This window comes from Salvelinus fontinalis, chromosome 2 (assembly GCF_029448725.1).
Source record: "Salvelinus fontinalis isolate EN_2023a chromosome 2, ASM2944872v1, whole genome shotgun sequence".
NCBI lineage: Eukaryota > Metazoa > Chordata > Actinopteri > Salmoniformes > Salmonidae > Salvelinus > Salvelinus fontinalis.
The window spans coordinates 65051499-65171232 of NC_074666.1; the positions used below are offsets into that span (position 1 = coordinate 65051499).

The window sequence follows — 119734 nt, forward strand, 5'->3', positions numbered from 1 at the left end:
GAGATGTTGGTTAGAGCTGCCTTGTTCTATAAAAAACACAAATTTGAGTTTGCTATTCACAAGAAGCATTGCCTGATGTGAACCATGCCTCGAACAAAAGGGATCTCAGGAGACCCAAGATTAGGAATAGTTGACTTGCATAAAGCTGGAAAGGGTTACAAAAGTATATCTAAAAGCCTTGATGTTCATCAGTCCACAGGAAGACTAATAGTCTATAAATGAAGAAAGTTCAGCACTGTTGCTACTCTCCCTAGGAGTGGCCATCCTGCAAAGATGACTCCAAGAGCACAGCGCAGAATGCTCAATAAGGTTAAGAAGAAGAATCGTAGAGTTTCAGCTAAAGACTTACAGATCTCTGGAAGATGCTAACATCTCTGTGACGAGTCTACAATACGTAAAACAAGAATGGTGTTCATGGGAGGACACCACGGAAGAAGCCACTGCTGTCCAAAACACACATTGCTGCACGTCTGAAATTCGCAAAAGAGCATCTGGATGTTCCACAGCGCTCTTGGCAAAACATTCTATGGACAGATGAAATTACAGTTGAGTTGTTTGGAAGGAACACACAACACTATGTGTGGAGAAAAAATGCATAGCACACCAACATCAAAACCTCATCCTAACTGTAAAGTATGGTGGAGGGAGCATCATGGTTTGGAGCTGCTTTGCTGCCTCAGGGCCTGGACAGCTTGCTGTCATCGACAGAGAAATGAATTCCCAAGTTTATCAAGACATTTTATAGGAGAATGTAAGGCTATCTGTCCGCCAATTGAAGCTCAACGATGCAACAGGACAACGACCCAAAACACAGAAGTAAATCAACAACAGAATGGCTTCAACTGAAGAAAATACGCCTTCTCAGAGTCCTGACCTCAACCCGATTTGAGATGCTGTTGCATGACCTCGAGAGCGGTTCACACCAGACATCCCAAGAATATTGCTGAACTGAAACAGCGGAAAGCGGAATGGTCCGAAATTCCTCCTGACCGTTGTGCAGGTCTGATCCGCAACTACAGAAAATGTTTGGTTGAGGTTATTGCTGCCAAAGGAGGGTCAACCAGTTATTAAATCCAAGGGTTCACATACTTTTCCCACCCTGCACTGTGAATGTTTACACGGTGTGTTCAATAAAGACATGAAAACGTGTTATTAGTTTAAACAGACTGTCTTTGTGTCTTGTTGTGACTTAGATGAAGATCAGATCAAATTTTATGACAAATTTAGTCCAGGTAATTCCATGGTGTTCATATACTTTTTCTTGCCACTGTATATGATGTGATAGAAATGCAATGGGGATGACAGCATGACTGACAACCCATTCTAAACATTAGTCAGCACTGAGTGAAATGTTTGATAATACCATTCAAGTAAAGGTCTCACTTTGAATTGTTCTTTCTCTCTCTCTGCCTGTAGGTGTGTCTGAGTATCTGGGTACTGAGATCTGCACGTCCAGGCAAAAGCGTTTCAGCCTGGTGACGTTTGTGGACTCTCCTGGCCTGGTGGACGGGGACATGAAGTACCCCTTCGATGTGGACCAGGCCATCATGTGGCTGGGTAGGTCACCACAATATGGTGCTGTGTGTGTGTGGTGTAGAGTGTGTGATTCTGTGAATGTACTGTTTTCTTATTCATCTCGGTGTTTCATCATGACACACACACACACCATCTGCGTGTAAAGACGGCTACAGTATTTCATGTTTCTGCATTTGTTTATTTATCTGGCTAATTGAACAGAACATAACAGGCTCGTCTCTGTCCCCTCCCAGGCGAGCTGTGTGACCTCATCCTGGTGTTCTTTGACCCCATGGGCCAGGCGCTGTGCAAACGCACCCTCAACATCGTGGAGAAGCTCAACGAGAAGCACGGTGACCGTCTGCGCTTCTACCTCAGCAAGGCCGACGAGGCCGGGGGAGAGTCGGACAGACAGGTACACACACACACTCTCTAGTGGGAAAATTTAAGATTAATAAAATTCATGTTCAGTTTAGTGCTTAACGCAATGCATTGTGCTTTTCCTTTTCTGTAATGCACATGATTCTGTTCGTGCAAGGTTTTTTTGGTCACTAGACTTGGAGGCCAGACGTGAAGGATAACTGTCCATAACCTATCTGCTGATAGTATTGGCGCCAGTCTAATGGTGCTTGTTCAAAGGACACACTGGTTTTCTGTGCTGGAGGTTTCTCTCTTGCAAATTGTACTAAACCAGAGATTTTTTTTAAACTTTATCAACGACCGCTTTTGTGTCTATTACACCTGGAAATTCCCTATTACACACACTTTTTACATATCTACAATATGAACAAGGTTGACAGTTGGCTGGGACGAAGTTAGCCAGTTTTAGTTTTCTAATCAAATCAATCAAGTAAATGTCAGTTGGCTTTTCATAGCTGATCATTCAGAGTATCTCTACCGCTCCTGTTGTCTCTAGAGAGTTGAAAACAGCAGGTCTGGGACGGGTAGCACGTCCGGTGAGCAGGTCAGGGTTCCATAGTCGCAGGCAGAACAGTTGAAACTGGAGCAGCAGCACGGCCAGGTGGACTGGGGACAGTAAGGAGTCATCAGGCCAGGTAGTCCTGAGGCATGGTCCTAGGGCTCAGGTCCTCCTCCGAGAGAGAGAATTAGAGAGCGCGTACTTAAATTCACACAGGACACCGGATAAGACAGGGGAAGTACTCCAGATATAACAGACTGACCCTAGCCCCCCGACACACAAACTACTGCAGCATAAATACTGGAGGCTGAGACATTAGGGGTCAGGAGACACTGTGGTCCCGTCTGACAATACCCCCGGACAGGGCCGGACAGGGCCAAACAGGCAGGATATAACCCCAACCACTTTGCCAAAGCACAGCCCCCACACCACCAGAGGGATATCTTCAACCACCAACTTACCATCCTGAGACAAGGCCGAGTATAGCCCACAAAGATCTCCGCCACAGCACAACCCAAGGGGGGGCGCCAACCCGGACAGGAAGATCACGTCAGTGACTCAACCCACTCAAGTGACGCACCCCTCCTAGGGACGGCATGGAAGAGCACTAGTAAGCCAGTGACTCAACGCCTGTAATAGGGTTAAAGGCAGAGAATCCCAGTGGAGAGAGGGGAACCGGCCAAGCAGAGACGGCAAGCAGAGACTACATTCAATCATAGGACCTACTGAAGAGATGAGTCTTCAATAAAGGCTTAAAGGTCGAGACCGAGTCTGCGTCTCTCACATGGATAGGCAGACCATTCCATAAAAATGGAGCGAATAGGAGAAAGCCCTGCCTCCAGCTGTTTGCTTAGAAATTCTAGGGACAGTAAGGAGGTCTGCGTCTTGTGACCGTAGCGTACGTGTAGGTATGTACGGTAGGACCAAATCGGAAAGGTAGGTAGGAGCAAGCCCATGTAATGCTTTGTAGGTTAGCAGTAAAACCTTGATCAGCCCTTGCCTTAACAGGAAGCCACTGTAGAGAGACTAGCACTGGAGTAATATGATCAAATTTTGAGGTTCTAGTCAAAACTCTAGCAGCCGTGTTTAGCACCAACTGAAGTGTATTTAGTGCTTTATCCGGGTAGCCAGAAAGTAGAGCATTGCAGTAGACGTGACAAAAGCATGGATACATTTTTCTGCGTCATTTTTGGACAAAGTTTCAGATTTTTGCAATGTCACGTAGTTGGAAAAAAGCTGTCCTTGAAACGAATCAAATCAAATTCATTTATATAGCCCTTCTTACATCAGCTGATATCTCAAAGTGCTGTACAGAAACCCAGCCTAAAACCCCAAACAGCAAGCAATAGTGTAGAAGCACGGTTGCTAGGAAAAACTCCCTAGAAAGGCCAGAACCTAGGAAGAAACCTAGAGAGGAACAAAGCTATGAGGGGTGGCCAATCCTCTTCTGGCTGTGCCGGGTGGAGATTATAACAGAACATGGCCAAGATGTTCATATGTTCATAGATGACCAGTATGGTCAAATAATAATAATCACAGTGGTTGTCGAGGGTGAAACAGTCTTGATATGTTCGTCAAAAGATAGATAGGGTCCAGAGTAACGCTGAGGTCCTTCAGTTTTATTTGAGACGACTGTACAACCATCAAGATTAATTGTCAGATTCAACAGAAGATCTCTTTGTTTCTTGGGACCTAGAACAAGCATCTGTTTTGTACGAGTTTAAAAGTAGAACATTTCGCCTCCCGGGTGGCGCGCCACCAGAGACTCTGGGTTCGCGCTCTGTCGCAGCCGGCCGCGACCGGGAGGTCCGTGGGGCGACGCACAATTGGCCTAGCGTCGTCCGGGTTAGGGAGGGTTTGGCCGGTAGGGATATCCTTGTCTCAGGAGTCGCTGGTGCGCGATGTGGCTGGCCGGGCGCAGTGCGCGCTAACCAGGGGAGCCGGGTGCACGGTGTTTCCTCCGACACATTGGTGCGGCTGGCTTCCGGGTTGGAGGTGCGCTGTGTTAAGAAGCAGTGCGGCTTGGTTGGGTTGTGTTTCGGAGGACGCATGGCTTTCGACCTTCGCCTCTCCCGAGCCCGTACGGGAGTTGTAGCGATGAGACAAGATAGTAATTACTAGCAATTGGATACCACAAAAATTGGGAGAAAAGGGGATCAAATTTGAAAAAATAAAATAAAAAAAGTTGAACATTTGCCGCCATCCACTTCATTATGTCTGAAACACAGGCTTCCAGGGAGGCTAATATTGGGGCTTCACCATGTTTCATCGAAATGTACAGCTGTGTGTCATCCGCATAGCAATGAAAGTAAACATTATGTTCCAGAATGACATCACCAAGAGGTAAAATGTATAGTGAAAACAATAGTGGTCCTAAAACAGAGCCTTGAGGAACACTGACATTTACAGTTGATTTGTCAAAGGACAAACCATCCACAGAGACAAACTGATATCTTTCCGACAGATAAGATCTAAACCAGGCCAGAACATGTCTGTGTAGACCAATTTGGGTTTCCAATCTCTCCAAAAGAATGTGGTGATCGACGGTATCAAAAGCAGCACTAAGGTCTAGGAGTATGGGGACAGATGCAGAGCCTCGGTCTGACGCCATTTACCAACTTCAAGTGCAGTCTCAGTGCTATGATGGGGTCTAAAACCAGACTGAATCATTTCGTATACATTGTTTGTCTTCAGGAAGGCAGTGAGTTGCTGTGCAACAGCTTTTTCAATTTTGTTTGAGAGGAATGGGAGATTCGATATAGGCCAAAAAATATATATATATATTTTCTGGGTCAAGGTTTGACTTTTTTAAGAGAGGCTTTATTACTGCCACTTTTAGTGAGTTTGGTACACATCCGGTGGATAGAGAGCCGTTTATTATGTTCAACATAGGAGGGCCAAGCACAGGAAGCAGCTCTTTCAGTAGTTTAGTTGGAATAGAGTCCAGTATGCAACTTGAATGTTTAGAGGCCATGATTTTCATCAATGTGTCAAGAGATATAGTACTTAAAAACTTGTCTCCCTTGAGCCTAGGTCCTGGCAGAGTTGTGCAATCAAATGTTATTAGTTACATGTACCTTACAGTGAAATGCTTACTTACGAGCCCCTAACCAACAATGCAGTTAAAAAAAATACGGATAGGAAATAAAAGTAACAAGTAGTGCAAGTGCAGCAGTAAAATAACAATAGCGAGACTATATACAGGGGGGTAATGGTACAGAGCCAATGTGCGGGGGCACCGGTTAGTTGAGGTAATATGTACATGTAGGTAGAGTTATTAAAGTGACAATGCATAGATAACAACATAGTAGCAGTGGTGTATAAGAGGGGGGGGGGGGGTTGCTGCTTGAATTTTCTGATTAGTTTATGACATCAACTAATCTCCCTGTCATGTGAATGGCTGTTTCAGAGGGTGATGATGCAGATAGTCCAGGAGCTGTGCAAGCGGCCGGGACTCAACAAGTGTGGCTTTGACATGCCTACCATCTATGTCCCCAACCCCAACAAGGTAGCTACCACACCCACCTTTTTGTACACTGCACCTGAAAGTCACTGGGCAATCTTGGACTATCCTAGCTAAATAAATCAAATGTATGTATTCTATGTACGTATGTTTTGAATTTCACTTCCACCTGCTTGTCTCCACCCCAGCCCAGTCGCTGTGTGAACCAGATTGAGGAAGCGTGTCGCACCATCGAGAAGACCATCAACCAGACGGTCCAGAACACACTCAACTCCCTAGAGAAGGACTGTGAGCTCATCACTAAGGCCATTGCAGATACACTCAGCCACGACAGGTAGCACACGCCTGCATACTTTGTGTGTTCTACACTCATTCTCAACGTGCCGAAAAAACAGCTTGACTGAGGATATTGTAGATGACACGAGCACACATCACTGATCTTCTCTCCTTTCCAACACAACAATAACCCCCCCCCCCCCCTCTCTCTCTCTCTGTCCCTCAGGCAGACCAGTGTAGATAACCGGCGGGCGCGCTGTAAGGGCTGTGTGTTGGCTCTACTGGGCTTCAGTGTGCCCTTCATGCTGATGGCAGCCCTGGTGCTGGGCAGCCTCTCCAAAGAGCTGCTAGAGATGTCCCTGGGGCATGACGGCATCGAGGCCCTCTCTCTATACCTGGTTAGTGTATTTGTAAGAGAGAGAGAGTGAAGGGGTGGGTGTTAATCTGACCATGGTTGTGTGTGTGAGACAGAGTGGGGGGAGTTTTTGTGTTTGTGACTCTTTGCCCTTTGTCCCCAACAGGCTCCTGTAGTGAGAGCGTTTGACTCCATGTCTGTGGAGTACCAGCTGTACAGTTGTGGCGGACTCATCTTCCTCGCCTTCATACTCCTCATTCTTGCTCGCTTCTCCTTCAGGTAGGAGCTGAGCACACTCTCAAACTGCGGGATCTTGTTCAACTTCAAGTGCCACCAGTTATCAATGAATTATGCCTAAAGCGTCTCTCTCTCTCTCTCTCTCTCTGCAGAACTCGGCCCACTCTCTCTGGCCGACAGAAGAGGCAGCTACAGGAAAAGCTGGATTATGTGCAAGAGGTGGTGAAGACCAAGAAGGTAGTGTGTGTGTGTGTGTGTGAGCGTGCAGTGGTGTGTGTGTGCGCTTGTCCACTAACAGCGTATCTCTCCCTTCCTGTAGAAGAAGCTCTATGAGGAATACCTTCGCCAGAGTGTGGGTGATCAAGATATGGACTGATAGAAAAAGCAAGGTATGGATCGATGGAAGGAAAGAATGGAGGAAACCACTGAAGTACCACTTAACATCTCCACTGTAGAGGACCAAATGTAATGTAGTGTTTAAACTGTTCATGCTTTACCTTCCTGGCCATGCCTTTATGGTGCACTTATGACAAGTCGGAAACTCAGATTTTAAAATGAACATACATTATTTGCGTAGAGCAGGGCTGTTCAATGTTAGCCATCGAAGGCCAAAACACTTCTGGTGTTAATCCTGTCCTTCTAATCAGGGACTGATTCAGACCTGGGACATCAGGTGAGTGAAATTAACTACCAGGTCGAAAACTGGAGAACTTGGGCCTCCTCTTTCTACGACGAATTTCCAAGTCGAAAATGTCGGAGTTTCCGAGTTGTCTTGAGCGCATCATTTACGTGTCACTCGGGCGCACGCAGGGTGACATGGGAAATGTATCCTTGTCCAAGTGTTGTCAGTCTAATGTCTGTTCATTCATGTTATTGTAAACCATAGATCACCTTTAATGTCTGATACAGTAAGCTCTTAGAAACCAACTCCTAACTCTGGTACTCATTAATTTACCGGTGTTTCACTGCCATGTTACCTGATTGTTGTTTTTCCAATCCTCATGCAAACTGGCATCATGGGACCTGTATTTTTGTATGAGAGAATTCTGTGCACTAACTACATAATGAATTGAACAAAGCATTTATATATATTTGTTTCAGTGTTTTTGGTAGCCACAGCTGTGCCTGTTTGCTCAGACAAACACCTATGATGCAATATAAACCAATAACATTACATGGGACCTGTAGTTTTGTACGAGGTGAACTCCGCAATCAATGTCTCTGTAAGCAAATCGGCATCAAATGACTTTTGCACCACTGTTTACTTGCTGTTCCTTTTGTTCACATGCAACTGTTCAAAGCTGCAATTGTGCACTTCCACACATTTTCTGACCTTGATTATGTCAATTGTTACTAACTGTGAGACTATGTAATGGGAGACTCATGAATAAGCAGTGTGTGACCAAGCAGTTAACAACCATGATGTGACACCGAGAGCCTTTTTTTATTTTATATATAATTTCTTTTCCTACACTGTTACTGTTTCATTCAAAATTATATAATTAAAACGCACAGTTTGTACACTGTTTTCTGTTCAGCAGGTGTCATGAATTTTTTGAATATCGACCCCATGTTTGGCATCAGCCATGCAAACCTCTAATTCCATATGGGCAGTGAGAAAATTGATGTCACATTTGTTAACCTATTGTGTGGCGTGTATTTGGGGACACTACACGCCACACAATAGGTTAACTAAAATAATGTTTCAATCTTACCTTTTCAAAAGAGTTGCAGCTTCCTTGATGCTCTGTGGAACTTCCTGAGTAATCGATCATTCCACTCTCCGCTAAATCTTCTTGTAAGATCCCCCTCAAATGCCATTTGAGTTAGTTTAGCTTTCCTCAGTAGCATGCTTCTTCTGTGCTGACTGAACGCGTTTGTCAAAGTGGAAAATGAGTTTTTGCATGTAGCTGTGGACACCTAAAAGTCAATCCATGTTTCAATGCGGTAAGCGTGACCGACATAGCGGAGAGAGGCCCAGAGAATCGTTGCAGGATATCAAGTGGGGTCCATTTTTCCTGATTGGAGCCAGAGCGGGTGATTTCAGTCTGCAAAAACTGGCGAACAACACTAAGCTCAGCTTTGACCAAATCAGTTTTTATTAGCTCCAACAGTGGTTTACATTTTTCACATCTAGAAAGTAATGGCTCCCTGTGTCAAGGGCACACAGGGCCTCCACCAATTGGCTGTTCCGGTCGCTAAATCTTCTGGACATTTCATGACAGCATCCAACGTGCTGAAGAACAGTCTTTTACACTGTGAGAGAATTATTACGTATTACCTGATTTTATTTAATATTCATGGTTAACAATTCATATTTAACTAATAGTAAGACATTTCTGTCCTGCTAATGCTGTGTTTTTATGGTCTCCACTCTCGTTCCATGCAGCTAATCTGGGCGTATGGTCGCTAGAGATGGCTTGAGCTGACAAATGAGTTAGACTGCATTACATAGACAAGAATGTGTTTTACTAGAGATCGCTTAGGAGTAGAACAATCCCTCATTGTCTCTAAATCATCCTGGCATCTAGGAAACTAAGCTAGCGTGGGGTTAAGACAACAACCCCGTGCAGATAACGACCGGATGAACCCAGAGTGCATTATGATGCCCCTTGGTCTGCATGGGAGGGCTGGAACAGCCATGACTGAGCATTGCTACTGTCAGCTTTATAAAGAACTCTGCATTTCGGTAAAGGTTAGACTCTCGGCACAACACTCAAGGGTGTTGGTTTGACCAGCCTCATTATTGCAATAATTAATCGATATTGAATAAAGATGATTGTTTGAAGAAATGACAAAGTCTCTCACTTGATTAGAAGATTCCACGACAACACTCAATAGCATTCCTCGAGCTAGAATACCCAGCTTGGGTGAAGGCCTTGTCTGCGTTAGCATTGGACCCAACACAGAACTTTCGATATAGGAAACAAAATGCAGCATCTGCAGTAACCGAGTATTCCAGACACTCTTTTTCTACGAACCAGTTGCTATTAAATGAATGTTTTTGGACCTAAAACCTGCAGCTAGGGTAGGATTCTAGGCTAACTTGGGCTGGCTCCTCTGTTCCAAGATAATCAGGAACAGTCAGAGGTGGAGGTGCTTGTGGAAGGGTGGATAGCCTCTGCACACAGAGCTAGCTGGAGCTCGGCAGCATCATCGCTGTTTTGATTGGCGGTGGCCTTGGTGGTTTGATGCTGCTGCTCATCGCTCTCCTCCTTTGTTTGGATACTTTGGCGAAGCCAACTTCTGATATCCATCGTGACAGATTACATTTACATTTAAGTCATTAAGTCATTACATTTAAGATTAGCTGGTTCGAGCTAGCTAAATAGGCTAAGGCTAATAACACTAACACTAGCTAAGAGTGACGCAGCTTCAACAGTATACTTGACCCTAAAAATCAAATATTACAGTCGGGGGTCATATCACGTTATTCAACGTGAGTCAAACCTAACCGCCCAGTGGCTTTCCATTGCCACCCTACACACACCGCAGCGCACCCTGTGCATTGTGCTGACACGACGCAGCCGAGATACAGATTTTTTTTTGCGCCAACCTGTTATTCATTCATTTTTATATAGGGACATAAAACTGAGGGTTTGAACTGAGGGGGCTAATCTCCCTTTAGCCCATTTGTCGAGCCGTGCCCGGTTATTTATGGTTGACATTCAGATGCAGCTTGGACGTTTCACCTGTAAAACGAGAATAATTATCATTCACGATTGACAGTGATGATGGCCTATTTTGAAATTAGGTAGGCCTAATTTTGTGTTTGAGGGGTATTAAAAATACAAACATTTATTCAAATCCATGCGTGTAGGCATAGGTACACGTTGAATTTCTGAGGCTATGGTTGATTTAAGTGATAATGCCCGAGAAGTAGGTGTTTGGAGGATATATTTGCACGGGTGTTGTTAACCGTGCCAATATATGCTCCAAACACCGGCTTCGAGGGCATTATCACTTTTAAAGAACGAGTTACCAACATATTCAAACAATGATTGGCATATTTTCATATAAAATGTTATTTTGATGAATTTGCCATACTGGCTGAACGTTGCCAGCCAGTATGGCAATGGAACATTTCGAACGAACGACCAGCTGGATTGGTTAGCAACCGTAGAGTTCTGTCGGGACTATATCATGTGGAAGGATGAAATAGTATGAATAAATTCATCAAAATAACATTTTATATGAAAATATACCAATCATTGTTTGAATATGTTGGTAACCCGTTCTTTAAAAGTGATAATGCCCTTGCTAGCTAGTTAGCCAACTACGGCTAACTTACAGTCACGTCAAACAGTACTGCATTTTCATTTGTTTATGCTGTTTTCTAGTGATATTTATTTGGATGCATCCATAACAATGAGCTAATGAGGTGCGATTTCGCCTGGCAATTAAGCAATAAGGCCCGAGGAGGTGTGGTATATGGCCATTACACCACAGCTAAGGGCTGTCCTTATCGCACGAGGCAACACGGAGTGCCTGCATACAGCCCTTAGCCACGGTATACTGGCATATACTGTACCACAAACCCCAAAGGTGCCTTATTGCTATTATAAACTGGTTACCATCATAATTAGAGCAGTAAAACAAATGTTTTTGACATACCCGTGGTATATGGTCTGATATACCACGGCTGTCAGCCAATCAGCATTCAGGGCTCGAACCACCCAGTTTATAATGAGAATTACACAATGGCTGGGTGTAACGCTCGTCGAAATGATCGGACCAAGGTGCAGCGTGATAAGTGTTCATGATCTTTAATATTCAGAACACCAAACAAAAACAACAAAAGGAATAACGAACGTCACGTTCTGCAGGCTTCACAGAGCTAACAAAAGCAACATCCCACAAAATTAAGGTGGCAAAACAGGCTGCCTAAGTATGATTCCCAATCAGAGACAACGATAGACAGCTGTCCCTGATTGAGAACCATACCCGGCCAAAACATAGAAATAAAGAACATAGAGTTTCCCATCCGAGTCACACCCTGACCAACCAAACATAGAGAATAAAAGATGACAGTACCCCCCCCAAAGGTGCGGACTCCGGCCGCAAACCTGACACTATAGGGGAGGGTCTGGGTGGGCATTTATCCTGGTGGCGGCTCCGGTGCGGGACGCAGACCCCGCTCCACCTCTGGCTCCCCCCACTTTGGTGGCGCCTCTGGTGCGGGGACCCTCGCTGCAGTCCCCGGACTGGGGCCCCTCGCTGCTGGCCCCGGACTGGGGTCCGTCGCTGCGGGCTCCGGACTGGAGACCGTCGCTGCGGGCTCCGGACTGAAGACCGTCGCTGCGGGCTCCGGACTGAAGACCGTCGCTGCGGGCTCCGGACTGGGGACCGTCGTTGGAGGCTCCGGACTGGGGACCGCCGCTGCAGGCTCCGGACTGAACCGTGGAGCAGGCTGAATGCCCACTTTAGCACGGCACCTCCAGAGCGCAGGCACAGGTCGAACCGGGCTATGGGGGAGCACTGGAGATCTGGTGCTTAGAACTTGCACCGCTCCTCGTGGCTGAATGCCCACTTTAGCCCGGCACGTGCAGAGCGCAGGCACAGGACACACTGGACTGTCACAGCGCACCGGAGACACAGTGCGCAGAGCCGGCGCAGGATACCCTGGGCCGAAACGGCGCAACGGAGACCAAGAGCGCCGAGCTGGTACAATCTGCCCTGGCTGGATGCCCACTCTAGCGTGGCACTTGCAGAGAGCTGGCTCCGAGCGCACCGGGCTGTGCCCACACACTGGAGACACCGTGCGCTTTACCGCATAACACGGTGCCTGCCCGGTCACTCGCTCCCCGCGGTAAGCACGGGGAGTTGGCTCAAGTCTATCTCCTGACTCCGCCAATCTCCCCGTGTGACCCCCCCCCCCAAAAAATTGGGGGGCTGCCTCTCGTGCATACTTCGTTGTGCCAACTCCTCGTATCTTCGCCGTTCCGCCTTTGCTGCTTCTAGCTCCTTAGGACGGCGATATTCACCAGCCTGTGCCCAGCGTCCCTTGCCTTCCAGTATCTCCTCCCATGTCCATTCCTCCAGAAAACGCTGCTTGGTCATTTTGTGGTGGGATGTTCTGTAACGCTCATCGAAATGATCGGACCAAGGTGCAGCGTGGTAAGTGTTCATGATCTTTAATACTCAGAACACCAAACAAAAACAACAAAAGGAATAACAAATAACAAAAAACACCATCCCACAAAACAGGCTGCCTAAGTATGAATCCCAATCAGAGACAACGATAGACAGCTGTCCCCGATTGAGAACCATACCTGGCCAAAACATAGAAATAAAGAACATAGAGTTTCCCACCCGAGTCACACCCTGACCAGCCAAACATAGAGAATAAAAAGATCTCTACGGTCAGGGCGTGACACTGGGTCAAATCCTGAATGTTGATTGGTTAAAAACTCATTCCAGCCGGTGCCTATTCCACAAGTTACCACATGCTAAATCTATGATATTAAAATGCCTATTTACTCTGTTCCATCTGACATTTTTTATAGTGTTCACATGTAAATTATTGGAACTAGCCATGAAAACATTTACCAAAAAACAAATTTGATATGCGTTTTCACCACTTTTCTACTAAAGGCTTAAAGGATACGTATATGTTTAATTTTTTTACCATTTTATTGTGTTTTCCAGACCCCTTCAAACATTGTAAGCCGTCATTGAGCTGTATGTACCAATTATTTAGGGAGAAAAGGCCATGTGAATCATATGGCCCCATCCTGTTTCAGCATGACAATGCCCCCGTCACAAAGCGAGATCGGTGTGGATGAACTTGACAGGCCTGCATAGAGCCCTGACCTCAACCCCAACGAACACATTTGGGATGAATTGGAATCCCGACTGCGAGCCAGGCCTAATCGCCCAACATCAGTGCCCGACCTCACTAATGCTCTTGTGGCTGAATGGAAGCAAGTCCCCGCAGCAATGTTCCAAGATCTAGTGGCAAGCCTAATGCCCATGACTTTGGAATGAAATGTTCGACAAGCAGATGTCCACATACTTTTGGTAATGTAGGCTACTTACCAGTTTACCTCCAATCTTTAAAATGTTCCTTTATATCATAAAGTGAAACGATCTTGGGTATATTTGGTTCTTATCCACTGGACCATGTCGGTTACATGTGATTAAACAAGGACGTGGTGCTAAAGAACATATCGATATCCACAGGACTTTTCATTCAATGTCAAAAAAAAAAAAAACATATTTCCACACTAAAACAAGGTAATTGGACTGTCATCTAAAATTGTCTACTCAATTTGCTGCATGCTACCTGGGCTGTTTGAAAGATGATGGAAACTTTTTTGACCCAATGTCGACTAATTCTGCACTGCAGTGAATTGTGGCAGTTATATTCTCGATTCTCTGTGAAGAGACATGCATTGCTTAAAATTCCATGCCCAAGCATACAATTATGTCGGTGTGTAGGCATAAGAACTTTTCAAAGTTTACCAAAACAAACATTTAGCCACAAGGGGGTGGCCAAACTCTATTGTTTTTACCTACTCAATCCTCTTAGATCTCCTGCTAGTGTTGGTTCAATTTGGAATTAGTTGATTTGGGATAACAACAAATATGAATTTCCATATTCTGCACAGGGCACAGTTTTGCCCCAGGACAGGTGCGTACCTATCTCTCTCTCTGCTCCCCCCCCCCCCCCCGCACCTCCCTCCCGTCGCAGCAATTAAACGACAGGCCACACTTCAAACATATAAAAACACGTGGCACGATTATAAATAGTCCCTTATGCAAAGTGTTGGAAACAAATCTCTTTATATACCCCCACAAAAGAGATTGGCCCAAGGCTGTGTCGGGTTTCACATATCAAATTGTTTGTTAACCTAAATCGGTCTCTTAATAGGGAGTGTTAAAAGAGCGGCTGAAGCAGGGGTATCACCAGCCGAGCATCCAATGTCAGATTATAACGAGAGGGGAAGTCATTATATGGCATTATCACTTGGTTCGTTTGTTTGACTTTGAGAAAAACACCTATCAGAGCCTCTTTGAGCAGCATATTTGTTTTGACTTTGACTGACCGTTGAAGATATATACAGTATTACGCCAATATGTAGGCTACATTTGGAGTGCTTAGAATACCTCTTTCTGTGTGCTTTGTTGTGAGGCATTCTGTTAACATTTAGGGTTGTCATTTTCCTTTTGTGTGTGGTGTGTTTGTATTTCTAGATGTTTTTATTATAGTACACTACATGACCAAAGGTATGTGGACACCCGCTCGTCACAACACCTCATTCCAAAATCATGGGCATTAATATGGAGTTGGTCCCACCTTTGCTGCTATGACAGCCTCCACTCTTCTGGGAAGGATTTCCACTAATGTGAACAGTGCTGCAGGGACTTGCTTCCATTCAGCCACAAGAGCATTCGTGAGGTCGGGCACTGATGGTGGGCAATTAGGTCTGGCTCGAAATCAGTTTTCCAATTCATCCCAAAGGTGTTTGATGGGGTTGAGGTCAGGGCTCTGTGCAGGCCCGTCAAGTTCTTCCACACTGATCTCGAAAGACCATTTATTTATGGACCTCGCTTTGTGCACGGGGGCATTGTCATGCTGAAACAGGAAAGGGCTTTCCACAAACTGTTGTTACAAGGTTGGAATCACAGAATCGTCTAGAAGGTCATTGTATGCTGTAGCGGTAAGATTTCCCTTCACTAGAATTAAGGGGCCTAGCCCGAACCATGAAAAATAGTCTCAGACCATTATTCCTCATTTAGCAAACTTTACAGTTGGAACTATGCATTGGGGTAGGTAGCGTTCTCCTGGCATCCGTCAAACCCAGATTCGTCCGTTGGACTGCCAGATGGTGAAGTGTGATTCATAATTTCAGAGAACGAGTTTCCACTGCTCCAGAGTCCAATGGCGGCGAGCTTTACACCATTCCAGCCGACGCTTGGCATTGTGCATGGGGATCTTCGGCTTGTGTGCGGCTGCTCGGCCATGGAAACCCATTTTACGAAGCTCCCGACAAACAGTTCTTGTGCTGACGTTGCTTCCACAGGCAGTTTGGAACTCAGTAGTGAGTGTTGCAACTGAGGACAGATGATTTTTATATGCTATGCGCTTCAGCATTCAGCAGTCTTGTTCTGTGAGCTTGTGTGGCCTACCACTTCGCGGCTGAGCCGTTGTTGCTCCTAGACGTTTCAACTTCACAATAATAGCACTTACCGGGACAGCTCCAGTAGGGCAGAAATTTTACGAACTAACTTGTTGGAAAGGTGTCCTCCTATGACAGGATTTCGTTGAAAGTCACTGAGCTCTTCAGTAAGGACATTCTACTGACAATGTTTGTCTATGGAGATTGCATGGCGGTGTGCTTGATTTGATACACCTTTCAGCAATGGGTGTGGCTGAAATAGCCAAATCCACTAATTTAAATTGGTGTCCACATACTTTTGTATTTGCAGTGTAAGGTAAGTAGATTCTTGTAATCTTCCCCATCTCCCTCCTCCTCTGTCAGTCTGTTTCAGGTGTTTCAGCACCACTACTCCCTCGTTCTCTCTCTATCATTCTTTATTTCTTTATAGTCATCTTCTTTACACATCTCTCTTTGTTTCTCTCTCTCTCATTTACTCTAGGCCATTGTACCTCTCTGTCTCTATCCCTCCCGCCCTCTCTCTTGCTCTACCCCCCTCCCTCTCCTTACATCTCTGACTAGGGTGGTGTGGTGGGGAGAGGTGCGTGTCGGTTCCAGAGACATTAAACCAGGCATGTGCGCGCAATGTAAATGTAACCTCAGGGATGGAAACACAATAAAATAAGATCCACCCAGCCTCAGGTTTCAAAATGGACGCTAACAAATCGCTCACACAGACAGGTTAGCTTAGACTTAGACAGTGAATATATTTAATTCCCCTTCAGTCTACGGCCTGCAGAGGGCAGTCTGCTAGAGAGGTTGTGTAAGGGCATGCGCATGCCTGGTTTAACCAGAGCCGTATGGCCCTGTCACAAGTTAAATAGGGAATAGGGTGCCATTTGGGTACAGCCCAGCATACATACATCAGAGTTTATAGTTATCACGAGCAATTAGGAATAGTGTACAGTAATTGAATTGGGACTGGCAAACTGTAGTGCACCTAAACAGAGTCTGCGCATATCCGAAGTGCACTTATAAGGAGTGGACTGTCATTGGCCATCAGTCTTGCTTTCTCCTTGTCAGTCGACAACAATCTGCCTTTATCTGTGTCCTCTGTCTATGGCTTGGACTGACTGCCCCAACTATCTCTCTCTCTCTTTCTGTCTCTCTTTCTGTCTCTCTCTCTCTGTCTCACTCCCCTTCTCTCTCACAGACACCTGTTACAACACCCTCAGCTTGTGTTCCTGTTATAAATGTAATAGAACACTATGTCTTTCTTCTCCTCTCTCCCCGTCCCCTCTTCCTCTCTCTCTCTCTGGCTTTTCTGTCACTCTCTCTCTCTCTCTCCCTATTTTCTCTAGTTATGTCATCTGAACCTGCCTGCCACAACAACAATCTGGCTTTGCACTTTTTGTACATAAATCATGATTGGGGTCAATTCCATAAAAATGTCAGTCTGCCCTGGGAGTTGGATTGTACTCTGTTGAAGAAACTCCTCATCCAATTTACTTCTGATGAAATCATACAGACTGTGTCCCAAATGGCACCTAATTCAAATAAAAAAATGTATTCGTCACATGCTTACTAGCGGGCCCTTCCCAATAATGCAGAGAGAAAGAAAATAGAGAAATAATAGAAAAGTAAAATAGGTCATTATAAAGCAATAATAGATACACAATGAGCGATGATAGCTTGACTATATACAAGGGTACCAGTACCGAGTCGATGTGCAGGGGTACGAGGTAGATATGTGCATATGTGCATATAACTAGGAATAAAAGTGACAGATAGTAAACAGTAGTCCAGGTAGCTATTTGATGAACTATTTAACTAACTATTTAGCGGTCTTGTGGCTGTTCAGGGTCCTGTTGGTTCCAGACTCGGTACCGCTTGCCGTGTGGTAAAAGAGAGAATAGACTATGACGTGGCTGGAGTCTTGACAGTATTTAGGGCTTTCCTCTGACACGCCTGGTATAGAGGTCCTGGATGGCAGGGAGCTTGGCCCCAGTGACATAGTAGGCCGTACGTACTACCCTCTGTAGCGCCTTGCAGTCGGATGCCAAGCAGTTGCCATACCAAGCGGTGATGTAGCCAGTCAAGATGCTCTTATTGGTGCAGCTGTCGTACTTTTTGAGGAGCTGAGGCTCCATGCCAAATCTTTTCAGTCTCCTGAGGGGCAAGAGGTGTTGTCGTGCCCTCTTCACGATGGTGTTGTTGTGTTTGGACCGTGATAGATCCTTAGTGATGTGGACACTGAGGAACTTCATTACAGCCCTGTCGATGTGAATGGGGGGGGGGGGGGGGGGTCGTACAAGCGGTTCTGGGGAGGGGGCAGGGGGGGCCAGTGCCCCTGTGACAACAATTTTGGACCCCCTTGTGGCCCCCCTAAATGTGGAGTATGAAATCATTTTTTACATAACCAATTTTTGCTATCGTTCTTTTTTTACATCCGTTATTAGACAGTGGCAACGATGATGATTATGAACATGTTTTTTTGCCTGCAATGCGGTGAAGAAAACGATATGACAACAATAACGTCTAATGTAACTGGCCCCTCTAACTACAACTGGCCCCAGCTTGGCCCCCCCAGTTGAAATGGTCTAGAACCGTGCTCGGCCCTCCATTTCCTGTAGTCCACGATCAGCTCCTTTGTTTTGCTGACGTTCAGGGAGAGGTTATTCCCTATATAGTGCATTACTTTTGGCCAGAGTCCTATGGGGAATAAGGTGCCATTTGGGACTCAGGCCATATAGTAGGAGACCGGTATGTTGTAATCTCTTCCCCTGCCTTACTTTCTCCTCCTATGACCTCAGTCTCTCCAGCAGCTGCCGATAATGCCTCTGTCCTTCCTTCTCCTTGTGGCCTCTGTCCTTCCCTCCTTTTTGCTCTCGCACGCCTCTCGCTCTCATTCTCTCTCTGTCTTCCTCTTCTCTCTGTGACTCCTTTTCTCTCCTCTCACTCCTTATGTCTTTGTAATGGAGGTGTGTGATGGTGACACGTGTTGCACTGCAAAACAGTTCAAATGTTTTGAAGGAGACTTCTTTTCTTCTTCTTCTGTTTCAGGCAACACTGAAGCACGTTGGTTTTATTAATAAAGAAGCACGTTTGAAAGCTACTTCTGTTGTCCTCCGAGAGAAGCAGAATATTTTCCTCTCTTTTGTTGTTTCACTGTCGACAATGTATATTTTAAAAAAGGAGGTGAAGGAAGAGGAGGAGGTGGAGTGTAAAGGTAATGCTGCCGGTGGCGGTGATGAAGGTGAAGGAGGAGAAATCAACAGTGAGTATAATAAATAAACTCATACTTTCACCTTTAAAAAAAGGTTTTGCAAGATTATTAGAAAGAGATAATAAGTAAGGAGAAGTGTGTTCTAATCCATGCCAACATCGGCATTCCAGTAATCTGTAGGCTACAGCGGCTTCAGTAACTGCTAGGTTAGTCCACCCCAGGCCACCATACTTTCAGACGACAGTCTTCAAGCACCTTTTCCCCAATTGTTTGAGCACATACCATTCTCCTCTCTAAAACTCAATGAAGCCCCGTAGAGGAGCGAGCGGACAGACCGTCGTTCCACTGGACATCTGTTTATCAAGCGGCCGTATTAACACCGTGAAGGATGACGAGGAGGATGAGGATGATGGTGGTGGTAGTGATGGTGATAATTAGTGCGGCGAAGGCCAGGTGGGGGTCGAGCGCTGGACCTTCACAGCTTAGGTGAAAACACGGGCGGTTACCAGGCAACCGTGTCCCTGCCTAGGCCTTGTAAGGCTCGGAGTGGCAGTGAGGCTGAGGGGTTGACGGCTCTACCACCGAACCCCCTGCAGCTAAATATAACTCAGAGGAGAGAGGGGAAAAGAGAGGAAGAGAGAGGGGAAGATTGAGATTGAGAGAAAGCCAAAGGACAGAGAAAATAAGTGAGTAATAGGGGAAGAGAGTATTGAGGAGTGACAGTTGAGAAAGCAAGTGAGAGAAAAAGTAAAGAAGAAAGAAGATAGAAATAGGAGAGAGAGAGAGATAGGGAGAATAAATGCAGTGTTAAAGGGGGCGGAAGGGTACAGTAACACTTGCTTATCCCCTCTGTCTTCTCTGGGAAATCCTCAACTGCAACCCCCACCTGTCTCCTTTCACCTAAAATACACAAGGATAACCCTACCTATTAATAGCAAGTGTAGTCAACTGTCACCGGAGAAATGGGACCTTCTGTACAGTTAACTATTTTCCCCTCTGTTCTCTTCGTAGCCAAGCGACCTCTCCCATCGTGAATTATCCCCAGTCAACATCAGATATTCCCAATTGTTATCAATCCATTCATAGCCAAAACATTCCCGTTTTCTACCGTCTGTCACTAGTCACTCACTCTCCACCCAGCATGTTCTTCTCTATCACTTTTGGCCAGGGACACCTGGGGATGTTCTGAAACAGAATTTATTTATGTGTTTTTTTGTAGTATTTAGTTTGAACCGAATCTTCAAGATGTATTTTGATTTATTCATGGGGTTTTGATTCATGGTGTCTCCTCACTGTTCCATCAAGGCAAACATCTATCAAATCATCGCCATTTTGCATAGCTATTTGCCCTCTTGCATTGTTTGGGTTATTTATTTAACCTTTACTCTGACAGGGAGTCGTCCTGAGACCAAGGTCTCTTTTGCGGATGAGCCCTGTAATTACAAACCTCCATTTGGCAAATCTGACCATAACTCTATAGTCGTGATTCCTGCTTACAAGCAAAAACTAAAACAGGAAGTACCAGTGACATATCCAATACAGAAGTGTTCCGATGAACGGATGCTAAAATACAGGACTTTTTTTGCTAGCACAGACTGGAATATGTACCAGAATTTATCCCATGGCATTGAGGATAGTATCACATCAGTCACCGGCTTCATTAATAAGTGCATCGACAACGTCATCCCCACAGTGACCTTACGTATCAATATCAGAAGCAATGGATTACGGGCAACATCCGCATTGAGCTAAAGGCTAGAGCTGCCACTTTCAAGGAGCGGGACACATCTGGACACTTATAATAAATCCCGCTATGCCCTCCTACGAACCATCAAACAGGCAAAGCATCAATACAGGACTAAGATCAAATCCTACTACACCGGCTCTGACGCTCGTCCAATGTGGCAGGGCTTATAAACTCTCACATATTACAAAGGGAAACCTAGCAACGAGTTGCCCAGAGCCTAACAGATGAGCCAAATGCACTCTATGCTTGTTTCAAGGCAAGCAACACTGAGCCATGTATGAGAGCACCGGCAGTTCCGGACAACTGTGTGATCACGTTTTCCGTAGCCGATGTGAGTAAGACCTTTAAACAGGTTAACATTCACAAAGCCGCGGGACCAGACTGATTACCAGGACCCTGGCCTAGTCTGTAATACCTACATGTTTCAAGAAAACCTACATGTTTATCCCAGTAGCCATGAAATGCTTTGAAAGGCTGGTCATGTCTCACATCAACACCATCATCCCAGACACCTTGGACCCACTCCAACTCGCAAACCGCTCCAACAGATCCACAGACGACGCAAACTCTATTGCACTCCACATTGCCCTTTCCCACCTGGACAAAATAAACACCTATGTGAGAAAGCTCATTACTAAGCTAAAGACCCTGGGACTGAACTCCTCCCTCTGCAGCTGGATCCTGGACTTTCTGACGGGCCGCCCCCAGGTGTTGAGGGTAGGCAACAACACATTGGCTATGCTGAACCTCAACACGGGGGCCCCTCAGGGATGCATGCTTAGTCCACTCATGTCCTCCCTGTTCACCCACAACTGTGTGGCCGTGCACAACTCCAACACCATCATTAAGTTTGCAGACGACCACAACAGCACTGTTGGCACAAAGGCACTGTTGGCAGTAGGTGCAATTGATTCAGCAGTCCTAACACAGGGAAGGCAAAGTGTTCCCATTTTGAACCATTTCATGTGTCTGAAGGTAGAACTCTGCCTACCCGGCAGGCCTAGAGAGCAAATCAAGTGCACCTACGGGCCTACCGCAGGCCAATCAGATAGCTCACTGTCTGCACAGTTTCCTCGAGCTATAGACCGTAAAAGGACGCCTCGAACGCACAGCAAAGTTGATACTGTGAGATTTTAAAAGATTTCAAAAGTTAAGTTTAAGTTGTTATTTAGCACTGTCAACACTTTGTTCGAACACTTTTATAAGCCATAAAATGTGTGTTCTCCCTACTTCCACTCACGTTACAACCAGTACTGCAGACACAATGAAAGACTATAGCAACGTGTTCCGATAAGCTTGCGTTGTTATTATTAGCGGCTTGTGCCTTTTTTAATATCGAGGAATATTTCACTTCTTTGGTCATAGGAGTAACAACATGAATTGGTGCATGAGGCAGAAATAATGGGGTGCGACTTGAGTTTCGCAATCAACTGGAAGACTGTGTCCTCATTTCTCAACGGAGGAAGGGAGAGCAGAGGGACGTCTAACAAATTAACTTAATATCCTGAATACAAAGCGTTATGTTTTGGGCAAGTCCAACACAATACACCACTGAGTACCACTCTTCATATTTTCAAGCATGGTGGTGGCTGCATCATGTTATGGGTATGCATGTCATTGGCAAGGACTAGGATGTTTTTTAGGATAAAAAGAAACGGAATAGAGCTAAGCACAGGCAAAATCCTAGAGTAAAACCTGCTTTAGTCTGCTTTCCACCAGACACTGGGAGACAAATTCACCTTTCAGCAGGACAATAACCTAAAACACAAGGCCAAATCTACACTGGAGCTGCTTACCTGAGTGGCCTAGTTACAGTTTTTTGACTTAAATTGGCTTGAAACTATGGCAAGACTTAAAAATGTCTGTCTAGCAATGATCAACCACCAACATGACAGAGCTTGAATTTTTTTTTTAAATACATAAAGACTCACAGCTGTAATCTCTGCCAAAGGTGATTCTAACATGGATTGACTCAGGGGTGTGAATACTTATGTAAATGAGATGTTTCTGTATTTCATTTTCAATAGATTTACAAACATTTCGAAAAACATGTTTTCACTTTGTCATTATGGGGTATTGTGTAGAGATGGGTGAGAAAATTCAGGCTGTAACACAACAAAATGTGGACTAGGTCAAGGGGTATGTATACTTTCTGAAGGCACGGTATGTTATCATTCACTGGTGTCCTGTTTCAGTGGCTGCTTATTTTGGCTTTAGCCACAGAGCTAAAGGTGATTTATAGGCCTGGGGGCACGATAAGGCAGTCCTCTCCTCTCCATCACCTCCTATGACAACACAATTTCATTACTCATCTGCATACACACAGCCTGTAGTATCCCTCCACACGCACTAATACCACTGCTTTGGTTTAAAAGAGATGTATGTGGGTGTGTGTGTGTGAGAGAGAGATTGTGATTGTACGTCTGTGTGTGCAAAGAGTTAGGTGTCTGATCATATGCGTGTGCAGAGTGTAAAATGATCTGTGCTTGTGTTAATACAGGGTGGGTGTGAATTTGTTTCAAGGGGGGTATTCTGTCATGTGGTGTGTGTATGGATGCAGTGTATGTGTGTGTGTGTGTGTGTGCAGTGAAGCAGTGTGAGTGTAAGGCACAGAGTGTGTCTTGGCTCTTTAAGAGTAGATCAGTTGTCTGAGTTGTGGGACCACCAGCTCAAAGCCCCAGGAATAAGGATAGGAACAGCGTTTGGAGCTTAGCACCATTCCACCCCAACACCTGTCACACACACACACCTAACTAGCACATACTGTACACACAGAGACATATTAACTTACCCCGGGATAGCCAGACATGTTGATACTTATGTCTGCAAGGCCATCATATATATGTTCAGTCACTTTTCACACACACACCTATGTTTCTACAGCTTCCATGTTGTTCTCTACTTGTGGGTAGGTCTGTTCATGCGTTGGCATATCTCTGCATCCCCATGTCTCAGTGAGAGTATCACTGTCTTCCTATCTGCAATTGTCTGTGTGTTTCCATGTTTTGTGTATTTATGTTTTTTTTTTATGGAGGCTTCAAGTTTCCTTCGCATAACACAATGGCCTTATATCCAATGTACCATTGACTATTTTGTTACCAGCAGACTCAATTCAAGTGATTCCTAAAGCACTCTTTCTCTCTTTGCTCCCTCCTCTCTAAATGTAACCTCTCTCTCTCTCTTTCTCTCTCTCTCCATATTGGTGTCCCACTCCCTCCATCTGTTTTTTCATTCATCTGTCATTCTGTCATCAACATGGTGTGCGACCCAGCTTGCACCAGCCTTATATGGCAGAGGCAGTCGGAGAGAGAGACAGGGGGTTAAAAGGCACAAATGTAATTTTCTTAAATCTTTCAGCGCTAACCTGTCAATGAGAGATGCACCCTGGGTCAACAGTGAGTGGCACCCCATGCTAGCTGTCACATGCGGAGAAACCTTTCTTCCTGCTACAGCATTCAGTGTTAGTACCAGATAGTTAGCATAGCTTAGCATGTGAAGTCTAGCTATTTATGGTAGCATGTTAGGTTTAGCTAGTTTGCATAGTATATCATGAGAAGTCTAGCTAGTTAGCATAGCATGTTAGGTCTAGTTAGTTAGCATGACATAATATAGCATGTTACTGTAACCTTGGTTTAAGAGCTAGCCAGCTAGCATGACATGTTGCTAATGCAAAGCCAGTTAGCATGGATCATTACTAGCTAAATAGCTTTTGAATTACATTTGGTTGTCATTTAGATTGCTGGTTATGTACCAGCTAATGTGAGATATAGAGCTGCTGGTCAATAGGGCCTATCTATGTATTGTAATGAAACAGCAGGGAGCAGGTCTCGAACCCTCGACCTCCTATCCCGAGGTCCGGCGTGCTATCGACTGTGCCGCAAAAGCATGCTCAAGAGGCAGAGTCGATTTCCGCGCTTATAAACCCAGGGTCGTTACACTACTCCCTCCTTTCAAAGAGCGCGTCCTCGCGCTAGCTTGCGACTTTACGTCTTACAGGAACGCGCTCACCGGCCAAGCACACGCACTGTCGTGGATGCGAGGTCCGATCACTTCTGACACCAATGTAATGAAACAGCAGGGAGCAGGTCTCGAACCCTCGACCTCCTATCCCGAGGTCCGGCGTGCTATCGACTGTGCCGCAAAAGCATGCTCAAGAGGCAGAGTCGATTTCCGCGCTTATAAACCCAGGGTCGTTACAGTATCTTATCTCAATGTATCTTAGACATAGACGTAATGGTTGTTTATAAGTGAGTGATCGCTTGTTTACAGTCTCTTGGAGGTGTACTTTGGATGTAGACTTTAGACTGAGGTGAAGATGAGATGGTTGTTAATGGGGGTTAGGAGGTGTTGAAGGGTGGCTCCAATTGCTTCTCTAAGTAAACAGTCTTGCAAGATGAGACGGGTCGTCCGTCTCCAAGAAAAACTGTCACTCTCTGGATATGAGAGTAAACCTGAAACCCTCAATGGCCAACAAGTCCTCCTGATTTATACGCATGTCACACACAGCAATGAGAGTAGATATGCAGACTGAAGGTGCTACCATAGGTACTGACTCCTCCACGGAGAAATTGAGACGTGGTTCTGTTACGGCTATACTATGCGTAGGTCATTTGCACAGTCACAATGAGTCTGTAGGGGCCAGCTAAGGGTAAGGGTAAGGGCTGTAAAGGGAGTGACAAGGCAGTGTTAAGGGTGTCGAGGACTGAGGCGGTTATAGAGTACCAGGTCAAGAGTCAAAAGTCATTGCTGGTAAAATTAAGAGGAATGACAAGGGGGTCCTGATGAGGGTGGTGGATGCAGGCGGTGATGAGCAGGGGTTGAGTAGGGGGTCGAAAGAAGATTGATACCCACCATCTCAGATTGTTCTGAAATAGTTTCTATAGTTACTAACAGATACAATTAGCATTCCTGAAACATTATTTTGTTTAAATATAATTTGATCTCTGAGGAATTAAGCTAATTGATTTCACCCAAATTGGACATTTTAATTAATAGGATTCAGATAATATTCCATAAATATAGTACCCGACATCCGATTGAACCAAACTTTTTCCTACCAATGAGTAAGACATGAGGAATAATTTTTTTTCAAAAGCCACACACAGACTCCCCACACCCCATGCCAATCCCACCCCAATGGCCAGTATACAGTATCAGATCTCTATTTTTGGCAATAAGTATGAAGCTGTGGCTTGGAGTATTGCTTCTCCATACTATGTCATGTGAATCTGGTGATGTTTTTTTGTTCTCCTGTTCAGAAAGTTTTGTCATTTAAATTGCTTGCATTATTTACCATAAAAAAGTAGTGTGAAAGTAGATAGATTTGTCTCATTATGAAAATAAATTGTGTGGTCATCCTCACAATTCAAGCCAGTCCTCCATGAAAACAATTCAGTTTTTTCCTAATAGCAAACTAATGCTTCAACCCAACTCTGCTTGAATAGACCAACAGGTGGCTGCTCTCTGAGAGGGCTATCCCTATGAAATTTTCATATGAAGACTTTTTCTACAAGCCCAAAACTTTGATGGAGAAATGGGCTAGGGACTAAAATGTTGTGACAGCCCTAATACAATAACAAATTGCATGGCGAACATGTTTTTCAATGGAATGATCAGGAAACGGGTCTATATGTATTGTGATTAATGACATGTACCATTAAACCCAACACAACCCTATAACATTACAATTGCGAAACGCTATACAGTGTGTTTTTGGGACTTTTACCATTGAATACTATCAGAAACAATAACATTGAAACCATTAAAACTGCTGTAGCCTAATGGTTTGCTTGTTCACCAGGAATGATCTAACAGTAACTAATCCAGACCTTTTTTGAAGGGAATAAACCACACACAAACGGCCCACTTGAATTGCGGATGATTCATTTTCATCATGAGCCAAATCTATTGGTTTTCTACCCAAAGTTGCAAAGAAAATGTTGTGAGCTATTTAATAAACACGAGACCAGCAAAACTGATAAAAGAGTGTGGCAGTATAGCAGGAACAGTGGCATCTAGTGGTCAAAACCTGGTACTTTCACACAACTTTATGGTAAATAATGCAAGTGGCTTAAATTACTAATTTCTCTGAACAGGAGAGGGGGAGCGTCACCAGATTCACATGGAATACATGACATAGTATGAAGCTTCACAATACCTGTCAAACATAGAGAACTGATACTGTATACTGGTTGTTGGGGTGTTTCTACCTGTTTCTAACTACATTAACAATTTCAGAACAATCTGAGATGGTGGGTGTCATGGCTTGCTGAAATGACATGGAACGACTTGTAGGGCAAGTCCCACAACCGTAACACGGGACAGAAGATTATGTGACAATTCCGTTGTTCTTTTTTAGAATTAATATCAAACTAGTCCGTTTTAAGCGGAGTTCCAACCCCTACGGCCCTGGCTGGATAAAACTGTAACAAAGGTAATATCACAATGAGAGGAGGTTGGGAATGAGGTAGGCTAAGAGAGGAGGATATACATTAGAATAGTGTCAGCCACAGAGCATATAAGCATGTAGCATGTAAGTCTGTCAAAATGACAAGATGTCAGGTCAGCCTGCTTAAAGGAACTGTCTGTTCACTTCACTCTACCCCTTCCTCCCACCACAACTACAAACAAGAACAACCTTAACCTAACCTTCAACGCTCAACCCCTGCACATGTTGCGTTAACGGGTTAACACATTCCCCCACCACACCGAAATAACACAGAAATTTGTGAATCGCGCCGTACCGCTGTCTGACTGCATCACCGAAGGGTTATTTATACTGAGGCAGCACAACTGCTACTGTAGCTACGGTTACCTCAAACGTTGCACTCTCCTAATAATACAACACACTATTTTAATGTTTTCAAATACTTGAAGCATTTGCTTTAGCTTGCCTGGAGTGCCAGATGGGTGGGGTTTGCAGTTTTGCGACTTTCTATTGCAGGGATCATCAACTAGATTCAGCCACGGGACAATTTTTTCTTAAGCGGATGGTCGAGGTGTCGGAACATAATAATTTGTAGACTACAAATTGACCGCAAGACGCCCAAACAGATATAATAATAATTTCAAACGTTGCTTATATTTGTAAACAATCACGTGTCTATTTTGCATAGGATAATCACTTGGAACTGATTTCCTGGTGTTTTTACAGTCTGTTATGTCCACCAAAAGTAAAAACAAAAAATAATAATACAAAAAATTGCTCAGAAAACTTGGGGGGGGGGGGGCAAATAAAACCACCTGCTGGCCAAATTTGGCCCGCGGACCACCAGTTGGGGAACCCTGTTCTATTGATTTTATTGCATTGGGTCAGGCAAGCTCAATCAAGCCCAGATAAAGTATGTGAATTTATTTCAAATGGTATTTGAACCCAGGTCACACATATGGTACTTCTTCTATAACAACTACTAGCCTCGCTCATTGTCATTCCTCAAAGTACTGCCCCTACATCCTGCACATTTTATCAATTCCCATAGCCATAGCCCTCTAGCGTTTCACAGCTGCTCAGTAGATATATGGTTCTGAGAAAGCCACTGATGAAGTGATTCACCCTGAGGATGAAGGCTGTTTCAACATTGGTCAAATAGTGTGTGACTTTCTTTTTAATTTGGTCTGAGAACCACTACATTGCAATAACTATGAACTAAAGATTGATTCAGCAGACACTCAAGTCCAAATAGATGGAGCATCCAAACAATAAGGAGATCTGAAGTGAATAGCCACATTCATATATTAATTGCTAATACATGCTCATCATATTCCTTGTCATTGTTTTATTTCTATCTCTTATTTAAATTCTTGTTTTCAATGTATTTTATTTTCTAATATTTTGTTGTTGTGTTTGACTGTCAAGCAGTGATAATTTTGGCACTCTTATTTAGATTTCATTCAGTCAGTCATTTTGACAAAAATATCATTAAGTTGTATATTTGTCATTTGAATAATGATTTAGTCTAGTTGTTGTCAAAATGATGAAAACAGTTGACAATTTTAGTCAACTAAATTACCTTTCATTTTAGTCACATTTTAATCACATCATGTTTGTATTGCCTCATTAACCTACAGTATAAGAATTATCTGGCCATGTAATTCAGCCAAATTCCTTATTCAGCCTACATTAAGAGAGAGAGGGGGATGTAGATGTAGAGAGAGAGAGATGTATATGTAGAGAGAGAGAGATGTAGATGTAGAGAGAGAGAGAGAGAGAAGTAGAGACAGAGAAATGTAGAGCGAGAGAGAGATGTAGAGCGAGAGAGTGATGAAGAGACAAAGAGATGTAGAGAGAGAGATGTAGAGAGAGAGAGAGATGTAGAGTGAGAGAGAGATGTAGAGATTATATATATATAGAGAGAGAGAGATGAGAGATGGAGAGAGGGAGAGAGAGATGGAGAGAGAGAGATGGAGATGGAGATGTAGAGAGAGATGGAGATGTAGAGAGAGATGTAGATGTAGAGAGAGAGAGATGTAGAGAGAGAGAGATGTAGATGTAGAGAGAGATGTAGAGAGAGAGAGATGTAGATGTAGAGAGAGATGTAGAGAGAGAGAGAGATGTAGAGAGAGGTAGAGAGAGAGATGGGGAGAGAGAGAGATGTAGAGAGAGAGAAAAACAAATTATAATAGCACAATCCCCAGATGGTGCCACGAAGAATTTGCAAAGTAATATGGGTTTCACCTCCGTCACTCGGTCACATCATTGCCATTGTTATCAATGTCCACAGACGCCGCAGCCACATTGATGTCCAAAAGAAGAACAGTGTCTAATGACTTTTAAGGGAGCTAATGACTGTTTCGCCCAATGATGTAGTCGAGTCACTAAACCTTGAGTCCGAATCAAGTCCCAAGTCCCCTGTGCTCGAGTTTTAGTCCAAGTCCCAGGGCTAAGTTCAGTTGCAAATTGTTCCGGAACGTTGCAGATAGAAATTCCATGAATAGAGTCAATGTTATTCCTTATTCAACATGTCCTGTGGCGACCCATCATTCAGGGCATAGCCCCACCTGTTTTGAACCCCACATTTTTAGCAACAAATAATTTATCAGGTTGTCACATATCAGTTGGCAAACAATGTAAAAAAAAATATAGAATTGAGTTAATTAAGTCGCATACAAACATGTTCTGTTTTCTTGAGAAAGGCAGCTCCAAAATGCAGGTGTTTCAGCCTAGCTCAGTGCTTTCTGTGGTGGTGGGGCAAGCCAGCAGAAAATATGGAGCATTGCGCCGTGATTGGCTCAGTGTTCTGTCACTCATGGGGACACTACGTCACCGCCAAGTCTAAGGGTAGAGCTCGATAATTCTAGCCCCTTGGGTGCTGGCAAATCCTTTTTAATCCTTGTCATATGAAGCGAAATAATGAAGAGAAATTATAGATAAAACGTATCGATGCTCATCGGCCATTGGACATAAACATTACACAACAAGTTGGAAATTGCAAATTCAACAATGAGTGGTTTGGAAGGAATCAGTGGCGAACTGTGAGTTCAAGACAACTGGGAACTCAGGAAAAACGAACTACGACTGGGAAAATACGTTCTGAACTTTCATCCAACTCGGAATTGTGAATCGGGAACTCGGGCCTCTTTCTAGAGCTATGACCTGAAGATCACTGACGTCATCATGATTCAACCTTTTTTGTTGTTGTTCCCAGTTGTCTTGAAAGCACCATACATCCAGAGAATGCCAGACTTTGATGACGAAGTTTGATGACAAAACAAGGTGAGTCCAAAAATGTATTGTATGCTGCTGCATAAATGATGTAATAAGCCAGGGAGGTATGCTGTAGCTAAGAAAGTAATACTAAGTGTATGTTGTGTAGTAAGCTGTTAGTAGCCCATGTGCCCCACCCTAATAATTGGGTCTAGTTTCACCTCTTAATTTTGCCTACTGTTCTAACTTGGTGCTGCACATGTAGCCCATAGCCTGTTTTTGAGAAATGTAATCATCGAATATTGTAAGAGCTTTCATTGTCTGCTTATATGCCCCCTTTATTTATCCTACGGTTTTGACTTGGTGTACAGGGAGAACACCGTAAGAACGGCCCATGTTCTGAATTCTGTCGCTGTACATTTCAAAAGTGCGGAACAAATAGTTATATTGACTACGTTCGTCCTAGTTCGCTCTTTAATGTCGTAATCGAAAGTACGGATGGCCTCTTATCCGCCCGTCATCCCTTTATGCCATAGTTTTTATATTTCAACTGTCAGTAGAAACCACATTTGTTTAAGCAAGTCAGCCATATTAGCTATGTTTTTTTTAAGTCAGTAAATGAGGCTGAATGAACTGTTTCACTGCCAGACAAGGCTCCGCTGATAGCCAGGTGTAGCAGTGGTAAAGTGTTGGAACTGCTGTTGGGACTCTGCTGTTGGGACAGCTTTATGTAGGCTCTAACAGTTTGTGGGCACCGTTTGTCACCGTTATACTGCAATGAATGTACTGTGTTGTGTTGTGTAGTGTAGTGACTTTGCTGGCATGCATCCCACATATTTTTGTTTGTTTGTTGCCCCACCAAGATTAACATGCTAAAATCGCCACTGAACATGTCAGAGGCATGTTCGTTCTAAATAGCATATTTCTATCTGAACGTTCCAAAACATTGCATCCTGCTCAACACACCCCAGGTTGTTAGATATTGCTACAGTAGCTAATGAGATAACATGACTGAACAAGGTGTAGCCTAAACAAATGGTAACCGTCCGGTCCGCAAGTAGCCTAGTTTTAGAACAGCCTGCGATATGCTTTATGATTGTAAAATGCAGCCCGCCAACGCGCGATAGAAAGACAAAAAACATAGCAGTAGTATTATGGGTCATATCTTTTCAACAGAAAGGGCTAGAATCAAGACGTTTTCTCTGCAGAAAAGAGGAAAACTTGGCTACAGAGCCTGGCTATGAAGTGCAGTGGTGAAAGTGGAAGGGTTGAGCAAGACTACAAATTCGAAGACAGCTACTACTTTTATTTTTTCTATACTCAAGGGAGAGAAAAACATAGGTAGACTGATGTTTTACTATTAAACTCAATGCTGCTATTGTTTTTGATTTCGTAAAGGAGCTTGTGTTTCTTAACCAGGCAAAGGGCAGCTAACTAGAAGGCTGGTGGTGACTGGTTAGCTCCGGGGAAGCAAGAGTCACCTGCAAAATGTGTATAATCGGAGAGGAGCCCGTCTGCCTGTCACACTCATTGCTTGCTCCTCCGCAGCTCACCAGTTGATGTAGGCTGTGTGTGCCGCAGCTCACCAGCTGATGTAGGCTGTGTGTGCCGGGTCCTTCCCACTGCTGAACAGAACTGCAGTAGTTATATTGTGCTGCTAATATTAATTGTGCTTTTCACAAAAAGCTCTCAATCTCTCCAGAAACTCTTGTCCAGTCCACCTAGTAATACGATTTTAGTCACAAAGATACAGTAAATTAATCTCGTCTCGTTTTAGTCAACTGAAATGAAAAAAAAAAACATTTTTGTTTAATTATAGTTTTTTCTGGGTCTATTTAGTCAGTTATAGTGTTGTCAACTGCCCCTGAAAAATAAGTGTTTGATGAATATTTTTTTTTTTAATGGAATTAACAAATGAACGAATTCAAATAAACTTCTTCCGGTATAGCCGGCTTCACCAAAAAAATCACGTTTCCCCATCATCAAAGGCATATGTATAATCTCTAGGAACTATACTTACCAGACGTAAAGTGAAATGTGTCCCTCGCTATCAAATAAACGTTTGAATCCAACTTTTGTCTTAACCGCACCATATTCCTGCTGTGTAAACAGCAGGGCTGGGGCCAATTCAGAATTTTATTCAATTCAAACAATGAATTTGAACTCAATTTGAATTGATCACACCTACAGGAAGCAGGATTTGAATTAATTTGGAATGAAGGAAGAATAATTGAATTCAAACCAATTCAAACCAATTCAACTGAGACATGAAACATGAAAGTATCATTCATTTGACAAATCTTGTATCAAAAGGATATGCCGCCTATTAATGCAAAAAATACAGATTTCTAATATTAATTTGAACTTTGATTATAATTTAAAGACGTCAAACAGTATTATTCTTTATCACAAAATGTTCCCTTCCATACTGCGGTGTTTGATTTAATGCATTCTGGGGTTTTTCCCACCAGATATTTGAAAAACACGAAGGGAATTATGAATGATTATAGACAACCCACAACATGATCTTGGAATATTTCCAGACCACTATAAAACGTTTTTTTAATTCAATACCACATTCAATTAGTTTTAGCCAAATTTTTGGAGATATTTCAATTTGAATGAGTTTTTTATGGTGTAGAATGCCCTGCGTGCTTTCTCTCTCAGTTCATTCTCCTCCTCATTTAGGTGTCCAATTGAGCTTATTTTTAAGCCTGAGTAATTGTAGTGTGTGCAATACTCTATAAACTTTGGTCTAATTCCCTGAGATCTGGATATTCTCTGGAAAATCTGCTCTAGCAGGTCCAGGCTCTGCTAGAGGCCATGTGACAGCAAGCACAGGTCATCTGCGAAGAGCAGGCATTTAACCTCTTAATTGTGGAGACTAACACCAAGACCTGAGGATTTTTCTAGAATAGTGTCCAATTCATTGATGTAAATATTGAAGAGTGTGGGGCTGAGATTGAAACCCTTGCAAAGGCCCTGCCCCTGGTTAATGAATTATGTTCTTCTCTTGACAATTTTGATGCTGCACCTGTTTCCCCCCTAAATTGCCATGTTATTGTGCCATTTGATTTAATTATGTCATACGTTTTGCCCCTAAAAATACTTTTTGGAAGTCAATAAAGCGAGCATACACTTTGGTCTTATTGTGCTAGACATGTTATTCTATCAGGATGTTTAGGGTGGAAATTTGATCGGTTGTGCGATGTTTTGGTATAAATTCAATTTGTTTTTTACTCAAGACATTGTGCTTATTAAGGAAGTTTAGAACTCTCTATGTCTCTGTCCCCCCTCTCTATCTGCCTCTCTCTGTGTCCCCCCTCTCTCTCTGCTCCCCCATCTCTCTCTATCTGCCTCTCTCTGTCCCCCCCCTCTCTCTCTTTATATCTGTCTGCCTCTCTCTCTGTACCCCCCTCTCTATCTGCCTCCCTCTTTGTCCCCCCTCTCTCTCTCTCTCTGTCCCCCCCTCTCTCTTTATCTCTATCTACCTCTCTCTCTGTACCCCCCCCCCCCCCCCTTTGTCCTATCTGCCACACTGGACCCATCATTCAATGCCCCCTACCTCTCATTCAAAGCACCCCTGCCCCTATCTACCCCTCCCTGTTCTACTGACCATGCTCGATCCAAAACAATATCTTATCTTCAGTTTGACGGCAGACAGCGGACCCCCTCTGCAGTTGGTGACCAATTCTTTCACCGTGACCCCCCCCCCCCATAGGACCCTCCCGGCCCACCCACCTTTGCTCCCCTCAGCCAATGCGGTGCAGGCGCATGGTGAGAGAGCACCAATCGCACCACTTTTGTGTCTGTATAAAACTTTTCAAGAGCCTGTGCCAGGTTGCACTTTCTGTCAGTCCAGGGCTCCAGTTTGCCGGAGAGGTGAGCGAGAGAGTTGTGTGAGAGAGAGAGAACAAAGGGGGTTGACCGTTTCTATCCCAATCCCACACTTTTATAAAGTGATGGGTAACAAATCATTTCTCTGGTTGTAAAACCTCATAACTGGAGAACTACCTACCTACCTACTGCACCAAGCCACGCATTACCGGATAGACGTGTCCTAAACGTGTCTTTGTTTTGTTCTCTTCTTCTGAAGCGTCTCCTGTTTGGTGAGGATGGAGAATGCGCACGCAAAAGAGCCGGAAGAGGTCGTGTCATACTTTGGTGTCGACCAGACCACCGGCCTCACACCAGAACAGTTCAAGAAGAACCTGGCCAGATATGGTCACAATGGTGAGAAAGAGAGACTGAAATGGATGGATGAATGGATTGATGGAAAAGGATAGAGAAACCAAGGGATGGACAGAGGGACATGGAGGTGGATAAGAGGAGGGATAGGGCTTGTTGGAAAGATGATGGTGAGGAGGAGAAAGAGGAGGAGAAAAAGGAGGAGGATCTGGTTGGGTGTAGAGGTTCAGCCCCAAAATGGGGTTCATTGGTCCTAAATGCTGTGGAAAGGATGAATGCGATGGGACAGACAGACATACATACATACAGACAGGAACAGGTGTTCCACTGGCTTGGACAATAGTTAGTCTTTGTTTACGTTATGAAGAGGGGAAGGTCGGATGTTGACTCTTTGTGATTGGCCGTTGGCTGGCTGGCTGACTGACACATTGGCGCGCGGCAACCAAAATGGTTCACGTGACCTTGTGATGGTGCAGCAGATGCCATTTGAAGGTCAGCGGCACCAAAGGATGCTTGGGTAGTGTAGTTTGTGATCAGTCCAGTACAGGCTCTCTATTGTGGTTGGTTGGATTCCAGAAGTTCATGACAACTTCTACTTGCATAACTGTTGTATCAGTCCTTTTAGTTTAGTGTATTTGCAGTTAGCACACTTGATAATAGCATTGAGTGGCTAAGCATCAGACTTGATATACAGAGGCAAAAGTAAAGTTACGAGCCTTATGATAATATTTTTTACAAAAATGTTTCTTCTTGGCCATCCATGCTTAAATCATGATATGGAGCATTGGTATAGTCATTGTCTCATCCAGCCAATAAAAAGCAACGACAGACTCAAGGCTCTGATTGGCTAACCAATCAGAGGTCAGTGAGAAGGACAGAGGTTTGCTATGGCTACTGTAGGGCCGAACTGGGACAAACCAAGGCCGTAACACTTGTTTGCAAACGTTGCTAAAGAAAACCACTTAGTTTGACCCTTTAGAAATAAAGTAGAATCACAGTTGCGCAATACCAGTTCTTCGGTTTGTTCACGTTTTTGTTGTTTGCATAATTTGAAGATTTGAAATGAGTTCAGAGAGATTTCGGTCCTGATGTAAGATATCAATCAAAAGGTGGATGACATGAGCTAAGTAAAGGTTTTTAGCTAATTACTTACAGGCATTTGTATCAAGTGCAAAAGTTTGCACCTGTATTTTGAATGACCTGATTTGACCGTTAAACAGGTGGAAACAAAGGCTTAGTAAATCTGGTCCTTTATGTTTAATCAGTGTATAATTAGCATTTCTGCTATCAAAGTTAGAGGTAGTAGGCCTAATGCTGATCTCAATTAGCAATGTTAGTAGCAAATAGCAATGCTATGGTAATAATCTCCCGTCTCTTGCTTTCCCCTTTTACAGAGCTGCCAGCTGAGATTGGTGAGTTCCCAACGTTATCTTTGCCCCTCACGCACCTGTCTGTGGTCGGTCTGCACACACACTCCTATTTCCGTCCCAATGTCCAGGAGGTTACACATCCCATCAGTCACACTACCTCTTTATTTCTTGCCACCATGTCACACACATACACACCTGTTGTTCTCCTTCCTGCCTGGGATGATGGACTTCCTGTCAGTCGTGCCATCGTGACATCTGTCATCACAAACCCTCCAGACATTCCCGATTCGCCCATTTATCTCTGTATACGCCCCCTCTAGGGTTTAAAATCATTGGATTGGTTGGTGTAGAGTAGCCATATTTCTTATCCAATCCGATGCTTGACAGGGAGTGGCCACACACTTCAGAGAGAAGGAAGGGCAGGACGTGAATGGGATTGCTCTTCTTGTCAAACTTGTCATATACCCTGAAAGAAGAGGATCTTCCTATGCACAGATCTGTGTCCTTACTTACCCATCCCATCTGTCACACAAAACCTCAAAAACACAGAAGTAAAAACTTAAGTTGGGTTATTACTAGTTAACACGGTCACAAAGTCATAAACCCCACCTATTTCTACAATTTCTCTTCTAAAAATCATTTTAAACCAGAGGCGGCCGGTAGCACCTCAATTGGGGAAAACCGCCTCATAGTGATGGCTGGAACAGAATAAATGGAATGGTATTGAACACGTCAAGCACACGGTTTCCATGTTTTTGATACCATTTCATTCACTCCGCTCCAGCCATTATTATGAGCCTTCCTCCCCTCAGCAGCCTCCTGTGTTTTAAACCTAACCCTAAACGTAACATTAATCTTAACCACACTTCTAACTTTATGCCTAATCTTGATACATTTTTATTTAGGTTGGAATTTAGGTGTTCAATTTATTGTAGAATGTCCCAATTTTTGGGGGGCGGAGGGGGGTGCACTCATGTTTACATTTTCTTATTATATCAGCGATTTTTTTGTGTGTTAAAATAAGGGAACGTATATGTGCCTAATTTGCATAAATACACTGGGTGTATTTGCATATATTATACATTAACATATATATTTTTTATTTTTTTATTTCACCTTTATTTAACCAGGTAGGCAAGTTGAGAACAAGTTCTCATTTACAATTGCGACCTGGCCAAGATAAAGCAAAGCAGTACGACACATACAACAACACGAGTTACATATAGGGGAGAGACAGGGCTGCAACAACCAAACACCTGCGCTGTCTAGACTGCCTCATTAATTACTGTTTTTGTTGTTGTTGTTTTTTGTTGTATTTTTCACCCCTTTTTTTCGTGGTATCCAATTGGTAGTAGTTACAGTCTTGTCTCATCGCTCATCGATGGCCGGCTGCGACAGAGCCTGGACTCGAACCCAGAATCTCTAGTGGCACAGCTAGCACTTAGACCACTTAGACCACTGCGCCACTCGGGAGGCCCCTTCATTAATTACTTGTTGTTGTCACTTTATTTTGCATAAATCAACAAGTGTATCAATAGCAGGATACCCTTGGATTATAAATCAATACGCTTGGCTCTAGATTACACTTACTTGTTTGCGAGACCAGACATACACTACATGATCAAAAGTATGTAGACACCTGCTCGTTGAACATCTCATGCCAAAATCATGGGCATTAATATGGAGTTGGTCCCTTCTTTGCTGCCATAACAGCCTTCACTCTTCTGGGAAGACTTTCCACTAGATGGTGTAACATTGCTGCTGGGACTTGCTTCCATTCAGCCACAAGAGTGTTAGTGAGGTTGTGCACTGATGTTGGGCGAATAGGCCTGGCTCGCAGTGGGTGTTCCAATTCATCCCAAAGGTGTTTGATGGGGTTGAGGTCAGGGCTCTGTGCAGGTCAGTCAAGGTCTTCCACATCAATCTCGACAAACCATTTCTGTATGGACCTCACTTTGTGCAAAGGGGCATTATCATGCTGAAACAGGAAAAGGCCTTCCCCAAACTGTTGCCACAAAGTTGGAAGCACAGAATCGTCTAAAATGTCATTGTATGCTGTAGAGTTAAGGATTCCCTTCATTGGAACTAAGGGGACCGAACCATGAAACAGCCCCAGACTATTATTCTTCCTCCACCAAACTTTACAGTTGGGATTATGCATTTGGGTAAGTAGCCAAAGTCAGATTCGTCAGTTGGACTGTCAGATGGTGAAGCGTGACTCATCACTAGAGAGAATGCGTTTCCATGGCTCCAGAGTCCAATGGCGGCGAGCTTTACACCACTCCAGTCGCCTCTTGGCTTTGGCATGGTGATCTTACGCTTGATGATAGCTTTGTCAAGAGTGTGCAAAGCTGTCATCAAGGCAAACGGGTGAAGAATCTCAAATATAAAATAGATTTAGATTTGTTTAACACTTTTTTGCTTACTACATGATTTCATATGTGTTATTTCATAGTTAGGATATCTTCACTATTATTCGACAATGCAGAAAATAGTAAAAATAAAGAAAAACCCTGGAATGAGTAGGTGTGTCCAATCTTTTGACTGGTACTGTAAGTGTCGAGACGAAGCTTTAGCGTTCTTATAGATTCAACGGAACGCCAATGTATCTGCGGTCATAATGGGGGGAAAAACGGCAGGGACAAGCAAGAGTATGAAATAATCGCAGGAGTAAAATGAAAACAATCAATCAAGTGAGATTTAAGTTAAAAGGTTTTGCACCCCTCATACGGAGGGGCTGAAAAAGACAGATCCTCAGGTGGTCGGTCGGCATGCACGTTGCTAGGGAACATTTCTGTTGGTTTCCACATTGCATGATGTTGGCAAGTGTCTTGAAGAGTGCACTCCTCTTTAGGTCTGATTTGTCTGCATGTGTAACCACACAAAACAATCGTGAGATAGTAGTATTGCGATTTCATTTGGCAGTTTTTTTTATTGTTGTATTGTGCTAATACACTCCTGCCAACACACACAGATCCCCACACACACACATACAGACATTATTCTCATTATTCTCTCTCTCTCTCAGGTAAGACCATCTGGGAGTTGGTCGTAGAGCAGTTTGAGGATCTGTTGGTCAGAATCCTGCTGCTGGCTGCCTGCATCTCTTTTGTAAGTAGACAAAATGTTGTCACTGATTTTGACCGACTATGGCGTATAAATATTGCTATGGGTTACAGGCGAAAGATTGCAGGGTAATGACACAAGACAAGGTAAAGACATGACCTCCTAGTCGCTAGATTCATTGCTGCGTTAGAATGGTGAATGACTTTAGATGTTCTGTTCCTAGCTTCATTGGTATAAGACAAAGTGATGTCATCTGGTCTGCTCCTCAATGATTGGTGTAATTAGAGCAAGGGGAAGATATTCATGTATTGATAATACCTATTGAGTCTTCTCAGATCTCCACAAGTGGGGTAGGGTCATTACAGGTCGATAGGTTTGGGTGTTTGTATGTGTTTGTTGGTGTTAGCACCTGTAAGGTCACTGTGAAGTCACTTCCCGTCAATTTCCTCCTTCCACGTCCTCTCCTTACCCCAGCGCAGGATGGGTAAATGTTTCAGCGTAGCAGCTGTGCGTGGTGGCAGAGGCCCTGAGAGGACACTGACAGCTAACACACACACACACACACACACACACACACACACACACACACACACACACACACACACACACACACACACACACACACACACACACACACACACACACACACACACACACACACACACAAGGTTACATACCTGCACAATGAAAGACACATACTGTACACACACAGGTCAATTATGCTTTGCGTACACACACACAGAACACATGCTGTGACCCGTCAGGTTATATTTCATATGGATTGATGTCCTCCCGCTCTCCCTCCCTCGCTTACTCACTCACTCACGCACACACTCGCTCACTCACTCTAGGAATCCCTCCCCCATCCCTCTCTCTCACTATTTAATTTCACTGTTGTCTCCCCTCCACCCTCCTGTCTCACTCTCTCTTTTCAAATCTGTTTTGGGGTAGGGGGGTGACGCAATGTTTAACCCCCCCAACCCTTTACACTCTGTCCCTGTCCAGCTGTCATTATGGCCTTAGAAAGAATGGTGTGTGTGTGTGTGTGCGATATAGTGTGTGTGTGTGTGTGTGTGTGTGTGTGTGCGCGCATGTTGTGTGTGTGTGTGTGTGTGCGTGCGTGCGTGCGTGTATGTGTGTGACAAGAGGGCGCGAGGGGAGAGAGGCCGCGTTATTTTAAGAAAGTCTCAAGCCAGGCCGAGAAACTGTATCCTTCCACAAAGGTCAGGGATGAAAGGAACGAAGGATTGCCGGCGAGAGCGCAAGAGAGAGATAGTATTGCACAATGGCATTGATTGTTACAAAGACAAACAAACCGATAGATGATAGGTACATAACAGTATATGGTTGAGGAAGACACTGTAATGATTATATTATGCATTTATGTATGACATATTATTAAGTGAATATACTGTTTAAATATATAAATGCATTGGCAATGTTGTTGCAATGTTTTTCATGTACTTTCAAATGAACTTTTGTTTGGAATGGAAGGGTTCTATGATAGTATGGTACGTGTGAGGAGGCTACAATGGATTTCAATGCAGTATCTTTTAGAATAGAGAAGACAGAGAGGATGAATGATATAGAGATCTTAAAAGAGAGGGAATAAGAGAATACATGGATAGAAACAAGAAAAGAAAGAAAGAAACAAGCAAAAGAAAGAAAGAAAGAAAGAGAGAGAGAGAGAGAGAGAAAGATGGAAAGAAAGAAAGAAAGAAAGAAAGAGAAAAGAGGATGGAAGAATGAAATCTTTGCACTCAGGAACAACAGAGTGGAGAAGGGAGAGGCAAAGGAAGAAGGTAAAAGAGGATGGTTTGGACAAAGGAATAGGGAATAAAGAATAATAGATGGCTGTATACAATAATGGAGGGATATATGTCTCTCTCTGTGGGTTAGATTGCTTCTCACTCTGCTTCAGTGGATCAGAACTGATCTGTGTCCATGTCAACACAGCCCCTTTCCTAAACAGACCAGTGACAACAACTCGTTACACTCACATACACGCAAGCGCATACACACACGTGAAGAAACACACACACAAAAACTCCCTCTATCACACATGCACATGTGCACGGACACGCAGACAGAAAAAGTCTGGCATAGAGTGGAAAAAAAAGTGTTTTGATATAGGTGCATACTGTCAAGTGTCATAAAAATGCATTCCATTCTATTATCAATAAACATAAATTCTCCCTCTCCCTCTCTGTCTATCTCTCGCTTTCAGGTGCTGGCCTTGTTTGAGGAAGGTGAGGAAACAGTCACAGCCTTCGTGGAACCCTTAGTCATCCTCCTCATTCTCATCGCTAATGCCATCGTTGGAGTCTGGCAGGTCAGTTAGTGGAAACACACATACACGCGCGCACAAACACCACACACACACACACACACATAATACATCACATGCATTAGTTTACCCGCCCAGGGTCAGAATGTGTTAACCGCGGGGTGGGGGAGGGGTGTTATAGGGGGAAATGCAGCAGCCCCCAATCCCACAGTAAAAATACAGAGGGACGATCGGGTTACCGCAAGCCACAAGCAGCGGATCCATATTGGCCTTGTGGTGGTCATTTGGAAACTATGTACAAAGATTCACACATAGGGGGTTATGGGACGAGCTAGCAGGGAGGGGGTGGATGTGACGGGTGTAGGGGGTGGGCATATTGGCATAAGTCAGGCTTTACACTTCTGGACGGGAGGTCAGGAGGAATAGGAGGAACTGATGTTCTGTGGGGTTATTGTTGCCCTGTAGGAGCGCAATGCAGAGAGTGCCATCGAGGCTCTGAAGGAGTATGAACCTGAAATGGGGAAGGTTTACCGGTCGGACAGGAAGAACGTCCAGATGATCAAGGCCAGGGAGATCGTCCCTGGAGATGTGGTGGAGGTGTCCGGTAAGATTCAGATCTGTGCCCAAGGGCAAATTCTTCCACCGCCGGCCCAAGAGTTGTAGGCCCAGTTCCAAGTCGACCCTTAGCCCCAATACCCACAAGCCACTAAAAATGAATGTAGATCTGATGTAATCGAGAGAAAATCTACCTGGCCTATCAGAGATGAAGGTATGGAGATTAAAGCATATAGCCCTTTTTACAACAACTTTTATCACAAATTCTACAATTTGTCACAAAATGTGTCAAAGTGCTTGAATCTGTCAAATCCTGTCAGATGGACATCACGTCTTTAGGGTTTGCTATTATCCCCGCCCCCAAAAATAAATAAATAAATCAACAAACAAACAAGGCCTAATACCCATAGTGAATATTGTCAGTCTACTGGTTGACAGACACACCGCAAAGGGCACTCTATTCACTTTAAAGCTATAGGGCTCTGGTCTAAAGTAGTGCACTATGTACTGTAGGCCCCAGGACCCCTGAGGGTACTTGGCTTATCCACAGAGTGTACTTGAGAAGACTCATGACACCATAGGGCTACTGGTAAAATGCACACGAGGGGGTACTTCAGGGGTACTTGGGGCAGAGCAAAATTCAGTTGGTGGTACAGTAACTGAAAAAGGTTGGGAACCACTGATTCAGGATATAGGGTGATATTTGGGATGTATACCAGCGGCTGGTCCTGGGTCAGATTGGTTTATCCCTCTAATGATTAAGGTTAGGTTTAGGGTTGGCTAATCTGATCCAAGTATAGATAAAAGGACAGATTTTTACTAATGAGGGCGCATTTTAATGTTTAATGCGTGTTATTCATTTGCAGGCACAATTTCCAGATTTAGCAGGTGATTTTTTTATTTTTATTTTACCATTATTTTACCAGGTAAGTTGACTGAGAACACATTCTCATTTGCAGCAACGACCTGGGGAATAGTTACAGGGGAGAGGAGGGGGATGAATGAGCCAATTGTAAACTGGGGATTATTAGGTGACCATGATGGTTTGAGGGCCAGATTGGGAATTTAGCCAGGACACCAGGGTTAACACCCCTACTCTTACGATAAGTGCCATGGGATCTTTAATGACCTCAGAGAGTCAGGACACCCGTTTAACGTCCCATCCGAAAGACAGCACCCTATACAGGACAGTGTCCCCAATCACTGCCCTGGGGCATTGGGATATTTTTTTAGACCAGAGGAAAGAGTGCCTCCTACTGGCCCTCCAACACCACTTCCAGCAGCATCTGGTCTCCCATCCAGGGACTGACCAGGACCAACCCTGCTTAGCTTCAGAAGCAAGCCAGCAGTGGTATGCAGGGTGGTATCGGGTGATCTAGGAACAAACACTATAATTAATGCATTACATTTATATTTGACATTTTAGTCATTTTACAGATGCTCTTATCCAAAGAGTGCATACAAGTTTTCTTTTGAACCCACAACCCTGGCGTTGCAAGTGCCATGCTCTACCAACAGAGCCACACGGGACCTGCACCAATGTACTAGATGTGTGGCTTGGACATGTGAACGAGTGTGCACGTGTGTATTTGAGAGGGTAAGAAAGAGAGCGAGGGGGATAGAGAGTGTATGACAATGACTAAGTGTCATTGTGTGAAGAAGGGAGGGAGGGTGGCTGCCCTTGTGTCCTTGAGACAGTGGGTCCTTTTAAGGCAATCAGAGGGTAAGAGAGAGGGAGGTATAGAGAGAACGAGAGAGAAAGTTAAATACATTGTATATACTGTAATTGACAGTAAAACAGTGTAACCATCATCCACACATTTTGTTGTTTATTTATTAGCCATTTTTATTTTTTATAATCCTATTTAAATTTAATTTAAAAAAAATAATTGACCGAAGATTCCACAATACAACAGCAGTAGTGTTGTACCTGTATACATGATTAGATGTACTGTTATTATTACTACTGAAATTAACTGTATTTCATTATCCTCATTTCATTGTACTGAAATGCTGTACCACTATACTGCTTTGGCAATATCTACAAATTGTATTTCATGCCAATAAAGCAATCTGAATTTGATGTTGAATTTGAGAGAGCGATAACGTGTGTGCTTACTACTTACACGTGTCTATCTATCTCACTCTCTTACACTCTCTCTCTCTCTCTTACACTCTCTCTCCCTCTCTTACACTCTCTCTCTCTCTCTTACACTCTCTCTTACACTCTCTCTCTCTCTCTCTCTCTCTCTCTCTCTCTCTCTCTCTCTCTCTCTCTCTCTCTCTCTCTCTCTCTCTCTCTCTCTCTCATACACCTGTTTGCTCCATATCGCCCTCTGTCTTTCTCTCCCTCTCGTTGTGTCTGTCTGTGGGGTCAGCTTTCAGTGTTGCTATTCATCCACAGTTCTAAGACTAGTCAGTCACGTCAGGCTCTCTCTCACTCTCTTTATTGGCATGTACTTTCAATTCATTGGGTCTTTATTGGCATGGGAAGCAATGTTTTACATTGTGTATGTCACTTGCTTTGGCAATCACAAATAAACAGTTCAAATGAAACACGCAAAAGTTTAAATGTTATATTATTAACTATGTACAGTGTTGTTACAACGAGTAAATAGCACAAATATTTTCCGAATAGGTAATATAATTGTATTTTTGTTTGGTTATAATGTGGTTGGACCAGACTGTCTGAGTGCTGTCCTGAGGCTTTGTTGGGTTGGTAGTTAATAAACTTAGCCTCGAGAGTCAAGACTAGTTGGATGACGGGCCTTTTCTCCATGATCAATTCTCTCTCTCTCCTTCTCTCTTTCACGCCCTCTCTCTCTCTCTACTTTGCCATACTGAAGAGTCAAGATGTCAAATGGTGACATTATGACAGTGTTAAAAAGCAGTGCGTTGGACAGAATACACTGTAAAAAGTCAGACTAAGCACAATGTTAACCAGGGAAAACCTTGATTGTGATAAAGACTGTGAATTCCAATGTGGTAATTATGTTTGAACATACGTGAAATGAACTCTGACGTGGAGTTGAGTTTGTGTGTATATGCATGAAGTTGAGACAGCTACTTGGAGCTGAAATTGTGTATGTTTGCTCTTTCTTTCCCAGTTGGTGACAAAGTCCCCGCTGACATCAGACTCGTCAAAATAAACTCTACTACTCTGCGGGTTGACCAGTCCATCCTCACTGGTGAGTGATATTATCAACTCAGTCTGTGAGTCTTAACCCTCTTTACAAGACCACAATGGAAATAAACGAGGGCTGACAGAGTTTTAATCAGTTAACTCGCGTTCACTTTTTGTCATTTTAGTGCACTCTTTTTCCCCCCCGCATTGTCTGAAAGCATTGAAAATACCCTGAAAACATCCAAAATACATAACATATACAGCTGAAATCTACAATGCCATGTAAAAACAAGTTTACATTGAGGTTCAGTACAGTCAATTTGGCCAAAATAAAATAAACCTATTTGGCGAACCATCATTTTAGACAAAATCAAGACGTCAATATTCTTGCAATGTTTTTTGTATGGAAAAATGTTAAATTACATTTGGAATTTGCAATAAAATCCTGAGAGTTAACTTGATTAAATGTTTTTCTTTTTTTGACAGCCTTATTATAAATACATGTAAAACGTTTTTGTTGTAAAACTCTCTCACTCTATCTGCCTCTCTGTCTCTCACCTCGCTCAGGTGAGTCTGTCAGTGTGATCAAGCACACCGATGCCGTCCCAGACATGAGAGCTGTCAACCAGGACAAGAAGAATATGCTTTTCTCTGTGAGGGACTCTCCTATATATTTATCCATCTATCTATCTTTCTATTCCTCCATCTCGGAATCTTTCCATCAGCCTAACTGTCATTTTCCACACTCCTGCACTCTTCTACTCTTTATCTCCTCCACCCTTACAGCCATTCATTGACCGCTCCCTCTTTTTCCCCTCTCGTTCTCCCTCTTTCCACTATCTCCTTCTCCCCTCTCTCTTTCTGTCTCTCCTTCTCCCCCTCTCTCCCTCCCTTTCCCTCGCTCCCTCTCCCCCTCTCTCTCCCTTCCTCTGTCTGTCCCTCAAGGGCACCAACATCGCCTCAGGCAAGGCTATCGGCGTAGCCGTGGCAACTGGTGTCTCTACAGAGATTGGGAAGATCCGCGACCAGATGGCTGCGACAGAGCAGGAGAAGACCCCCCTGCAGGCCAAACTGGACGAGTTCGGAGAGCAGCTCTCCAAGGTGAGACAGACAGCTACTACTATACTACTACTACACTGCTACTACACCACTACTTCTGCTGCTACACTACTAATACTACTACTACACTGCTACTACACTACTACTACTGCTGCTACACTACTAATACTATTACTATACTACCACTACACTGCAACTACACCACTACAACACTACTACTACTGCTTCTACACTACTACTATTACTACTACACTGCTACTACACTCTACTACTACTACTACACTGCTACTACACTACTACTACTACTGCTGCTATACTACTACTACTACACTACTACTACTGCTGCTACACTACTACTACTACTACTACTACTACTACACTACTACTATTACTACTGCTGCTACACTACTACTACTACTACTATTCCACTACTATTAATACACTACTACTACTACTACTACTACTACTACAGCTGCTACACTACTACTACTGCTACACTACTACTACTACTACTACTACTACAGCTACACTACTACTACAATTCTACTACACTACACTACTTTAGTTGTTGCAACTTGACAAGATGAGTTTCCCCACGGCCTTAAAATGGTCAAGAAGCCAATTTTTGCCCGTTTTTGATTTGATACATCTTAAAGAGATAGTTCACCCAAATTACAAAATGACAGTGGGATTCGTGCCACAAACGGTAAAACGTAAGCATTTGGAAACAGTGACAGGGAAATAAAACCAAGTCATACCTTGTCCATAGACTTAGAATGTAAGGAAACCAATAGTGCAATGATGACAATTGTATTATATCTATTTTTAAACCAGGCTTCATCTGACAACCTGTGGTTGTCTATTCCATAACAGGTCATCTCCCTGATCTGCGTTGCCGTGTGGATGATCAACATTGGCCACTTCAACGACCCTGTCCATGGAGGCTCCTGGATCCGTGGGGCTGTCTACTACTTCAAGATCGCTGTGGCCCTGGCTGTGGCTGCCATTCCTGAGGGTGAGCCACTGATACTGGACTAGCACTAATCTAATCTAAAAAGTCTAGATGGGTCAAAGTAAAGTGGACAAAAGTCAATCAACCAATCACCCTCAAGACTGTGTTAACCTGGGCTAAAGCCTATTTAGCAAAACTAATGGAAGTCTTCAGGTCTCAAGAGAGGTTTCAATTCACAAGAACACGAACATGGTTTACTGCATAACTAATAACCCTCTTTTCCCCTCTCTCTCTACCATCTGTCCCCCTTCTCCCCCTCTATGTCCCTCCCAGGTCTGCCCGCTGTGATCACTACCTGCCTGGCTCTTGGTACCCGCCGTATGGCCAAGAAGAACGCCATCGTCCGCTCCCTGCCCTCTGTGGAGACCCTGGGCTGCACCTCCGTCATCTGCTCCGACAAGACTGGCACCCTCACCACTAACCAGATGTGTGTCACCAAGGTGGGTACACACACACACGCCGTAGAAACACACGCCGTACAAACACACACACACACACACACACCGTACAAACACACACACACGTCGTACAAACACAAACACATACAAATGCACATGTGCGCTTTGCGTTCAAACACACACACACACACATCAGAGATCCAAGACACTGTAAAAAAAATATGTGGATTTTTGTTGATCAAATGTTGAGGAGACACACAATCCTAATGCAGCTGGTTGCCTTATAGTTGTACATTGATTCAAACCTCAATACTGGCTTGCAAAGTGATGTGTAATTCCTATTGGAATCTAGAGTGAGGATATCCAGCAATTGGAACGTTTTTTCACCTGCAACCTGCATTGAGAATGACTGCCGGGGTAGGGAAGACTGATTAATGAGACTACCTAAGTCATATACACTGGAACAGACAGCTCAGTAACGGGTGCAAAACGTCCAACTACTAACAGATTGGATTCGTTTCTGAAAATGTACACTGAGTGTACAAAACATCAGGAACACTGACCAGGTGAATCCAGCATGAAAGCTATTATCCCTTATTGATGTCACCTGTTAAATCCACTTCAATCAGTGTAGATGAAGGGGAGTAGAAAAGGTTTTAGAAGGATTGAGACGGATTGTGTACGTGCGCCATTCAGAGGGTGAATGGGCAAGACTAAAGATTTTAGTGCCTTTGAACGGGGGATGGTAGTAGGTGCCAGGCGCACCGGTTTGAGTGTGTCAAGAACTGCAACGCTGCTGTTTTTTCCACGCTCAACAGTTTCCCCGTGTATCAAGCATGATCCACCACCCAAAGGATATACTGTACAGCCAACTTGACACAACTGTGGGAGGCAATGGAGTCAACATGGGCCAGCATCTCTGTTGAATGCTTTCGACACCTTGTAGTCCATGCCCCAATAAATTGAGGCTGTTCTGAGGGCAAAAGGGGGTGCAACTAAATATTAGGAAGGTGTTTCTCATGTTTTGTACACTCAGTGTACGTTATTTGTGTAATCAGCCAATCAACCAATAAGTGCCTTTAAGAAAGTTTTCATACCCCTTGATTGTTTCCACATTTTTGTTGTGTTACAGCCTGAATTTAAAATACATTAAATTGAGTTGATGGGCTCTATTTCAACAAATCTAACGCAGTGGTAAATCTAAGCACTGACAGTAGCACTATAGTTTCAGGGGTGTGTCAGAAATATTTGTGCTATTTTCACCACCATAATTACAGGCACAGTTGCTGGCGGTGGCGCGAAAGGGCTGGGTTTTGATAAATAAACCAGTTGTGGGTGTGTCGAGGCTTGCTGGCCAATCAGAGCGTGATCCATGGCTAAATATGTGGTCGCTTCAAGTTGTGTATTGACAGTCTTTTGTGTATTGTGTTGTTATCAACGCCAATTCGAATGTTACTCCGTTATCACCTATTTTGTTAAATAGCCTGCCCCATATTTGCAACATATGTTGAACATATTTGCAGTCAAACTGTTTATTTAAGCATTGCATTGCTTTAGTATGGAAATACATTGTTAAATAGGCTATAGCATTTTCACTGATATAGGGCCTCTTGGCCTACTATAAATTGCAGTCTGGACATGGACATGCCAAAGGTAGTCATAAACTAGATTAAATTCACTAGGCTATTGATAAGGACTAAAAAGACAGTGTATCATTTTAATCAAATTCTAATAAAAACGAAACGACGACTTCTTTTAAATAAGCTATGTCTAAATAGTTACAGGCACCATAATTGCTCCCTGTGGGCATAATACATACATCTTAGACTATGGAGGGTTTTATGCACATCCAAACTTTTCACAGGTGCTGGATAATTATCCAATATAAAGAGAAAGGGGAAATGTCCACACCATTATACTACTGGCAAATGTCATGTTTATAAACATTATGGAACCATCTTACAGATCATATTTGAAATAGCAGATGAAATTTGCATTGCATTTGAGCCATTTAACAGCTTACTTCATCACCATAAACCCATGGATGTGAATATTTCTAATAAGTTTGTTTTTCAATCAAATTAAACGAAACACAATCAACCTGCTTTTTATACCAACAACAATATTTCTAAAAAGGATTGGGTCAGAAGATTGATATCATAAATCGCGGATCTCATTCCTTGGCATGTTTGCACAGGTACGCCTAAATGTCTTTACGCGTAACATTCGCACGTCTATATACAAACTAGACTCCTGTCAATTTTATCGTTGCCTATGTCCTAGGGAGATTCTGAAAAAAATACAGCATTGATATGGCATTATAGGAGGGTTGAATAGTTTGAAGGAGCGCGTGTGTCTTTGGTAACGTTATTTGGGTGATGAGCGCTCTTCGAAAATGGGGATGGATAGCCTACTCAAACAAGCGAAATTAAGTGTGTAGGTATGTGAATTTTGAATACCTAATGAAAAAGCACGAGGGCAAAAACCTCTAAAATATTTAAAAGCATGCTCAGTATACCATTTAAAACGAACTTATTCATAGGCTAGTTGGCTAATGGCCAGGATAAAAATATGCACCTATGTGATGGTGCTAAACCAGCTTTGATTAAGGGAAGGGTAGGCTATGCTTGGTTCTTAATTAAACGAAATGGGGAGAAACCAATAGTTTATGTTTCTAAATACTAGATTCAGCAGCATAAAATCACATCTCTCTTCCATGGGCACTCACTGTGCATCATGGCTGCACTTCTGCTCTCAAAATCCATGCAATTATCAACTGCATTACTGCGAAGACCTGCTTTACTGAGTCTTAAAACTTCTCATTAGCACTGCATGAAATTGTCACTTTTGCACGTGTTTTTAAGGACACATCTCAAATATGGCCTCCCCTACAACGCCAGTGAGCTGGTGTTAGAACATGGCGTTAGGGCTGGAAAATGCTAGTGCGAAATTGACGAATACAAAAATGTCTAAAAACATGTTTACACTTTGTCATTATGGGGTATTCTGTGTAGAAAATAAATTCATTTAATCCATTTTGAATTCAGGCTGTAGCAACAAAAGGTGGAATAAGTCAAGGGGTATGAATACTTGATGAAAGCAAAAACACAGGTATTGAAAAATTCAAACTGCAATAAAGCATGCTGGAAAATAGGATAATGATGGCTCTCGTTTTCAGTGGTTTTGAGCAAACATACATTTTGTAATTTTACTCATCAAGCTTGTTTAAATTCAGCTCACCTCAAGCATAGTCTGTTGATTCAACGTACAATTAATTGTGAGGCAGCCAACTGCAATAGGATTGTGAGTATGCTCAACATTTGGCACATACTACAGCAGACCCAACATACATTGTTGTCTTCCAAATGCAAACATTAATTTATAATTTTACTCCAAAAATTACTCACACACACATTAGATCAATTTATTGTCCTTCTAAAGTCCACCCAACTCACAAAATAACGCTGATTAAGAAATTGGTTCAGTTGGCTTTTTTAAAGTGCATAGTTAAGTAGTGTGTGTTGTGTCTTTGTGATGTGGTTCCAGATGTTCATTATTGACAAAGTGGAGGGAGACAGCGTTTCTCTGGGTTCTTTCGACATCTCCGGTTCCAAGTACACCCCTGAGGGAGAAGTGTGAGTATAACTGAACTGAGTATAACTGTATAATGGACACACACACACACACACACACACACACACACACACACACACACACACACACACACACACACACACACACACACACACACACACACACACACACACACACACACACACACACACACACACACACACACACACCTACACCTGCTTACTGTCTTCTCCATCTCTCTCCCAGTACTAAGAACGGTGCGTTAGTGAAGTGTGGCCAGTATGATGGCTTGGTGGAACTGTCCACCATCTGTGCTCTGTGCAATGACTCCTCTCTGGACTACAACGATGTAAGGAGAAGCTTTCTATATGTGTGTGTGTTTGTGAGTTTGGGTGCGTGCATGTGTGTGTGTGGTACTGTGTCAGCACTCAGTATCTGTATATGTGTAGCTGTTATTTTATGGATCTAATATGTGTATTAGTCTAGCCGAGATCTGATATGTGTATTAGTCTAGCTCAGATCTGATATGTGTATTAGTCTAGCCCAGATCTGATATGTGTATTAGTCTAGCTCAGATCTGATATGTGTATTAGTCTAGCCCAGATCTGATATGTGTATTAGTCTAGCCCAGATCTGATATGTGTATTAGTCTAGCCCAGATCTGATAGTGTCTTTCTCTCCCTCTCTCCTGTAGTCTAAGGGCATCTATGAGAAGGTGGGCGAGGCCACTGAGACCGCTCTGTGCTGCCTGGTTGAGAAGATGAACGTGTTCAACACTGAAGTGCGCGGCCTGTCCAAGCCCGACAGAGCCAACGCCTGTTGCTCTGTAAGTCTTCCTTCCTCCCTCCCTCCACCTTTCCTCCCCCTTCATGCCCTCTCTCCAGTCCACCCTCTCTCACCTCCCTCTTTTCCATCTGGCTCCCCTCTCCCCCTACTCCCCATCTCATCCCTCTCGTTGCTCCCTCCCCTCTCCAGCCTACCTCCCATTTCTCCCTCTCTAACGCCTGCCTCCTTTTCTAAACCCTCTCCTCCCTCCCTCTCTAACCCATGTACTCTCCGTCTCTCTCCCAGGTGATCAAGCAGCTGATGAAGAAGGAGTTCACCCTGGAGTTCTCCAGAGACAGGAAGTCCATGTCAGTGTTCTGCTCCCCAGCCAAGTCCTCTAAGGCCGCTGTCGGCAACAAGATGTTCGTCAAGGTGAGAGAACACCGCCAACAGTCTCTATGGAAATGTTCAGAGTAAAGGTCCCAGTGACGTTGTCATATCAATAATCTCTATAGCAATCTTGCAGTGATTGTTTATAAAGTTCCAAAATGCTCCTTGAGTCCTGACCGTTCTCTCTCTCCCTCCCTCCGTCACCCTCTCCCTAGGGCGCTCCCGAGGGTGTTATTGAGAGGTGTGCATATGTGCGTGTTGGCACTACCCGTGTGCCCCTGTCCGAGCCTGTCAAGAACAAGATCATGGCTGTGATCAAGGAGTGGGGTACCGGCCGTGACACCCTGCGTTGCTTGGCACTGGCCACCCGCGACACACCCCTCCGCGTAGAAGAGATGAACCTCGAAGACGCCACCAAGTTCGGCGACTACGAGGTGAGAAAGGAGAGAGGGGGGAGGGGGCGGATTTAAGTACCTACTGTATTAATTTCCAGGTAAATAAAGGGGTTCCTGAGTTACTAGGTAAATACAAACAGTACTACTGGAATTTCTAAATTCATCCGAAGCACTTACCCTACGTCTCCTCTCTCTCTCTCTCTGTCTGTGCTCCTCAGACTGACCTTACCTTCGTGGGCTGCGTGGGCATGCTAGACCCCCCTCGTAAGGAGGTCATTGGAGCTATCGAGCTGTGCAGGGCTGCCGGCATCCGCGTCATCATGATTACTGGTCAGTATGCTGGACTGCAGAAATCTGGTGCTTTTCCAAGAATCCTCCAACCAGAAGTTCTGGAAAACCTTTATCACTCCCTCTGTTTCCATCCATCTACCTCTTCTCCGTTGGTTGTCTTTCCTTCATTATATTTCACTCTGGTGGTCTCAGAGAGGACTGAAATAAATTGAGGAGAAAAAAACAATACTTCACTCTCTCCCTCTCTCAGGTGACAACAAGGGAACAGCCGTGGCTATCTGCCGTCGTATTGGCATCTTCACCGAGGATGAGGACACTACTGGCCGAGCCTTCACTGGCCGTGAGTTTGACGATCTGTCCCTCCACGAGCAAAAAAAAGCAGTCCGCAAGGCCTGTTGCTATGCCCGCGTTGAGCCCTCGCACAAGTCCAAGATCGTTGAGTTCCTGCAAGGCTTCGACGAGATCACCGCCATGGTGAGAGGAGGGAACAGGAACAGAGGAGACACTCCTATACAAAACTCAAAAGCTTATTGTACAACCATCCAATTGACAAAAAAACGAATATTTGCGGAAATACGATTCATATCATACAGAACACATCACTAACAGTCATCCTCCTTCTCTACCTTCTCTTTTCTTCCTTCTTTCTCTCTTCCTCCACCAGACCGGAGATGGAGTGAACGATGCCCCCGCCCTGAAGAAGGCCGAGATCGGCATCGCCATGGGCTCTGGCACTGCCGTTGCCAAGTCTGCCTCTGAGATGGTCCTGGCTGATGACAACTTCTCTTCCATCGTGGCAGCTGTCGAGGAGGGCAGAGCCATTTACAACAACATGAAGCAGTTCATCCGTTACCTCATCTCCTCCAACGTTGGTGAGGTCGTCTGGTAAGTGTTCAGGGGATGGGTTGAAGTGACCACAACGCGACAGACATAACCGTGGTTGAATGCCAATCTAGAGGGAAGACAGAGATTCACTGTAGTAGCACCATAACTACTTGGTCACGCTCCTGTATTGGCTGTCAAGACACCACCGTGAGCAAGAACATCAATATGACTGCCACACACAGTTCTAGTCAAAACTTACTCTTCTCCTTTCTTTGTTTTCTCTTTCTTTCTTTCTTTCCCTCGCTCTCCTCATCCATCCCTCCATCTCTCAGTATCTTCCTGACCGCTGCCCTGGGTCTGCCCGAGGCTCTGATCCCTGTCCAGCTGCTGTGGGTCAACCTGGTGACTGATGGTCTCCCTGCCACTGCCCTGGGCTTCAACCCCCCTGACCTGGACATCATGGGCAAGCTTCCCCGCTCCCCCAAGGAGCCCCTCATCTCTGGATGGCTGTTCTTCAGATACCTCGCCATCGGAGGTATGATAGGATAAGATACCATACCATATAATATGACAACACTTTTATTGCCCATTTGCATATGGAAATATATTCTCGGAAGTCAGGAACACATCAAAAACAGTAAATACAAAACAAAACAATTACAAATGCACTGGCCATTATGCTTTCCTCCTCTCATTTTCCTTCAACAACCGTTGGGGTCACTAGAATAACCATTGTGAATGCATGACCAATACATTGCCTCATTCTAAGTAGTTTGCTAGTGTGGATGTTGTTTCTAAATAGTATGCCATGGTGGATATTGTGTCTAAAGCCCCGTCTATACCTGGTGCTAACATGCATCCTTTGTCCACATTCTAATTGTGTCCACATTTTTAGACAGGTGTAGACGATTAAAAGACTCCTTGTGATCCGATTGTAATCAGATCTTCCAAGTGTAAACAAACAAGATCCGGTCAAATAACCCATTTTTTACATGAACAAAATTGAGTAATTTAGCATATGCTCTTAACCAGAGAAACTTATTTTTCATACCTGTCCCCCGTGGGAATCAAACCCACAACCTTGGCGTTGCAAGGCGCCATGCTCTGCCAACTGAGCCACATGGGACCTGTTAGCAGTAGTTAGAAACGGGGCTTATGTAGTACGCTAGCGTGGATATTGGAACAGAGTCATGTTCCAGGTTCAACATAGACGCTATGCTCACTATCCATCTCTGACCTAATTCTATCTCATGAAGCTATGTCTGACTCTCCAACCCTGAACTATCCCTGGTTCAGTCGTAAATCTAAATACAACCCTGACCCAACGTCAAACGCTTAGAGCTTTCAACCCTCACCTACTGCTGCTTTGCCCAACAATGGGCGTGCAGCAGTTGTGGTCGGTGCCATTTAAGATGAGGGAGGACGATAAAAAAAATTTATGAGCATGGCTTTATTTCTATTACAGCATATTGGATAACTTTCATTTATATTCCATCCCCTCAGCTCAATGTAACATCGATAGGTTTAGGCTACTACATGATACTCACATTTTCCCTATACGCATCTTTAGATTTCTACAACTTAGCCTATGAATGGAAGTTTACAATGTAGGTGCAGAGGTCGAGAGAAATTTGAGTAATCAAGGCATCTAGCTGATCTACGGTGTAATCATTAATCCAACCGTTACAAACGAGAGTTTCTATTGGACAAATTCAGGTTTGTCCCCATTTTGTTTCCATTTGCTTCTCCATTTGCTTAACGTTTTAACAGAATCGGCGGAATGAATATACCCCTGATCAAACACAGTTCACTTTCATAGCAGCCACATACAAACAGCATGATTACTTTTCTTGTAGTATATATCCTTCTCGCATCTACGTGATCGACCTCCTTTCACAGTTCCCTTCGCTTTTGGACTTCAGTGCATAACACATCAGCTGTCTGTGACCAGGCAAAAAAAATACTTTCCCGCTACACACAGCCTACATCGTTGTCACCATATTATCTAATGTCATAGTCAACATATCTACTAGAACTAACGCATTAGTAAACCCGATACAATCACACAGTACAGTCAGCAAGCAGTTTAGCAGTTACACTGGTGGGGGCTCCAGTGGCAATACATTTATAAAACCAAAAGCTTACCTTGACTTAGAAGAGTTCCCGTGTTGGATACCCAAAGCTAGCTAGCTAAAATAGCATCCCTCTCTGTTTGAGCCGGGTGTTTGAGTAGGCTAAAGTAATTAGCTGCATTCACTAGCGAAGTAATTGGAAGTGAAAAAAAATATGCAATGAAATATAACTAGCTTTCTCTCTCTCTCTCTCACTTCGCCTTCATTTTTGAAGAAATGAATTTGTTCAAAACTGTTCAACTATTCTCTCTCTTTGAGTCAGCTACTCACCACACTTTATGCACTGCAGTGCTAGTTAGCTGTAGCTTATGCTTTCAGTACTAGATTAATTCTCTGATGCTTTGATTGGGTGGACAACATGTCGGTTCATGCTGCAGGAGCTCTGATAGGTTGGAGGACGTTCTCCAGAAGTTGTCATAATTACTGTGTAAGTAATTCTATGGAAGGGGGTGAGAAACATGAGCCTCCTAGGTTTTGTATTGAAGTCAATGTAACCAGAGGACGGAAACTAGCTGTCCTCCAACTACACCATGGTGCTACCCTACAGAGTACTGTTGAGTCTATTGTAGACCTTCATTGAAAACAGTGTATTTTAATCAATTATTTGGTGACGTGAATATATTTAGTACTTTTTATCAAAAGAGGATAAGTAGTTTTTTTTATATTTCACCATTTTTAGTTATGAAATTCAACATAGCATTCCTTTCTGTTTGAGCCGGGTGTTTGAGTAGGCTAAACTAGCTAGCTGCATTCACTAGCTAAGTAAGTGGGAAAAAATCCAATGAAATATAGCTAGCTCTCTCTCTCTCTCTCTTGCTTCAAAAATGTTCAACTATTGTTGACTACTCACCACATTTTATGCACTGCAGTGCTAGCTAGTTGTAGCTTATGCTTTCAGTACTAGATTCATTCTCTGATCCTTTGATTGGGTGGACAACATGTCAGAGGACGGCGGAAACTAGCTGTCCTACAGCTACACCATGGTGCTACCCTAGAGAGTACTGTTGAGGCTACTGTAGACCTTTAATCCATTATTTGGTGTCGTGAATATATTTAGTATAGTTTTATCTAAAAAGGATAACTGTTTCACAACAACAAAAAACACCCCTTCCTCCTCTGAGGAGCCTCCACTGGCGTACAGCGTAGACACCCCCCTCTCTACAACACCACATTCAAATTGAGCAGTGCTTTATTGGCATAGTGGTGGGACACAAACTGAAGCCAAAGCAATAATCAAATTCATGTTATACTGTTTCTGTACATCCTCGTGATAAAGGAACACAGTAGATTAAAAAAAGAAACTAATTAAAAGTGATGCAAAGAAAATTTTCACACAAGTAAACAACAAAGTATATCATCGTCTCATCTTGATACTTCCAACAGAAAAAGGAAATCAAATAGGACCAATTATAATTGAGATCAATGTTACCTGACTTCCTGTGGTGTGTGTTCCAGGCTACGTCGGCGCTGCCACCGTTGCTGCTGCCGCCTGGTGGTTCCTCTACAGTGACGACGGCCCTGGCGTGTCTTTCTATCAGCTGGTGAGTAGCAGCATCAGATACGGAAGAGGAAGCAAGACCTCCCACATTTTTCTTTCAATGGAAGTCAATGAACTAAGCAGACTGCTATCTCCTTGGTGTCTATGGGAAAGGCACCCCCTTAAGCAGACAATGTTGAACGGCATTGGTCGTTCATCTTAAAATCCAACATCTTTGGTAGCATCACCAATCGGAACCCTAGGCCTAGCTCATTGCTCTCCATGTAGATCTGAATATATATATCTTTTTTATTTTTTTCCCTATACAATCCTGGGGCTACGGGCTACCTAGGATTTACATTTAAATGAGTTATTGAGCAAAAATGTAGTCTGGTGAGTAGAGCAGAGGTTGTGTCCCAAAAGGCACCCTATTCCCTATATAGTGCCCATAGGGCTCTGGTTAAAAGTAGTGCACTATAGAAATAGGGTGCCATTTGGGATGTACAAGACTCTGTAGAACAGGGAGTGGTCTCCACCTTTGCTGGCTGTGCAGGCTTTTGTCCCATCCCAGCACCAGCACACCTGTATCAGATACTAATCAACTATTGTTTTTTAGAATTTAAAAAACTCAACACAATGTAGAGATTTGTCTTTGGCTTCACCAAATAATTAAAGAAACCATACAAAGTACAAAAGTGCCACTGCAGTTACAAATTCATATATCGCGTCATTGGTCTAAAACCATAATTATCATCAAGAGATCCTCATTTAAAATACAGTAATGATCAAAGACCTTCATCATGATCATCATCAATCTTGGAGATATTTCATTTTAGGTGTAGGGTCTCACTAGGATCTACATTTAAACTTCTTACTTAGCAAAAATGTACAGTGAATGATTGTGATAATCCAGTAAATGGTTCCATCCTAATTTCTGATTTTTCTCCTCAGTCCCACTTCATGCAGTGCCACGAGGAAAACGAGGACTTTGTCGGCGTCCACTGTGAGGTGTTTGAGGCCGCTCCGCCCATGACCATGGCCCTGTCTGTGTTGGTCACCATCGAGATGTGCAATGCCCTCAACAGGTCAGACTGCAACTAGAGCTAGAAGCAACTTGGGTTTCTGCCTGGTTCAATATAAAGCAATGTTTGAAGATTCATGGTAGAAATGCAAGATTCAATTAGGCATAACATGAAGGGCCTGTTTCCCAGTCCCAGATTAAGCCTACTCCTTGACTAAAAAAAGCACTTTCAATGGAGATTATCCATTTGACATGCATTATAGTGCAGGACAGGAGTAGGTTTAATCTGGGTCCTCAAAACTTGCAACACTGGTAGTTTGTTAGCACTGTAATTCTTGATACACACACAGTATATCAACTTAGAGGTAGAACATGAACAGTAAAGTTATATAAAACACTTATGTTTATAAATTATAGCACTTCTATAATAGTGTGTTTCTAAAACACAGAGTATCAAGAGTATGATATGAAAGCCTAATCTCAGAAGTAGCTATTACATTGAAAGTGTAGTGTAACCCCAAAGAAATTGGAAGAGTAATTTTAGATTAACCGTGCAGAACAAACATTATCCTCCATCCCTCACCATGTAATCTCAGATCCCCACATGCTTCTGCACACCTCTTGGCACACACCTCTGTGGATAACCGTGTATAAACACACACATTTTAAATGCTTTATTTGGATCCACAAATCAAATGTACATTTCAAGAAGGATCCAAACATCTCAGCACACACACACAGTGTTTAGCCAGCGTGGATTACGTAACCCCTCCACCCCATCCCCCCCTTCCCAGTTTGTCTGAGAACCAGTCCCTGCTGCGCATGCCCCCCTGGAGCAACCTGTGGCTGGTTGGAGCCATGTCCCTCTCCATGTCACTCCACTTCGTGATCATTTACGTCGACCCCATGCCCGTAAGTCTGCCTTACCTCGCACCACAACCCTCTGGCTCAAAGGACCACTAGTTTTGATCCTACATCCACCTCTCTTTGTCTTACTCTCTCGATCTCCTTCTGCCTCTCTTTCTCGCCTTCTGTCTGCTTCTCGCTCTCTCTCCCAGTCAAACATTATTGTTATACACTCCCCTTTACTGTGATATTCAGCGTTAGAGCGTGATTGAAATTTAAAGGCAATGTCCCCGCGTTAGCGGCGGATTCACGGTAAACGCTACATATGTCGGCTCAATCGTAAATTACCTGAACATTTCTATCACATAATCTGTAATGAATCAGCGATACAGATTGAATAGAGCCCTAAGAGTGATAACTGAGTAAGGCCTAGATTCAATCTGGGCCGTTATAGTGCGATTGACATTTAAAGGGAATTTCCCAATTGAGCCTACATATGCAGCGTTTACAGTGAGTGGTCTATGCAAACGCGTAAACATTTGCATAGACCAGCTTTTAAAAAAGGTGCATAGCCGAAAAGGGCAGATCGGATTGAATCTAGCCGTAAGAGTATGTGATAACTAAGTAGTAGTATGTAATACGTGTCTGAAATGTGCCTGTCCTCTCCACTGCAGATGATCTTTAAGTTGACCCACTTGAACGTGGAGAAATGGATGGTGGTGCTCAAGCTCTCCTTCCCTGTCATCCTCATTGACGAGGTCCTCAAGTTTGTGGCCCGCAATTACCTGGAGGGTAAGGACACACACATCTGTTATCGATTAAATCTATATTATTCCTTGTAATAATATCCTGTTAATATCCACAGAAATGTTCCCTCTATTTTGGGCCCTGGGCAAAGTTCAGGTCTTGTGAGTGGAAACTTGAATGTTGTGATAATTTTGAGCAATTTCCAGTGCGCGTTTACAGTGAACACTGAGGCTGTACCCTTACAATTTTAGACAGCAGCCAATAGGATATCGTGGCTATTTGAGCATAATGTATGGCTATCAGAGTGGCCTACCAACAAAACCAATTATGGAAATTCCATAACATTTTCACAATTTTGATTTCTATGATATAGCCTACAGTAGCCTATATGGGGTGTTCAATGCAGTCTTTGAATATTTTTTTTTACATGATGCTCTTGTAGGAAGCAGTAACACCCCATTGCTGACCAATTGAAGAAAAGGCGCTAGGGTGGACTGTAAATTTGGTTTAGGACTGTTGCTACCGCTATTGTACATTGGTCAGGATGTTAGAGGAATGAGGAGATGGAGCAGGAATCCAATACTTGAGTTTATTGCACACACAAAGCACACTGGGTTGTTTGGAGGTTTTAGAATTGTTGTGGTTTTTGGTCAGAGTCATGCACAACAAAGAAAGAACAAAAGCAAGATGGCTACCCGATTTAAAATCACCAGCACAACTGAATGCTAGGGGGGGAAATTGCAGCTTAAATAGTGCAGGAATGTCAATTAGTTCAGTGGGAACAGGTGTGGTAATTAGACAGGCGCAAGGCCAGAGTAGAGGGAAAACCTGGTTGCTGCCATGAGGCTTTGTAACACCAATACTTACCTATAACTGGGCTAATAACTCGCTAACTAGCAAAGAATATCAAATGCGCACACCACACGTGCGCTACCCGTCAATAGAATTATACTCCGATGCGCTTTGGCTTAACCCCGGCAGCCGATAGTGGCCGCTTGATCGGTACTATTTTTTAGGATTTGATGTGCCCAGTCAGTAATACATTTGTGTCCCCTGTGGGCCGGCTGGTACATAAAGCATCCTCCATTCATGCTGCAAAGGCATAATTTTCCTTAACTAGGAAAATGTGTACTGTAGCAGTGATGTAAAAATACTTTGAAGTATGACTTAAGTTGTTTTTTTTGGTATCTGTACTTTACTATTTATATTTTTGACAACTTTATATTTCTACTTCACTACATTCCTAAAGAAAATTATGTACTTTTTACTCCATACATTTTCCCATACACCCAAAAGTACTCGTTACATTTTGAATGCTTAGCAGGACAGGAAAATGGTCTAATTCACACTTATCAAGAGAACATCCCTGGTCATCCCTACTGTCTCTGATCTGGCAGACTCACTAAACACAGGCTTCGTTTGTAAATTATGTCTGAGGGTTGGAGCATGCCCCTGGCTATCCGTAAAAAAAAAAAATATTAAAAAAATGGTGCCGTCTGGATTGCTTAAGGAATTATAAATAATTTATACATTTACTTTTGATACTTAATATATTTAAAACCAAATACTTTGAGTTTTACTCAAGTAGTATTTTACTGGGTGACTTTCACTTTTACTTGAGTCATTTTCTATTAAAAAGGCATCTTTACTTTTACTCAAGTATGACAAATTGGGTACTTTTTCTACCACTGTACTGCAGTTGAGGAAACGATCTAGAGCCCACTACCGGCTGCCTAGGTTAGCTGTGGCTCTGTCTACAAAAAAATCCCAGACTCAATCTTAGATTTGTTTTGGTTTGTTGCATTAAAAGTGGCTGATAGTGAAGTTCAATCTCTTGCATCTCTGTGCGGGCTGGCATTTCTTCTGCACGGCAGTCCTGGAGGTGGTGTGTGGCCGCGCACGGAAACAGCTTAGAGTGAAAATTGATCCAGACTTTCTTCAATTCTAAATATGAATCTATTTAATTGTGAAGTCTTTCATAATAATAATGATTAATATGATTTACCTTCCTATCAAGTGTCTTCATATCTCTTCATTGCCCTCAACCTCACGTTTCCTATACCTGCCACTGCCTTGGCTACTCCACCCTTCCATCCTGTTTTCACTTTGTTTATGAATCAATGGTTTTGTATTTTGTGTCCAGATGGTGTCAACACTGAATTTACACTGATAATATATATAACACCCAGTCTTACATGTATTCACTAAAGTCTATGTGTGAGTGTCTTCCTAGAGGTTTCTATGTATCCCCATACTGCTTAAAGTTTGTCTAATTTTATGGCTATAATGTCACATTTAGGTAGTAATTGCCTTTGTAGACTCTTCCACCATCGTGCTTGGGGACAAGGTTAGCCATTGCAGTTTTAATTTGTTAATATAAAACATTTCCAACATCAACATTTAACTATGGTCAACATACACCTATGATTGTATGGAAAAGTCGTTTTTTTTAATGGACATAGTAAAAATATTGGTATAATTTAGCAGACACTTTTATCCAAAACAACTTGGTCATGCGTGCGGCCTCTGGGAATTCACAATCCTGCCGTTGGAAGCGCCATGCTCTACCAACTGAGCTACACAGAACCACCAATATTTGGTGTTGAGTATATAGGTGTTGGATAACATAAATTGAGCAGTACTAAAATATAACTAAATGGCCAGAATAGATGCATGCCCAACTCCACATCAATCAATAGTACTTCATGTAGATCTAAAAGGGTTGTATTATAAAAAATATGGTCATTTTTAGGCTGGGTTGCAATGTTCCCCATATTGCTTATACCTATCCTCCAAATTGATCCCTGGGGGCTAGTGCTCAATTTGGGACTTGAGTCTAGTCCTACATCATCCGGTTGCCAATACCCTGAAAATGACAGCTATTTTCTTTCCCATGCAGTTGCTGATGACAATCTAGTAAGCAAGAAGTGGGACTAAAAGAACACGAGGAGTATAAAGGAGAGAAAAGAATGAGAAGAGAATCGGTGGAAGCGCTTCCCAGAAACGAGAGCGCAGACCGTCACTAGAAGTGCGATTTTTTTTTTGTTGACAAGCTCAAAGAATGAAACATACAAAAGCCACCAGAAAAAAATTATAAAAACAAAACAAAAAAAACGTGCAAATAAACACTTTTTTTTCTTTTCTGTGTATGTATTGAAATAAAGTTAATATATATAGGTAAGTGTTATGAACATGAACAATATATTCAAATTATTCTGACTATTCTTAAAAAATAAAACTGTATTGAAAGAGAATGCGAGAGTGGCTGGTTAATTGTTTTTGGTTTTATTCCCAGTATCTCACTTACTTACGGTCGATGAGAAGCATCTTCTCCTTTACTTCGGAGTCCTTTGGTGGCTGTGGAGATCAATCATGGTTTTACAGCTGCGGATGCAGACTGGGCATGTGAAGGCTTGGTTGGAGGCGGCAGGAATAGCCCTGTTAGCATGCCTCTGCACGCTTTGCCTCCAGATGTGTGCATTCGTCCTCCATACTCCTGATGCGCTCTCATTGTGCAATGGGCCAGAATGTTGGGCAGGTGGCTAGGTCCTCTATACTGGATGGATTGATCTTGCACCTCTTCAGAGGGGTTTTAATTCGGTCCTGCATCCGCTTCTTCTGACCAACAGCAGAGCGTTGGCCTTCATGTGACCGTTGAGCACTTTCGGCGGCAGTCGGCCCTCTGGCATGCGGATGACATGACCAAGCCATCTTAGTTGGTGATTGTTTAAGGTGGACTGCATGCTACCACTTCCAGCCCATTTCAGTACCTCGGTGTGGGGTATTCTGTCCTGCCAGGTAACAAAGAGAATCTTCTGGAGGCACTTTATTTGGAAGGCCTCCCAGGGTTTTCATGTGCTAAGTGATCCATGCTTCCCAGCTGTTTAACAGGGTGAACACACACACACACACACCGCTCTCTCCGCAAACAATTACACAAGAAGAACATGATCCTGCAATGAGTAGTCTTTCAATGTATATTTATATATTACGGCAATTAGTATCAACAAGAGAGAATGCCAAATTCATTCATATTATTTTTTACAGGTTTCTTATCTCTTACTCTTCATTTAAAAACATGGTAACGTCTAAAAAAAAGGTAAAGATGGTAATTGTGTCAGAGTGGTTTGAAACAGGGTTGTTAGTGTTACTCGCTGGTATCAACAAGGGCAGTGCTATTAGATCAATGATCGGAAGTCCTGAGAGGTGGATGTGTGTGTGCATATGTGTATTTACATGCATCAGAAGTATCACAATACGGTATAACTTACAGTAGTAGATACTGGCCTTTTCTCAACATATTGCCTTTTAGTGACTTCCACTAAAGCAGTAATGGAGTGTTTCTCATCACATCTGACTAGCGGGAATGTCGAGTCAGGAACTTCAATACAAATATTCAAGTTATCTCAATGAGTCCAGTTTAAAAAAGGGGGTTACGTTTGGTCATAGAATGAGTGTTTGGTCATTGAACATGAGAAAATACATTTTAAAAACAAAGATGGAATGATGGAGGGCGCTCAAGCAACATGAGTCGAAGTGCAACCCCCAAAAAAATCAGAACATCATTGAACAGCTCCAAAGACAAATATTCCAAGTCACATTACAAGCGGAGGTGGTGATTCCCAATGTTGGAGAGGACTGGCCTGAGCAAGGCCAGCACAGATCTGATTCTCATTAGGAGTTGTCTGGAATGCAATCTGATTTGTATATCAGTGATTATGCACAGCTCCTTGCTCAGCCCACTCCTCTTCAACGCAGGGATAGTCATGATAGTGGTCAAATCTTTCTCTGTGGTTATACTGTTGCACTTCATGTCCAGCCGCGTTCTTATTGGTCACCCTTGGAATATTTCTTGTTTCTCCCGTCGCTTTGGCTCTGTTGTGCTGCTCTGATAGACTCACGTGGCACCAGTGGGCGGGGCACCCTCTTCAGGAAGCCCCTCCTCCAAGATGTCCCTGACCTGGTCCAGAGTGTCAGCCTGACGGATCAACTCCAGCTTCACCTAGAAGAAAGGGATGAAGGATGGAGGGAGAGTGAGAGAAGGGGGGGGGGGGGAGGGGTTGGAGTAAGAGAAGAGAAAGTGAGAGAGAGACAATGGGGAAGGCTCATCGTCATTTGACTATGGACCAAAATTGAAAATGGAATCCAGCTGGACTGGTCCTAGATCAGTGCTGTAAACTAACATAAACCAACTCAATGTGAATACACCCTGAGTGGGCTGGTCCTGAATCAGTGTACTGTACCTGCAGTGACTGTGAAAGCTGGACAAAGTCCCTCTGCACCGTTTGGCTGGTGTCCACCTGAGAACGCATACTGATGATCTGGCTACGCAGCTCCAAACACTGTTGCTGGAGGGACGCCTGGGAGGGAGATAGAAAGGGAGTGAGAATGGTGAGGGTAAGAGAGAGATAAAGAGAGAGAGCTACAGTAACATGTTAGTGTTCCCAAAGTAGGAAAGATAAGTACACAAAAGGTATAACACGGACAGACGGACGCACACACACCTCTATCCCTGGTCTCCCTGTACAGTACCTTGTCATGGGTGAGAGTCTTGCTGTCTCCCTGTAGGTGTGAGAGCGCCACCCTGAGGCCTTGTAGCTCGATGCGACAGGTCTGTAGCTCCAACTGCAGCTTCTCTTTCTGACACTGGACCCGCTCCATCTCGGTCTTCAGACTGGACAGCTGCACTGCAGAGGGCAAAGGTCAACAGGACTATTTTAACTGAACGCTTATTTATCAAGGAAGTCCCATTGAGGTCAGACGACCTATCTCACAAGGGAAAGACTTGGAGCGGATACGTTTTGTCAAGTCACCGCCTTTCAAAATGCATTATGTGGATAACTGCATGAACCGCATGAAAAACCATGTGATCATGCGGTTTTTGATAGAGTCTCCTTCAATTTCTGCAGTTGCTTTTCACCGATGGCACCATACAGCCATTGCCTGGCAACTGGTTGGCACTACTTGTCAACCAATCAGTGTTTTTGTTTGACCAACGCGGACACGACCAAAGACGTGACTGAAACAGGAACCAGCTTTGCCGCGACTCTAAAGCTACAGGGGATACAAATGAAAGTGATATTTGAGAACTCTAACAAATGCACTATACAATAGCTTCAGAAAGTATTCACATCTTTTGATTTATTCCACATTTTGTTGTGTTACAGCCTGAAATCAAAATAGATTCTCACCCATTTACATATAATACCCCATAATGAAAAAGTGAACTTTTTATTTAGGAAATGTATAGAAAATTAAATACAGAAATATCATATTTACATAAGTATTCACACCCGAGTCAATACATGTTAGAATCAATGTTGGCAGCGATAACAGCAGTGAGTCTTTCTGGGTAAGTCTCTAAGCCACGTGTCAAACTCATTCCACAGGGGGGGGTAGTGTTTTCGCTCCTCCCTTGTACTTGATTGATGAATTAAGGTCACTAATTAGTAAGGAACTCCCCTCATCTGGTTGTCTAGGTCTTAATTGAAAGGATAAAACAAACCAGCATACACTAAGCCCTCCATGGAATGAGTTGACACCACTGCTCTAAGCGCTTTGCACAGCTGGATTGTACAATATTTGCCCATTATGTCAAATTGTTTGTTGATCATTGTTAGGCAACCATTTTCAAGTCTTGCCATAGATTTTCAAGCAGATTTAAGTCATAACTGTAACTCAGCCATTTAGGAACATTCACTGTCTTCTTGGTAAGCAGCTCCAGTGTAGATTTGGCCTCGTGTTTTGTTTTAGATTATTGTCCTGCTGAAAGTTGAATTCACTCCACGTGTCTGGTGGAATGCAGACTGAACCAGGTTTTCCTTTAGGATTTTGCCTGTGCTTAGCTCCATTCCATTTATTTTTTATCCTGAAAAATGTCCCAGTCTTTAACAATTACAAGCATACACATAACATGATGTAGCAACCACTATGCTTGAAAATATGGAGAGTGGTACTCAGTAATGTGTTCTATTGGATTTGCCCCAAACATAAGACTTTGTATTCAGGCCAAAAAGTGAATTGCTTTCCCACATTTTTTTCAGTATTACTTTCGTGCCTTGATGCAAACTGGATGCATGTTTTTAATTTGTTTTATTCTGTACACTTCATTCTTTTAACTCTGTCAAATAGGTAACATGTGGGATTGTTTTAAGATGGTCATACCAATGATAATTTAGCTATTTGATTTAGAATTTTAGATATAAAGAATATATCTTATTTGATAAAATGAAGTGTCAAAGTGTCTGTCCAATATCTGAGAAAGATATGAAAGATCAGGAAATGTAAACAAAAATTGGGACCCATATTTAACAAAACAACTTGGCACTAAACTGCTTTTATATATACTTTCATTAATATTTTTAACTGGTACCAGGCTTCAGACGAGTCTTGTGGGCGTCAAAACGATCAACATCTACAGTGCATTCGGAAAGTATTCAGACCCCTTGACTTTTTCCACATTGTTACGTTACAGCCTTATTCTAAAATTGATTCAATTGTTGTTTTCTCCCCCTATGATAAATCTATAAAACAATGACAAATGTCCTTGAGTAGCCCAGCCAGAGCCCGGACTTAAACCCGATCTAACATATCTGGAGAGACCTGAAAACAGCTGTGCAGCGACGCTCCCGTTCCAACCTGACAGAGCGTGAGAGGATCTGCAGAGAAGAACGAGATAAACTCCCCAAATACAGGTGCGCCAGGCTTGAGCATCATACCCAAGAAGACTTGAGGCTGTAATCGCTGCCAAAGGTGCTTCAACAAAGTACTGAGTAAAGGGTTTGAATACTTATGTTCATCCATGTTAGAATAAGGCTGTAACGTAACAAAACATGGAAAAAGTCAAGGGGTCTGAATACTTTTTGAATGCACTGTACGTGTTCGAGTGAGTCTCACCTTTGCATGGAGGGGTCATATTACTGTGTAGACCAAACTGATAGAACACAAGTCGACTTCATATGTGTCCTGTGGCGCTTGTGGGGGGTAGTAGAGCTAAAACGGAGAACACCATCATGTTCGTAAGTCTCATGTAGGCCAAACCGTTCTGACGCTACAAATGTTTTTGTGAGAAGACACATTTTCGGGATGTCTCATGGTCTGACAAACACCGCTGTAGTTCGGCCACCTTCCACTCCAGATGCGGAAGGCCGCCATTGGCAGATGCGATGGATTGAGATGCAGCCCATGCAAAAAAACATCTCTCCAACCTTAACAGATGGATTTTGCTGGGGATGTTTTTTATTACGCTAACTAGATTTCCACAGAGGATATCGACTCTAGGGGGTTATTGAACAGAGTGAGTCCATGCAACTTATTATTGTTAAGCAAATTCTTACTCCTGAACTTATTTAGGCTTGCCATAACAAAGGGGTTGAATATTTATTGACTTTTGTGACCTGTTTCAAGAAGCTAGGCGCATGTCGCACGTCACTACTTCACATGGAGGCAATTTTACTTTTTTTTTTTTTTTAATCAAAATGCATTTTGGGACAGAAATGCCTTCTGGAACATGTGAACTTTCAAGTGCCTTAATAACAAACTTGCATGCCATCTGTAAATAAGAATACAATTGTTCAATTACTAGCATAGTTGGTTTAGCCACAGAAAAATACAGGAACCTTCCCGCTAGCCATGATTTGCTGAGATAGATGGGCTGGACATGCCAAGAGATGAGCTCAGATTGGTCTGCCATTGTAGCATGCTTCTGTCTATAACATAAGCTGCTCAGTAATGTGTGGATAATCCTTTCTACAGCAGCTTTTTTTGAAAGATATCAGAAAGAACTGAAAAAGTGTTGCACTGCTTCCCTGAAGTTAATAGCGCTATCGACTAAGATCAGTGGGAGAAAGTTGTGATGGACTACTTTCTGGAGGACGATCGTGCCATGCTGACTCTCTCTGACTCTGAAAATGATCCGAGGTTGAGAAAATCCCTGATTTAGGTAAAAACATTTCAATTGAACCAGACTCAGTAATGTGTAGTCTTCTGATGACCATGATGGGGGAAGAAACGGCGATCAACAGTGTTGTTCTCACGTTGACCGAGCTTTGAAATCAGTGGAATGCCTGGTTGAAGCAGAGAGATGATTGCCAAATGCGGAGAGTCGAAAAGGCTATTGTATAAAACACCTGTCTCCGGATTACATCTTCAAACTAAGGGCAACCATGGCATTCATGACAGAGGGAGAAGCGTTCATCCATGTATATGGGTAAGAGTCTAGCTACATTTTCAGATATTATAAGTCTCTAATTTTGTCAGAAAGTGGTTTTCATTGCAAGTTAAAGTGTACCATTAGCTAGATAGATGGCTGGCTAGCTAATGTTACATGTATGATCTGTATAGTAACAATATTTGTATCTCAGAAAGCCATTTGCATTGTTAGTTATAGCCCAATGTCATTGAACCTAGTTGGTTATCTTTAGCTACTTGCAGAATCATGCATGGTAGTATGAGTTGGGATCATCATTTATCGTTTACCTAGCTACATGTCTAAACAAAAGACTCTCCTATGCAAGTAACCATTTCACTGTACCGTTTACAACTTCTGTATCCTGTGCATGTGACAAATAAACAGATTTGATTTGATATAGTGTGTGTTTACCAGAGACGGTAATGTGAAGAACAACATGACCTGCACCAAAGTCAGATTAGGATATAGACCAAAGACTAGATAAAGTGTATTTTTTACTACTACTTTTTGCTACTACTTTCACCACTTTTAATCTTGAAATCTTTGGTTGTTTACTACACTACCATATTCACTCGTTTTAGCACATGGCCTCACATGTGTATCCTTAAAAGAAATGGGTGGAGCTAAGGCTTAAGCAGGTGTGAACGATGCTGAATGGGTGTAGACAAAGAAGAGCTCTCCAGGTGTACAAAAACATTCACGGGCCATTTTCTCAAATGTGGGGTTACTTTCCCATTGTTCCTGAACTGCAGTGTATGATATACCATGTTCTTGCTCTGAGTCTCTACTTTTATCAAATGTAAAAAAATAAAAAATAAATAAAAAAATGTTGCTACATAGGACCGAATCCAGGTGGTACATTTAAGCTTTACATTTTGTATTAATTTGTACAAATTTCAAAATACCTAATTCCACTTTGACATTACAGGGTATTGCGTAGGCCAGTGAAAATAAATCAAAATTGTATACATTTTAAATTTAGGCTATAACACAAGCCACACGGGAGCCCCGTGTGGCTCAGTTGGTAGAGCATGGCGCTTGCAACGCCAGGGTTGTGGGTTCGATTCCCACGGGGGGCCAGTACAAAAAAAAATAAAAAAAATAATGTACTTGTAAGTCGCTCTGGATAAGAGCGTCTGCTAAATGACTTAAATGTAAATGTAAATGTAAACAATATGTGGAAAAAGTAAAGGGGTGTGAATACTTTCTGAAGACACTTCAGAAAGTACGTTATGTTTTCAGTTTGTGAGTGTGTGATATTAGGGATAAAGAAAAGTTTATTTAGACCTTTCAGAAACATTTGCAGCTATGTTGACACTGCCATGTTGATCTGAGCTTTGCTGTTGGAAAACCACTACAGTGTCCGACTACATTCGTTGACTTTCGTCTAAAGTTGGCTTCATTAGCCTAACTACTCGAACACACCCTATGAGTTTACTACGGTCAACGCCTGTTATCAACTGCCTCTGTGTAATGCATTACGGATTAATTCCTATGTCCTTCTATACCACACAATTTTCTAATTCTCTCGCTCGCTCTCGCGCACACACACCAATGTCCACTCACCTTGTAGAACTTCTGTTGCGGCAGTACCAGGGAAGAGAGAAAGAGAGAATGGTTAAAAACCAACATACAGCTGGCAGTTTCTATTAAACTTATCAACACAAAGAAAGAAACAAAGACACAAAGAAAGAGCGAAGAAAAGGCAGATGAACAGACCGCTCTCCTCCACGCGGGTCTCCAGTTGTTCCTTTAGGTTGACGATCTCAATAAGCAGCCTCTCTTCACTGTGTGCCCCCTACAGGTGGGAGTACAGTAGTGCATACAGTAATAGTATGTTTTCTATGTATTTCAATGATTCTTGACTGTATGAATACACACACACACACACACACAAACTGTACCTGTAGTGTAGGACCAAGGGGTGTGTTGGCGTCCCCTGCCCCATCAGTCTCCTCGATCTCCTCCCCTTTTAGCCTGGACAGCTCGCTACACACCCTCCTCTGAGAGAGAGACAGCTCCGCCTGGGAACACAACACACACACACACAAAACACCTCAAACACACACTACATGGACCTCATCCCCCTCCTCCCTGGTTGGACCAGGTGCCTGTCACTCACCAGCCTGCTATGGACGGCATTCTGTGATTGGTTGAAAGATTTCTGCAGCTCCTGTAGGAGGGCCTCTGAGGTCTGAACCTGAGACTGGAGAACTGAGACCTAACACACACACACACACACACACACAGTAACATTCAATTCCGTGGATAACTGACGCTTCTCAATATACAATATATGCCATGTGTGTAAAGGTGGGAGTACGTGTTTGTGTGTCTCAGTAGTCTGTGTGTCCAGCTCGCTCTCCAGCTCTGTCCTCTCGTCCCTCAGTCGACTCAGCTCTCCCTTCAGCTCCTCAACCTGCACATCAGACCACACCACATCAGACGCCATGAGTCCACATCAGACCACATCAGAGATAATGAGTCCACACCACACGTCATGAGTCCACTCCAAACCTGTAAAGTTTGGCTCACCTGTTTGATAGACAACGTTGGTGTTTGACTGTTTTAACAGGCTTTAAGTACACTTAACAAAAATAAATGGAACATGCAACCATTTCAAACATTTTACTGAGTTATAGCAAAATAACACAGAACAAAATCAATCAATTTAAATAAATGCATTAGGCCCTAACCTATGGATTTTACACGACTGGGAATACAGATATGCATCTGTCAGTCACAGAGATAACCTAAAAATGTAAGGACATTTTTTTTCTTCTGAAAACCAGTCACTATCTGGTGTGACCACCATTTGCCTCATGCAGCGCGACACATCTCCTTTGTAGAGTTTATCCGCCTGTTGATTGTAGCCTGTGGAATGTTGTCCCACTCTTCAATGGCTGTGCAAAATTGCTGGATATTGGCGGGAACTGGAACACTCTGTCGTATATATGTTGGCGGATGAATGGCACGACAATGGCCCTCGGGATCTCGTCATGGTATCTCTGTGCATTCAAATGACCATCGATAAAATGCAAATGTGTCCGTTGTTAGTAGCTTATGCCTGCAAATACCATAACCCCACCACCACCACCATAGGGCTCTCTGTTCACAACGTTGACATCAGTAAACTGCTTGCCCACACAACACCAAAAACTATGTCAGCCATCTGCACAGTACAAGTGAAACCAGGATTCAACCGTGAAAAGCACACTTCTCCAGCGTGCCAGTAGTCATTGAAGGTGAGCATTTGCCCACTAAAGTCGGTTACGACGCCGAACTGCATTCAGGCAAAGACCTTGGTGAGGACGACGAGCAAGCAGATGAGCTTCCCGAAGACGGTTTCAGACAGTTTGTGCTGAAATTCTTAGTTTGTGCAAACCTTTCATCCGCTGTCCGGGTGGCTTGTCTCAGACAACCCCTCAGGTGAAGTTGGATATGGAGGTCCTGGCCTGGCGTGGTTACACGTGGTCTGCGGTTGTGGGGCCGGTTGGACGTACTGCCAAATTCTCTAAAATTACGTTGGAGGCGGCTTATGGTAGAGAAACTAACATTCAATTCTCTGGCAACAGCTCTGGTGGACATTCTTGCAGTCAGTCTGCCAATTGCACGCTCCCTCAAAACTTGAGACATCTGTGACATTGTGTTGTGTGACAACTGCACATTTTAGAGTGGCCTTTTATTGTCCCCAGCACCTATGTAATTATCATGCTGTTTAATCAGCTTCTTAAATATGCCACACCTGTCAGGTGGATGGATTATCTTGGCAAAGGAGAAATGCTCACTAACAGGGATGTAAACAAATGTGTGCACAACATTCGAGAGAAAAAAGCTTTTTGTGTGTATGGAACATTTCTGGGATCTTTTATTTCAGCTCATGAAACATGGGACCAACACTTTACATGTTGCGTTTATATTTTTTGTTCAGTAGAAGTCCTAGTTGGAGTGTGTTTCTGTGGCTAGTGCTCACTTGTTTGCTTAGTGAATTGATGTCAAAGTGTGTGTGTTCACCTGTGTGTTAAGTGAATCCCATTCGGTGTGTGTGATCAGACGGTGGCCGGGCGGGGGCAGGTAGATGGCCTCGGGCACCAGGGTTCCCGTGGAGACCAGGGAGGCAGTGTCTTCCTGGGGAGGTGGGCGGCGTGGCAGTGAGGGCGTGTCCAAGGAGAAGGAGGAGAAAGAAGCGAAGTCACAGTTCTGGGAGAAATAGCCCTCCAGCCCCGCCCCTTCACCCTCCCCTGGTCCCTCCCCCGGCCCCTCAGCCTCCGCTGGTTGGCTATCCCATCCGTCCGTTCCTGGTTCTCTGAGGGTATTGGTGGGAGAGTCTGTCGACTGGCTCTCGGACTGCATAGCTCCTGCCTCCAACCTGTCCTTCTTTACACTGCCCTGAGCGAGAGAGAGAGAGAGAGAGGAAGAGAGGTCAGAGACAAGGAAATAGGTTTAGTAACATTGAGGTGAACATACACACACCTGAGACTGCACACTGGCTCTCCTCCACTGGGCACGCTCAGACTGTAGAGTAGATATTCTAGCCTCATATTGAGAAGCCGTCTCTGAGAATAGAAGAGAGAGAAATGAGATGATGACAGACAATGACAGGCCATCTAGGTGGGTCCTACACATTACCTGCGTCCCAAATGACACCCTATTCCCTATCTAGTGCAATACTTTGGACCATAGTTCCCATTGGGAATGCATGATGAATAGAAGGCATGGAGCGACCTTTCTCACATCTATACAATGGTAGGGAAACACTGGTATGTATAAAAGGTGTCTTCCACCTCTGACTGCATCTCCTGGTCACACTGTGCATATCTCTCTCTCTCTGACCTCTGAGGGCCTCCTGAAGAGACTGCATCTCCTGGTCACACTGTTTCTGCAGCTCTCCCAGTTCCTCCTGTTTGCTCAGTTCGCAGATCGTCGCCACACCCTGCCAGTGCTCCAGCTGCGCTCGGCAACCTGCTAGCTGGGCATGCAAGATTTCCATTGCATCTGACAAGCAGAAAAATTGAGAGAACATAAGATATCTGTTTATGGTGAATATAGGACAATACAAGGTTGTGAATAGAGTTCAACACTGACCTCAATGTATCTTATGAGCTGCATAAAGCATGATCATGCAAGCAATTGCACTGAGTCCTACTACACAGGCGATCCCTTCCGATGTCAATAACATTACAAAACACCACATGCAAAGCAATTCATGAATATAATAACACACCTGTTGACAATCGAACTACCAGACAACATTGTTTTGTCTGTGTATCAGTGGAGACACGGCAATCCTTGGCACACACCTGCCATAGCTTCTAATTAGGTTGACTGACGTCTCCACAAAATCGTAATTATTATGGCTAAACCCCCGCCTATTTCTCTTCTTAAAATCAGATTTTATACCTAACTACACTGCTAAACTTATGCCTAACTAGCCTTAAATTAAGAAAAAATATATATATTTTCGTTTATTTATTTTTACGATTTAGCCAATTTTGACTTTGTGGCAGTAACAGAAAGGTCAACCAAGTTCACTTAGCGAGTGACAGCTCTAGCAATAGCAACATTTTGTACATTTTCAGTGATCTGTAGCTACATTCCTTAATGCACACGCATTTGTGAGATTTGGTTAACACGAAGGGTTAGTTAGCTAGCAATCAAGTTAGCCTAGCTAAAACACTTGTTGATGGCTAATTTAGCTAAGTGACATTCTTACCAGTGTCGTCATTCTGAGATTTCTCCAACGGTTCCATTATCAATCATTTGTGTCGGTTCTGTAATGGCCCCAAATGTCTTAGTTGTGAAAATAATATACTGTATTTGGGTTGGGTTGGTGTGAAAGCTCAAGGCAGGACTTATTCACTACTGGTCAACTTCAGGAAATAACTTTCCCCGGTTTAAGCCTACGGATATTACGTAAACATCCTTCCTAATGCCGACGACTGCATAGAATTTTCCCTTATTCTTCCCAGTTCCAACTACCGTATTGTCATGGGATGAGCGAATGATATGTGAAAAGACATACAATACTACACCAGTCAAAAGTTAGGACACACCTACTCATTCAATGGGTTTTCTTTATTTTAATATGTTCTACATTGTTGAATAATAGTGAAGACATCAACACTATGAAATAACACATATGGAATCATGTAGTAACCAAAAAAAAAAAAGTTCAATAAATAAATAATAATAATAAATAAATTATTCAAAGGAGCCTCCCTTTGCCTTGATGACAGCTTTGCACCCTCTTGGCATTCTCTCAATCAGCTTAACCTGGAATGCTTTCCCAACAGTACTGAAGAAGTTCCCACGTATGCTGAGCACTTGTTGGTTGCTTTTCCTGCTTTTCCAACTCATCCCAAACCATCTCAATTGAGTCTGATGCAGCTCATCTGATGCAGCTCTCCATCCCTCTCCTTCTTGGTTAAATAGTCCTTACACAGCCTGGAGGTGTGTTGGGTCATTGTTCTGTTGAAAAGAAAATGATAGTCCCACTAAGAACAAACCAGATGGGATGGCGTATTTCTGCAGAATGCTGTGTTAGCCATGTTGGTTAAGTGTGCCTTGAATTCTAAATAAATCACCTCCTCCATAGTTCACGGTGAAAACCACACATGCGGAGATCATCCGTTTGCCTACTCTGCATCTCACAAAGACACAACAGTTGGAACCAAACATCTCACATTTGAACTCATCAGACCAAAGGACAGATTTCCACCGGTCTAATGTCCATTGCTCATGTTTCTTGGCACAAGCAAGTCTCTTCTTATTATTGGTGACTTTGAAGTCCTGATTCACGCAGTCTCCTCTGAACAGTTGACATTGAGATGTGTCTGTTACTTGAACTCTATGAAGCATTTATTTGGGCTGCAATTTCTGAGGCTGGTAACTGTAATAAACTTATCCTCTGCAGCAGAGGTAACTCTGGGTCTTCCTTTCAGTGACCCAAGGAATATTAAATATTCCAAATCAATTATATTTGGTTCTCTGAGCTTGACACCATTAAGCATAAAATAAGAAAAATGTGACCTGTATTAGTTTTTATATAGGCACAATATGTGCCAGAAATGTAATGATTTTTCTTTTGGGATAACCAGAAATGTGCCTATTTTTCCAAGAAGGACCATAGTAATTGTATCAGATATTATCACAGAATAAAGAGTTTATAAACAGTGGCTATTAAGGTGTCTTCACCTGCTCTTCTCTTTCTGGTGGTTTAGCTGTCGATCAAAGTTTTGTTTACAATATTTCATGGTATTGTGTCCCAAAAAAATATATATGTGAATATATATGTGAATACTGAATCTGCTATGATGAGAAGGCAACAGCTGAAGCTCTTACTCCTCTTTGTCGTCCTCCAACCAGAAAATGGCCTGAATGCACCTGTCCACCACTTTCTTCTTGACCTCCTCGCTGACATTGCCTTTCACATTGTCGTCCTCAACGCTGCTCTTCATATTGAAGGTGTACCACTCCAGGGAGTTCTTGGATGCTATTTTCCGCCCCTTGTCGTTGGGGATGGTGATCTTGTTCTCTTTGCCCTTGCTCTTGTCTACTGCTGATACGTTCAGAGTGCCATTTGCGTTGATGTCAAAGGTCACCTCAAGCTGAGGGATTCCTCGTGGAATCAAAATTGTACACTTTTTTGATTTATATGAAGCCTATAGCCCAATTGTTCCAGCCATTTATGAAAATAATGAAAGTTACTTACAGTTTGTGAATGTAGAAGTCTCGCCGGCCCGAGCCTGTACAGAGCAGTTGAGTCATATCTGACTAAAACCATAACATGGTGTCAGAAGTGCTTAAATATCATCAAATAAAAAACAGGAGAGATTATTTTACAGAAAATAATAATGTTCCTTGAATTTGTTGGAGTTTAGAGTGACAAGAAGTAGCTCAGCTAACTACTCTCTCGTCTCATTATTGAACAGAGCAGCTCAAGCAGAGCCGACGTTGCTATGGATACTCACAGACCCAGAGCTGCCATAAGCAGAGTGTATGCAGAGTAAGCAGTGTGCAGGGAGCGAGTGAGACAGAGAGGAGCAGCTAATTGATTTACTAATGGAGTAAGTTATTTCTGATATCGGGTTTCGGGCAGGGCCGGGCCTTAAATTTGGCAGAAGCAATCGGACCTGGGTAGGGTAAGGCCTGAACGTTGCGGACATGGGTAGGGCTCGGCTTAAAATTCATGCAACTGCAGGGCTCTAATATACTGACCAATGAGAGCGCAGCTTCCTGTGCAGTGGTCTTTCGGTTACAGAAGCACGGAGACCTGTCTAGGAAGAATATGTGTGCCATGAACTTTGACAAATTAATAATTTACTACTATAAACTGGGGGGTTCGAGCCCTGAATGCTGATTGGCTGAAAGCCATGTTCTATCAGACTGTATACCTAATTACATTGGTAAACTGTTTATAATAGCAATAATAGCAATAACGCACCTCAGGGGTTTGTGGGAGATTGCCAATATACCACAGATAGAGCTGTATCCAGGCACTCTGCGTTGGGTTGTACGTAAGAACAGCCATAATTCATCGTGTATTGGCCATATACTACACCCCCACGGGCCTTATTGCTTAAGTGTCCAACGTTGAATAACATCTGAAGGCAATTATTATTATTACTCATGGATCAATTAATTTCAAATCTTTGCTACTAGCCGCTTTATGGACACCCCAGTTGAATCAGAACTCCACAGCAGGTGGCGGTAATGAAACTTCTGTCAAGACGCTCAGTGGATTAACGAGGAACAGAGCATGCGCACACTGCATTGTTTTCTGCTGTTCCGTAGCAAGAGAGTACATGTGGAATTCTGTTCGGACAGGACAGAACAACGACTTTCATTCTGCGAAAATGGCTAAAATATCGTTGCTGAGAGTGCTTCTCAATGAACGATTAACAGCAGTTGCTGATGAGATATTTGGGGCTGTTGAAAAAACGGTGGCAGAGTACCAGGAAGAAATCTATCGTTCTAAGGAGGAGAACGAGAAGCTACGGAGGCTGCTTGATATCGTTCTTAAACCAGATATAAAGTTGCATAGATCGGGTTAGTAACGTTAATTGATTAAAATGTGTGTATATGAAACATTCTAGCAGGGAAAACAACTGTTAGAAAAGAACTCAACAACAACCACCCATCCAGTAGCCAATTCACATCCAATAGCAATCTAATTGTACCTAATTTTAAAAGTTAAACTTTTTTTTAAACTACTTTCTACGTGCATTTGCAGAAAAACAGTCGCTAAACTGGTGGCATATGAATAAAAAAATATGAACTCAACATGCAACAGTTTCAACGATTTTACTTAGTTGAGTCCGGCCCTCTATGGATTTCACACGACTGGGTAGGGGCGCAGCTATGGGAGGGCATAGACCCACCCACTTAGGAGCCAGACCTACCCACTGGGGAGCCAGGCACAGCCAATCAGAATGAGTTTCCCCCACAGACAGACATACTCCTCAGCCGGATGTGGAGGTCCTGTGCTGTTGTGGTTATACGTGGTCTGCGGTTGTGAGGCCAGTTGGACGTACTGCCAAATTCTCTAAAACAACGTTTGATGCGGCTTATGGTAGACAGTATTTTTGTGCATTCAAATTGCCATAGGTAAAATGCAATTGGGTTTGTTGTCCGTCGCTTATGTTTGCCCATACCATAACCCCACCTTTGTGGGTCACTCTTCACAACGTTGACATCAGCGAACGGCTCGTCCACACAACGCCATACACGTGTTCTGCGGTTGTGAGGCCGGTTGGACGTGCTGCCAAATTCTCTAAAAAGACATTGGTAGAGAAATGAACATTAAGTTCTCTGGTGGAACAGTTCTGGTTCTGGTGGACATTCCTGGAGTCAGCATGTCCATGCACACTCCCTCAACTTGAGACATCTGTGGCATTTGTGTTGTGTGACAAAACTGCACGTTTTTTGTCCCCAGCACAAGTTGCAACTGTGTAATGATCATGCTGTTTAATCAGTTTCTAGATATGCCACACCTGTCAACTGGATGGATTATCTTGGCAAAGGAGAAATGCTCACTAACAGGGATGTAAAGAAATTTGTACACAGCATTTGAGAAATATTTTTTGGTGTGTATGGAACATTTCTGGGATCTTTTATTTCAGCTCATGAAACATAGGACTAACTTGTTGCGTTTTATATTTTTAAGTGTAAATAGATTTGTAACAGGCTAATGTGATTCTCATGACCCGTTACAGGATAGTACTGTTTGGCTAGCACAGAGAATTTTTGACCAACCTTAACTTGGCGATACTCTTCATTCTCGATTTGGCAAAACATGTATCTTCTAAAATGTCTGTGTTCCGTTGGATCATTGGAATTTAGAAAATGCTCCGTTATTAAAATAAATGTTTTACTCGTTGAAGTAATCCAACAATGTGTACACCGCCATTTTGTCTATTTAAAATCTTCTCTCATTGATCGAGACAGGTGAGTGTCATCATGACATGCAGCACTTTAGGGTGGACCCACCGATCTGTCAATGAGGGAAGATTTGAAATAGACAAGATGCCAGTGTACACATTGTTGGGTTAATTCATGGAGCAAAACAATTAATTTATTTTAATAACGGAGCATTTCAAATCAACCACCTGATTGATTGGCCGGGTGCCGCTTGTAATATTTTTTTATTTTTATTTTACCTTTATTTAACTAGGCAAGTCAGTTAAGAACAAAATCGTATTTACAATGACGGCCAAACCTGGACGAACCTAATAGACTTGAGCTCCCTCGTCTCCACTGCTACAGCCACCTTTCAACTACGCTACTGTAGTTACTAGGCTACTGTATTGTGGTCGCAGTATTGACAACAGAAATGCTACGGTCATTTTAATGAATCAATAACTAGTAATAAAAAGAGGTAGCCTACCTTTGGCTGCCTGTCATGTTCCAGTAGGCCTAAAGGAGTTCATAATGCATTATTCTATGGTGATTATTATGCACCGAAGTAGGTAAGGTTATCCACCAATGTAGCTCCCGGGCTGCTAGCATGCATTGCATGATCAGCACTGCAAATGTGAACCGCAAGCCATTGAGCATGTAGGCATGTTGCATATGGATGCTCAAAATAGATATATTTGTATTTCTAGAATCGATGCCTATATGAATGAATAGGCTGGATCATCTTAATTCTGGTATTAGGCAGTGGGCTATAGATTTCATGAAAAATATTTCTACATTTTCTGGTTAGTATGCTGCAGTTGATTGACTGGTTCCTCGAGTAACGTCAAAGTCCATTGTTTCAGAACGCCAAACGTCCCGAACATTCAGAACTACTTTGCAAACCGTTGGTTTAAAATGACTATTGATTCATTTCTAGGAATATCATTTTCATCAATAAACAGAAAAACAATACTGTGGTCCCCGGTGAAGGATTTCCTTCTCCATGACCACTTGTTTCATATACACCCTTTAAGTAAATAACCAAGTACATGTATAGCTTCACAGGTGTGTGGGGCGGGGGAGTCACAATTATGTTGTCTTGGTTTATTATTGTTGTCAGCTGAATTCACTTAGTCATCTGTTTCATCCTTCCTCCAGACCTACAGCAGCTCACTGTCTCTGAAAAGGTTCCCCCTGAACAGCAGCACTGTGAACAGGAGTTGAACCCCAGTCTGGGGCAGGAGGACCCAGAGCCCACACAGATTAATGAGCAGGAGCTCAGGACTAGCCATGGGAGAGAGCAGCTTCATGCTCTGGAGTCAAAAGACCCTAATGTTATATTCACAATTGCTTGTGTCAAAAGCTTGTGCCAGAATCAGGTCTCAACTGAGCCTTCACATCTTTACCAAACCCAAAGTGAGGAATATGAACAGGGACCCTCTCTACCAAGCACTTCAATAGAACAGATCAAAACAGAACCTGATGGAGAGGGCTACATGTCATTAGAACCAACCAGTGAACCTCAGCCCCTCTCTGCATTTAATCACTATTCTGCTGTTCAGCGTGAAAACAGAGTAATCCTCAGTGTAGATCGTGTGGCGAGTGGAGAGCTTCCATCAGGGTCAAAGCCACCGGAATCAAAGAGAGCACAGGTCAGTCAAATTAGTACTGCTGTTCTTCATTGGGGCACGTTATGTGGGGATTCCTTTCACACCACGTTTTCTGTTATGATCAGAGTGCATGCTAGTGAGAGAGTGTGTGTAGAATGCTTTAAGTCAAAACAAAGTTTAATAGGTGATCTTGAAACTAATGTTGACACACATTTGATTAAATGGAAATGTCTTATTTTTATTTTTTTTGCACATATGTCTCTTGCAAATATAATCTGAACCTACACATGGAGACTCATGATGAGAAATCTTTGCAGTGCCAGGTCTGTGATTATTGCTGTAAGGTAAAGGGTACTCTCATAAAACATTAAAACAGAAGACTCACATAAGGGAAAATGGAGCAATGAAATGGCAGCAGGTCTGTTAGATGAAAGGGAATCCCATGAAAGTAACTTGAGTATTTAGTGCCATCAGTGAGAAGGTATATGAATAGATTAAAGTAGAATTACTTATAGGTATTCTGATTCTGTGTCTGTCCTGCAGAATCGAGGCCCTGCTGCTGCCACAGGCCAGGCCACAGCAAGCCAGTCCCTGGACCCCACTCTTTCCTCACTACCTTTCCACCACCCAGCTGTGCCCCGGTCCATTGCATGGCGCCAAAAGAGGAAGGGGGAGGAATATGCACACGCCCAGCAGCAGGGCGCTCTTTACCCAAAACGCTCAAATGTATACCGCTCGAAGGTACATCCTGACATTTCCATTCCTCATCTGACACCAGAATATGACGAACTGCTCACCAACCGCAGCGGGGGCCGTCCGGACCGCTATGCTGTTTTGCTATTCCGTGCATGTGTAAGCGAAGAGAGATACCGCGAGTGGGAACAGAATACCAACTGGGATGGATCACGAGGAAAATTTGGCTTGCCAGTGAACCTCCGAATGTTCATCAGGACCACTGTGTCTCAGAAGTTTCCTTCCATGAGTGATGTAACCCGAAAAAACATAAAAGACAGAGTAAATGAGTACTTGAGGTCACCGAGGAAGTCTGGACATGGACTGCTCTCGCTTATCTAAGGAATTAGGCATATTGCAGACCGATCTCATAATCACTTCCTTTCCTAGCTGAGGTGATTACAAACAGCTGCCTACAGTATGTACAGTAAAATGTACAGTTCTCATTGTCCTGTTTCACACTGTACAGTACCTTAATACAAATCTGCATTTAGAAATTCAAAAAAAATAAACGAATTTCAATATTTTATTAATTAAAACACAGATGTTAATGAAAAAGTACTCTAGATTCTATCTTTTTATTAGAATACTGGCCTTACAGTAGTGATGGAGGCTGGTCACAGTTCACGCCTTGATGAGCCATTAAATTGGACAATAGCTAGCCAAAACTCTGAGTACCACAGTATGAGTAATAGTACTGAAATGGTTCAAATCGTTTTTCCACCATTTGTTTTTCCCAATAGGGGATTTTTAGAAACAATTCAAATAAGGGCTGTGTTTTACGGGAGAGTATTATGGCCATGTGAAGATAAAGAAATCTATGGGTGGTGGTACTTGGATATTTATTCTCCTTGCATCAGTAGGATTTTAAAAAAAATTAAAGGGACAATATTTTGAGAATAAACATTTAATTTAGGCAAAGTCAATTTCGAGAATAACGTAGACATTTTGAGAAAGTTATATTTCAAGTATGGGATTTGGTTATTAAGCACATAACCATATAGCCCTAATCCCTCTTAACCTAACCTTATTTTAACCCATTTGTAAATAGTTCATGGTAGATCAGGAATTCACCATTTATCAGCATAAAATATCCCATATCATACATCTAACTCTCCATTTCATTCTCTTAAACACATCCTGCTCAGTTTACATATAGGCTTACTTTGCCAACTCCTCCTGCCCCTGCTTTACCTCTCTCATCTTCACTGACCTCACTCCCACTTGGACCCTCTACAACAGAAGACAAGTGTTGCCAGTATGGAAAAGCAATAAGAATGTGTCTTGTACACAAGTAAATAGCCTGTGGCAGAGATAAACTGCACAGTCATGTTGCATCACTCATTTGACAATATTCAAGTTAAGGCTATTGGAAACACTTCATAGCAAAACATAATATGTGTGACTAACTTTATTTTCCCAGAAGGAATTTAATTTGTGCTGTCAGACACATCAAGCACACTTTAATTTAAAACACACAACAGTGCATTGTTACATTAAAAAACAGGGCATGTGTACATTAGCAAATAAAATACAGTGCATGCAGGTGTAGCCTATTAATAAATATATCCATAAATCGCTAAATAGGCAGCCAGGGTGCCAAGGAGGATATTGCAGCACTCACTCAATAGCCTAATGGAGGCAGGTATAAAGCTAGAAGCCACTTCCACTATCCTGGGCCCCAATGGTAGGAAGGCATACTGGTTAGAAATTATGTCCTTGCCCTTTTTGTGTGCCTATTCTTGTCTTTGAGGCTGCATAGCCGGTTACCTACTATCTTGAAACTCACTGACAACTTCTTTCATTTACCTTTCCAGCCTGTTATAGTTTGTGACCCTGTGTTACCCAGCACAGTGAGGGGAAAGAAGCAGTGGACTGGGCCAGGCTGGACTGGTTCTGAGCCAGGCAGATGGTTGGTCCTGGCAGCAGGAAAGAAAAAAGACAACATGAAGATACATCCAATGTAGTGTATAGTGCAACGACATACGGTGCCTTCGGAAAGTATTCAGACCCCTTGACTTTTTCCACGTTTTGTTACATTACAGCCTTATTCTAAAATGGTTTAATTTGAAAAATAATACTCATCAATCTACACACATTACCCCATAATGACAAAGCGAAAACAGGTTTTTAGAAATTTTAGCACATTTTTTTTAAATATTTTTTTTTATAAATACCTTATTTGGGCATTTAAAATGTATTGTTTTGGGCATTTAAAATGTATTGTTATGCTTAGACCTCTTGACGTAAGGACTAAGGCAGGGGTGTCAAACAAAATTCCTGGAGAGGCAAGTGTTTGTGGGTTTATTATTTTGGAACTCCTCTCACCTGGTTTTCTAGGTCTTAATTGAAAATTAATTTAAAGGAAATAACCCAATAGACACGTGGCTCTCCAGGAATTGAGTTTGAAACCTCTGGACAAAGGTGTAGGACTGATTGTCATAGGGAGTCCCAGCCTGGCTACCCATCAAATTAGCTTTTGTAGGATATTATGCAGTTAATCTGAAGATATAATTATGGTAGACTAATTATATACATACATAATAAATTAGGATTGATTTCACCAGAATGTCACCTTGAGGAACATCACATCAAGGACAAAGAACAGCTTATCCAAGTTTGCCAGCCTGGGGTGTGCACCACCCAAGATGATGGCTTTAGGTCTGGTGTGTCCTGTCCATGACCTATGAATGTAGACACAGAGAATGTGGTTGCAGAGCATAAATACAGTCATTACAGAAAACCATTACATGCACCTTCCTGATGCCTATTAATAATTTGAACAAAAATGTTACTTTCCATCATTCACACTGAAAATAAATACTTGATACAAATAGGCTACCCAATATCATAGCTTAGGCTAAATGGTATTGCATAATGTGGAGGTGAGACAAGTATTTTAAGATAGTCCTAAAACGACTTTCTTTGTTCTCTGTTGTGGGCAGCCCTGGCATGGTCTGCCAGTAGTTTCCCCACCTGGATCTTGACTGGTGCTTTTGCCTCCCTCTCCCTTCACTACCTTGGTGTGGGCAAGGCATTGCTTTTTCTGAGGTGGCAGAGACAGGCATTTGACACCACAGGTGGTTGACCTCTTCTTCCAGTGGGGTAGTCTCCAATTGGCATTGATATATAGTTTGTACAATGTGCAGACATTAAATTGGCAATCAGCAGTTGCTACGTACATGTTTTGGACTTATATGTATCCATTGATTCTTGAAGAATATAACTTGTAAACGCCTCATGAGCCTCAGTTCAACTGTCGCACCCCACCAGAACCCAAAATATGATCTTGTTTTACTCCAATGTAAGCAAACAGTATATAGTCTCAAAACATGGTTAAAACTATATAATTTTGATATCATGAATGGCAGTGGAGGTTCCTCAGAGGAGGAAGTGGAGGACCATCCTCAGTGAATTTCATTTAAAAAATGTTTTAAACATTTAAAAGGTTATCCTTTTTAGATAAAACTATACTAAATCCCTTCACCAAATAATTTATTAAAACACTATATTGCAATGAAGGTCTACAGTAGTCTCAACAGCACTCTAGGATAGCACCATGGTGTAGCCGGAGGACAGCTAGCTTAAAATTACTATAATTGTTTTTAATTACCCAAGCCTTTGTGCTAGCTAGCTAGTCTTAGGTCTCTGCGTCGCTCAGAAGCAAGGATGGTTCTGTGCTATGTACCGGATGGTAAACACTACGATAAGCACACATGTATTTTATCGTTTTCCGATCTCTGTATGCAAGAGCAGTGCTTAATTTGTAAATTGGGAGGTCCTGGGGGCTCCGAGATACCGGAACACATTGAGAGAAAAAAGTGTCTAACACAACATAGCAGCGCAGCAGACAGAGTAAACCGCCAAGTCGTATGATGGTGAAACGGACAGCACTCTCCAAGGTGCTGATTAATTCAAAGCTTTTTCGATGTCACTGCTTTATGCAGACATACTTGAGAATAGATCATATTTGTTCTATCTTTTCAGGGGGAGGAAATTAAAATTGTAATCAGCTCTGCAATGCTTGTTTAGAAAAATAGAGATACCTTGAAAAATATATAATTTTCAAATAATCGAAAATGAGACATGACAATCTGCACAAAGGCAAATGGGACATTTTTTAATAATGGATGAGCTTTTCTTAGTAATCTACTTGAGAACCATTTAGGGTTCAAGTAAAACTTTTGAATAAGTGAAGTTTTTAGAGAGAGGTTTAGTGCTTTTATATTTAATAATCTCAACCCACCCAATTGATATTCATTATATAGATAGGCACGCTTTATCTTGTGTGGTTTAGGGTCCAAGATAAAGCCAAATATTTTTTGCTCATATGATTTGAAAATGAATCATGAGAAGTAAGTAGGCAGCGCCATAAATAAGTGAGTAAACTGAGATACGACTAAGAATTTAATCAGGGCAATTCTTCCATAAATAGACAGGTATTTACCTCCATGGTTGCAGGATCTTGTCTATTAAGTTTTCTTTTGAAATTCATTGCGGAGAGCTCATTTATGTACACTGCTCAAAAAAATAAAGGGAACACTTAAACAACACAATGTAACTCCAAGTCAATCACACTTCTGTGAAATCAAACTGTCCACCTAGGAAGCAACACTGATTGACAATAAATTTCACATGCTATTGTGCAAATGGAATAGACAAAAGGTGGAAATTATAGGCAATTAGCAAGACACCCCCAAAAAAGGAGTGATTCTGCAGGTGGTGACCACAGACCACTTCTCAGTTCCTATGCTTCCTGGCTGATGTTTTGGTCACTTTTGAATGCTGGCGGTGCTCTCACTCTAGTGGTAGCATGAGACGGAGTCTACAACCCACACAAGTGGCTCAGGTAGTGCAGTTCATCCAGGATGGCACATCAATGCGAGCTGTGGCAAAAAGGTTTGCTGTGTCTGTCAGCGTAGTGTCCAGAGCATGGAGGCGCTACCAGGAGACAGGCCAGTACATCAGGAGACGTGGAGGAGGCCGTAGGAGGGCAACAACCCAGCAGCAGGACCGCTACCTCCGCCTTTGTGCAAGGAGGTGCACTGCCAGCGCCCTGCAAAATGACCTCCAGCAGGCCACAAATGTGCATGTGTCTGCTCAAACGGTCAGAAATAGACTCCATGAGGGTGGTATGAGGGCCCGACGTCCACAGGTGGGGGTTGTGCTTACAGCCCAACACCGTGCAGGACGTTTGGCATTTGCCAGAGAACACCAAGATTGGCAAATTCGCCACTGGCGCCCTTGTGCTCTTCACAGATGAAAGCAGGTTCACACTGAGCACATGAGCACATGTGACAGACGTGACAGAGTCTGGAGACGCCGTGGAGAACGTTCTGCTGCCAGCAACATCCTCCAGCATGACCGGTTTGGCGATGGGTCAGTCATGGTGTGGGGTGGCATTTCTTTGTGGGGCCGCACAGCCCTCCATGTGCTCGCCAGAGGTAGCCTGACTGCCATTAGGTACCGAGATGAGATCCTCAGACCCCTTGTGAGACCATATGCTGACACATGCACATTTGTGGCCTGCTGGAGGTCATTTTGCAGGGCTCTGGCAGTGCACCTCCTTGCACAAAGGCGGAGGTAGCGGTCCTGCTGCTGGGTTGTTGCCCTCCTACGGCCTCCTCCACGTCTCCTGATGTACTGGCTTGTCTCCTGGTAGCGCCTCCATGTTCTGGACACTACGCTGACAGACACAGCAAACCTTTTTGCTACAGCTCGCATTGATGTGCCATCCTGGAGGAACTGCACTACCTGAGCCACTTGTGTGGGTTGTAGACTCCGTCTCATGCTACCACTAGAGTGAAAGCACCGCCAGCATTCAAAAGTGACCAAAACATCAGCCAGGAAGCATAGGAACTGAGAAGTGGTCTGTGGTCACCACCTGCAGAATCACTCCTTTTTTGGGGGTGTCTTGCTAATTGCCTATAATTTCCACCTTTTGTCTATTCCATTTGCACAACAGCATGTGAAATTTATTGTCAATCAGTGTTGCTTCCTAAGTGGACAGTTTGATTTCACAGAAGTGTGATTGACCTGGAGTTACATTGTGATGTTTAAGTGTTCCCTTTATTTTTTTGAGCAGTGTATTTTGTGATATGAATACCAAGCATGTCTACTTCACCATCAGCCCATTTTATAGGTAAACTGCAGGGTAGTGTAGAAGTTGTATTTTTTAAAGATCCAATACGTAATATTGTACACTTATCATAATTAGGTTTTAGTCCAGAGAGTCCAGAAAAGTTATCTACATCTTCAATGAGATATTGCAGGGATCTAGCTTGCGAACTTCATATAAAACTTGAGTCATCGGCATACATGGACACCTTTGTTTTTAAGCCTTGGATTTCTAATCCTCTAATGTTGATATTTCATCTGATTTTAATAACTAGCATTTCGATGGCAATAACAAATAAATATGGTGACAGCGGACACCCTTGTTTAACTCCGCTTGACAATTCAAAACTCTCTGATAAGTAGCCGTTATTTACTATTTTACACCTGGGGTTGTTATACATTACTTTTACCCATTTTATAAGGGAATCACCAACATTGAAAACATCCAGGCATTTATAAATAAAATCCAGTTTTGAAAGGTCTTTTCAAAATCCGCTATGAATGCTTCTGAGATGTTTCATGATGTTCTATTATTTCTATTATTTTTTGTATATTATCTCCAATGTATCATCCATGTAAAAAACCTGTCTGATCAGGATGGACAATACCTGGTAAAACCTATGCTAAGCATTTTACTAGTATTTTTGCATCACACATTGAAGTGTGAGGCCTCCAGTTTTTAAGATAGACTGGATCTTTATATTTACCATCTGCATCTTGTTTTAATAATAGTGAAATCAGACTTTCCCGCTAAGTACCTAACAGACTACCATTTCTATAAGAGTAGTTAAAACAAGCTGACAATGGAGCTTTGAGTATATCAAAAAAGGCTTGATATACCTCTACCTGTATGCCATCAAGCACCGGAGTTTTTTCAGACTGAAAGGATTTAATAGCCTCAAAAAGTTAGTCCTCTGTAATTTGGCCTTCGCACTGATCTTTCTGTACATTAATTTTCCATATTTTTTTAGGGGGGGGGGATAATTCCTTACAGTAAGGATGAGACAGAAAAGAGAACATCTGCTTAAAATATTTAGCTTCCTCTTAAAATATAATTCGGAGAATCATAGATGACACTCAGTAACGAGTTTCTGCAAAATATCTTTGTTAGCGTTCCTGGTGCATTTTTCTCTATAGTCCATCCAGTTTGCTTTATGTTTGTAATAGATTACATTAGATCATTCTTGAATAAGTTCCTCCAATTCTTTTTGATTTTCCTCTAACTTATTTTGTATCTCTGTAGTGTTGTTTTTATTGCTATCTACACAACAGTTCAAAAGTTTGGGGTCACTTAGAAATGTCCTTGTTTTTGAAAGAAAGGCAACTTTTTTGTCCATTAAATGATACACTTGGATTAGCTAACACAATGTGCCATTGGATCACAGGAGTGATGGTTGCTGATAATGGGCCTCTGTACGCCTATGTAGAAACATTTGCCGTTTCCAGCTACAATAGTCATTTACAACATTAACAATGTCTACACTGTATTTCTGATCAATTTGATATTATTTTATTGGACAACAAATGTGATTTTCTTTCAAAAACGAGGACATTTCTGTGACCCCAAACTTTTGAACAGTAGTGTACCTGTACTATTAGTTCATGAATTTCCCTTGTTAGTCTTATCTCTTTAGCCAGAAACTGCTTTTTTATTATTGATGAATATTGAATTGAATGACCTTATTGAATATCCCAAACAATAAGGCGATTTGCTCAACTTACAGTTGAAGTCAGAAGTTTACATACACTTAGGTTGGAGTCATTAAAACTCGTTTTTCAACCACTCCACAAAATTCTTGTTAACAAACTATAGTTTTGGCAAGTCGGTTAGGACATCTACTTTGTGCATTACACAAGTCATTTTCCAACAATTGTTTACAGACAGATTATTTCACTTACAATTCACTGTATCACAATTCCAGTGGGTCAGAAGTTTACATACACTAAATTGACTGTGCCTTTAACAGCTTGGAAAATTCCAGAAGATGATGTCTTGGCTTTAGTAGCTTCTGATAGGCTAATTGACATAATTTGAGTCAATTGGAGGTGTTCCTGTGGATGTATTTCAAGGCCTACCTTCAAACTCAGTGGCTCTTTGCTTGACATCATGGGCAAATCAGAAAAAAATTGTAGCCCTCCACAAGTCTGGTTCATCCTTGGGAGCAATTTCCAAATGCCCGAAGGTACCACGTTCATCTGTACAAACAATAGTATGCAAGTATTAACACCATGGGACCACGTAATATCGCTCAGGAAGGAGACGCGTTATGTCTCCTAGAGATGATCATACTTTGGTGTGAAAAGTGCAAATCAATCCCAGAACAACAGCAAAGGACCTTGTGAAGATGCTGGAGGAAATAAGTACAAAAGTATCTATATCCACAGTAAAACGAGTCCTATATCAACATAACCTGAATGGCAGCTCTGCAAGGAAGAAGCCACTGCTCCAAAACCGCCATAAAAAAGCCAGACTATGGTTTGCAACTGCACATGGGGACAAAGATCGTACTTTTTGGAGAAATGTCCTCTGGTCTGATGTAACAAAAATAGAACTGTTTGGCCATAACGACCATCGTTATGTTTGGAGGAAAAAGTGGGACGCTTACACGCCGAAGAACACCATCCCAACCGTGAAGCACGGGGGTGACAGCATCATGTTGTGGGGGTGCTTTGCTGCAGGAGGGACTGGTGCACTTCACAAAATAGATGGCATCATGAGGTAGGAAAATTATGTGGATATATTGAAGCAACATCTCAAGACATCAGTCAGGAAGTTAAAGCTTTGTCCCAAATGGATCTTCCAAATGGACAATGTCCCCAAGCATACTTCCAAAGTTGTGGCAAAATGGCTTAAGGACATCAAAGTCAAGGTATTGGAGTGGCCATCACAAAGCCCTGACCTAAATCCTATAGAAAATTTGTGGGCAGAACTGAAAAAGCATGTGCGAGCAAGAAGGCCTACAAACCTGACTCAGTTACACCAGCTCTGTCAGGAGGAATGGGCCAAAATTCACCCAACTTATTGTGGGAAGCTTGCGGAAGACTACCCGAAATGTTTGTCCCAAGTTAAACAATTTAAAGGCAATGCTACAAAGTACTAATTGAGTGTATGTACACTTCTGACCCACTGGGAATGTGATGAAAGAAATAAAAGCTGAAATAAATCATTATCTCTGCTATTATTCTGACATTTTACATTCTTAAAATAAAGTGGTGATCCTAATTGACCCAAGACGGAATTTTTACTAAGAATAAATGTCAGGAATTGTGAAAAACTGAGTTTAAATGTATTTAGCTAAGGTGTATGTAAACTTCCGACTTCAACTGTAAATAAGGGATCATAGCATTCACCTGGTCAGTCTATGTCATGGAAAGAGCAGTTGTTTTTAATGATTTGTACACTCGGTGTACATGTATTCCTTTTCCATATGGGCAGGTTTCTAGAAAATAACAGCTATCTATATAATTGGCAGCTATATTTTAAAGACTAGCTACAGTAGTTACTGACTATTGAACACTTTTTGTCAAACTAGTTTGTTCCCCTGCCTGTTTATTGATGTTTTGGTATATATTGGTGATTGAAAGTTTTCAAGAAAAATGACGCTCCTAATTTGCCTGGCTACCCAAACTCCTAGCTTTGGCCTAGCGCAACACCACAACCACGGACGTTAGTTTCTTCTCTGCAATGATTCTGGATCTGAATACCTCCCAGACGATTTCCAGAATGCGAACACATTCTAACCGTTCTGATTGGTCCCAGAAACCTTTGGGTTAGGTCAGAGCCAGAACACACGTGGGTAAAGCGCCGTTTTGAAAATGTGTTGTTGGCTTTGATACGCTGATTGGTTAGAGATGATCCAATCGCTGATTACTTTGTTTTGTACCACACACCCCACTTTGACTTCACCACAAACAACTTCAACGATGGAGGTCTCAGACTGAAGTATGTAGCGAACACAGAACAGCGGAAGAATTCAGTTTGAGTCGTCAGGCAACCTCCTAATTTCACTGCAAATTGGCTGTGTTGTTTTCATATCATTTATTATTGTAAACATTTACATGGGTGTTTCATTAGTTAGCTAAGTTACTGACTAAGCTAATTCTTATATTTTGTTGCATTTCAAGTGGAGTGGCATTGATGACAAGCCAGCATGCTGACAGGCCAGGGCCCATATTCCATAGATGAAATTGCCACAGGGGATTGGGGGGACATGCGCCCCCCCCCCCCCCCCCCCCCCATCCAATATTCAGAACAGGTCGATTTGACCCCCCCTGGAGTTCGGTGGCCCCCCAGATAATATATGAACATGTCTTAAGAAACGGCAAAATATGTTGAATTGCAGGAAATTTTCTTTAACGGTCGACTTTGAACACGAAAAACAGTCCAACTCCGCCTCTTTCTCAATTTTCAAACAGAAATGGGGTGTGCAATTTAATCTATGTGTCATTCTGGTAATGCTCACTGCGACCAATATATCTAATTTATTAGCTAAGCTAGCCACTATGTGTTGACGTCATTTCACAGGATCTTTTTTCGGATGGAAGCTGTAAAGTTCGGTAAGAAATGGCACTTCTGTAGCCCAAATACACTACCGATCAAAAGTTTTAGAACCTACTCATTCAAGGGTTTTTCTTTATTTTCCTTTCAAGGACTTTCAAAGTTCAAATGGCTTGCATTGAGCAATAGCCCTGGTTTCCACAGACAGTGTAGTATATTCTGAGCCTGTGTGACATAGAATGTGAAATCTGAAACCACTGGAATGCCCTTCCTATCATTTAATTTGCTCGTCCGACTGTCCAACTCCTGGCAGAAGCCTATGTCACAGCCACTGACAAACCACATGCCTGCAATCGTTACATCGTAGCACAGCAGGAGAGTGTAGGTTTCATCACAGTGGCACATCGATTTATAGCCATTAATCTAAAATCATTAATAGATTTTAAACAGAAACTCTTTCTGTTTGTCACAGACCGACAAGATTAATATGAGATGAAAGGCGAGTGAGTTCCTAATGATTTCTGGAATCCAAGCTAGAGCTCTGTGAGACGTTCACAGCGATGGGGACAGATGTTTTGATCAACAGAGACCTTTAGAAAATATGCAAATTTTCTCTAACACTAAACATACAAATATGTATTTTACAGTTATAAGGAAGGTGAAACCTTATATTTTGTCATATTAGAATTGTATTATACTATATTTAGAAAGCATGTAAGTAATTTCAAGCCTTATTCATACAGTTTTGTTGAATAGGAAATACACATAAATATTTATTTATTCTGTGTACTTGAACTTGTGTCCTCAAAAGTGCCTACACTACACCTCAGAAATGTATAACTATTTTTACCAGAAAGGTGAGGTTTTAACATTTTTGGAGTATGCAGTATTACTACTTATTGTTTTTTGCCCTCTCATGATAAATACTTTTGGGGATTACGTAGATTACATTTCCGATTACATTTAGTTACATTTAACTGGTTTGGTATTTTATTAGGATCCCCATTAGCTGTTGCAAAAGCAGCAGCTACTATTCCTGGGGTCCACACAAAACATGAAACATAATGCAGAATGACATAATTGTCACGTTCCTGACCTATTTCTGTTAGTTTGTTATGTGTGTTAGTTGGTCAGGACGTGAGGTTGGGTGGGCATTCTATGTTTTCTGTTTCTATGTTGGTTTATGGGTTGCCTGGTATGGCTCTTAATTAGAGGCAGGTGTTTGGCGTTCCTCTAATTAAGAGTCATATTTAGGTAGGCGTTTTCACAGTGTTCGTTGTGGGTGATTGTCTTCCGTGTCTGTGTCTGTACACCACGTGGGACTGTTTTCGGTTTGTTTATTCCTCATTCATTTGTGTAGCCTATGTTTCCTATTCGTGCGTTCTTCTTGTTTTATGTAAGTTCGTCGTCTAGGTCTGTCTACACCGTTTGTTGTTTTTGTTAGTTTAGTCAAGTTCGTGTTTTCTTTAATAAATTATGTGTTCAAACTCCGCTGCGCCTTGGTTCCCTCAATACTCCTCCTTTTCGGTCGAAGAGGAGGAGGACCGCCGTTACAATAATACAGAACATCAATAGACAAGGACAGAACTACATTAAAAAAAATGTAAAGGCACATGTACAGTGGCAAGAAAAAGTATGTGAACCCTTTGGAGTTACCTGGATATCTGCATAAATTGGTCATCAAATTTGATCTCATCTTCATCTAAGTCACAACAATAGACAAACATAGTGTGCTTAAACTAATAACCCACAAATTATTGTATTTTTCTTGTCTATATTGAATACATCATTTAAACATTCACAGGGTAGGTTGGAAAAAGTATGTGAACCCTTAGGCTGTTGACTTCGCCAAAAGCTAATTGGAGTCAGGAGTCCAATCAATGAGATGAGATTGTAGATGTTGGTTAGAGCTACCTTGCCCTATAAAAAACACTCACAAAATTTGAGTTCGCTATTCACAAGAAGCATTGCCTGATGTGAACCTTGCTTCAAACAAAAGGGATCTCAGAAGACCTAAGATTAAGAATTGTTGACTTGCATAAAGCTGGAAAGGGTTACAAAAGTATCTCTAAAAGCCTTGATGTTCATCAGTCCACGGTAAGACAAATTGTCTATAAATGGAGAAAGTTCAGCACTGTTGCTACTCTCCCTAGGAGTAGCCATCCTGCAAAGATGACTGCAAGAGCACAGTGCAGAATTCTCAATCAGGTTAAGAAGAATCCTAGAGTGTCAGCTAAAGACTTACAGAAATATCTGGAACATGCTAACATCTCTGTTGACGAGTCTACGATATGTAAAACACTAAACAAGAATGGTGTTTATTGGAGGACACCACGGAAGAAGCCACTGCTGTCCAAAAAAAAAATATTGCTGCACGTCTGAAGTTTGCAAAAGTGCACCTGGATGTTCCACGGTGCTACTGGCAAAATATTCTGTGGACAGATGAAACTACAGTTGAGTTGTTTGGAAGGAACACACAACACTATGTGTGGAGAAAAAAGGCACAGCACACCAATATCAAAACCTCATCCTAACTGTAAAGTATGGTGGCGGAAGCATCATGGTTTGGGACTGCTTTGCTGCCTCAGGGCCTGGACAACTTGCTATCATCAACGGAAAAATTATTTCCTAAGTTTATCAAGACATTTTGCAGTTGAATGTTAGGCTATCTGTCCGCCAATTGAAGCTCAAAATAAGTTGGGGGATGCAACAGGACAACGATCCAAAACACAGAAGTAAATCAACAACACAATGGCTTCAACAGAAGAAAATACGCCTTCTGGAGTGGCCAAGTCAGAGTCGTGACCTCAATCCGATTGAGATGCTGTGGCATGACCTCAAGTGAGCAGTTCACACCAGACATCCCAAGAATATTGCTGAGGCCTCCCGGGTGGCGCAGTGGTCTAGGGCACTGCATCGCAGTGCTAACTGGGTTCGCGCCCAGGCTCTGTCGCAGCCGGCCGCGACCGGGAGGTCCGTGGGGCGACGCACAATTGGGCTAGCGTCGTCCGGGTTAGGGTGGGTTTGGCCGGTAGGGATATCCTTGTCTCATCGCGCTCCAGCGACTCCTGTGGCGGGCCGGGCGCAGTGCGCGCTAACCAAGGGGGCCAGGTGCACGGTGTTTCCTCCGACACATTGGTGCGGCTGGCTTCCGGGTTGGAGGCGCGCTGTGTTAAAGAAGCAGTGCGGCTAGGTTGGGTTGTGCTTCGGAGGACGCATGGCTTTCGATCTTCGTCTCTCCCGAGCCCGTACGGGAGTTGTAGCGATGAGACAAGATAGTAATTACTAGCGATTGGATACCACGAAAATTGGGGAGAAAAGGGGATAAAATTAAAAAAAATAAAAAAAAGAAGGAAAAAAAAAAAATAATAGAATATTGCTGAACTGAAACAGTTTTGTAAAGAGGAATGGTACGAAATTCCCCCTGACCGTTGTGTAGGTCTGATCCGCAACTACAGAAAATGTTTGGTTGAGGTTATTGCTGCCAAAGGAGGGTCAGCCAGTTATTAAATCCAAGGGTTCACATACTTTTCCCACCCTGCACTGTGAATGTTTATATGGTGTGTTCAATAAAGACATGAAAACGTAATATTGTTTGTGTTATTAGTTTAATCAGACTGTGTTTGTCTATTGTTGTGACCTAGATGAAGATCTGATCAAATTTTATGAAAAATGTATGCAGAAATCCAGGTATTTCCAAAGGGTTCACATACTTTTTCTTGTCACTGTAGCCTACATATCAGTGCATACACACCAACTATCTAGGTCAAATAGGGGAGAGGCGTTGCTTTATCTGTTTTTGAAACCTGGTTTGCTGTTTATTTGAGCAATTTGAGATGGAAGGAAGTTCCATGCAATTAGGGCTCTATATAATACTGTACGCTTTCTTGAATTTGTTCTGGATTTGGGGGCTGTGAAAAGACCCCTGGTGGCATGTCTTGTGGGATAAGTGTGTGTGTCAGAGCTGTGTAAAAGTTGACTATGCAAACAATTTGGGATTTTCAACACTGTTTCTTATAATAAGAAGAAATGATGCAGTCAGTCTTTCCTCAACTCTTAGCCAATAGAGACTGGCATGCATACTATTTATTTCAGCCCTCTGATTACAATTAAGAGAAAAACGTGTCGCTTTGTTCTGGGCCAGCTGCAGCTTAACTAGGTCTTTCCTTGCAGCACTGGAGATTAGACAAAACTAGAGCCTGCAGAACTTGCTTTTTGGAGTGTGGTGTCAAAAAAGCAGAGCATCTCTTTATTACGGCCAGCCCTCTCCCCATCTTTACAACCATTTAATCTAAATGTTTTGACCATGACAGTTTACAATTTAAAGTAACGCCAAGTAATTTAGTCTCCTCAACTTGTTGAACAGCCACGCCATTCATTACCAGATTCAGCTTGAGGTCTAGCACTTAAGGAGTGATTTGTTCCAAATACAATGCTCTTAGTTTTAGAGATGTTCAGGACCAGTTTATTACTGGCCACCCATTCCAAAACAGACTGCAACTCTTTGTTAAGCGTTTCAGTGACATCATTAGCTGTGGTTGCTGATGCGTATATTGTTGAATCATCAGCTGTCACGATCGTCGGAATAACATTCGGACCAAGGTGCAGCGTGATATGGGTTCCACATCTTTTTATTCGTGAAACGCACAAAACAATAAAAAAACAGCAAACGATACGTGAAGCTCTGGAGTGCTCACAGGCAACAACACAAAAACAAGATCCCACAAAACACAGTGGGAAAATGGCTGCCTAAATATGATCCCCAATCAGAGACAACGATAAACAGCTGCCTCTGATTGGGAACCATACCAGGCCAACATAGAAAAAAACTACCTAGATTACCCACCCTAGTCACACCCCGACCTAACCAACATAGAGAATAAAAAGGCTCTCTATGGTCAGGGCGTGACATCAACATACATGGACACACATGCTTTGTTTAATGCCAGTGGCAGGTCATTGGTAAAAATAGAAAGAGTAGAGGGCCTAGAGAGCTGCCCTGCGGTACACCACACTTTACATGTTTGACATTAGAGAAGCTTCCATTAAAGAAAACCCTTTGAGTTCTATTAGATAGATAGCTCTGAATCCACGATATGGTAGAGGTTGAAAAGCCATAACATACGTTTTTTCAACAACAGGTTATAGTCACTAATAAAGGCTGTACTGAAATCTAACAATACAACTCCCACAATCTTCTTCTTATCAATTTATTTCAACCAATCATCAGTCATTTGTGTCAGTGCAGTACATGTTGAGTGCCCTTCTCTATAAGCATGCTGAAAGTCTGTTGTTAATTTGTTTACAGAGAAATAGCCATTAAAATAATTAGCAACATCAAATGGTTTCGTGATGAATAAGCCATCTGATTCGATGAAATGTGGAGTTGAATTTGTCTTTCTGCCCATAATTTAATTGAAAGTACTCAAGTTTTTTTCCATCATTCTTTATAACATTGATCTTGGCTTCATAATACAGTTTCTTCTTCTTTTTGTTGAGTTTAGTCACATAATTTCTCAATTTGCAATAAGTAAGCCAGTCAGATGTGCAGCCAGGCTTATTAGCCACTCCTTTTGCCCCATCTCTTTCAACCATACAGCATTTCAATTCCTCATCAATCCATGGAGCCTTAACAGTTCTAACAGTCAGTTTCAACCTTTTCTCAATAGGGGGTGCTGTTGGGACTTTGTAATATTTACGTTCCCAAATTAAACTGGCTCGTACTCAACTATTGCTCGTACAATATGCATATTATTATTACCATTGGATAGAAAACACTCTCTAGTTTCTAAAACCGTTTGAATTATTTCTCTGAGTGAAACAGAACTCATTCTGCAGCACATTTCCTGTCAGGGAGTGAGATTTCAGAAATCGAGGTCCCTGTTCTGAGGTCAGTTTATAAGTCCCCATGTAAGCCATCGGGCTACATGCACTGCATACGCCTTCCTCTAGATGTCAGTAAGCGGGGAGAATTTGAATGGAGTGGATTGCGCAATCTGGGCCACTATAAATGATCATGGAACGAAAGTACCATTCTTTTCAACGGGACATCTGGCGCAAGAGGACATCACAATGGCGTCCTGCAAACGCTTTCGTTTTAGCAGTTCTATATCTCCGGTCATGTTTTTATTCGTTATAGGTGTTAAAGACATCATAAGGTAGTTAATTTAAACCGACTTATAGCAGTTTATATCAGTTTATATCAATTTATTTTCCTGGATTTCTTTGTGACGCGCTTTCACTAGTTGGACACCTCTCCAGTGGGTGGCTATCGTTAGCTGCTATTTCTCAATGAGAAGAGGACATCTTTCAACCAAAAGACGATTGTTCTGGAGAAAGGACACCTTGCCCAAGATTCTGATGGAAGCTCGGCAAATAGTAAGCAATCTTTATGTTGTTAATTCGTATTTATGTTGACAATGTCAAAAAAATAATTCCGCCATGAATTTCGGTGCGGTCTCGCTTTAGCGCACGCTGTATGCTGAAGTAACGTTAATTTGAAAAATGTAACACAGCGATTGCATTAAGAACTAATTTGTCTTTCATTTGCTGTCAAACTTGTATTTTTTAGTCAAGTTTATGAATAGTTTTTGATTAGAATAGTTGCCTCTCCAAGATGGCGCCGGACAGATTGCTTGAAGTTTTGGCCACTAATCACATTGTATAACCACAAATTGTGCCGCTAAATATGCGCATTTTCGAACAAACTCTATATGCATTGTGTAATATGATGTTATAGGACTGTCATCTGAAGAATTCTGAGAAGGTTAGTGAAGAAATTAATATATTTTGGTGGTTTATACGTTATCGCTATTTTTGACTTGAATCACTGCTGTTGTGATGTTTGCTAGTGTGGTAAGCTAATATAACGCTATATTGTGTTTTCGCTGTAAAACACTTAGAAAATCTGAAATATTGGCTGGATTCACAAGATCTGTGTCTTTCATTTGCTGTACGCTGTGTATTTTTAAGAAATGTTTTATGATGAGTAATTAGATAATACACAATGGTCTCTGTAGTTATTCTAGTTGCTTTGGTGAGAGTTGGGATGGTGGCTGCAATGGTAAACTATGATTTATACCTGAAATATGCACATAACAAACACAAACATATGCTATACAATAAATATGTTATCAGACTGTCATCTGAGGAAGTTGTTTCTTGGTTAGTGGCTATTTATATCTTTATTTGGTCGAAATTGTGATAGCTACCTATGCAGGAAAAAAATGGTGAACAAAAAAAGTTGTGTCTTTTGCTATCGTGGTTAGCTAATAGATTTACATATTGTGTCTTCCCTGTAAAACATTTTAAAAATCAGAAATGATGGCTGGATTTACAAGATGTGTATCTTTCATCTGGTGTCTTGTACTTGTGATTTAATGATATTTAGATGCTACTATTTACTTGTGACGCTATGCTAGGCTATGCTAGTCAGCTTTTTTACTGGAGGGGGTGCTCCCGGACCCGGGATTGGGAGGAAGTAGAAGTTTCTTAACAGATGCATGTTTATCAATAATTGGAAGAAGCAATTTCATAAATTCATCAAGTGCATCATCTGGATGCTCTTAATTAATCACATCAGACCAACAAATATTTTTAACATCATCCACATAAGAGTCACAGCAAAATCTTTTGTTGCTCTTGAGTGGCGCAGTGGTCTAACGCACTGCATCTCAGTGCAAGAAGCGTCACTATAATCCCTGGCTTGAATTCAGGCTATATCTCATCCGGCTGTGATTGGGAGTACCATAGGGTGGCGCACAATTGGTAGGGGTAGGCCAAACCCGGACGGACACTATTTTAGGCCCAGCTGTTGGAACTTTGGCCCTCCTGGATATAGCCACTCTATTGTGATCACTGCATCTAATGTAAACGGATACAGCTTTAGGATTTAAATTCTGCAGTATTAGTAAAAATGTGATCGATACATGTGAATGATCTTGTTCCTGTAGTGTTTGTAAACACCCTGGTAGGTTGATTAATAACCTGAACCAGATTACAGGCACTGGTTACAGTAAGAAGCTTCCTCTTGAGTGGACAGCTTGATGAAAACCAGTCAATATTCAGGTCCCCAAGAAAGTAGACCTCTCTGTTTACATCACATACACTATCAAAAAACACTATCAAATTGTGGGTATGAGAAAAGTAACATTCACTGGACAGTTACTTTAAAGCTGCAAATGTTCTCTGAGCCTCATGTAAAATGTGTAGAGTAGCGGGACATTTGCTTTAAAACTATTATTTCACAAAGATTATTTTACAATCATTTTACCCTTCACACTGTGCCTCTTTATCCAAGAAGGACCGCAGTGATTGTATCAGCCGTTATCACAGAATAAAGAGTTGATAAACAGTGGCCATTCCGGTGGCTTCACCTGCTTTCCTCTCTCTGGTGGTTTAGCTGTCGATCAAAGTTCTGTTTACAATGTTTCATGGTTTTGTGTAAAAAAATTATATAAAAATGTGAATACTGAATCTGTTATGATGAGAAGGAATTCAAAGAAACAGCCAACAGACCGAGAAACTTATTTCAATACATTTTATTTGTGTAACGGTCCTGACCAGTTTTATGTTGTTTTTGTATGTGTAATTGGTCAGGGCGTTAGTTTTGGGTGGGCAGTCTATGTTATCTGTTTCTATGTTGGTTTTGGTTGCCTGGTATGGCTCTTAATTAGAGGCAGGTGTTTTGCGTTCTCCTCTAATTAAGAGTCATATTTAGGTAGGGTGTTCTCACTGTTTGTTTGTGGGTGATTGTCTCCTGTGTCTGTGTCGAAGTTACACCATACGGGATTGTTTCGGTTTGTTCGTGCGTTTATGTAGTCTGTTCCTGTGTCAGCGTGCTTCGTGTATATGTAAGTTCGTTTGTTCAGGTCTGTCTACATCGTTTTGTTATTTTGTTAGTTATATCCAGTATAGTTCGTTTTCGTCTTTGTCTATTTTGTTTCTTTAATAAATCATTATGTATTCACAACCTGCTGCGCCTTGGTTCGATCACTATTCCTCCTCTTCGTATGAAGAGAGAGAGGAACGCCGTAACTGAATCACCCACCAACAAAGAGCCAAGCAGCGGAGTAATTGGAGTAAGGGACAGGAAAAGAAGGAGCAATGGACATGGGACGATATATTGGACGGAAAGGGTTGCTACACATGGGAGGAGATCCTGGCTGGTAGGGATCGCCTCCCATGGGAACAGCTGGAGGCACTGAGGAGAGCAGAGGCTACCGGAGAGAGGAACCGGAGCTATGAGGGAACGCGTCTGGCACGGAAGCCCAAAAAGCCCGTAAGTAATTCCCAAAAATTTCTTGGGGGGGGGCTAGGAGGTAGTGGGCCAAGGGCAGGTAGGAGACCTGCGCCCACTTCCCAGGCTTACCGTGGAGAGCGGGAGTACGGGCAGGCGCCGTGTTACGCAGTAGAGCGCACGGTGTCTCCTGTACGAGTGCATAGCCCAGTGCGGGTTATTCCACCTCCCCGCACTGGTAGGGCTAGATTGGGTATTGAGCCAGGTGTCATGAGGCCGGCTCAACGCGTCTGGTCTCCAGTGCGTCTCCTCGGGCCGGCATACATGGCACCTGCCTTACGCATGGTTTCCCCGGTTCGCCTACATAGCCCGGTGCGGGTTATTCCACCTCCCCGCACTGGTCGGGCAACCGGGAGTATTCAACCAGGTAAGGTTGGGCAGGCTCAATGCTCAAGAGTGCCAGTACGCCTCCACGGTCCGGTATTTCCGGCGCCACCTCCCCGCCCCAGCCTAGTACCTACAGTGCCTACACTACGCACTAGGCTACCAGTGCGTCTCCTGAGCCCAGTTCCTCCTCCACGCACTCTCTCTGTAGTGCGTGTATCCAGTTCGGTGCTTCCAGTTCCGGCACCACGCACTAAGCCTCCTGTGCGTCTCCAGAGCCCTGAACACACTGTATCTTCTCCCCCTACTAATCCTGATGTGCTTGTCCTCAGCCCGGTGTCACCAGTGCCGGTACCTCGCATCAGGGATAGAGTAGGCTTTGAGAGTACAGTGTGCCCTGTCCCTGCTCCCCGCACTAGTAGGAAGGTGCTTATCCTTAGCCCGGTGCCTCCAGTTCCGACACCACGCACCAGGTCTACAGTGCGCCGTATCCGGCCAGAGCCATCCGTCTCCCCAGCGCCATCTGAGCCATCTGTCTCCCCAGCGCCATCTGAGCCATCCGTCTCCCCAGCGCCATCTGAGCCATCCGTCTCCCCAAAGCCATCTGAGCCATCCGTCTCCCCAGCGCCGTCTGAGCCATCCGTCTGCCATGAGCCTGCAAAGCCGCCCGTCTGCCATGAGCCTGCAAAGCCGCCCGTCTGCCATGAGCCTACAGAGCCGTCCGCCAGACAGGAGCCGCTAGAGCCGCCCGCCAGACAGGATCTGCCAGAGCCGCCAGCCAGACAGGATCTGCCAGAGCCGCCAACCAGACAGGATCTGCCAGAGCCGCCAACCAGACAGGATCTGCCAGAGCCGCCAACCAGACAGGATCTGCCAGAGCCGCCAACCAGACAGGATCTGCCAGAGCCGCCAACCAGACAGGATCTGCCAGAGCCGCCAACCAGACAGGATCTGCCAGAGCCGCCAACCAGACAGGATCTGCCAGAGCCGCCAACCAGACAGGATCTGCCAGAGCCGCCAACCAGACAGGATCTGCCAGAGCCGCGAGCCATGAGCAGCCAGAGCCGCCAGCGAGCCATGAGCGTCGAGAGCCGTCAGCCCGCCATGAGCGTCGAGAGCCGTCAGCCCGCCATGAGCGTCGAGAGCCGTCAGCCCGCCATGAGCGTCGAGAGCCGTCAGCCCGCCATGAGCGTCGAGAGCAGTCAGCCCGCCATGAGCGTCGAGAGCAGTCAGCCCGCCATGAGCGTCGAGAGCCGTCAGCCCGCCATGAGCGTCGAGAGCAGTCAGCCCGCCATGAGCGTCGAGAGCCGTCAGCCCGCCATGAGCGTCGAGAGCCGTCAGCCCGCCATGAGCGTCGAGAGCCGTCAGCCCGCCATGAGCGTCGAGAGCCGTCAGCCCGCCATGAGCGTCGAGAGCCGTCAGCCCGCCATGAGCGTCGAGAGCCGTCAGCCCGCCATGAGCGTCGAGAGCCGTCAGCCCGCCATGAGCGTCGAGAGCCGTCAGCCCGCCATGAGCGTCGAGAGCCGTCAGCCCGCCATGAGCGTCGAGAGCCGTCAGCCCGCCATGAGCGTCGAGAGCCGTCAGCCCGCCATGAGCGTCGAGAGCCGTCAGCCCGCCATGAGCGTCGAGAGCCGTCAGCCCGCCATGAGCGTCGAGAGCCGTCAGCCCGCCATGAGCGTCGAGAGCCGTCAGCCCGCCATGAGCGTCGAGAGCCGTCAGCCTGCCATGAGCGTCGAGAGCCGTCAGCCTGCATAGACCTGCCAGAGTCCCTCAGCCAGGATCTGCCAGAGTATATCAGCCGGGACCTGCCCCTTGTCCCGGTGTTGCCCCTTGTCCCGGTGCTGCCCCTTATCCTGGTGCTGCCCCTTATCCCGGTGCTGCCCCTTGTCCCGGTGCTGCCCCTTGTCCCGGTGCTGCCCCTTGTCCCGGTGCTGCCCCTTGTCCCGGTGCTGCCCCTTGTCCCGGTGCTGCCCCTTATCCCGGTGCTGCCCCTTATCCCGGTGCTGCCCCTTATCCCGGTGCTGCCCCTTGTCCCGGTGTTGCCCCTTCTCCTGGTGCTGGCCGTTTATTTAGGGGATGTGAGTTTTAGGGTGGGCATTGGGAGGGGAAGACAAAAACGGGGAGTGACTATGGTGGTGTGGGGACAGCGTCCAGAGCCGGAGCCACCACCGTGGTCAACTGCCCACCCAGACCCTCCCCTGGACTTTGTGCTGGTGCGCCCGGAGTTCGCACCTTGAGGGGGGGGTTATGTAACGGTCCTGACCAGTTTTATGTTGTTTTTGTATGTGTAATTGGTCAGGGCGTTAGTTTTGGGTGGGCAGTCTATGTTATCTGTTTCTATGTTGGTTTTGGTTGCCTGGTATGGCTCTTAATTAGAGGCAGGTGTTTTGCGTTCTCCTCTAATTAAGAGTCATATTTAGGTAGGGTGTTCTCACTGTTTGTTTGTGGGTGATTGTCTCCTGTGTCTGTGTCGAAGTTACACCATACAGGATTGTTTCGGTTTGTTCGTGCGTTTATGTAGTCTGTTCCTGTGTCAGCGTGCTTCGTGTATATGTAAGTTCGTTTGTTCAGGTCTGTCTACATCGTTTTGTTATTTTGTTAGTTATATCCAGTATAGTTCGTTTTCGTCTTTGTCTATTTTGTTTCTTTAATAAATCATTATGTATTCACAACCTGCTGCGCCTTGGTTCGATCACTATTCCTCCTCTTCGTATGAAGAGAGAGAGGAACGCCGTAACAATTTGCAATGTTCAGCAATGCAATATGGTATGAAACAACACATTTACATCAACGTTTCTTTTATCTTTTGTTGTGACGTGACGTGACTATCATTATTGTGATGACTGCTATTTATCAAATAATTCCCTACTGTCTGATTCCAAGAACATAGGATGAGATATTACTATCCTTTGTGCAAGCACTTCCAAGAGTTCATGAACAGTGAGACTGGTGAAATTTGGGGAGCGCATCGTCAGTAGTGTACCTTTGGTTCCTAGGGTGTTTCGGCATTTCACACTATGCACCCTCCCCAAAGGCGGCCAGCGACGCGGTGATCAATCCTACGCTTGCGTCCCATTCCCAATTAGTCATAGGAGTTGCCTTGTTGTTGATAGCCAACATCCCATGGGACTATGCATAGCAGGGGCGTCTTCCTCCCTGAGTCAAGCATTGTTGACCGCATACCTCCTGGCCCTCTCACTTCGGGGCCCAGCTGGGGTCTTTCCTCTTCATCCAGAGCCATTGACTGCTGCCTTCTGCCGCCTCTGATACAGCTTTGATTGCCGAACGCTGGCTCTGGCCCTTAATTCCCAGGTCTCTAAGCAGTCTGGTTGTAGATGTTACCACAAAACCTCTGCAGCCCACCTCCACTGGTCGGACTTCTGTGTTCCAGCCATGATGCCGTGCTTCGGCAGCTAGATCGGCATAGCGCAGATGTTTTCGCTCATAAGCCTCATCTACTGAGTCCTCCCAGGGTACTGTGAGCTCAATGATGAAGACCTTCTTGAGCGAACGGGACCAGAGCACCATGTCAGGTCTTAGGGTGGAGGTTGCGATCTCCGGAGGAAACACAAGTTGCCGGCCAATGTCAGCTAGCATTTTCCAGTCGCGGGCCAAGCGCAGCTGGTCTCGCTCTAATGGTGTAGAGCCGCTCTTCGGTGGTTTAGCCCCTTCGCGGACAAAGGTCGTCCGTAAGGGGTGTGATGCTGCTGGGGGTGGTAGGGAGTTGGTGGCAGCTCGCTTGTCCTCCAGGGCGGACGCAAGGTTTTTAAGGACTTGGTTGTGACGCCAAGTGTAGCGTCCTTGGGTGAGGCTTGTTTTACACCCTGTGAGAATGTGCCTGAGGTTGGCTGGCATGGAACAGAGGGCACAGTCCGGATCTTCACCATTCCATTGGTGAAGATTAACTGGTGTTGGAAGGACGTCATATGTTGCTCTGATGGAAAAGCTCAACCGCCTCGCTTCCATGGCCCACAGATCCTTCCAGCTGATCTTCCTCTTCTCTACACTGTCCCATAGAGTCCACTGTCCCTGTTTGGCAAGAGAGACTGCCTTGGCCCACCTTGCAGCCTCCTCCTGATGGCGTACTTCCTGCACTACCATCTTCCGCCGCTCTGGTGCAGTGGCCTTACTCCAAGCAGCACGGCTAGTTAGCCCAAGGCCTCCTCTCCCTTGCTGAACATGACCCACAATGTCAGCATGTCTGAGGGCTGCTGTTGCCTCCTGGACTGCTTTTCCTGGCCTCCATTTGCGCCCAGTTGCCAAGGTCGGCGCGTTGTTGCTCACCACTGGGTCTCGAGATTCATTCAGTGTCATCTGGAGCCTGGTTTTTGCACACTTGAATTCCTCTGTTAGACTGGTGAGGGGCAGCTTGAGGACACCATCTCCGTAGAGGCCTATGGTGGTAAGGCATCGTGGAACTCCGAGCCACTTCTTTAAGTAGCCTGTGACTCCTCTTTCCATCTTCTCCACTGTTGAGATTGGAACCTCATACACTGCTAGGGGCCACAACACCCGGGGTAGGAGACCAAACTGCAGACACCAGGCCTTTAACTTTCCAGGTAGCTGGGTGTTGTCGATGGACTGTAGGCTACTACTGATGTCTTTGCGCAGCTGTTGCACCTGGTCTTTGTCCTTCAGGCTTGCATCATACCACCTTCCAAGGCTTGTTACCGGCTGCTCAAAATTAATCATGTAACAATTAACTCATTAGGAATTTGGGGCACCATAGGAAAAGTTTGTTTAATAAGTTTACCGTCTCCCGAATTAACTCAAGAATATATAGAGATCATACCAGTCACAAATTAATAATTTCCTCCTATGAGTTTCATTCTGAACGTCGTAAACTCTGCACATACCTGGGTCTCACTGTTCATTCCGTACCTGTCACCTTCTGACCTTAGTTCCTTTGTTATGTCTTTATTTTAGTTTGGTCAGGGCGTGTGTTGGGGTGGGCATTCTATGTTGTTATTCAATGTTTTGTTCTATTAGGTATTTTCTATGTGTTTGGCCTAGTATGGTTCTCAATCAGAGGCAGGTGTCAGTCGTTGTCTCTGATTGGGAGCCATATTTAGGTAGCCTGTTTTCCTTTGTGTTTTGTGGGTGGTTGTATCCTGTGTTAGTGTTTTTACCATACGGGACTGTTTCGGGTTGTTTGTTTTGTACTTTTGTTATTTCGTTCAGTGTTCTGTTTGATCGATTAAATATGTCATTATGGACACTTACCACGCTGCGTATTGGTCCGATCCTTGCTACTCCTCCTCAGACGAAGAGGAAACACGTTACAGTACCACACAAATTGATTTGATTATTTATTTACTAACAAGCTAAATGATAACATAAGACACACACACACACAGTATAGGTTATTGATTAGAAACTTTGATGACAGCAGGTCCCTAGCGGACTAACACAATATGACACTGGTTACACAAGATGGAGAGTTAAAGAGAGAGTGAGAAAGCGAGAGAGAGAAGCAACACTTGGATACATTTGGGAACTACACTGCAGTAACCCTAATACCTTGCCCCGAACTGCCACTCTTATGGGTAAGAAGTAATGCATGTATTTACGTGTTGAAGGTCTTCGTCGGGTATCTTTGTTGGGCCCAGGCCTTCGTGGGCCGGGTTCCGCTTGGTGACGAGGGTTTGATTGGGCCTTCTTATTTCGGATGGCTTTCTCTTTTGTTCTCTGGCGTAAGTCTCTTGTCCACAAGATGTCACACTGTCCTTCTTAGTTGTCTGTTTACTTGCACTCGTTCTGGAAGAGTGGTCTCCTGAGGACGGCTAGTCAGCCGTGTTGATGATCCCAGAGTGGTGATGAAAGCAGTGTAGGACATGAGGATTTGAAGAGAATAACCGGATGGTCCTACTTAAATTAACCTTCTTAGATACAGAACAGCTACTCAACCATAGCATTGATTTTTTTAGATGTTCCTTTGTCTTCTTCAACCTTGTGTTGCGTTTCTGGGTCGTGACTGATCGTAGACCTCAGCTGCAGATGGTGACCCTTCTAGTCTGATATGTTAATTCTTAACTCAACACTTTTATACCCTTGGTATGTGCCCAACAATGTTTGTACCATGTTTTGTGCTGCTACCATGTTGTGTTGCTACCATGTTGTTGTCATGTTGTGTTTTTACCATGCTGTGTTGTCATGTGTTGCTGCCTTCCTATGTTGTTGTCTTAGATCTCTCTTTATGTAGTGTTGTGTTGTCTCTCTTGTCATGATGTGTGTTTTGTCCTATGTTTATATGTATTTTTTATTTATTTAATCCCAGTCCTCGCAGGAGGCCTTTTGCCTTTTAGTAGTCCGTCATTGTTAATAAGAATTTGTTCTTAACCGACTGGTCTAGTTAAATAAAGGTTAAATAAAAAAGGGCCGTTTACGTCATGCTGACACGCTCCCTGGGGTGTGGCTAGTTCACAATTTACTATGATCTCGTTAAAGAACTAAAATCTCAATCTTATCGTCACAAAAATACATTCTCTTTATCCTGAATATTTTCTACACAACGTAAAGTATGTAAACTTGATATACACAGTGTAAAAGCTCTTGAAGTTACAATGTTTTTGTTATAACGTCTTTATAACTATTTTATAGACATCTCAAGATAGACATTCATTTTCCATATTCCATCTCTCATCATTTAACATTCGGATGTTGAAATATATTGTCCCAGTGTCCATTGTTTGATGTTTTTTGGCGGCAAACTCTTCTGTAACACAAAGAGACATTCCATTCGCCCAAATTAGACCCAAAAAGGAATCGTCTGCAGTCTACAATTTACAATCAACATGAGGTGTCATAAAACCTCCACATCCTCCCCTCCCCCCTCTGTGGGTGAGAGGGCTCTATTGAACGCTGATCCACTGTAACCTGATCCTTGGATACTCACAGGAGAGTGATGACTACAAAGGGAAGCACAGCCGAGAGCTGCCAAGTGACACAAGCCTACCGGGCGAGCTAAATAACTTCTATGCTCGGTTCGAGGCAAGTAACACATGAAGCATGCATGAGAGCATCAGCTGTTCCGGACGACTGTGTGATCACCCACTCCGCAGCCGATGTGAGTAAGACCTTCAAACAGGTCAACATTTACAAGGCCGCAAGGCCAGACGGATTACCAGGACATGTACTCCGAGCATGTGCTGACTAACTGGCAAGTGTCTTCACTGACGTTTTCAACCTCTTCCTGTCTGAGTCTGTAATACCAGCATGTTTCAAGCAGACCACCATAGTCCCTGTGCCCAAGAATACTAAGGTAACCTACCTAAATGACTACCGACCCATAGCACTCACGTCTGTAGCCATGAAATGCTTTCAAAGGCTGGTCATGACTCACATCAACACCATCAAGTTCCTTGGAGTCCACAACACCAACAAACTAACATGGTCCAAGCACAACAAAACCTATTTGGCATGGGTCATCAGATCCTAAAAAGGTTTTACAGCTGCACCACCGAGAGGATCCTGACGGGTTGCATCGCTGCCTAGCATGGCAACTGCTCGGCCTCCGACCACAGGGCACTACAGAGAGTAGTGTGTACGGCCCAGTACATCGGGGCCAAGCTTCCTGCCGTCCAGGACCTCTATACCAGGCGGTGTCAGAGGAAGGCCCTAAAAATTGTCAAAGACTCCAGCCACCCTAGTCATAGACTCTTCTCTCTGCTACCGCACAGCAAGCGGTACCGGAGCGCCAAATCTAGGTCCAAGAGGCTCCTAAATTGCTTCTACCCCCAAGCCATAAGACTCCTGAACAGCTAATCAAATGGCTATCCAAAATATTTGCACCCCCCCCCCCCCCGAACGCTGCTGCTACTCTCTGTTATTGTCTCACTTTAATAACTCTACCTACATGTACATATTACCTCAATTATCTCGACACCGGTGCCCCCGCACATTGACATTGACTCTGTACCGGTACCCCTTGTACATAGCCCCGCTATTGTTATTTACTGCTGCTCTTAAATTATTTGTTATTCTTACCTCTTACTTTTTTTTTTTTTTTATCTTAAAACTGCGTTGTTGGTTAAGGGCTTGTAACTAAGCATTTCACTGTAAGGTCTACACCTGTTGTATTCGGCGCATGTGACAAATACAATTTGATTTGATTTGACAAAAGCTTAACGAGAGTCCTGGGTTTATTGTTTTTGTAAAGTTGACAGTGTTTTCATATACTTTTATTTTATTTTGGATCCTGTGGCTCTGTTGGGCTTAGTTGCTGTGAGCGCTGCTGTCTGTCCCGGGATCCCTTCAGATTCCGCAGAAGGGGAGAGACATGGAATCCCAGTTAGCCTAGCTGGCTCTGCGGTCTCAAATGGAGGTCGCTATTGAACGTTTCCAGCACTGCAGGAGCTTTGTTTACTTTGCTTTGTTCTGGGACAATGTGGACCGCACTGACTTTCAATGTAGCAACTACTTGCTTGCGGAGGACTACAGGGGCGAAGTGGCTACTCTTAGCAAACAAGTAGCAAACCTACACAAGCTACTGGGGAATCCACGCCCTCCAACTTTTTATTTTTCTTCCACCCCAGTAGCCGGACGCCGCTCTGGTCTGGTGGAAGTGTCGGCTCTCCACAGAGCTCAGCAGGGTTCCATCCCCGAAGGGGTCTCCCCCTTCCCTTGAGAACGAAGCTGTTCTCGACGCAACCAACCAGCCATGGAGATACGTCACTCGCTGTGGAAGTCGAAGACAGAGTCCTCCAGCAACGGGTGTGACCTTGGAGGTGTTGAGCCCGGACCTGACAGACAAGAAACAGCTTTGCCGCCCTGGATCCAGAGGTTCCAGCGCCTTCTTGCTTGGGGGCTTCCCATTCAAGATCGGATCCGGAAGTACCTGCGTCTTCGTCCTCTGTTCTGTCTCCCTCTCCGGTAGCTTCTACCTCGGGTCAGATCCTTGGAGCTCCCACCCTCATCAGACCGTGAGGCTGCCGGAGAGGCCGGCCCATTTAACATCGCCACCTGTCATCATAGGCAGCTCTATGGTGAGAAACATCTCGGTTCACAAAAACCCTGTGATAACCAGGTGCACGAGTACAGGACATCACAAGGCTGCTTCCGACTGTTCTACGACAGATGCCGTGAGTTGACATTGTCGTAGTCCATGTGGGGTCAAACGACATCAGGTAGGCTAGCTCGAAACATCTGAAAATGTATTTTAAAGAACAGATTTTAGCATTAAAAGACTCCAAAAAAACAGCCTATCATTTCAGGTCCAGTACCATTGTTGGGCCATGGGTGTAAAAGATTCAGCAGGCTACTGGCATTACACATCTGGCTAAAAGATTATTGTAGCTCTGCTGGAGTCACTTTTATAGATAACTTTGACACCTTCTGGAAACAGAAGATACTCAACAGGAATGACGGAGTCCATCCAAATCGCCTTGGCTCCTGTCCAAGCATTACAAGGCTGCGTTGAAACAATGACTTATCAATGACCCAAGAACAGCTCAGCTAATCCCTACCATTGTGACAATGAGTCGTCATAATGCTGCATTAAATGTACATTATCCTCGGGGCGTTGGCAGACACAAGGTAAGTAACTTAATTTATGTCCCCCTATGTGCCCTGAATAACTTTGTTAATCCTACAGCTATTGGATGCAGTAATCATGAGCCTATGAACCAGAGTTACATTGTTAGCATTGAGGTGGTGTGCCCTAGTAGGAAGACCACTTTGTGCAGCTCACCGTGCACTATCAAGTTTACTTCTGATAAGCTTCCCAGTAAATCATTAAAAACAATCAAGCAACCCAGAAAAGTGCTAAAAATAACCCATATTAACATATGCAGCCTGAGAAATAAGGTCCATGAAGTCAATAACTTGCTTGTAACAGATGACATTCATATTCTGACAATACCTGAAACTCACTTAGATAATACCTTTGATGATACAGTGGTAGCAATACATGGTTATAACATTTACCAAAAAGACAGAAATGCCAACAGGGGCGGTGTTGCGGTCTATATAAAGAACCACATTCTTGTAAAGCTTAGAGAAGATCTAATGTTAAATACTGTTGAAGTAATATGGCTACAGGTTAATCTGCCTCATCTAAAACCCATTCTTGTGGGAAGCTGCTATAGAACACCAAGTGCTAACAGTCAGTATTTGGATAATATGTGTGAAATGCTTGATAATGTATGTGATATCAACAGAGAAGTATATTTTCTGGGGGATTTAAATATTGACTGGCTTTCATCAAGCTGCGCACTCAATAAAAAGCTTCAAACTGTAACCAGTGCATGCAACCTGATTCAGGTTGTCAGTCAGCCTACCAGGGTATTTACAAACAGCACAGGAGGGAAATCATCAGCATGTATTGATCACATCTTTACTAATGCTGCAGAAATTTGCTTTAAAGCAGTATCCAAATCCATAGGATGTAGTGATCACAATATAATAGCCATGTCTAGGAAAACCAAAGTTACAAAGGCTGGGCCTAATATGGTGTATAAGAGGTCATACAATAAGTTTTGTAGTGATTCATTAGTGTTTATGGTGTAAAGAATATTCACTGGTCTGTGGTATGTAATGAAGAGCAACCAGATGCTGGACTTGACATATTTATTCCAGTTTATTCTAGTTACTAACAAGCACACACCCATTAAGAAAATGACTGTAAAAACTGTTAAATCCCCTTGGATTGATGAGGAATTGAAAAATTGTATGGTTGAGAGGAATGAGGCAAAAGGAATGGCAAATAAGTCTGGCAGCCAAACTGATTAGCATACGTACTGCAAATTAAAAAATCATGTGACTAAGCTAAATAAAAATAAACTATACTATGAAACAAAGATAAATTATATAAAGAATGATAGTAAAAAGCTTTGGAGCACCTTAAATGACATTTTGGGGAAAAAAGCTAACTCGGCTCCATCATTCATTGAATCAGATGGCTCATTTATCACAAAACCCACTGATATTACCCACTGATAACTACTTTAATGACTTTTTTATTGGAAAGATAAACAAACTTAGGGAGGACATGCAAGAAACAAACACTGGCACTACACATCCAAGTATATCTGACAAAATTATGAAAGACAAGAATTGCACTTTTGAATTACGTAAAGTCAGTGAGGAAGAGGTGAAAAAAAGTATTGCTGTCTATCAACAATGACAAGCCACCCGGGTCTGACAATCTGTATGCAAAAAAACTGAGGATAATAGTCGACGATATTGCCACATCTTCAATTTAAGCCTACTAGAAAGTGTGTGCCCTCAGGCCTGGAAGGAAGTTAAAGTCGTTCTGCTACCCAAGAAAAGTAAAGCACCCTTTACTGGCTCAAATAGCCAACCAATCAGCCTGTTACTAAATCTTAGTAAACTTCTGGAAAAAATGTGAAGGACACTCAACAAGCACGGCACTTACACAAATGACTGATGATTGGCTGAGAGAAATTGATGATAAAATGACTGTGTGGGCTGTCTTGTTAGACTTCAGTGCAGCTTTTGACATTATCGATCATAGTCTGCTCCTGGAAAACCGTGTCTTACAGCTTTACACCCCCTATATATAATGTGTATAAAGAGTTAGTTGTCTAACAGAACACAGAGGGTGTTCTTTAATGGAAGCCTCTCAAAATCCAGGTAGAAGCAGGAATTCCCCAGGGTAGCTGTTTAGGCCCCTTGCTTTTTTTCAATCATTACTAATCTTTAAAGCCAGTGTGCTTATGTATGCGGATGAGTCAACACTATACATGTCAGCTACTACAGCGACTGAAATGACTGCAATGCTTAACAAAAAGCTGCAGTTAGTTCCGGAGGGGTAGCTACTGCCTTGGCAGCAGCTAATGGCGATCCATAATAAATACAAATATATTAAGCACTTCCTAAATAGCACTTAGCAATGAAATGTAATTACAATTTCAACCAGTAGAAATCAATGTAAGTACAAGTATTCCCTGAAGAGCAAAACGTATGCAGTGATACTAATGCATTTTGAAAAGTCCATTATACAAGTCCCTCATTTTAGTCAACTGCTTCGATGGTTGGGCCTTGGGAGCTGGCACCAGAGCTGGACCGTGCCTGATCTCCACAGCTACCTTTGGGCATGCCTCCTTGCTAGTATAGCTTGGTAATGATAGGTTGGCACACTTTCTCCAGCTCCTTCAGCTGATGCTCATACTCCTCTTTGTCTGCAAGCTGGTTGTTTTCCAACCAGGAAATGGCCTGGTCGCATGTGTCCACCACTTTCTTCTTGTCCTCCTCTCTGATCTTGCCTTTCATGTTGTCATCCTCCATGTTGCTCTTCATATTGAAGGCATACGACTCCAGGGAGTTCTTGGCTGCCATCTTCTCCCTCTGTGCGTCGTCCTCAGCTTTGTATTTGTCTGCATCCTGCACCATCCTCTATGCTGAGCCGTGCCTTGTCGTTGTTGATGGTGATCTTGTTCACTTTTCCCGTGCTCTTGTCACCCGCTGATACTTTCAGAATGCCATTGGCATCGATGTCAAAGATCACCTCAATCTGAGGGACTCCTCGTGGGGCAGGGGGGATTCCAGAGACCTCAAACTTCCCCAGGAGCTTGTTGACCTTGGGCCGTAGGCCACCGCCTCATCTGGGTTGATGTTCTTGTTCAGCTCTCTGCCGTTGAAGAAGTCCTGGACTTTTGGGATCCAGATGGAGCCTCCGACCAGGACAACGTCGTGGATCTGGACCTTGTCCATTTTGGCGTCCCTGGGAGCTTTCTTCACAGGCTCCAGGGTTCCCCTGAAGAGGTCCGAAAACATCTCAAAATGAGCCCTGCTGATGGAAGTGTAGAAGTCGTTTCCCTCAAAGAGGGAGTCGATCTCAATGCTGGCCTGGGAGCGAGAGGACAGGGTTCTCTTGGCCCTCTCGCAGGCCGTCCTCAGAGGCCGCTTGAACTCCTCCACGAAGTGGCTGACGAGGCGGTTGTCAAAGTCCCCCCCACCCAGGTGAGTGTACCCAGCAATGGCCTTCACCTCAAAGATCCTATCTTCAATGGTCAGGATGGACACGTCAAAGGTGCCCCCGCCCAGATCAAAGATCAGGACGTTGCGTTCCCTGGATTTGCCTTTGTCCATTCCGTAGGCGATTGCCGCCACTGTGGGCTCATTGATGATCCTCAGCACGTTCAGCCCAGCGGTCACTCCAGCGTCCTTAGTGGTCTGTCTCTGTGAGTCGTTGAAGTAGGCGAGGACTGTGATGACTGCGTTGGACACCTTCTGGCCCAGGTAGGCCCCAGCGATCTCCTTCCTCTTCACCAGCACCATGGAGGCGCTTGGCGTCAAAAACGGTGTTGTTGGGGTTCATGGTCACCTGGTTCTTTGCTGCGTCACTGATGAATCTCTCGGTGTCTGTGAAGGCCACATAGCTGGGTGTGGTCCTGTTGCCCTGGTTAATGGCGATGATCTCCACTTTGCCATGCTGGAACATCCCCACACGATAGACAGGCTTTTATTAGATGACATCTTGATGGTTTGGAGTTAGTAGCCTACAAAATAATAAAATAAGGTTTTAGAAATGTATATTATTCTACGAAAACCTAGGAGCAAGTAGTGTCAATCTCCACCAACAGAAGTGTTAGCCTAAATATACTTGAATAACAACCAAACCTGAGTTCAGTAATACATGCTTATTTAAGTATTTGTATTTTAAAGGCTTATTTTCTGTTTATTTTTGTATTTTCAAATAATAGGGCCGAAACAACCAAGTTCTATTTGAAATATTTGAAAGTATTTTCTAATAATTTCCTATAAATCCTATTTGAAACTAGTTTATAAATACATTTCAAATACCCCTTGGACCAAACAGCCCTGAGTTCAAATGCATGGAGTATTTAAATATTTTTTATTTGAAAATACTCTTGTCTGTGTATTTCAGTAATTTCACATACATGCTGATACTTTCCAAATGTGTTTACAAATGAATTCCAATATACAACTAGTTGTATTTCAAAGAAAAAATACCAAAATACTTCTAAATGTACCTGTATTTGAAAGTAATTGAAATAAAATAAATTGTATTTGCATGCGTCTCAGAACAACACTGTTGTCAATGTATTTCATTGTGCTACAGTATATAGCCTAATGGCAGACACAATCATTTCTGCTAATCTTTGACAGAGTCCTACATTTTTATGAACTGCACCCTCCTGAATAATATGTTCACATAATTAGAGCAGATTCTTAAAAATAATAAATACCTATTAATAATATGGTGAATATAGCCCTAGTCTTTTCACAGAAATAACAACATAATAAATGGATGTTTATTTCAGTAGTAATATTATTTCAGTAACAGTTCAATTATATTATTTCGGTATTAGTTAACCAAATCTTTTGGCATATAATGTTATACTTAAACCGGCTGTCTACACAACCGACATAGCATAATTTTCTATTTCCATAAAGTTTACAACAGTCATGCATATAAAAACAGGCTACTGAAAGTTACTTACTTACGATTGTAGAGGTCTCGTTTGTCACGGCCTTTGAAAGAAGTGGACCAAGGTGCAGCGTGGTAAGTGTACATTTTCCCTTTTATTTAAAATGTCGCCAACAAGACAACAAACGAAAGAAACAACCGTGAAGCTTACAAGGGCATAGTGCCGCAAACAAAGTTAACTACCCACACTGAAAGGAGGGAAAAGGGCTACCTAGGTATGGTTCCCAATCAGAGACAACGATAGACAGCTGTCCCTGATTGAGAACCATACCCGGCCAAAACATAGAAATAAAGAAACTGAAATAAAGAAACATAGAAAACAAAACATAGAATGCCCACCCCAAATCACACCCTGACCAAACCAAATAGAGACATAAAAAGGCTCTCTAAGGTCAGGGCGTGACATCATTGAAAGGAATAGGGCAGTAGCTTATAAAGTCGCTCTGCTCTTTTCTTGCTTTCTTCACCCTTTAGTATTCTCGTTCAGTCGATGTTTTAATGAATGAACGTCACCAGAATATATACTATCGCTGATTTCTAGACATTTCTCGAATGTTTCTCATGCCCAGAACGCACACAAATGATGAAACCAGAAGTTCAGTAGTGTAGCTAGCCTGTTTCCTACATTCCCTTGTGTTGATTAAAAGGATAAAAAAGTTAATAATTCAAATTTCAACACAAATGAAACAGCTTGCGGTTCAACTTTAGTCGAAAGTTCAGTCTATACACTGTAGTTCCTCAACAGTGCACGAGATGTCAGTCTATGCATTTCTTCTCACTAATTAATTATATACAGTTGAAGTCAGAAGTTTGTATACACAGCTAAATACATTTAAACTCAGTTTTTCACAATTCCTGACATTTATTCCACAATTCCTGACATTCATTCCTAGTAAAAATGCCCTGTCTTAGGTCAGTTAGGATCACCACTTTATTTAAAGAAGGTGAAATGTCAGAATAATAGTAGAAATAATGATTTATTTCAGCTTTTATTTCTTTCATCACATTCCCAGTGGGTCAGTAGTTTACATACACTCAATTAGTATTTGGTAGCATTGCCTTTAAATTGTTTAACTTGGGTCAAACGTTTTGGGTAGCCTTCCACAAGCTTCCCACAATACGTTGGTTGAATTTTGGCCAATTCCTCCTGACAGAGCTGTTGTAACTGAGTCAGGTGTGTAGGCCCCCTTGCACGCACACGCTTTTTCAGTTCTGCCCACAAATGTTCTATTTTCTATAGGATTTAGGTCAGGGCTTTGTGATGGCCACTCCAATACCTTGACTTTGTTGTCCTTAAGCCATTTTGCCACAGCTTTGGAAGTATGCTTGGGGTCATTGTCCATTTGGAAGACCCATTTGCGACCAAGCTTAAACTTCCTGACTGATGTCTTGAGATGTTGCTTCAATATATCCACATAATTTTCTTGCCTCATGATGCCATCTATTTTGGGAAGAGCACCAGTCCCTCCTGCAACAAAGCACCCCCACAACATGATGCCGCCACCCCCGTGCTTCACGGTTGGGATGGTGTTCTTCGGCTTGCAAGCCTCCCCCCTTTTCCTCCAAACATAAGGATGGCCATTATGGCCAAACAGTTCTATTTTTGTTACATCAGACCAGAGGACATTTCTCCGAAAAGTACGATATTCGTCCTCATGTCCAGTTGCAAACCGTAGTCTAGCTTTTGTATGGCGGTTTTTGAGCAGTGGCTTCCTTGCTGAGCTGCCATTCAGGTTATGTCGATATAGGACTTGTTTTACTGTGGATATAGATACTTTTGTACCTGCTTCTTCCAGCATCTTCAAGGTCCTTTGCTGTTGTTCTGGGATTGATTTGCACTTTTCACACCGAAATACATTAATCTCTAGGAGACAGAACGTCTCCTTCCTGAGCGGTATGACGGCTGCATGGTCCCATGGTGTTCATACTTGCTTACTATTGTTTGTACAGATGAACGTGGTACCTTCATGCGCTTGGAAATTGCTCCCAAGGATGAACCAGACTTGTGGAGGTCTACAATTTTTTTCTGAGGTCTTGGCTGATTTCTTTAGATTTACCCATGATGTCAAGCAAAGAGGCACTGAGTTTGAAGGAAGGCCTTGAAATACATCCACAGATACACCTCCAATTGACTCAAATTATGTCAATTAGCCTATCAGAAGCTTCTATAGCCATGACATAATTTCTGGAATTTTCCAAGTTGTTTAAAGGCACAGTCAACTTAGTGTATGTAAATGTAACGGATGTGAAATGGCTAGCTAGTTAGCGGGTACGCGCTAGTAGCATTTCAATCAGTTACGTCACTTGCTCTGAGACTTTAAGTAGGGTTGCCCCTTGCTCTGCAAGGGCCGCGGCTTTTGTGGAGCGATGGGTAACGATGCTTCGTGGTTGACTGTTGTTGATGTGTGCAGAGGGTCCCTGGTTCGCGCCCGTGTCGGGGCGAGGGGACGGTTTAAAGTTATACTGTTACATTGATGCTGTTGACCCGGATCACTGGTTGCTGCGGAAAAGGAGGAGGTTGAAAGGGGGATGTGAAATGGCTAGCTAGTTAGCGGGTACGCGCTAGTAGCATTTCAATCAGTTACGTCACTTGCTCTGAGACTTTAAGTAGGGTTGCCCCTTGCTCTGCAAGGGCCGCGGCTTTTGTGGAGCGATGGGTAACGACGCTTCGTGGGTGTCAGTTGTTGATGTGTGCAGAGGGTCCCTGGTTCGCGCCCGTGTCGGGGCGAGGGGACGACGTATAGTTATACTGTTACATAAACTTCTGACCACTGGAATTGTGATACCGTGATTTATAAGTGAAATAATCTGTCTGTAAACAATTGTTGGAAAATTTACTTGTGTCATGAACAAAGTAGATGTCCTAACCGACTTGCCAAATCTATAGTTTGTTAACAAGACATTTGTGGAGTGGTTGAAAAACTAGCCTTAATGACTTCATGCTAAGTTTATGTAAACTTCTGACTTCAACTGTATATTTATTGGAAGATAATTGAGTGAGTGTATGTGACACAGAGAGTGGGCGATAGAAAGAGAACCTACAGTGCAAATGGCATTGAAAGTAATTTTTTCTACAAACAACCACTAGTTAGTTCCCTCCTTACTTCTCGCCAGATTCCAGGGAATATAC

At 43.3% G+C, this 119734-nt stretch overlaps 5 protein-coding genes and 1 pseudogene across 9 annotated transcripts in view; 3 read left to right on the plus strand and 3 right to left on the minus strand.

The window, feature by feature from the left end:
- The window catches only part of si:ch211-11k18.4 (sarcalumenin), a 17674-nt gene extending 9372 nt beyond the window's left edge, over positions 1-8302 (plus strand). For both annotated transcript variants that reach the window (XM_055941880.1, XM_055941890.1), the window contains 8 exons: positions 1417-1557; positions 1770-1930; positions 5844-5942; positions 6086-6231; positions 6400-6571; positions 6695-6807; positions 6918-7002; positions 7085-8302. In XM_055941880.1, coding sequence (XP_055797855.1) covers positions 1417-1557; positions 1770-1930; positions 5844-5942; positions 6086-6231; positions 6400-6571; positions 6695-6807; positions 6918-7002; positions 7085-7141 — 974 coding nt within the window. In that variant the 3' untranslated portion in view covers positions 7142-8302. The remainder of the gene's footprint in view (positions 1-1416; positions 1558-1769; positions 1931-5843; positions 5943-6085; positions 6232-6399; positions 6572-6694; positions 6808-6917; positions 7003-7084) is intronic.
- A 26017-nt stretch (positions 8303-34319) lies between these two features.
- On the plus strand, positions 34320-63278 carry atp2a1 (ATPase sarcoplasmic/endoplasmic reticulum Ca2+ transporting 1). Its single transcript, XM_055941523.1, has 25 exons — positions 34320-34364; positions 34579-34715; positions 36065-36082; positions 39069-39151; positions 41334-41438; positions 41859-41997; positions 45056-45136; positions 45640-45725; positions 46018-46173; positions 47005-47146; positions 47417-47583; positions 51088-51176; positions 51382-51484; positions 51830-51961; positions 52207-52332; positions 52506-52724; positions 52904-53015; positions 53227-53450; positions 53641-53861; positions 54134-54336; positions 57389-57474; positions 58362-58495; positions 59226-59343; positions 59952-60069; positions 62924-63278. Exons 2-25 carry the CDS (start codon positions 34598-34600, stop codon positions 62959-62961), a joined length of 3018 nt encoding a protein of 1005 aa, XP_055797498.1. The 5' UTR covers positions 34320-34364; positions 34579-34597; the 3' UTR covers positions 62962-63278.
- Positions 63279-63987: 709 nt separating this feature from the next.
- rabep2 (rabaptin, RAB GTPase binding effector protein 2) lies at positions 63988-75155 on the minus strand. Of its 3 annotated transcripts, none has more exons than XM_055941797.1 (12): positions 74928-75155; positions 74048-74209; positions 73688-73770; positions 73229-73603; positions 71538-71633; positions 71337-71435; positions 71119-71238; positions 70934-71012; positions 70781-70792; positions 65557-65711; positions 65268-65384; positions 63988-65026 (listed from the first exon to the last, which is right to left on the minus strand). In XM_055941797.1, exons 1-12 carry the CDS (start codon positions 74962-74964, stop codon positions 64922-64924), a joined length of 1440 nt encoding a protein of 479 aa, XP_055797772.1. In that variant the 5' UTR covers positions 74965-75155; the 3' UTR covers positions 63988-64921. The 3 variants fall into 3 exon arrangements, with proteins under 3 accessions (XP_055797772.1, XP_055797780.1, XP_055797785.1); XM_055941805.1 differs by lacking the exon at positions 74928-75155 and adding an exon at positions 74439-74520; XM_055941810.1 differs by lacking the exon at positions 74928-75155 and having other exon boundaries at positions 73229-73598; positions 74048-74139.
- Positions 75156-76551: 1396 nt separating this feature from the next.
- Positions 76552-77512, minus strand: LOC129867217 (heat shock 70 kDa protein-like). The gene is made up of 2 exons (XM_055940480.1): positions 77432-77512; positions 76552-76875 (listed from the first exon to the last, which is right to left on the minus strand). Exons 1-2 carry the CDS (start codon positions 77510-77512, stop codon positions 76552-76554), a joined length of 405 nt encoding a protein of 134 aa, XP_055796455.1.
- Positions 77513-77985: 473 nt separating this feature from the next.
- LOC129868182 (uncharacterized) lies at positions 77986-84758 on the plus strand. Of its 2 annotated transcripts, XR_008761730.1 has the most exons (4): positions 77986-78262; positions 80771-81264; positions 81766-82349; positions 83772-84758. XR_008761730.1 is itself a non-coding variant. In XM_055941928.1 (3 exons), exons 1-3 carry the CDS (start codon positions 78019-78021, stop codon positions 82294-82296), a joined length of 1269 nt encoding a protein of 422 aa, XP_055797903.1. In that variant the 5' UTR covers positions 77986-78018; the 3' UTR covers positions 82297-82515. The 2 variants fall into 2 exon arrangements, 1 of the variants encoding a protein (XP_055797903.1); XM_055941928.1 differs by lacking the exon at positions 83772-84758 and having other exon boundaries at positions 81766-82515.
- Positions 84759-114257: 29499 nt separating this feature from the next.
- Positions 114258-116545, minus strand: LOC129867226 (heat shock 70 kDa protein-like; annotated as a pseudogene).
- Between the last annotated feature and the right edge of the window lie 3189 nt (positions 116546-119734).

Coding starts and splice junctions, on each gene's coding strand:
- atp2a1 (XM_055941523.1), top strand. CDS start 34,598: ATGGAGAATGCGCACGCAAAAGAGCCGGAAGAGGTCGTGTCATACTTT. Junction 57,475..58,361: donor GCGTGTCTTTCTATCAGCTG/GTGAGTAGCAGC, acceptor TTTTCTCCTCAG/TCCCACTTCATGCAGTGCCA. Junction 60,070..62,923: donor GGCCCGCAATTACCTGGAGG/GTAAGGACACAC, acceptor TTTCCCATGCAG/TTGCTGATGACAATCTAGTA.
- rabep2 (XM_055941797.1), bottom strand. CDS start 74,964: ATGGAACCGTTGGAGAAATCTCAGAATGACGACACTG. Junction 73,771..74,047: donor TCTTCAGGAGGCCCTCAGAG/GTCAGAGAGAGA, acceptor TTCTATTCTCAG/AGACGGCTTCTCAATATGAG. Junction 71,436..71,537: donor CTACTGAGACACACAAACAC/GTACTCCCACCT, acceptor TGTGTGTGTTAG/GTCTCAGTTCTCCAGTCTCA.
- LOC129867217 (XM_055940480.1), bottom strand. CDS start 77,512: ATGGCACACATATTCTTCCTAGACAGGTCTCCGTGCTTCTGTAACCGA. Junction 76,876..77,431: donor AGGAAGCTGCGCTCTCATTG/GTCAGTATATTA, acceptor ATTGGGCTATAG/GCTTCATATAAATCAAAAAA.
- LOC129868182 (XM_055941928.1), top strand. CDS start 78,019: ATGTGGAATTCTGTTCGGACAGGACAGAACAACGACTTTCATTCTGCG. Junction 78,263..80,770: donor TATAAAGTTGCATAGATCGG/GTTAGTAACGTT, acceptor TCCTTCCTCCAG/ACCTACAGCAGCTCACTGTC. Junction 81,265..81,765: donor CGGAATCAAAGAGAGCACAG/GTCAGTCAAATT, acceptor TCTGTCCTGCAG/AATCGAGGCCCTGCTGCTGC.